The sequence below is a fragment of the Poromitra crassiceps genome (assembly GCF_964638095.1).
Source record: "Poromitra crassiceps genome assembly, chromosome: 5".
Classification (NCBI taxonomy): Eukaryota; Metazoa; Chordata; class Actinopteri; order Beryciformes; family Melamphaidae; genus Poromitra; species Poromitra crassiceps.
In genome coordinates, this window is record NC_139642.1 from 56,718,416 (window position 1) to 56,862,594 (window position 144,179).

General features: G+C 44.3%; 4 protein-coding genes and 1 pseudogene across 6 annotated transcripts; 3 read left to right on the plus strand and 2 right to left on the minus strand.

The window, feature by feature from the left end:
• Positions 1–1,273: 1,273 nt before the first annotated feature.
• LOC310776632 (phospholipid scramblase 1 pseudogene) lies at positions 1,274–1,993 on the minus strand (annotated as a pseudogene). Its single transcript has one exon. The product of its transcript is annotated as a phospholipid scramblase 1 pseudogene (transcript).
• A 3,293-nt stretch (positions 1,994–5,286) lies between these two features.
• LOC310776633 (uncharacterized protein) lies at positions 5,287–17,993 on the plus strand (the record flags this gene model as incomplete). Its single annotated transcript, XM_083636807.1, has 2 exons — positions 5,287–6,974; positions 16,004–17,993. The coding sequence occupies 2 exons, from the start codon at positions 5,287–5,289 to the stop codon at positions 17,673–17,675; spliced, it is 3,360 nt and encodes a 1,119-aa protein (XP_083492933.1). The 3' UTR covers positions 17,676–17,993.
• Positions 17,994–21,026: 3,033 nt separating this feature from the next.
• LOC310776634 (uncharacterized protein) lies at positions 21,027–38,842 on the minus strand (the record flags this gene model as incomplete). The annotated part of the gene is made up of 7 exons (XM_083636808.1): positions 21,027–21,092; positions 22,987–23,279; positions 25,262–26,426; positions 27,094–27,233; positions 34,115–35,303; positions 38,505–38,658; positions 38,832–38,842. 7 exons carry the CDS (start codon positions 38,840–38,842, stop codon positions 21,027–21,029), a joined length of 3,018 nt encoding a protein of 1,005 aa, XP_083492934.1.
• Positions 38,843–43,653: 4,811 nt separating this feature from the next.
• On the plus strand, positions 43,654–46,104 carry LOC310776635 (protein IWS1 homolog; the record flags this gene model as incomplete). The annotated part of the gene is made up of 2 exons (XM_083636809.1): positions 43,654–43,860; positions 44,908–46,104. The coding sequence occupies 2 exons, from the start codon at positions 43,654–43,656 to the stop codon at positions 46,102–46,104; spliced, it is 1,404 nt and encodes a 467-aa protein (XP_083492935.1).
• Positions 46,105–49,596: 3,492 nt separating this feature from the next.
• On the plus strand, positions 49,597–74,356 carry LOC310777025 (cysteine-rich protein 2-binding protein-like). 2 transcript variants are annotated; one of them, XM_083637272.1, is made up of 12 exons: positions 50,595–50,721; positions 51,879–52,162; positions 53,220–53,341; positions 54,089–54,210; positions 55,352–55,524; positions 56,153–56,581; positions 57,682–57,920; positions 58,442–58,771; positions 60,659–60,789; positions 71,213–71,388; positions 71,584–71,774; positions 72,164–74,356. In XM_083637272.1, exons 2-12 carry the CDS (start codon positions 51,901–51,903, stop codon positions 72,335–72,337), a joined length of 2,349 nt encoding a protein of 782 aa, XP_083493398.1. In that variant the 5' UTR covers positions 50,595–50,721; positions 51,879–51,900; the 3' UTR covers positions 72,338–74,356. The 2 variants fall into 2 exon arrangements, with proteins under 2 accessions (XP_083493399.1, XP_083493398.1); XM_083637273.1 differs by lacking the exons at positions 53,220–53,341; positions 54,089–54,210; positions 55,352–55,524; ... (5 more) ...; positions 71,584–71,774; positions 72,164–74,356 and adding an exon at positions 49,597–49,723 and having other exon boundaries at positions 50,575–50,721; positions 51,879–52,009.
• The last annotated feature ends 69,823 nt before the right edge of the window (positions 74,357–144,179 follow it).

Genomic DNA, 144,179 nt, shown 5'->3' on the forward strand with positions numbered 1-144,179 from the left:
GACAGTCATCTACATTCTCTAGTTGTGTTAACTTCTTGTAGCCTAAATGAAATAAGGGTGAAGTTGTAAGTTAAAGGGAGCCAGGCTAAGTCCAGCTTATAATGTACCTCTCTTTAACTTCTCTATCCATCTTTCCTGCCATTGCTTCATCATTTCATTCCAGATCAACTTTTTTTTGCCTTTTTTTTAATAGCTTCTTTGTTATCTTTCTCATTTCCCTGAACGCCAATGTTGAGGTGTGAATTGGTGGATAATCTAGTCTAGTACCAGTCAGAAAGACAGAGAGAGGTGGTGATGTGTATTGATGGAGACCATACCAGGAATAACAAAAGAATATTTAATGAAATAATGGATACATAAATACAAACTCAGCAAAATGCATGCGTTATATTTCCCAACCATCTTCGCTCTCTAGAGGCTCATTGCCTCCAGAGGCCAAGCATCCGCCACCGCGCAAGACTATAGTTACTAGAGCAACAAGTCACCCGTAACAGGAAATCACACACACCCTCACCCCCCCCCCCCCCCCACACACACACACACACACATTCATTCTCCACACTTCTGTAAACCAATGAGTCTGTCAACCCATCTCTTCTCCATGGAACAGTGTGATCTCCAGTGTGGAATGAGGAATCAAATAAGAGAATAACACCTACAAACAAGGCAGGAACAGGAAGCAAAACCATAAGAAGAGAGGGGAGGGTGATATTAGGGATGTAAGATGACATTTGGCACGTCATCGGTATCGGCCGATAGAGGCTTTAAAATGGAATATCTGCATCGGCAACATTTCTGCCGATAAATGACACATTAATTATGCTCAATGCTTGAGAGAAAGTGGCCGAGCTTACAGTTTTGTTTGAAAGAAAATGTATAAATTTTACAAAAAATATGGCATGTTTTACATTACCTACGTTGAAGTAGTTTTTTTATTTTGCCCAGTGAATGTGTACATTTTTGAAAAGCAATGTGTTTATGTCTGCATCTGCCAGTGGGCCATCATCACAATAATAGTAGCCTCAACCTTAACCAAGTTGCTTTGCCGAAACCTAACCAAAGTTGTTTTATTTGGCTTTAGAAACCAACGTTTTGTTTCAAATTTACACACACACACACACACACACACACACACACACACACACACACACACACACACACACACACACACACACACACACACACACTCACACTGCCTCTGTGTAAAATACATCAAATATAAATACATAAAACATGATGTACTTAGTTACAATAGAAATATTGACCTCTCCCTTTAATCGTCTGAATGCCCTTTGTTTCTCTCAAAGTACATGAAGTCAATGAGAAAGCAGGCTCCTAGCATCACAGCCTTAACCTTCACATCCAGGTCCATTGGAAATAAAATCCCAAAGTTATCTGCATCTGTGAAGCTTTCCTCCAGGAACCCACGCCATTGCTTGCTGACCCGCCCCACCACGACCGACTCGTCCAGGGACACCACCTCAAAGATCACGTCAGACATGCAGTTACAGCCGCAGCACGGCCCCTTGATCTTCAGCTGGGGCTCCCTCCTCTCGTTCAGGACAGTGAATTTGGGCAGAACAGGGTGCCAGTTCTGCACCACGTAGCCGATGGGGTTTCCGGGTGGGCTCTGCACCTCCAGCTCCTGCAGGCAGCAGGGGCAGCAGCATAAGGCGCACCTCAGGGGGCGCGTCAGGGTCAAGACTTCCCGTCCCAGGTTGTCCCGGATGCGAATGGTGAAAGGCCTGCCGGGGCCGCAGCACTGCAGGGTGCACATGTCGTTCTCCTCCATGGCCACGAACACCTGCTGCCCCATGCTGTTCTTTACGGTGTAGACGTTGTTCATCTCCCAGCCGAGCACCACTTCGGCCAGGTCGAAACTCTGATGCACCAGGAGCTGGTTGATCTGGGTCAGGTACTCCAGGCCGGGGGGGCAGCCTACAGGGCAGCCCGGGGCAGGCATCAGCATGGGGCCCTGAGGCGGGGTGTAGCCTGGAGGAGCTGCTGCCCCCGGGTTCATTGGAGTTGGGTGCACTGCATTATGATGACCAGACTGCATCCCAATACTGTACACTGGTAACTGAGGCATTGGTCCAAATCCATTATACTCCTGGTATGCCATGAGGTACCTGTTAGAGTTATTAAACATAACGACAATGAAGTGATTATACAAACTGACTCAATGATTTTGAGCAAATTTTTACCTCCTCAATAACAATGATGTCTTTGCAAAGTTTAACACTAGAAGGTGGTTTTCACATTCGTCTGCTGAAAGTTCCTCTTAGCTCACTGAAAAGGCGATTTTCAACTAACATGATTCATGATATCACAAAAACTTGAGCCAATCCCTGTCCAGTATTCAGCAGTTAAACTTTATTTACAGATTCTGGATTTATTTTTTTTATGAGGGAGGAGAAGATATCTTAAGGATTTTAACAAGATAATTTCACTTTTTTGTGAGAAAAACCATATCAGACACAAATTATTAGTCAAAGTAGAGCATTTTATATACACCTTAAAACATTACTTTTTTAGTGATGAAACTACCGTATGTTGATCCCCTTTTGGAAACTAGGTAAAATCGGGCCAATATTTGCCTTTTTGAAAAGCAGATCTGGTCCAGTGTCTTACCTCTATGATGATATGATGCAATTTGTTTGATTCCATATTTGTTGTAGAATTTGTCAATAGTATCCTGGTTATTTATGGCAAGCCCTTAACCTGAATTAACTCTGAGATGAGATTTTCCTTTTAATTGTCTGGCATGAAAACATAACATTTTAAAGATATTGAATATTAGCAGATTCGGCAAAAAAATAAAACCTATAACCATCAGCCTTCAAAGTCAAACCCATGGCTGATCGCTAGTATAGTAGAGATTGACCTAAACACAAATATATATTAGATATAATGTGCATGTTGATAAGAATGGCTACCCACCAGCTGTTTTATGAAGACGTCTCTCCGGCAGCTTGCTTGGGAACATAGCGTGTGGGGGGGCGCGTGTATGTCTGATATAGGAGATGTGTTGTGAGGATTACACTCCTTAGCAACCGTTTCTTTAACACCTTTAGAGCAGAGTCACGTTACCGTCGTTGTCTCATGAGTGAGAATTGAAGATCCTCCCTCAAAGGAGATCACATCATCATAAGTATTTGTAAAGGTATCAGGCGATTATTCTTGTGATGGACCCCAAACACGTGCTCGCTGAATGGAATGTGGAGAGGTGTCAGCACTTTCTTAGATAATTCTATAAGAGGATGAGAGGCAGGAAAGATTATGCCTACTGTGTCTACTCAGCCAAGCCAACTACTGTATCTATGCAGCCAAGAAAGCAACAACACTGAACTGGTTATGGTTTAAAGAGGCCCTATAGGGTTCAACCCTCATGTGGCAACGTGACGTCACCTCTGGTTCCGGAAGAGTATTCCCCCGCTCTTTTTTTACTTTGCGAAAAATACTTATCTAAAGAGTTAGCCAACCAGCCCGCTAAATAATTGTGACTATAAAACATTTGATTCAGAGAATCAACATTGAAAAAACAGAATAAAAAAGTGCTGGGTATAATGGGGCCTCTTCTCCTTCCTCTATTTGCTTCTCATCATCCTCAGGATATTATGACACACACTGCCTGCCTGCATGCACAGATAGCACATGGACACTGTACATACTACATACACATTACACACACACACACACACACAGTCTCAAGAGTCTCCATATCGTGGTTTAAGTTGGCTAGGTCTCTCAGAGACCTAACCAACCACCCTGGCACACAACCAGGCAGGCAGTGAGACAAATCAACCCAGAAAGTGTCTGACTGTGTCTCTTAATGGTCACCCCACAGAGAGTATCTAAACTCACACATTGTACTTTATTTAGATATTCCGCCTACAGAGACTAAAGTATTTGTAACATCTGTACAGCTTATTAGTTGACATTCAACAATTCAACTGTTTCACATTGTCAGTAGATGTTGATTTGATAGCTTATCAGTTGAGATTCAACAACAGGTTCTGTTTGTGTCCAACTAAACAGTTGAATGTCAATAAGCTGTATATGAAAACATAAACTGTTGTGTGGTCTATATAGTTCTTATATTTACTGTATATATTTTTAGCTGTAATATTTTCTGCTGTTTCTGATCCACTGCCTGGGCCTTAATAGAGCAGCAGTAGAAGTCTCCTCTTTATTATAACTAAACTAGTGCAGTGCCCGTTCAAAACATGTGTGTTTGGAACCTGCTCCATTCCATAAAGCAGGTTGAGTCTAACCCTGAGCTCTGACTTGATTAATCCTGAGACAGGAAACTCAAGAGTTTTCGGTTCCAGAACAGCTGATCTGAATTAGTTTAATGAACACTGAGTATGTTCATTGTTCACTCTGATTTAAGCACGTGCATGGTGAATGAAAAAAGACTTCACATTGTTCAACGAGACTTTTTTCTCTCTCACTGGCCCACTTGGCCAGTAGATCAGAGTTTTATTGGCCCGTTGTATCTTTTCACTGGCCCGGCAGCAGAAAAAAATGAAGATAATTATTTTTTTCCATAGTTTTAGTGATTTATTATACATAATATTTACAACGGTGAAGTTCCCTTTAGATTTGGTTGTTTTCCTTTAGTTATGGATATGTAATGTTAAACAAAATATAAAATTTGGCACATATTGGATCAATAAATGAATGTGGTATACAGTAGGTTTCTCCATATTTTGTGTAATATGAGGGAGAAGACAGAATTTGTGGATGGATGATGAGAGTATGGATGACCATAATAAACTTAATGGCCTGCAAATGCTAACAGAGTAATTATTGCTGTTTCTCACTCACTCACTCACTCACTCACTCACATGACTCACACACACACACACACACACACACACACACACACACACACACACACACACACACACACACACACACACACACACACACACACACACACACACACACACACACACACACACACACACACACACACACACACACACACACAGCCTCTTCCAAATCGCTCCTCTTCCTGGAATCCAGCAAAGCTTGATAACCCCTCCCTCTTCTTCCTGGACCCAAACACAGCCCACAGTCTTGTTTCCTGTTCCCTCCCCTTTCACAGATCTGCCAGTTTAAAGATGGGTGTAAACAGCATGTTGTGAAGTGACAGAGCTAACCAGCCCATTCACTGCAAATCAGCAACATGAAGAACAGAGGTTTGGCTTGGATCAGAGCCCAACTTCTTTCTGTTGAGAGCAAGTGAAACTATCTGACACACGGTTACTGATAAGTGAAATGGCGCAGCAAGGAATCCAGCTGAACGGAGCAAAATTCTGCTGTTCGATCTGTCTGGATCTACTGAAGGATCCGGTGACTATTCCCTGTGGGCACAGCTACTGCATGAGCTGTATTCAAAGCTGCTGGGATGAAGAGGATCAGAAGAAAATCCACAGCTGCCCGCAGTGCAGACAGACCTTCACACCAAGGCCTGTCCTGGTGAAAAACACCATGTTAGCAGAGGTGGTGGAGGACCTGAGGAAGACAGGACTCCAAGCTGCTCCACCTGATCGCTGCTATGCTGGACCTGGAGATGTGGCCTGTGATGTCTGCACTGGGAGGAAGCTGAAAGCCCTCAAGTCCTGCATGATGTGTCTGGTCTCTTACTGTGAGCAGCACCTCCAGCCTCACTATGATGTAGCTACATTAAAGAAACACAAGCTGGTGGAAGCCACGGTGAAGCTTCAGGAGAACATCTGCTCTCGTCATGAGGAGGTGATGAAGATGTTCTGCCGTACTGATCAGCAGTGTATCTGTTATCTCTGCTCCATGGAGGAACATAAGGGACACGACAAAGTCTCAGCTGCAGCAGAATGGACTGAGAGGCAGAAAGAGCTCGGGGTGACTCGGCAGAAAATCCAGCAGAGAATCCAGGTCAGAGAGAAAGACGTGAATGTGCTTCAACAGGATGTGAAGGCTATCAATCTCTCTGCTGATAAAGCAGTGGAGCACAGTGAGAAGATCTTCACTGAGCTGGTCCGTCTCATTGAGAAGAGAAGCTCTGAGGTGAAGCAGCAGATCAGATCCCAGCAGAAAGAGGAAGTGAGTCAGGCCGAAGAACTTCAGGAGCAGCTGAAGCAGGACATCTCTGAGCTGAGGAGGACAGACGCTGAGCTGGAGCAGCTCTCACACACAGAGGATCACATCCACTTTCTACACAGTTACCCCTCGCTGTCATGTCTCAGTCAATCTACAGACTCACCCAGCACCAATATCCGTCCTCTGCGCTACTTTGAGGATGTGACTGCAGCTGTGTCAGAGGCCAGAGAGAAACTACAGGACGTTCTTACTGAGGAATGGACTAAGATCTCACTGACAGTGACTGACGTGGATGTTTTACTGTCACCACCAAGAGAACCCAAGACCAGAGCTGACTTCTTACAATATTCAAGTCAGATCACACTGGATCCAAACACAGCCTACATAAATGTGTTATTATCTGAGGGGAACAGAAAAGCAACACTCGTGAGGGAAGCACAGTCATATTCTAGTCACCCAGACAGATTCATTACCCGGGCGCAGGTCCTGAGTAGAGAGGGTCTGACTGGACGTTGTTACTGGGAGGTGGAGTGGAGTGTGGAGAGAGGTTCAACAGCAGTCGCATATAAAGATATTAGCAGAACAGGTAATGAAAGTCAATTTGGATACAATGACAAGTCTTGGGCATTACAGTTTGACAACAACAGTTATCAATTCATACATAACAATGTCAAAACTGCCATCTCAGGCCCTCAGGCCTCCAGAGTAGGAGTGTACCTGGATCACAGAGCAGGTGTTCTGTCCTTCTACAGCGTCTCTGAAAGCATGACTCTCCTTCACAGAGTCCAGACCACCTTCACTCAGCCTCTCCATCCTGGATTTAGCTTAATATATTATAGTTTTTGGCTTAATGATTATGGAGACTGTGCTGAGTTGTGTGAGCTCAAGTAAACAGGAAGTTGTTAAAGCAGCAACATGTGACCTTTGCTCACATGCTGTGGTGTTTCTGCACTCAAGGTCAAGGTCAATTTTATTGTCAATTCCACTGTATATACATGACATACAAGGATTGAAATTGCATTGCTCGTCATATCCACGGTGCAAGAAAATATACATTTAAATACATAAAACCCCCCTATACACGAATTAAAAACCGATGACATAAACATCATGTCTAATACCTATAAGTATAAAATGTGGACAAATTAAAAAAGTGCAAAAACTGCCGCAGTGCAAATTTAGTTTTTTTTTTTTTTTTTTTTTTATACTTTATTGCAAGATTTCAGTTTGTTTTTTACATAGATTTACATTAACTGTTTATACTTCTACGTAACATACTTACAATATTTTATGTATTTTTTATGTGAGAAAAGAAAAAGGACAATAATATACAACAGCCATGGTAATTGTATTGAAAAAAAACCCCCAGCAACAAATACTTTAAAAAAAAAAGAGAGAAAAAAAAGAGAAAAAAAAAAAAAAAAAAAAAACTTGCATGCCTACTCACATACACACAGTCACTCACACACATGCTTCCACACACAAAGAAAAGAGAGAAGGAGAGAAAAAAAAAAAAAAACACAGACACAACACACACACATACACACACACACGTACATATGTACATACATACACACACACACACTCACACACACACACGCCCCTTAACTCTTCAGTAATTCCTCGGCACAGAAAAACTTCATTTTCAGGTGTGTTCCGTATAGTTAATCCATTTATTCCATCGTTTCAAGTACTCTACCTCTAAGTTTTGGATTCTATAAGTTATTTTTTCCATTTCTAGAATGTTGTTTATATTTGACTTCCATTTATTAAAGACGGGTGGAGTAGGTTTTAACCAATTCCTTGTTATCTGCTTCATGGCTACGATTCTAAGTATTCTATAAAGATATCTATCTATTTCTAATGTGAGTTCAGGTGGTGGTATTCCTAAAATGATATGTTTTGGTTCAAATGCCTTTTTAGTTTGGAAAATGTTTGTAAGACAGGTTATAATTAATTGCCAGAAAGTTTTCAGTGATGGACAAAAAAAGAAAACATGTGAATGGTTTGCACTCTTTTCACCACAATTTCTCCAGCAATCTGGTTTAATAGATGCTGTAAACTTGGACTGTATTATTGGTGTGATAAAGAACCTTGTATATATTTTCCACGAAAACTCCCTCCAAAACTTAGAGTTCGTTGTTTTATGTATTGTTTTGTATATGTTTTGCCATTCTTCTTCTTTTAAACATAAGCCTAGTTCTGCATTCCATTTAGTCCTTATTGTGTCTTCTTGTATTTCATTATTTTCTTCTAGCATTTGATATATTTTGGAGAGGATATTGTTAGTGTCTACATTATAGTTCTTTATCATAAACCTTGTTAAAGCATGCTGTTCTTGATTGCCTTCTCTATTTTGGAAATTACTGATATAGCTCCTAAGTTGTAGATATTTATAAAAGTTTGACTGGGCTAAAATAAATTTATTTGATATTGCTTCAAAGGAAATTATATCATTTTTAATTAACATTTGCGAGAATATTTGTAAACCTTTTGATGACCAGAGTTTCAATATATTGTCAATTTTATTCGGTTTAAATTGAGGATCCCAAGCCATTCAAATTGAGTTGATTCTTATGACCTATTTAAGAAGTCCATTTAAAAGTCATACTGAAAGTGCATGAGTGATCAGATATCCTGGTCATTGTCCAGAGGCTGTGGGTGTATGAGGCACAGAAAGGGAGGGGAGGGCTGGAAGGGAATTCAGCTTCCTCACGGCCTGGTGGATGAAGCTGTTCCCCAGCCTGCTAGTCCTGTCTGCCCGAAGGCTTCTCATTCTCCTCCCAGACGGCAGGAGGCTGAAGAAGCAGTGTGAGGGGTGGGTGGGGTCGCGCACAGCGCTGACTGCCTTGCGGACCAGGCGGGTGTCATAGATGTCCTGGAGAGAGGGGAGGGGGGCCCCAATGATCCTCTCCGCTGCTTTCACCACGCGCTGCAGGGATTTCCGACAGGCTGCAGTGCAGCTACCATACCACACGGTTATGCAGCTGGTGAGGATGCTCTCGGTGACGCCGCGATAGAAGGAGCGCATGATGGATGGTGCACTGCACTTCCCAGAGATCACGTGTCAATCAAACAGTGTGGGCGGGACTATGACACATTTTTCCTTTAATTTTCTGTTCATGAAGTTTGAGTTTTCTTGGTCTTTCCTTTTCTTTGTGTTATATGAGTCAGTGACAGAGTATCTAAACTCACACATTGTACTTTATTTAGATAGTCCGCCTACAGAGACTCTAAGGTATTTGTAACATCTCTACAGCTTATTAGTTGACATTCATCAATTCAACTGTTTCACATTGTCAGTAGATGTTGATTTAATAGCTTATTAGTTGAGATTCAACAACAGATTATGTTTGTGTCCAATTAAACAGTTGAATGTCAATAAGCTGTATATGAAAACATAAACTGTTGTGTGGTCTATATAGTTCTTATATTTACTGTAGCCTACATATTTTTTAGCTGTAATATTTTCTGCTATTTCTGATCCACTGCCTGGGCCTTAATAGAGCAGCAGTAGAAGTCTCCTCTTTATTATAACTGAACTAGTGCAGTGCCCGTTCAAAACATGTGTGTTTGGAACCTGCTCCATTCCATAAAGCAGGTTGAGTCTAACCCTGAGCTCTGACTTGATTAAGCCTGAGATAAGAAACTCAGAGTTTTGGGTTCCAGAACAGCTGATCTGAATTAGTTTAATGAACACTGAGTATGTTCATTGTTCACTCTGATTTAAGCACGTGCATGGTGAATGAAAAAAGACTTCACATTGTTCAACGAGACTTTTTTCTCTCTCACTTGGCCAGTAGATCAGAGTTTTACTGGCCCCTTGTATCTTTTCACTGGCCCGGCAGCAGAAAAAAATTAAGATAATTATTTTTTCCATAGTTTTAGTGATTTATTATACATAATATTTACAACGGTGAAGTTCCCTTTAGATTTGGTTGTTTTCCTTTAGTTATGGATATGTAACATTAATCAAAATGTAAAATTTGGCACATATTGGATCAATAAATGAATAATAATAATAATAATAATAATAATAATAATAATAATAATAATAATAATAATACATTTATCTTATATAGCGCTTTTCTAAATACTCAAAGTCGCTTTACAGAAAACACAGAAATAAATACTTTAATTTGAAACATTCATGAAAGGTGGGGACAGTAGGTAGAGTGGACTGAGGTTAGGAGGAGAAGGCGAGGTTGAAGAGGTGGGTCTTGAGGGCCTGTTTGAAGGATGTTATGGACTTAGATTGACGGATGTGGATGGGGAGAGTGTTCCAGAGGGTGTGTGCGGCAACTGAGAAGGCCCTGTCACAATGTGGTATACACAGTAGGTTTCTCCATATTTTGTGTAATATGAGGGAGAAGACAGAATTTGTGGATGGATGATGAGAGTATGGATGACCATAATAAACTCAATGGCCTGCAAATGCTAACAGACTAATTATTGCTGTTTCTCACTCACTCACTCACATGACTCTCTCTCTCACACACACACACACACACACACACACACACACACACACACACACACACACACACACACACACACACACACACACACACACACACACACACAAAAACACTTGTGTCTCTCTCTTGCTCTACCTTTGACATGTCACAATAGTGATATATTGGATCTCACGTCCACCTCGGTTCTTCTTTAGAAGAGTGAACACCTTTTCATAGGCAGTAAAGGGCTGCTCACTCTTTAAGGTGTGATAGGCTGTGTTAAAAGTTTAAACATTTTCAGCTCATGAACATAAGGTGTGGTAGGGGCACTCTGTCATTTTGAAGCAGACAGACACAGCAGCAGACAGATTTCTTCATGTGCTCTGTCGACTAGCTAAAGTTACCATAAAATGTTTTATGGCTAATCGTGGTTCTCAACTGCTCAATGACCCACATTTTTCCTGAGTCATTAAGTCACGACCCAATTTTATTTATTTTTATTTTTTTCCCTATATGCATTTTAAACAAGTTGAAACTGGTGATGCTCATCAAGTTTCAAGAATCTAAATGGAACAGTATGAAATATGAAATCAAAAGGCAGACTAACTGGTGATGCTCTTTTCTGAATGCTCTAGGTCTCTAGTTTGTGGTTGTAAAGTTTCATGAGGCTGTGATTATCCAAGAGGTCACAAGAGGTAATTTTATACAGTGAGGTCAAGTTTTGAAAAATGGTCTCACTACAATGAAATGGTTACTATGGAGACTAACATCATCACACATGAAGACAATTAGGCTCATTGAATCCACAAGAGTCTCAGCTTTCCAGTCATACTTAACTTATGCAATTCCAAGACTGTTTAAGGACCCCAGTATGCAGACATTTTCAAACAGAAAAGGCAAAAAAATAACACTAAATAATGCATGCAAAAAACTGCATGTTTTTGCCAAAACTGGCATGGAATTAGCATAAGGTGGGCATGTCTGTAAAGGGGAGACTCATGGGTACCCATAGAAACCATTCTCGTTCAGATATCTTGAGGTGAGAGGTCAAGGGGACCCCTTTGAAAATGATCATGCCAGTTTTTGTTTTGCCAAAATTTAGCCTAAACTTGGAGTGTTATTGCACCCCCTTACTGACAAGCTAGCATGACATTTTGATAAAGATGGATGTCTTAGATCTTCTAGTTTCAGGGGATATCAGTATCTTCACTCTAGCTTTAAAAACGAGCCTGCTACAGCCTCTGAAAGACAATTATATCTGATACAGCCTCTGAAAGACAGTCATATCTGCTACAGCCTCTGAAAGACAGTCATATCTGCTACAGCCTCTGAAAGACAGTCAAATCCTGCTACAGCCTCTGAAAGACAGTCATATCTGCTACAGCCTCTGAAAGACAGTCATATCTGCTACAGCCTCTGAAAGACAGTCATATCTGCTACAGCCTCTGAAAGACAGTCATATCTGATACAGCCTCTGAAAGACAGTCATATCTGCTACAGCCTCTGAAAGACAGTCATATCTGCTACAGCCTCTGAAAGACAGTCATATCTGCTACATCCTCTGAAAGAAAGTCATATCAGCTACAGCCTCTGAAAGACAGTCATATCTGCTACAGCCTCTGAAAGACAATTATATCTGATACAGCCTCTGAAAGACAGTCATATCTGATACAGCCTCTGAAAGACAGTCATATCAGCTACAGCCTCTGAAAGACAGTCATATCTGCTACAGCCTCTGAAAGACAGTCATATCTGCTACAGCCTCTGAAAGACAGTCATATCTGCTACAGCCTCTGAAAGACAGTCATATCTGCTACAGCCTCTGAAAGACAGCCATATCTGCTACAGCTTCTGAAAGACAATTATATCTGCTACAGCCTCTGAAAGACAGTCATATCTGCTACAGCCTCTGAAAGACAATTATATCTGATACAGCCTCTGAAAGACAGTCATATCTGCTACAGCCTCTGAAAGACAGTAATATCTGCTACAGCCTCTGAAAGACAGTCATATCTGATACAGCCTCTGAAAGACTGCTACAGCCTCTGAAAGACAGTCATATCTGCTACAGCCTCTGAAAGACAGTCATATCTGCTACAGCCTCTGAAAGACAGTCATATCTGCTACAGCCTCTGAAAGACAGTCATATCTGCTACAGCCTCTGAAAGACAGTCATATCTGCTACAGCCTCTGAAAGACAGTCATATCTGCTACAGCCTCTGAAAGACAGTCATATCTGATACAGCCTCTGAAAGACAGTCATATCTGCTACAGCCTCTGAAAGACAGTCATATCTGCTACAGCCTCTGAAAGACAGTCATATCTGCTACATCCTCTGAAAGAAAGTCATATCAGCTACAGCCTCTGAAAGACAGTCATATCTGCTACAGCCTCTGAAAGACAATTATATCTGATACAGCCTCTGAAAGACAGTCATATCTGATACAGCCTCTGAAAGACAGTCATATCAGCTACAGCCTCTGAAAGACAGTCATATCTGCTACAGCCTCTGAAAGACAGTCATATCTGCTACAGCCTCTGAAAGACAGTCATATCTGCTACAGCCTCTGAAAGACAGTCATATCTGCTACAGCCTCTGAAAGACAGTCATATCTGCTACAGCTTCTGAAAGACAATTATATCTGCTACAGCCTCTGAAAGACAGTCATATCTGCTACAGCCTCTGAAAGACAATTATATCTGATACAGCCTCTGAAAGACAGTCATATCTGCTACAGCCTCTGAAAGACAGTAATATCTGCTACAGCCTCTGAAAGACAGTCATATCTGATACAGCCTCTGAAAGACTGCTACAGCCTCTGAAAGACAGTCATATCTGCTACAGCCTCTGAAAGACAGTCATATCTGCTACAGCCTCTGAAAGACAGTCATATCTGCTACAGCCTCTGAAAGACAGTCATATCTGCTACAGCCTCTGAAAGACAGTCATATCTGCTACAGCCTCTGAAAGACAGTCATATCTGCTACAGCCTCTGAAAGACAGTCATATCTGCTACAGCCTCTGAAAGACAGTCATATCAGCCGCGGACACCGGCATCCTCAAGAAGTAGAACTTTTTTCCATGCACACATCCATGACCCACTCAAAACGGCCCCACTTTTGGGTCGCAACCCACCAGTTGAGAACCGCTGGTTGAGATAATAAAAGTTATAGTCTTATGGCAGTAAATGTTGGCAGTTCTGTCAGCTACTCATTCTAACATGAAGACTTGTAAAACTTGATAAATCATTAATATCTTTGAGTAGATGAAGGTAAGATGATAACAGCATGATAGTAAGCCTCAGCTCAGTAACACTGAATGGACTTTATTGGAAAAACGATGAGGAATCACAGAACAAAGTGAACTGTAGTTTCAGAGACAGGTGTTAAATAGTTTAGATGTAACACATTTTAACATCTGTAATATTGCTTTTAATGTTCATCTTACTGTAATGTTACTTTCTTTTCCTGTTTATATTGGAAGGCAGGCAGGCACGCACGCACGCACGCACGCACGCGCGCGCGCGCGCGCGCGCACGCACGCACGCACGCACGCACGCACGCACGCACACACACACACACACACACACACACACACACACACACACACACACACACACACACACACACACACACACACACACACACACACACACACACACACACACACACACACACAGCGGCCCAATTCCAATCCGCCCCCTAAAGACTCAAGCCCTGCACCCTCACTCCCTTTAATGGCCGCCATCTGAAAGTGGTTGAGTCATCAAGTGTGGAAGGGATCCACATTGGATAAATAGGAGGATTGGGACAGCAGAGCCCTTTGCACTGATGTTGACTCTGGCAGGTTTGGGGCTCGCTATATATTGTTTATTGTCAAGGCGTTTGAGGGATAGACTCCCTGATGAGTCTGTTCTCATCCAGGCTCTGGCTCTACAGAGTGGACAACAGGTAATTTAAAAATAAATGTAGCCTATACTGCAAAATCTGCAATCTGCAACATGTGGAATTATAATTAAAATAAGCGTAATACATGTCACCCAACATTATACACAATGTCAATACTGTACAATACAGATTCGGTAAAACTATTTATCATTCATAGTTCAATACAAAAGTTGTGGATTGCAATTGTAATAGAAATGATCGATGATTATTCTAGCATTGTGTAAAATAACTACTTGCATTCCTCTGATATAATATTTTTGTCTAATCTGACATCCCTATTAATGTAATGTTTCATTGTCAATTAAGGCATTCCAGAGCACTCGCAAACACCGCGTTGGTTTCGCGCGTGTGTTCTTTTATTTTTTTAACAGATATTTGCAGCCTTCCCCGTTTTATACGTCACAACGCTATGCATTGTGGGCAATTCCCTTTGCGTAAGTGGCCACCGCTGCTCCGGTAAGGGGGCAGAAAGGGCTCACTCCGATCCCTCGTTCACTTTGTGATTTCACCGTGGGACATCACATAGACATATATAAGGCTAGATGGCTTAAGGCGGAGTCACCAGCGTCTGAAGCGCTGCCATCTTGCTACGGCAGGCTTTCTGGTACGTTCTATGGTAGCTGTTGGAGGGTGCACAGACAAAAATACTCATAACTCGCTGAAATCTTGACGGATTTACAAACGGTTTGGTTTATTACAAGCATATTCCGTTCCCGAGATATGGCAACAACAAAAAAACACACACTAAAAACACTATTTTTTTGATGGGCTCCAAATTACACCAAAATTAAACCGAAGCATCTATGCCATGAGAGGGGTTCAGGCACAAAGTTTGATGCAGTTTCATCCATTTCCCTAGGAGTTATGATCATCTGATGTGATAATACTAACCCAACAACAGATGCTCATAGCTCCTAGCAAAATGGATGAAACTGCATGAAACTAGGTGCGTGAATTCATCTCATGATGATGATGCTGCAGTTTAAGTTTGGTGTAATTTGGAGCCAAAAATAATAATAAAATGTTAGCGTTTTTTTAACCCATAAATATATATAAAGCTGTGGTGCCGTAGCAAGATGGCCACCATGCGACGACGTCGCTCTCCATTGACCGGCAGCGCGGGTAAGCCATCTAGCCTTTATATATGTCTATTTAGCCCTCGCTCCCTTCACGTGAACGCGCCTAAGGGGGTGAGTCAGTAAGGGGACGAATTGGAATTGGGCCAGCCTCTTCAAAACCGCTCCTCTTCCTGGAATCCAGCAAAGCTTGATAACCCCTCCCTCTTCTTCCTGGACCCAAACACAGCCCACAGTCTTGTTTCCTGTTCCCTCCCCTTTCACAGATCTGCCAGTTTAAAGATGGGTGTAAACAGCATGTTGTGAAGTGACAGAGCTGACCAGCCCATTCACTGCAGATCAGCAACATGAAGAACAGAGGTTTGGCTTGGATCAGAGCCCAACTTCTTTCTGTTGACAGCAAGTGAAACTATCTGACACACGGTTACCGAGAAGTGAAATGGCGCAGCAAGGAATCCAGCTGGACGGAGCAAAATTCTGCTGTTCGATCTGTCTGGATCTACTGAAGGATCCGGTGACTATTCCCTGTGGGCACAGCTACTGCATGAGCTGTATTCAAAGCTGCTGGGATGAAGAGGATCAGAAGAAAATCCACAGCTGCCCACAGTGCAGACAGACCTTCACACCAAGGCCTGTCCTGGTGAAAAACACCATGTTAGCAGAGTTGGTGGAGGACCTGAGGAAGACAGGACTCCAAGCTGCTCCTCCTGATCGCTGCTATGCTGGACCTGGAGACGTGGCATGTGATGTCTGCACTGGGAGGAAGCTGAAAGCCCTCAAGTCCTGTCTGGTGTGTCTGACCTCTTACTGTGAGCAGCACCTCCAGCCTCACTATGATGTAGCTACATTAAAGAAACACAAGCTGGTGGAAGCCACAGTGAAGCTTCAGGAGAACATCTGCTCTCGTCATGATGAGGTGATGAAGATGTTCTGCCGTACTGATCAGCAGTGTATCTGTTATCTCTGCTCCATGGACGAACATAAGGGACACGACAAAGTCTCAGCTGCAACAGAAACGACTGAGAGGCAGAAAGAGCTCGGGGTGAGTCGGCAGAAAATCCAGCAGAGAATCCAGGACAGAGAGAAAGACGTGAATGTGCTTCAACAGGATGTGAAGGCTATCAATCTCTCTGCTGATAAAGCAGTGGAGCACAGTGAGAAGATCTTCACTGAGCTGGTCCGTCTCATTGAGAAGAGAAGCTCTGAGGTGAAGCAGCAGATCAGATCCCAGCAGAAAGAGGAAGTGAGTCGGGCCGAAGAACTTCAGGAGCAGCTGAAGCAGGACATCTCTGAGCTGAGGAGGACAGACGCTGAGCTGGAGCAGCTCTCACACACAGAGGATCACATCCACTTTCTACACAGTTACCCTTCGCTGTCACGTCTCAGTCAATCAGACTCACCCAGGATCAATATCTGTCCTCTGCGCTACTTTGAGGATGCAATTGTGGCTGTGTCAGAGGCCAGAGAGAAACTACAGGACGTTCTTACAGAGGAATGGACTAAGATCTCACTGACAGTGACGAAAGTGGATGTTTTACTGCCACAACCAGAGCCCAAGACCAGAGCTGACTTCTTACAATATTCAACTCAGATCACACTGGATCCAAACACAGCACACATACAGGTGTTATTATCTGAGGGGAACAGAAAAGCAACATGTGATGTGTATAAAGCACAGTCATATCCTACTCACCCAGACAGATTCATTAACCGGGCGCAGGTCCTGAGTAGAGAGGGTCTGACTGGACGTTGTTACTGGGAGGTGGAGTGGAGCATCAAGAGTGGTTCAACAGCAGTCGCATATAAAGATATTAGCAGAAAAGTTAATGAAAATGAATTTGGAACCAATGACAAGTCTTGGGCATTACAGTATGACAACCAGGGTTATCAATTCATACAAAACAATGTCAAAACTGCCATCTCAGGCCCTCAGGCCTCCAGAGTAGGAGTGTACCTGGATCACAGAGCAGGTGTTCTGTCCTTCTACAGCATCTCTGAAAGCATGACTCTCCTTCACAGAGTCCAGACCACCTTCACTCAGCCTCTCCATCCTGGATTTTGTTTTTTTTATCATGGAGCCAGTGCTGAGTTGTGTGAGCTCAAGTAAACAGGAAGTTGTTAAAGCAGCAACATGTGACCTTTGTTTGTCTCCATCTTTGCTGCTCAGAGCCTCATTGCTGTGGTGTTTCTGCACTGCACTTCCCAGAGATCACCTGTCAATCAAACAGTGTGGGCGGGACTATGACACATTTTTCCTTTAATTTTCTGTTCATGAAGTTTGAGTTTTCTTGGTCTTTCCTTTTCTTTGTGTTCTGAGTCAGTGACAGAGAGTATCTAAACTCACACATTTTAGCTAACACTTTTCTTTGTGTTATATGAGTCAGTGACAAAGTATATAAACTCACACATTTTAACCTTATTTAGATAGTCCGCCTACAGAGACTCTAAGGTATTTGTAACATCTCTACAGCTTGACATTCATCAATTCAACTGTTTCACATTGTCAGTAGATGTTGATTTAATAGCTTATTAGTTGAGATTCAACAACAGATTCTGTTTGTGTCCAATTAAACAGTTGAATGTCAATAAGCTGTATATGAAAACATAAACTTGTGTGGTCTATATAGTTCTAATATTTACTGTATATATATTTTTTGCTGTAATATTTTCTGCTGTTTCTGATCAACTGCCTGGGCCTTAATAGAGCAGCAGTAGAAGTCTCCTCTTTATTATAACTGAACTAGTGCAGTGCCCGTTCAAAACATGTGTGTTTGGAACCTGCTTCATTCCATAAAGCAGGTTGAGTCTAAACCTGAGCTCTGACTTGATTAACCCTGAGATAGGAAACTCAAGAGTTTTTGGTTCCAGAACAGCTGATCTGAATTAGTTTAATGAACACAGAGTATGTTCATTGTTCACTCTGATTTAAGCACGTGCATGGTGAATGAAAAAAGACTTCACATTGTTCAACCTGACTTTTTTCTGTCTCACTGGCCCACTTGGCCTGTAGACCAGAGTTTTACTGGCCCCTTGTATATTTTCAAATTAAGATAATTATTTGTTTCCATAATTTTAGTGATTTATTATACATAATATTTACAACGGTGAAATCCCCTTTAGATTTGGTTGTTTTCCTTTAGTTATGGATATGTAACGTTATGCAAAATATAAAATTTGGCACATATTGAATCAATAAATGAATGTGGTATACAGTAGGTTTCTCCATATTTTGTGTAATATGACTCACCTTGTTTACAGTAGTGACAAGGCATTACACAGGAAGTCAAATGGTTAAATAAGATTGCTTTATGTGAGGGAGAGCAGGGCATGTGGTCACACTTTTCACTCATTGGTGTATTTCTCACTAGTGTTTTACTCTTACTACTGAGAAACAATATTTTTCTGGAACACTTTATAATAACTGTACACTATGAAACACTATTCAATATACTGATGCGGACATTCCTTTCTTCCAGCACCAGTTTTTCCAACTGGTGGAGGGACATGTGGGGATGTTACAATAGGGCTCCCAACCCTATATTTTTGACTAAATGTTCCATACGTTTATGGACAATTAGAGGGTTATTGTGCTTTTGGCTTTAATTGAGTGCACCTGCACTGTAAATCCTGTGTTAGGTGAGTTTTGGCTTTGAGTTTTCAAGTGGCTGTGCTGTAAGTCCTGTTGAGATGCAGGTGAGTGTATGTCTTAGTTATTATTCTGGCCTTAATTGTGCTTATGTGCGCTGTGAGGGGCCCGTTTATGCATCCAGGCCCAGGGGCCTGTCATGTCATAATCCGCCTCTATGACTACACAGGACGAATAGGACACACCTCTTTATATTGGATTTTAGTGCTTCTTGGAGTCACTGGGTCACATTACATCAAAGCTATTGGGGGAAATAATGATAATATTTTTTATTTAAATATTTATGTAAAATAAATAAATTACACATTAGCAATCAAAATAAGTGTCCTATATCAATTTAGTATCATTTTTACCAGAAGATGGTGCCATAACATGTAAAGGAAGCCTAGATACCTGTGCAGGTGACACATAATGTGATGACTTGATTGATGCTGATGTGATTATCCTATTTGCCTTTTTCACCTCAGCTATTTTGTGTCCAAAAGGAAGGAAGTAACACAGGTGCAACCAACACATTAACGAGGGCCCGGCACTGGAACACCTAAATGGATTGGAAGTTGAAAACCCTCATTAATGTTTTGCTTGCATTGCACCTGTGTTACTTCTTGCCTTTTAGATACAAAATGGCTTCTTGTGAAAAGGGTAAATAAATAGCAGTGGTTCTCAAACGATTTTGGCTTCAGTACCCCCTTTCCCTGGTTTCTGAATCAAGTAAGGTACGCCCTTTACCTGACATTTTGCTTAGAAAACTGCAAGAGAAAACTATAGCATTATGATGCAATGAATGAATGATTGATAACCCACCTTTTGAAGAATATAACACTATAAAATAAGACATGGAGTGAAAGAGTTGCAATTAGTGCCTCCTGAGCAGATTTATTTGAAGTTTTCATTTATTTTCATGATTTAGTCTTAAATTTTTCCATGTTCCCCTTTCTCTCAAATACCCCCTGTAGTACCTCCACGTACCGCTAGGGGTACGCGTACCCCAGTTTGGGAACCACAGTCCTGTATGTTGCTACTAACTCATTATTCTTGTTTGGCCCCCTGATGAAGACTCGGGTCGAAACGTTGGGCTTTCACTCAACACAATGTTGTTGAATTAAAAGAGATAATTGAGAATGAAAAAAGTCTGTGTGTGCGGTCCTCCTTTAACTTGACAAGTGTTCCAACTTCCAAGGCTACCGGCACCATCCAATCACAATGGACAGCTCTTTATATTGACCATTCTGATGGCATGAGAGCTGTCAATCATTATCTTTCAGACAGAGAGGGGCTGACACCCCCTACAGGCTTAATCAGTGTACTTACAGTGGGTTTTGAATAATAATGTGTTCCTGTTTCAAAATAGACTGTTCAGGCAATGTAAAGGGACTAGTATGGGTGCTAGTTTTGCCCCCGAGTAGGCTTGCCTCTACTGAGGACTTTGGAAGTCTGAATGTCTTTAACTCTGCAATGAATCACTTCAGAGACAACATTAAGATGTATTGCATATTTATTATTTTCCTCCTTTAGTATTTGACTGATTTTTACAATTATCTGAATAACACTAATAGAAACATAACATTGTCTGTGGAACACTCCTTCCTAGACCTGACCATCTATAAAGGAGATGACAATAAATTACATACACTTTTCAGAAAGCCTATTGATCACAATTCTCTGTTGCACTATGGGTCTTTCTTTGCATTCTCACCACCTCAAAAATAATATCCCATATGGCCAATTTCAAAGATTGAGAAGGATCTGCAATCTGGACTCTGATTTTAAAACACAGGCTCAACACGTGACCAAATGCTTTGTTGACAGATCTTATAAGACCATTGCATTGTCTCCACAGCTCAGACCAAGGCAGCCTCCATCAGACGTCATGACCTCCTACAACAGTCGAACAGAGAAAAGATACATCAGGTCTACTTTTGTCACACGTAGCAAACAGGCTCAAAATATCCAATTGGGATACCCTTAGGAGTGACCCCTCCCCCCTTAAGGAGATTTTCCAATCTCCCCCTGCTTTCTGTTACAAGCACAGACTCACAGTTATCTTCCAGAAAGGAAGGCCACTGGCTCAAGAGACCTATAGGGACATTCACGTGCATACAAACCACCACCTGTAATCACTGCCCTAACATCATACAACAGAAGGAATTTGTAGATTTGAAGACTAAAGACATACACAAAAACAAACACTTTAATTGTAATTCCACTTATCGCCTCACTAGCCCTTGTGAATGTTTTTATATAGGGCGCACTAAGAGGCGTTTGAAAGATAAGAGTGGCAAAACACAAATATACCATAAGAACGAACAATAATGATGATCCCATGGCACGCCATTTCCATAATGGCAATAGCCTGCTGAAAGTGGAAGGTGTTGAGCTTGTGGAGCAGTCGATCAGAGGTGGTGACAGTCTCAATTAATTATTACAAACTTACTGGATTTTCAAATTCAATGTTTGTGTGTACCCTGGCCTCAATGAAGAAATGGATTTTAGTCATTTTTTGTAATTAGTTACTTTCAATTTGTTACTACCGGTTGTCATTTTCTAGTCTGTGGCTTCTGTGGTTCATCATCAAATGGCCTATTGTGATTTATTGTGATTTATTGTGAATATGCCTATGTAATCTTGTACACCTGGCATTGGCTATTTGTCTATATGGAAATCACTGCATTCCTCTCGTGATGTACTCTTTCCAATCACACCGACGAAGAGCGTGCATGGTCGAAACTGGTCAGCGTTCTTGTATTTTGGACTTTTAAAGACTTTGATATGCCCTGAATTGAATATTAATAGCATTTTAACTTTATTCCTGGCTGTGTGAAAGTGCCTGAAGGCTTTCAGTTTGTTTCAAATTGATATTTATCTTCGTATCCACCTTGAGGCTACAAAGCAAGTATTCGGTAATTCTCTTCTTGTTCCATGGTTATGCTCTGGCGTGTACTTTCATGTGTGTCTTCAAGTTCTTTTTAAAACTAAAACGTTTACTACAGATTGCGCAATTAAATGGTTTCTCCCCTGTGTGGACTACCATGTGGTTCTTCATGTCTGTACTACTAACAAAACCTCTACCACAGACTGAACAATTAAATGGTTTCTCGCCTGTGTGGACTATCATGTGTCTTTTCAAGTGTCCATTTTCACTAAACCTTCTACCACAGACTGAGCAATTATAAGGTTTATCTCCTGTGTGGACTCTCATGTGTGAGCTCAAGTTAGTATAACTTTTACCACAGACTGAGCAAATAAATGGTTTCTCTCCTGTGTGGACTATCATGTGGATCTTCAAGGTTTTTTTATGACCAAATCTTTTACCACAGTCTGAGCAACTAAATGGTTTCCCTCCTGTGTGGACCGTCATGTGTTTCTTCAAGGCTTCTTTGTCACCAAAACATTTTCCACAGTCTGAGCAACTAAATGGTTTCTCCCCTGTGTGGATTCTCATGTGTATCTTCAAGTATCCTTTGTGACCAAAAGGTTTAGCACAAACTGAGCAATTGAACAGTTTCTCCCCTGTGTGAGTTATCATGTGTGACGTTAATGCTCCACTCTGACTGAATATTTTACCACAAACTGAGCAACTAAATGGTTTCTCGCCTGTGTGGACTCTCATGTGTTGCTTCAAGTTTCCTTTATCACCAAATCTTTTACCGCAGTCTGAGCAACTAAATGGTTTTTCTCCTGTGTGGCTTATCAAATGTCTCTTCAAGCTTCCTTCATGACGAAAACGTTTACCACAGTCTGAGCACCTAAATGGTTTCTCACCAGTATGTACTCTCATGTGTTGCTGCAGATGCCCCTTGCGCTCAAATGTTTTACCACAGTCTGAGCAACTAAAAAGTAAGTTCCTGGCTGGTTCTGATACTCCACAGTCCTCTCCATCAGCTTCTATTTTAATCTGTTCAGTGGAGCTGCTGCCTAGAGGCTCTGCCTCTCTGTTCTCCTCAGTTTGGCTTTGATGAAGCTGTGAGGACTGAGGTTTCTCTTCATCATCTTCACTCTTCACATGAGCAGGAGTGAATGGGAACTCAGTGATATTGGCCAGCTGCTGGAGGTCTGGAGGTATGGCTGAAATACAGATATACAGACATTAATGAAATCGTTCATCCAAAAACGACAAACTAGTCATTTGCTACTCCCATGCAAGTGACTTGGATATGATGCTAGAGCATGTCAACATAATTTCATAAAAATCAATGTGGTCAATAATCTGATAAACCTTTTGAATTTGTAGTGCCCACAAGTGGTAATTGGTAAAGCTCAAAATACAGTACAGCCCCAAAATAGGGGCTGGTTTCCATCAGAGTACATTGATGGTCAATTTGCATCCTTTGATCTTCTGAATAGGAAATTCGGGTTGCCCCAGACACACATAGATGGCACTTTTACACTCAAGGGCCATTTGGGGCTATCCAGTTTCTAGGATAGGGCTGTTGGAATGAATTTCAAGATTTGAATATAATTCCATTTTAATAAATATTAATAAAATCTGATTATAATTTTTTTTATATGGCGAATCTCGACACAGTCAGTCTTGACACTTGACAGTCACAGTCTTGACAGTCTTGTGCGCTGTAGAGACAGAGCACACAGACACACACACACACACACACACACACAGACCTGCTAAATGTTAGGTGCATGGTGCGACCAATGAAAATGTTTAGTCATACTGGGCAGATTTTAGGGCGCATAGTCAAGCCAAGTCGCACTCTGGAGCCCTGCAATGTTTTCTTTATTAAACATCATTGGTGGACTATTTGTGATAAACCTAACGTTATTTTGAATATTCTAGACATTCCTTTCAGAAATTTATTTGAGTGGTTGGACTGCCCTCTAATGGACAGAACGGTACATAACACCAACATCCATCCATGATAGACATTAGGCTTAAGCTTATATCAGGTACAGAGAAATACGCTAAATTTGACCATTAACACATTCAGTGCCACAGCGCTTCAGTAAAATTGTCTGGAGCCTGTGCCAGATTCACTTCCATTCAGTTGAAAACAGCTATAGAATTTTTTCTATTATGGCTATATTAACGGGGCTGGACTTTAATGAAACATTGAACACTCCTGCTTCTTCCAAAGAAGAAATTTTGTTTCTAGACAGTTCCATTATGAAATTACAGCCTCTCAAAAAAGTGCACTTTCAAGGGTTTTCTGTCGTTTTTTTTTACTTTCCAAGATATGGCCCCTTTTATGAATACCTTTTGCACTCTAATTTCGAGCACATTCACTGACTCTGGCTGGTGTTTTCTGATGTGGTGGCGTGTGGTGTGGTTTCTGTGAAGCCTGTGTGCCACACACCCCTCTCCCCCCCCCCCCCCCCTCCCCCCCCCCTCCCCCCTCCCCCCCCTCCCCTCTCCACCTCTGAGCTGCGGGCTCCTCCCACACGCACAGAGTTTGTTTTCTCGTTTTTGCCCCGGACAGATCCCAGCGCCCATCAAGAAGGAAATGATGCGCGCTGGCAAACGCGACTGAACGAAAAGGCTTGGCCGTTCGGCTTCGGATGCTGGCTTTCTAGGAAATCGTGTGGAGATAGATAGAAGCATAAGAGCTCAGTTGTGAGCGCGGATGCAGCCGAGCCCACTGTCCGCTGTAGACAGAGCAATATATACGGGCGGCTCTGGCAGAAAGCATGCATCGGTTTCCACTTTCTCCGCTGTCTCCTGTACAAAGTAAAGGATCTGAGGTGGGTGGAGCAGCTCCTGTGACGATGTTTAAGGTGGCGCCGTGTGATCCCTTGAAGGGATTCATGCTCACTGGCTAGGTACGACCTTAAACAGCAGAATTATGGAATAATATGAATTATGATTTTAGGACGTCCACAGACGTCCTTGGCACTCCTCGTTACTTTTTTTTAGGACGTCCACAGACGTCCTTGGCACTGAATGTGTTAAACATTTATTAAAGATTAGAATAAACATCGAATATTAAAATAATGAAGCACTGAAAATTGAATTGGATTATAGAGGAAGATTGACAGCCCTAGTCTACGACAGCTCAAACTTTTTAGAAACATGAGAGTAAACTCAAAAGACTGACCTGCAGGGTTGGCGATGGGAACCCCTTGCAGCTGGTGCATCTGCAGTGCTGAGCCACTGAGTGTGTTGAGATTGATGGTCTGGAGGCCTGGAATCTGCACTGTGTTGACAGCCACCCCTCCAGCTGCGGTAGCTCCCCAAGCCTGGCCCAGCTGGGGAAGAGACTGCATTGGGGCCAGTGTGATCTGCGCTCCTGCCGGGCTCTGGAGCTGGATGGTCTGCCAGCTCACCTGGCCGTTTGGGCCGAGAGTGCGCAGGAGGATGGGGCCCGTGTTTGGTATAACTTGGAGGTTTTGAACGCCATTCCGGTTGAGTGTTGGAGCAGCAAATGTCTGACCGCCTGCGGACGAGACAGTACTGGATTGGACGGTCTGGAGGGGTGTTCTGCCTTGGATAAGATGCTGGGGCTGGATAAGGATCTGCTGCGGCTGTTGCCCATCTCTGTAGTCTGGCTGTATCGGGACACCCAAAGCAGCTGTATTCTGCTGAAATGTCCCCATCACAGCTCCATTGCTGCTCTGCGTCTGAGTCATCCCGCCCGTTCCAGCACTGACTGGCAACAAAGTGATGTTTCCGTTAAGGGACACAGGCATGTTAGTCAGGAACTGGGGCTGGTTTTGCAACACACTAATATTACCTAAACCTAGATTCTGTATGGGGATGGTTTCCTGTATGAGACTGGGCATAGTTCTGTTTCCTGCTCTGCCGGCTGTGGTTATGTTGTGCTGGCTGTTAGGAGAGGACACCATCTGAAACTGCTGCCCAGCTCCAGCAGCAGATGCAGCAGGACTCTGCTGGGCATGGGTGACCTGCAGCTGCTGACCCTGCAATGTTGGAGCCTGGGCGACTACAAACTGTTGTGGCTGCTGCTGCTGTCCCCGACTGCCTGCAGCAGCTCTCGTTGGCGACAGCACCTGTCTGCTCTTGCCTGTGTCTCTTCCTGTCATCACCACTGAGGGGTCTGTGGGGATGGTGTTGGGGTCTGAGGATGCTTGGATGCTGACAACTTGCCAGCCATTGGCAGTGGAGGTCAAAACACCTTGGTTCAGGTCCAGCTGGTTTGGTTGTTGTTGGTCAGACTCGGCAGGTGAATCATTCTCTCCTGGGGTGTCGATTTGACTGCATGTGGCTGCCAATGAGGCAGGAGGAGACGGCTGCTGACAGTCCTGGGACAAGAATAAATGAAATGGACAAATTAAAGAATGGGAGAAAGGGGAAATTGCAAAATTATTTACATTTAAAACAGATGTGGATGTTAACACACAGAAAAAGCAGCCACTGCTCCTGGCCTGCCCCCTGGAGGAAAGGACAAGCCTGGATGGGTAAAATGCAGAGGACATATTTCACCGGCCACCGTCAGCATGAGTGTGTGTTGTGGCCGCATGCATGTGTTGTAGTGTTCGTGTGACAATAAAAAGACGGGCTTCCGTCTGAAATCGTGTTAACAGATGTGGACGTTTGGTTACTTTTCTCTGACTCCATCATCTCGCTGTTTCTCTGTGTGTTTTATTGACAGTGTGTGAGAGCGAGCTGGGAGCACCTGCGCGCCCCGCCTTCTCGTGAGATACGCACATACCGCACAAACATCAGGCTGAGTAGATGGAATATTAACTTTATCACAAGTCAATCCAACAAAACACATTTCTGATGCACCATGTTTTGAATACTAAGTGGTATCAGACCAAAAGCAATGTGGTAGGGCCAAGTATGATATCTTGAGCAACTGTTACAGTAAAGGGGGGTTAAGAGATGCCCAATGGTTGATGCTGTGTCTGTGACTGAAAGCTTTCTGTCTCATCATTAACTAGCTATTGGTGCTTTGGTGCCACTTACCTCTGTCACACTTTGTCCAGGGGGCATATTGGATGTTGTTGCTGTTGTCAACTGGGTGTGATTCGCTGTTGGGGGATGGTGTCTTTGTTTTTTCCATGTCTTTGGCATTTTGGATGGAGTAAACTCTCTTCTCCGTTTTTCTTTGGTTGGTGTGGTTGTTGCAGTTTGGTGACTTGCGCCTGGTTCTGGACTGATTTCTTCAGACAGTTTCCATTCTTTGAGTATTAATAATGAGTCCTCTATTTTCTGAATTAGCCTGAAGCACTTAGCGCAAATACGATATGATTTGTTGTCCTGGGGCTGCAATGGTAGACCAACTGCCTCCAGACGCTGAAATATGCTTTTCGTGTCGGGTCCTCCTGGTTCGTAAATTTTCTTTGTGTTACACAAAATGCCTTTTAGCCGACAGTTCTCTTTGCAGAGACGGCAAAAATCGTTCACTTCTGTAGAAAACGATGTCAACTGGGCTTCAGCGGATTCAGCCATAGTAGCTGGTCAAGAAGTTACTGTTTTGTTTTAATCCTTTGTGAACAGCAATGGCGTCACCTGTTTTGTTACACTGATTGACTGAAGGAGTTTGTCTGTCAAGGCAAGTCCCGCCCACTGAAACCCCTTTGGCATAGGCTGGAGACCAGACTGAGCTGCAGAACGAAACCAAATGATGTATTGTTTGTCAGAGATTCAAACGTGAAAAGGGTGACAGATACCAGGGCAGACACAAAACCAATCAAAATCATTCACTATTTTGGGACAAAATAGGTGACTGTCACCTAAAGGTCACCACCAGTTTCCATCCCTGGTTTGTTATTCTTTTGTCACTGTATTCATTGTTAATAAATTAGTTCAGAGATTTTAGTCATTTTTTGTAACTAGTTACTTTCAATTTGTTACTACCTGTTGTCATTTTCTAGTCTGTGGCTTCTGTGGTTCATCATCAAATGGCCTATTGATTGTGAATATGCCTATGTAATCTTGTCCACTAATTGGCTATTTGTCTATATGGAAATCACGTGTGAGTTCACGTGATCAGATCAGTATGGTTTACCAGGCTATGAAGCCTCAATACAACCTGAAAACAATACAGATATGCGACACAACGGTGACAACCTATTCTACGTCGACCACTGAGCTATTGAAGTCGACTCGTTTCAGCCCTTGTTGCTATAGTTTCGTAGCTGGATCATTTAGGCTAATTTGTGCTGAATGTAGTCGTCTATCGCTAAAGAACCACAGTACTGCCACAGCCATGTCCTTGTCCCTAGTCGAAAATTCAGATTTCGCCCAGGCTGAACGCTTTGTTCTGTCTACGTCCCTGCTTGTAGTTGCTCATAACAAAACATGTGTTTGAGTAATGTGAAAGTAACATTTAAATGTCACCAACCTGCTCTGTGTAACTGCACTTGATCGATCTCTTTTGAACGAGAAGCTTCCTCCTCGTACTCTGCTATCGTTCTTTCAAACAGCTCATATCTCTTCGCAGTTAGCCGCTGCTTCATCAACGCTCTCAGCTTTTGGACTTTTTCACAAGAACTGTGCCCCCCTCCTGCAATATTTACTGACAAACTGTCCTTCAAAAGCTCTAACAACGTTAGCTTCACAGCTAAACCATTCCTGAGTGGAGAGAGGGGAGCTTCTTCTTGCTCTCAAAGCTAGAGCCTCGGCTCAAGTTTAGGCTATATCCGTGATAATATCATCCATCCATACAGTCTTATGTTGGGCAAAGAAAGGGAACAATTGGTAAACAGGCCTCCGGTCAATAATCTATTTGCTCGATTTGCACACAACAGCCACCATCTTCTGCCGTTCCGCGACGTAATGGACGTAACAAAGGGTTGCCAGATGTCGCGAGAGAAACAAGGCCAAAAGAAGAGACTTTCAGCACAATGACCACAAGAGGGACCATAGCTCTCTTAAACTGGGTGGGTGTCCGTACCGCGTGATTTCTAACCCCACATAGGATAAGCAATAACCACGCCCTGTGGCGCTGGGATTGGCCAGGAGCATTGAAGCTTGGGACTAAAGCACCTGGGGTTTTTCATCTTTTAAAATAAAGATGTTTAAAAAACTATTGCTTGTCACATTTTCAGTGCTGTACCTTTTCTCTGGGTAAGAATTGAGCTTGAAATTAACGATATGATACATTATATTATATGAGCTATGAACGTGAACACAACACCGTTTATATTATTGCATGTTTTTGTAGATTGTGTACATTGTGTAGATTACAATTATTATACTTATTATTATTATTACTATGCTAAGGAAGGTAGGTGACCATAATTAATTTCAATGTCCGTTCTCAAGAGCTATTCAGTTGGTTCATGAAATCGCTGGGCTGCATGCCCTCCAGTGTTGCTCCTGGCTTATCCCGGTGCCACAGGGCGTGGTTATTGCTTATCCTATGTGGGGGTCAGTACCAGAGGTGCCCAATTCTTTAAGGGCCAAAAATCTATCTGGATGGAGGGCTGTGGGCCAAAAATAAATGTTTATGTTATGTGAAATTGCATGACATTAAAATGAATTATAATTTCTAGACAATTCACATTCTAAATCTAAAATAAATTATCAAAATAACTTTTATTAGTTAAATTGATAGTTGATTGTATAAAAAGCTTTAACATTTTCAAAGGGAAAGACACCTTTATGACAAAGTGCATCTCAAGGTGTGTAGCCCTATGCATAGAAGCCATTCTCATTCAGATATCTTGAGGTGAGGGGTCATGGGACCCCTTTGAAAATGGCCATGCCAATTTTTTTCCCTCGCCAAAATTTACCCTACCTTTGGACCGTTATTTACCCCCCTTCCCGACATGGTTGGAACCAATCGTCTCGATTCCTTACGCTAGCTTTAAAAATAAGCCCGCCACAGCCTCCGAAAGACGGTAATATCAGCCACGGTTTTATTTTTATTTTTTCGATCAGAGGTGGTGACAGTCTCAATGAATTATTACAAACTTACTGGATTTTCAAATTCAATGTTTGTGTGTACCCTGGCCTCAATGAAGAAATAGATTTTAGATTTTTTTTGTAACTAGTTACTTTCAATTTGTTACATGTTGTCATTTTCTAGTCTGTGGCTTCTGTGGTTCATCATCAAATGGCCTATTGTGATTTATTGTGAATATGCCTATGTAATCTTGTCCACCTGGCCACTAATTGGCTATTTGTCTATATGGAAATCACTGCATTCCTCTCGTGATGTGCTCTGTTTCCAATCACACTGACGAAGACCGTGCATGGTCGAAACTGGTCAGCGTTCTTGTATTTTGGACTTTTAAAGACTTTGATATGCCCTGAATTATATTAATGACATTTTAACTTTATTCCTGGCTCTGTGTGAACAGGGTATATGCAGCAATCCTGAAGTTAAATTCAAGACTTTTTCAAGACCCTTCCAATAAATTTCAAGACCCCATCGCCACTTCGAGCTGTAACCGATTACATCAACGACACACTTTCAACTAACACAATTACTATACATTTTGAGTTTGAGATTGCAAAACTAAACTGTCTTAGTTTGCCATAACTTCTATGCACTTTATCAATACAACATAATTCAGATAGGCTGGGAAGGAATAAAGCTCAAGAGAATAAATTGTGTGACTAACCCAAAGGCAAGGTTTATTTAAACTTGAAAAAAAAAGTATATTTATAACAGTAACATGCTCGCTCACTCACTCACTCGCACATGCACACAACAGTGTTTCCCTGAGGATTTGGAGAGATCATGGTGGATAGACCCTGGACCCTTTTGAAAGAAAATGTACATTTTAAAGTAAGATGCATCAATCTGGTGCACTCTGAGAGCAAAATGAAGAGGTTGAATTGAAATTAATATATGTGGCAGTCAAACTCTATTGTGGCGTGAGAAACACTGATCAACTGTCACTGATACAATGCTACAATTCCTCAGAAAGAGACCTGTGGCGTCATAGTTTCAATGTTGATGCCCCCCCCCCACACACACACAGCAATACGTTTTGATAACGACATGCTGGCCTACACAGGACGTTATTTGCTCAGTCAAGTAAGTTAAAGTTAGATAGCGCAAAGATAGCTGGTGCTAATTAGCGTTAGCCATGTTAGCCTATGAAAGTGTTTAGCTGACATTAATCCTGCTGCGGGTGGAAATGGTCTGTGTCCGATCCGATGTATGATGACGCAAGACAACGTTTTAACCATTGCTAGTATAGTTTTAACGTAGCCTACCTTGAATTTGGCAAATAATAAGGATGGCGTTCCCGCATGTTTAATCCTCCCTGACCATCTGTGCTTTTACCCAAAATACTCCCACAATATTATTTGTATTTTTTGACGGAGGAAAAGTTCTGGGGGTTCTCGGGTTCTTCTCGTTCAGCAGCCATTATCACGTTGAATTGCAACAATAGCCTACGCACGGTTGTAAACACTTGATGACTTCTTGGCAATCAGTCAGTGATGACCACTCACAGCTACACTGATTGCTCGTGTAGCCGGGGGAGGGGCCGCGTAAATACACTCTGTCAAGGGACCCGGGCACTTTCTCTCAAGCCGATACTGTGGGGAGCGGTGGGGAGGCGGAGAATGACTTGATAAACAAAACATGTGCACTGTTGTGAGGACCAAAATAAATTAATTCACGTAAACTTGTATCAAAATCTTTGGACATATTCAAAAAATAACACATTTTAAAGGGTCTTGAATTTGAAATTTACTTAAGACTTTTCTGAAAAAAGTATTGAAATTCAATACTTTTCAAGGGTCTTGATTTTCCCTAAATTGAATTCCCAACTTTCAAGACTTTTCAAGAGCCCGCGGATACCCTGGTGAAAGTGCCTGAAGGCTTTCCGTTTGTTTCAAATTGATATTTAACTTCGTATCCATCTGGAGGCTACAAAGCAAGTATTCGGTAATTCTCTTCTTGTTCCATGGTTATGCTCTGGCGTGTACTTTCATGTGTCTCTTCGCGTCCTTTTTAAAACCAAAACGTTTACTACAGATTGAGCAATTAAATGGTTTCTCTCCTGTGTGGACTACCATGTGGTTCTTCACGTCTGTGCTATTAACAAAACCTCTACAGCAGACTATACAATTAAATGGTTTCTTGCCTGTGTGGACTATCATGTGTGTTTTCAAGTGTCCATTTTGACTAAACCTTCTACCACAGACTGTACAATTAAATGGTTTCTTGCCTGTGTGGACTATCATGTGTCTTCTCAAGTTTCCATTTCCACTAAACCTTCTACCACAGACTGAGCAAATATAAAGTTTATCTCCTGTGTGGACTATCATGTGTGAGCTCAAGTTACTATAACTTTTACCACAGACTGAGCAAATAAATGGTTTCTCTCCTGTGTGGACTATCATGTGTTTCTTCAAGGTTTTTTTATGACCAAATCTTTTACCACAGTCTGAGCAACTAAATGGTTTCTCCCCTGTGTGGATTCTCATGTGTATCTTCAAGTATCCTTTGTGACCAAAAGGTTTAGCACAAACTGAGCAATTGAACAGTTTCTCCCCTGTGTGAGTTATCATGTGTGACGTTAATGCTCCACTCTGACTGAATATTTTACCACAAACTGAGCAACTAAATGGTTTCTCGCCTGTGTGGACTCTCATGTGTTTCTTCAAGTTTCCTTTATCACCAAATCTTTTACCGCAGTCTGAGCAACTAAATGGTTTTTCTCCTGTGTGGCTTATCAAATGTCTCTTCAAGTTTCCTTCATGACGAAAATGTTTACCACAGTCTGAGCACCTAAATGGTTTCTCACCAGTATGTACTCTCATGTGTTGCTGCAGATGCCCCTTGCGCTCAAATGTTTTACCACATTCTGAGCAACTAAAAAGTAAGTTCCTGGCTGGTTCTGATACTCCACAGTCCTCTCCTTCAGCTTCTATTTTAATCTGTTCAGTGGAGCTGCTGCCTAGAGGCTCTGCCTCTCTGTTCTCCTCAGTTTGGCTTTGATGAAGCTGTGAGGACTGAGGTTTCTCTTCATCATCTTCACTCTTCACATGGGCAGGAGTGAATGGGAACTCAGTGATATTGGCCAGCTGCTGGAGGTCTGGAGGTATGGCTGAAATACAGATATACAGACATTAATGAAATCGTTCATCCAAAAACGACAAACTAGTCATTTGCTACTCCCATGCAAGTGACTTGGATATGATGCTAGAGCATGTCAACATAATTTCATAAAAATCTATGTGGTCAATAATCGGATAAACCTTTTGAATTTGTAGTGCCCACAAGTGGTAATTGGTAAAGCTCAAAATACAGTACAGCCCCAAAATAGGGGCTGGTTTCCATCAGAGTACATTGATGGTCAATTTGCATCCTTTGATCTTCTGAATAGGAAATTTGGGTTGCCCCAGACACACATAGATGGCACTTTTACACTCAAGGGCCATTTGGGGCTATCCAGTTTCTAGGATAGGGCTGTTGGAATGAATTTCAAGGTTTGAATATAATTCCATTTTAATAAATATTAATAAAATCTGATTATAATTTTTTTATATGGCGAATCTCGACACAGTCACAGTCTTGTGCGCTGTGGAGACAGAGCACACAGACACACACACAGACCTGCTAAATGTTAGGTGCATGGTGCGACCAATGAAAATGTTTAGTCATACTGGGCAGATTTTAGGGCGCATAGTCAAGCCAAGTCACACTCTGGAGCCCTGCAATGTTTTCTTTATTAAACATCATTGGTGGACTATTTGTGATAAACATAATGTTATTTTGAATATTCTAGACATTCCTTTCAGAAATTTATTTGAGTGGTTGGACTGCCCTCTAATGGACAGAACGGTACATAACACCAACATCCATCCATGATAGACATTAGGCTTAAGCTTATATCAGGTACAGAGAAATACGCTAAATTTGACCATTAAACATTTATTAAAGATTAGAATAAACATCGAATATTAAAATAATGAAGCACTGAAAATTGAATTGGATTATAGAGGAAGATTGACAGCCCTAGTCTACGACAGCTCAAACTTTTTAGAAACATGAGAGTAAACTCAAAAGACTGACCTGCAGGGTTGGCGATGGGAACCCCTTGCAGCTGGTGCATCTGCAGTGCTGAGCCACTGAGTGTGTTGAGATTGATGGTCTGGAGGCCTGGAATCTGCACTGTGTTGACAGCCACCCCTCCAGCTGCGGTAGCTCCCCGAGCCTGGCCCAGCTGGGGAAGAGACTGCATTGGGGCCAGCGTGATCTGCGCTCCTGCCGGGCTCTGGAGCTGGATGGTCTGCCAGCTCACCTGGCCATTTGGGCCGAGAGTGCGCAGGATGGGGCCCGTGTTTGGTATAACTTGGAGGTTTTGAATGCCATTCCGGTTGAGTGTTGGAGCAGCAAATACCTGACCGCCTGCGGACGAGACAGTACTGGATTGGACGGTCTGGAGGGGTGTTCCGCCTTGGATAAGATGCTGGGGCTGGATAAGGATCTGCTGCGGTTGTTGCCCATCTCTGTAGTCTGGCTGTATCGGGACACCCAAAGCAGCTGTATTCTGCTGAAATGTCCCCATCACAGCTCCATTGCTGCTCTGCGTCTGAGTCATCCCGCCCGTTCCAGCACTGACTGGCAACAAAGTGATGTTTCCGTTAAGGGACACAGGCATGTTAGTCAGGAACTGGGGCTGGTTTTGCAAAACACTAATATTACCTAAACCTAGATTCTGTATGGGGATGGTTTCCTGTATGAGACTGGGCGTAGTTATGTTTCCTGCTCTGCCGGCTGTGGTTATGTTGTGCTGGCTGTTAGGAGAGGACACCATCTGAAACTGCTGCCCAGCTCCAGCAGCAGATGCAGCAGGACTCTGCTGGGCATGGGTGACCTGCAGCTGCTGACCCTGCAATGTTGGAGCCTGGGCGACTACAAACTGTTGTGGCTGCTGCTGTCCCCGACTGCCTGCAGCAGCTCTCGTTGGTGACAGCACCTGTCTGCTCTTGCCTGTGTCTCCTCCTGTCATCACCACTGAGGGGTCTGTGGGGATGGTGTTAGCATCTGAGGAGTCTGTGGGGACGGTGTCGGGGTCTGAGGATGCTTGGATGCTGACAACTTGCCAGCCATTGGCAGTGGAGGTCAAAACACCTTGATTCAGGTCCAGCTGGTTTGGTTGTTGTTGGTCTGACTCGGCAGGTGAATCATTCTCTGCTGGGGTGTCGATTCGACTGCATGCGGCTGCTAATGAGGCAGGAGGAGACGGCTGCTGACAGTCCTGGGACAAGAAAAAATGAAATTGACAAAGAAAAGAATGGGAAAAGGGGGAAATTGCAAAATGATTTACATGTAAAACAGATGTGGATGTAAAAAAGAATAATCAGTGACTGTCAGCATGCTCACTTGATGAGGCCTTCTATGGCTTTGGTCATAAACACCACTTTGTGTACTTAAGAAAATACATCAAATCAAACTAGAAGATTGTGCTTGCTGTCCTCGCCATGCACCGCCTGCCTTGCAAGGTCCCTGCCCATGCAGCTAGGGGGGACTAAGTAGTTATGGGCGGGCCTATGTGAGTAGAAGTGGGAGGAGCCAAGGAATCCAGGGGCGGAAGAATTTCAATTGTAGACGCTACAGTTAAAAAGTTATGGCCCAAAACGTGAAGAGGGCTGTTATAGCGCCACCACCAGGTCAATAGGAGTATTTTTTTTTGATTATTAGAGCAATGAGTAAACATGGGGCGAGCCAAGGAAATCTGTGAAAAAATAATTTTGATTGTAGAAGCTACGGTCCTAAAGTTATGGACCAAAATGTAAGGATGGCTGTTATAGCGCCAGCGTCAGGTCAATCGGTGTAATTTTTTAGGCCAGAGTAGAAGAGTACTCTATGAACATATAGACCCAATTTGGGAAGTCGCTGTTATGGCTTGTGAGCTACAGGTACTTGATGTTGCTACAGCGCCCCCTAGAGGCGAAATTACACAACATTTTTTTCTCTCAGCTCAGAGTATATCCGGCCACACCTGTACCAAGTTTGGTTAGCATCGGATGTTGTGTTCCAGAGTTATGGCATTTTTTGTGAAATAGACCCCACCCACAGAACTTTGGAAGTCGATTATATCCGCAACGGTGTGTCCCTCTGTGCATCTCCCTACCAAGTTTGGTAGTTTTTGGGCATATGATTTGTGAGATACCGCTAATTAAATGCAAGATTTTTTGAAACCCCATTCAAGTGAATGGGAAAAAAATTGGCGCTTAATCGCGAATAGCGCCCAAACCGCTTGACCAAACCCTTAGCAAAGTCATAGCATACATGTCCTCAATGAGCCGCTCATTTTGAGGTCTGGCACGTCTATGTGGTGCGGTGTGGAGTTTTTACGCGCCAAACTTTGTGGCAGATATAATGATAAGTATGTCGGACTTTAAGAGTGTGCCTTGCTTTTCAGCAAGCACAATAATAAATGCCCATCCCCATCACATGGGGGGATGGGGACTAGCCTGGGTAAACCCAGCCTCCACGTGAACTTTATGTGCTATCAGTCACGAAGTAGTTTCTTTTTTATTCAATATTGTCCGTGGCGTTTTCCTCGGAGAAAACACTCTATCCCGCTTTGAGTCTTGTTGGCGTTCCTACCTCTTGTTCTGAGCTTGATTCTTCGCTCCGATTCCATTTCTGGAGAGTACTCAATGTTTCCTCTGCTCTTGTAATGAAATTGGAACAAGTTTGGCAAATCCGACAGGATTTGCTATCCCGTTGGTGCAGTTTCACACCAACCCTCTCCAGGCGTAGAAATACCCCCTTCACGAGTGGTTTGCAGCTGCCCAACTTGCCTTTAGAACGAAGGTTTCTCTTACATAACCTGCAAAAATCGTTCACATTGGTGGTAGCCATCGCGTGTGTCTATTGTTAGCTCCTTTGCTAAAAATACAGGGCGCTTCGGCAATGTTGTGGTTGAATGAATGTGTAGTTGTCGCAGAGTGATGACGCCATCTGTTGCACTGCGCATGTGCTCTGTGTGCAAAGCTGGTTGGCGGATGGAGTAGCATGGTCTGGGCCATATCGTGCATTCCTTTATAACTGGGGACTGGTAATCTTACGACTTCAAAGGTCATGAGCTGGGCGGTGACGTCATCAGAGCTGGTATGTCCCATTCCAAACTCGTAGGAGTCTCAGCAGCCCCAACCTCAAAAATCCAAGATGGCTGCGCCGCGCAACAACAGTAGTAGTATAATCGTAGTAATGTTGTTTAGCACTTCTGTTTTGTTTGTGTCTCATTAAATCAGCTGTACACACAGCACTGCCTAACTTCTATCTGTGTGGACATGAGGCTGCAGTGTTTGTATGCGCAAATTGCCGCGAAATGCCATGTTGTCAATTTTATTGCTAACAATGGCTAACAATGGCTAGCCTGGCTAGCGACTGGATCTGACCAATGAACAGTGAACTTCCCAGCTCAAGTTTTCTGCAAATGGAACGCTAACAAAACATACGTTCTATGGTAGCTGGTGACCTGCACAGACAAAAATACTCATAACTCGCTGAAATCTTGACGGATTTACAAACGGTTTGGTTTATTACAAGCATATTCCGTTCCCGAGATACGACAAAAAAAAAAAAAAAACACTAAAAACACTATTTTTTTGATGGGCTCCAAATTACACCAAAATTAAACCGAAGCATCTATGCCATGAGAGGGATTCAGGCACAAAGTTTGATGCAGTTTCATCCATTTCCCTAGGAGTTATGATCATCTGATGTTGCCATACTAACCCAACAACAGATGCTCATAACTCCTAGTAGCTCCCTGTAGCAAGATGGCCGTCATGCGACGACGTCGCTCTCCATTGGCCGGCAGCGCGGGTAAGCTATCTAGCCTTTATATATATGTATGGTCTGGGCACCTTCCACCCCGCTTTTTGTCATGGGGGCGTAAACCCCGGACCCAGAATTAACACCGGATGGCAATGCGCCTAACAACGTCTTTGTTGCCGTTAGCTTGACGCGGTGATGTTATCTAAACTAGAGTCTGATCAAAACAAAGCTAGCGTTACATAAAACAAAACGTTTATGCAATATGGCATCTCCGCCACCACCGCCTGACACACCGGTCAAAACGGTGAAAGAGGATTCTGATACTTGGGTCAAATTGTCAAGTTAACGTGAAAGTTGACGAGCTAGAAACGCTGCCATCCGGTCTAGGGCGGGCTCTAGGCGGGAACCAGTAGGGTGACAAAATCAATTGTGGGCGGGAGCCAGGCTCTTTCTCGCCGAGAAGAGCCTGGTGACGCGAGGTTACGGATGGAGTGGTCTATCAAGGGAGGTACACCCGCCCCTCCCCGTCCGACTCTTCGTGACTGTGTGATAGCACATAGAGATCACGTGGAGGCTGGGTTTACCGTGACATGCTAACGTTACAGTGAACAAGCTGTGTTATTTTGTCACATTTCAGCCTGTCACTGCTGACAGTGTGTTAATTTACCTCTGTGGTACTGGTAGGAGATGCCGCCGGACACAGCTTCTTTTTCCGTCGCGTCTTTATTGGCGTGTGACGGTCCCGCGAGCATCCCTCGTCCTGTCCGTCTCCGTTAAGGTCCGACTGCCATTTCTTTAGAATCACTTGCGATTCTTCAACCCTGACAAGCAATCGAAAACATTTAGCACAAATCCTCCCAGAATAGAGACCGGGTCTACATGGGAGAATTACCCCAAGATCTAGGAAACGATCGCTTAATGTCCTCCCTTTGTTTAGTACGCCGAATAACTTTCTTGTGTTTGTGATGACCCCTTGAACAAACATCTTTTTTACATAGACGACATGTCCTCTCAATGTCGCCCGACATCGTGGTTTGCTTCGATCATTGCGATAACGAGTAGTTGGCAACGACCAACTCGTTAACGTTACAAAAAAGACGAAAACGGCCAACGAAAACAAACAGTCCTAGCCTAGCCACACTAGTAGCCGCCAGGCTAGCCCTAACCTGATATTCAGAGTTAATTGACAACTCGTCTGCGCACAACACTGTGGCGGGTCTGGAACCAGGCAACTAACGCTAACGCTAGTATAAAAATCTGGTTTTAAAGAAGCGGAGTTACAAACTCGGCGGATTCAAGTCAGTTCAAGTCCAGCAGGCAGGGCTAGCAAATATAAGGAGTTCCGGTTAGGTTTTTTAAAATAAAATAACTGTTCTGCACAATTCTAGAGCAGACAGAGCGCGATAGATAGATAGATAGATAGATAGATAGATAGATAGATAGATAGATAGATAGATAGATAGATAGATAGATAGCGAAAAATTCATTTTTATTTTCAGTGTGACTCAAGTTGGATCGTATCGTGCCCCTCCAAGCCGGCAGGAGGCGCGCGCTCTGCTATTTCCGCTTCACTCGACAAACACGAACCACGTTGACCCGGAAGTCATTCAGCGGCTCTATTTCCTGTCTGCACTGCTGTGCTTCTCGTCTGTTCGGCTGTTAGTTTTTGCGTGAGGAAGGCTAAAGTGCTGCCAGTGCAGCAGAAAAGGAGTAAAATGTTTGGTAGCAACGGGGCCGTGCAGCTGCTGAGGCTGTGTGTACAGGAGCGGATCAGCTGTGCTGCTGAAGACTTTCTGCTGCTGCTGGAAAAAGGAACAGAAACGTCTGAAATCCCGCCGGAGGAGCTGAGAGCGCTGCTCACAGAGCGGCTAACTGCGGCTTCGCAGGAGATTTGCGGGCTGTTTGAGAAAACCGTGGCGGAGTATGAAGACAAAGTTCAGCGGTCAGAGCAGGAGATCCGCCGCCAGAGGAAGCTGCTCCATGTCGTGAAGCTGCACAGAGCAGGTTAGTCCGTCCAGACTGTAGCCCCTTTCTGCTTTTATAGTCAGAGCGGCAGCCAAGTTACCATCATCTTTTTGGTAACTTTTCAAGTTACCATCAGCTCTTGTAATTTATTTATTTACTCTCTTTTTTTTCCACTGGGGTGGGGTTGGTGTGAAGCACTTTGTGATCATATCCGTTGTTATTGTTTGATGTATTGTCGTCGCATTGTGTTGTACTGTACTGTATTGTATCTTGTTTGTACTGTATTGTCTTGTCTTGTGCTGTGTTTTGTCTGACTGCTACAGATGCAGGACAACTTTCCGAAAGGACAAATAAATACTACTACTACTTATCATGTTACATTGTACAGTGATAATAGTGAGAACGGCCCATGAAAAGTCACAATGAAATGCTATTATGTGCAGTACAAACAAACAGAACCCACTTACTCCATTTTATATATGGTGTGTGTATTTCAGTCTTCCCTCCAGATGTCCAGCAGCTGTTGGTCTGTAAAGAAGAGCAGCAGGAGTGGAGCCCCAGTCTAGACCAGGAAGACTCAGAGCCCCCACACATTAAAGAGGAACAGGAGGAACTCTGGACCAGTCAGGAGGGAGAGCAACTTCAAGAGCCGGAGGAGGCTGATATCACCGAGTTCCCATTCAGTCCTGTTCCTGTGAAGAGTGAAGATGCTGAAGAGAAACCGCAGTCCTCACAGCTTCATCAAAGCCAAACTGAGAAGAACAGAAAGGCAGAGCCTCTAGCCAGCAGCTCAACTGAAGCCAGGAAGTTAGATCCAGCTAGTTATTTACAACCAACTAGTGCTGGCAAGACTTCACATTCTTCTGAAACTGAGACTGAAGACAGTGATGATTGGAAGGAGCCTCAGTCAGCTTCAGAGCCTGAACCTGACTTGGAAGACCTTGGAAGTCATGAAACATCTTCTATTGGGGAGAAATGCTTTAGTTGCTCAGATTGTGGTAAAAGATTTGACCGCAGGGGACATCTGCACCAACACATGAGAGTGCACACTGGTGAGAAACCATTTAGTTGCTCAGACTGTGATAAAACATTTGGCCGTAAATCATCCTTGGAGACACACATGAGAGTCCACACAGGGGAGAAACCATTTAGTTGCACAAACTGTGCCAAAAGTTTTAATGATGAAGGACACCTAAAGAGGCACATGCGAGTCCACACAGGAGAGAAACCGTTTAGTTGTTCAGACTGTGCTAAAAGTTTTGGTCATAAAGGAGATTTGAAGAGACACATGATAGTCCACACAGGGGAGAAACCATTTATGTGCTTAGACTGTGCCAAATGTTTTCGTCATAAAGAAACCTTGAAAACACATTTGAGAGTCCACACAGGAGAGAAGCCTTATAGTTGCAATGTATGTGGAAGAAGTTTTAGTCAGCGTTGTCAGGTCAAAAACCATAAGTGCTGTGTTGAGAGCAGCAGCAGGTGAAGCTGCAGAGCTGCTGGTTGAGCTGAACTGTTCACCAGTAACAGAACAATAAAAAACTAGAGACAGAGAAGGCTGGCTTGGCTGGTGGTTCGGAAGCCGCCCGGGTCTGGTGTCCAAAAATAATGTATTTTACCAGGATAATCTGTTGGACTTTGCTCCCTTCGCCTCTCTCTTGCAGACTCACACACACACAAATGTCATGGGGCGGTTGTAGCTCAGGAGGTAGAGCGGGTCGTCCACTAATCGCTTTGGATAAAAGAGGTCAGTGGTTCGATTCCCGGCTCCTCCAGTCTGCATGTGGAAGTGTCCTTGGGCAAGATAGTGAACCCCAAATTGCTCCCGCGGCATCTGTGTGTGAATGGGTGAATGTACCTACTGACTGTAAAGTGCTTTGGATAAAAGCGCTATATAAATGCAGGCCATGTCAGCTGAACTAGGTGGTCCAAGGGGAGTACCCAGAAAAATGAGTAATTGTGTGATTTCAATGACTAGAAGTTAGCCCAAGGAGAGAATGTACATAGCTTTTAATCTCTCCTGTTATCTCCCTATCTACATAGTATACATTATTTGTGCTGTTCAGCTGCATCGACAAGATGTTCTCTCAATTCAATTAAAAGGGGCTTTATTGGCATGGGAAACATGCTTACATTGCCAAAGCAAGTGTAATATCTGTCTGTCTGTCTCTCAAGTTTTTACTTTAACATGTTTTACTGTTCATTGACTGAATGGACTGTCATGACATGTACAAGGGGATCCCAAGCATAACTCCTGTAAGAAATAACCAAATGTTAACTAGTTATGTAATAAATATATATAAGGAAAATTACAGAAGAGAAGAGCAGTATAGCCGGGGCAGAGCACATGAAGAAATATATATCTGCTGCATCTGTGTCTGCATCAAAATGACTGACAGAGTGCCCCTATCCCCCTGATAGTGTGATACCTTAAATTAGGACCCACAGCAAACATGAACTTAACAAATATTGTTTTAAATCACTAATTACAACAGAAACAGAAAACAATTAATCCATTAGGAACAAATTGAGTGACAATGTCATGAAAAATAGGAATCACAGAATAAAGCACCTGTGAACACATGGCACATGGTCCAGCCATATAGACTATTATAGCCTATATGGCATGGCTGGACCGTGTGCCAAACCTACGTTTTGTCTTGGGTCGTGGGTTGGTTTCCCTCCTGTCCTCAGCCATATTTTACATAGACCAGGGGTTTTCAAAGTCTGACACTGTGGGCCCTCCACTCAGACAAAGCTTGGAAAAAGTTCAATTTCTGAATGCCTATGGGATCATGATTGTTATTGATCACATAGACACTCAATAATTGAGCCAAGATAGCCTGATTGCTGCCTACACCAAATAGGCCTACATAGAAAAGGTCTGTCTGAAGTTCTGACCCTGGGAAAATGGTGAAAACAGTAAAATTCCCTACTCCATCTCTGAACTATCTCTTTAACCAAATCACACATTTAGGTTATTCTATCATGTGATCTCTTTTTGATGACCAATGTAATATTTCTTCACTTCCATTCACTGAGCCTCCCCGGAAACCGTTTGGAGGCCCAGTTCCCACTTTTAAAACCCCTAACGTAGACCAATCACAGCTCACACTGCTATGACATCATCTTACATAGACAAATCATAGCTCATGCTGATATGACATCACTGATGAGGTAATAACCGTGCATTCCATTGCACTCGGAATTTTGGAAAAAATGACCTCCGACAGGGAAAAAAGTGCAATGGAACAAGACAGAACTCCGAGTCGGAAACTCGGGCAACATCCACCAAGCCCGAGTTTGCCGAGATAAACACTCTGACGTCACAATCAACATGGCGGCGCACAAATAGACACACACAGTGATAAGTAAGAAGGTACTTTTTCCACAAATGTTTCACTTGATGTAGTGTTTGTGTTATGAAGCAACTTTTAGTTGTCATTTCGATTCCCACACAGTTGATTTGTGCTTGATAGAAGCATGCGGTAGCCTACTAGCCATCCATGTTTGTAGGCATGCATGTTTTTCCACACAGATACAATGGAAGGTAGAGTGGAACATGGAAATACTGCGTCAGAACTTCTGATACCCGACTTTCAAAGGAATGCACCATAAATCACTGATGATGTCATAATGTCTATGACATCATCAGTGATGTCATAAATCCTTCCCTGCAGAGGCTATAAGTAAGACTGGTAGAGTTTGTGTCACGCAGTGAATGAAATAACAGTCCAATGATGTTGTAGATCCTCCCCGCTAAGCGTATATACGATAGGCAAAGGAGAGCTGAGCTCCGACAGTGAAGAGGAGGACCAGACGTGAAGGGTGGCGCCGAGAAGGATAAGAAGATGCTCTTCAGCAGCAACAGCGAGTCCAGAGGAGACAAGGAGGAGAAAATGATTGCAGACATCTTTGGAGAGTCAGGAGATGAGGAGGGAGAGGAGTTACCAGGTTTCAACCAGGAAGCCCTGGAGGAGGAGATTAAGGGGCAGAAGCAACAGGCGGAGGACAACTCAGACGAGGGAGTCGAGTCGACTGCAGCATTAATGTTTCATGTCAGACTTTTACATCAAAAAAGCACAAGAACTTCATCTCTTCCCTTCAAAACGTTAACTTTAGCTGCAAGCTGCAAGCAGCTCAACCGGCCAACAGATTTCAAAGCTGATAAGCTTACTGGAAAGAGCGTGACTCAAACTGTTTAATAGGCGAAACCTTTGGTGACTCACAGTAGTGTTTTGAGGCCGGTGAACTGGTTACAGCAGTGATGATATCATCAGTGATCGCAGTTGTCAGCACTATCAGTCTTCATATGGGTCTGGACGAAAGTTATTTTGGACAGATACTGTCTGAGATGCCTGATTGGCTGGTCGATGTAGACGGCGGGACTAATCTACAGATGGCGGGCCGCGGATTACTACAGAGCGCACTGCACACAGCAACACACCTGTATGTTAAATAGCTAGCTAGCTGTTAGCTATCGGTTGACATCACCGATGACATCACTCACTGATGACATCGCAATTGCTCTAGTGACATCACTGGTGATTGTGCGTCATGTTGGCAACCTCATGAAACGCAAGCCCATTCGAGGAAACTACATCTTTCAACAACAGCCCAAGTTTGGCAGGTTTAAAGATGTTTTGGACATCTTCAATCTCTGGCAGATGTTCAGCTGTGTAACACTGGAACCATCGCCAAGGCAACAGAACAAACACAGAACTTCTCAACAGAATCCGTTTCAGAGAAAAACATGAGGACATTCTTAATGAAGACTTTTCCCTCTTACAGCCCACCAAAATATTTGGCATGAGATCATCACTGATGACATAATCACTCATGACATCACTGATGACATCACTGATATCCAATCCTGACTGAATGAATGAATGACTCGCGTGGTAAAAATCTGCAAGGATTACAGCTGCCGGTGCCACTGATGTCATAAATCCCTTCCTAAAGGGGCTAGTGAAAGTCCAACACAGCGAGTGAGTAATTTGTCCAACAATGTGTGTGTGACATCATCAGTGATGTCACTCGAGCAATTGTGATGTAATAAGTGAGGTCATACATCCTAATGCTATAAATAGGACTGATACCGATAGGCGAAGGGTAAAACCATGCCCGCCAGCAAGGATGACGACAAGGCGAAGGGCGGTGCCGAGAATGACAAGAAGATGCTCTTCGGCAGCAGCAGCGAGTCCAGAGGAGATGAGGAGGAGAAAATCATTGCAGACATCTTTGGAGAGTCAGGAGACATGGAGAAAATGTTTGCAGACATCTTTGGAGTGTCAGGAGACGAGGAGGGAGAGGAGTTTACAGGTTTCACCCAGGAAGACCTGGAGGAGGAGATGAAGGGGCAGAGGCAGCAGGCGGAAGACGACTCGGACGAGGGAGTCGACCACAGTGGCAAAGATATGAGTTTCATGTCAGACTTTGACATCATGTTGGCTAAGAAGAAAGCCCAGCGTGGCAGGAAGAGGAGGAACCGGGATGGAGGGACGTTCATCAGCAACGCCAACAACATCATCAGCACCATGATCGCAAAGATGAACGAGGCCGCAGAGGAGGATCGAACTCTGAACAGTCAGAAGAAACCGGCGCTGAAGAAACTGACTCTGCTAGCTTCAGTCGTCATGCACCTGAAGAAACAGGACTTGAAGGAGACGTTTGTTGACAGCGGAGTGATGTCGGCCATTAAGAAGTGGATCAGTCCTCTTCCGGACAAGAGCCTGCCCGCGCTCCGGATCAGAGAGGAGCTGCTCCGGATCCTGCAGGAGCTCCCCAGCGTGAGCCAGGAGGCGCTGAAGCACAGCGGGATTGGCCGGGCCGTCATGTTCCTGTACAAACACCCCAAAGAGTCCCGATCCAACAAAGACCTGGCTCTCAAACTCATCAATGAGTGGTCGCGGCCGATCTTCGGCTTGACGTTGGACTACAAAAGGATGACCAGGGAGGAGAGGCAGCAGAGGGATCTGGATCGGCAGATGTGTAAAGGACGACGACTGAGTTCAGGGGGTCAGACTCCTCAGAGAGACCTGGAGAAACAGCTGACTGGGGAGGAAAAAGCCCTGCAACCCGGAGACCCAGGGTTTCGTGCGAGGGCCCAGGTGCCCATGCCCTCTAACAAGGACTACGTTGTTCGGCCCAAATGGAATGTGGAGGCGGAGTCCAAGAAGAAAAAGAATAAAGGTTTATCTCGTGTGGATAAATGTATGCGTCGTTTCGCCGACATCCGCCGCCTGACGAAGACGGGTAACGCCATTAAGATCAGCGTGGAGGGCAGCCACATGCCACTGTGATTTGAACCTGCCTCAGTATTTATTCACTTTCTTTTCTTTTAATGTTTTGTTCCTGGACCATCCCACACTTTCAGTTTATGCTTTTCAGAATGTGAAAATATATGCTGGTTTGTTTGTCAATTCAATGACAGTTTGTTTTATTCACAGAGCGGCCATAATTTATTTAGTCAGACTCAGGGTGGGAAACCCGACCTGGAACACAGAAAACAAGCGGGGAAACTCATTGCACTTAAACTGTGTTCGGATCAGGTGGCAGTTCCAGATCAAACCACAGTAGTAGTAGTAGTAGTAGTAGTCTACGCTGAAGAAGGCCTGTTTGGCTGAAACGTCCATTGTAGCTGTCAAATGCCAAGATGATGGATTAAACCTTTGAAAGGACATTCAAGTGTGCTGGCTGTTCTCTTCTACCAGTTCCAGATCAAAGACTACAGACACTGGACTGATAGTGCATCGCGTTGCCTAGCACTAGCAGTTGTCACTGCCTGCATTGCATTCTCCAAGCCAAGTGCAATTAGTTTTAACGGTTGCCGTTTCAGCCAGCTAAAGTTACATGATAACATTAGGTAGCAGGTAGCCTACAGCTAACATAAACAGTTTGACCTATTGTGCTCCGGCTCATCCCTCCATGCTTTTACATTGTCTTCCCGGGTCACATTGACCTGAGCACAACAGGAGGGTTAAAATAAGCACTTTTTTTTTAAACCTTTATTTTACCAGGAAGTCCCATTGAGATCAGAAATCTCTTACAAGAGAGGCCTGGCCAATGTAGCAAGGTAGCCGTACAAAACACATTACACACATTAAAATACAACTTACACAACATGAATCCAGAATTCACAATAAATCGGAATCAGAATAACTATTGATCCCAGAGGGGAAATTGAGTCATGCTGTGACTGCTGTGATAAATGATAATGCTTTAGAATATAGAATATAAGATGTTGATGTTTTTTTTGTAACGCTTTAGAATAAAAAAAACATCTTAACATCTACAACCAACTACAGTGGGGTGCAGGCTGTATTCTAAAGCAGTGTCAATTGCCTCCTAGTTACATAGTAATTACAAAGTAACAGGGGTAACAGGGTAACTACAGGACTTCTTTCCAGTTGTGGCTCTCAAGGACAAAGTACCTAGAAATTACCCCCACAATAAATACAGTTAGGCTACATAGCCTATAAAAAACACATCAACATCTTCATCTTAACATCTGTAACTAACTACGGTAACTACAGTGGCGCAGGCTGTAAGCAGTGTTAATTCCCTTTTTTTTGCAGGCCCTTAAGAGCATATGAGACAAACCCGTTTGTGTGTTTTTCTGAAAAACATATTTTTAACAGTTTATGATGCATCTATCTTGTTATATTTACTAGTATATGGCCAATAAACAACAAATCAAAAGTGTCCTGGCCAAAATCGTGCATTCTTTTTGTTTTAAATCCAATTTTAAAGTGAAATTAGGATTAATCACTCATTACATTGCCAAACGCCTGAAAAAGTGGGCCGTACTCTGTGTATAGGGTGCGGCGGCCCTGGATAGTAGTAACTACAGTCACTGTAGTTACTACTGTAGTACAGTGTAACTACAGGGGTGCGGTAAAGTCACATCTTGTACCCGATTTTGTACCCTGTAGAGAAAATCCGAGCACTGGTGACTTCATCGTCTGTGCTCATGACCTTTGAACCGTCACATTCCCGTTTCCCGGTTTTAATGGAATGGCCCATTTATGTCCACAAAATGAAACAAGAATTTTTAAACTGGCTCGCTCTATCCAATGTGCAGACTTCTGCTCTGGAAATGTATGTAAATTAATGCATATTTAAGTAGCCTAGACAATGCCTCATTTGCATATTTATGCCTAACATTTCAGAAAACTTCTAATACCAAAAAAATGTCTTAATGTTACCAATCAACTGCATGGGGAAGTTCCATGGTGATATCTATAACATTTTTAGCCGATTCATGTCTCACCGGTATGTTCGCATGACATGATAAAGATACTCTCAGTTCACACTCCAGGTCAGGGGGTGGCGGCACTGCGCCCGTCAGTTGTTTGCAACCCGCCAAGAAACAGAAGAAGAAGAACCTGCAAAGCAGCAGCACCAAAGAGCATGGAAGGAAAGAGACGAAACTCCGGCCATTTTTGGAAACAGAATGCGCCTCGCAGTGGTCAGCTGCGGTAGCGCGGGCCCCTATAATCAGCCTCTCTAACGCCGGCATTCCACTGGTTGCATTGCGTTGCTTTGCGGCTGAGCTCCGGTTTTGCTCCGTGCTCTGTGCTGCGGCAACACTCACTGGCTGCGTGTAGAGCACGTCACGGCTCAGCTGCGCCAGACAGCTAGAGTGACGAGACCGACAGGTTATCACTGTAAAATCGAGCGAGACAATTTGTATGTGGGATAAATACAACGACAAACAGGCAGAAGATCATTGTTCCCAACTGGAGGAGCAGAGGAGGGGTGGACTTGCTTGGTGTTGTCCTTATAAAAAGGATGTGTTGTGTCATATATTATTTTGTGGTTTTCCACTTCAATTATGAACTTTTCCTCATACATATTTGTCCTCTGGCTTGATATTGAATGCTGTAAACACCTCTGCCCTGTTGATTTCATGCCTGGCTCCGCCCAACTTGCTGCGGCTTTGCTCCGTCATCCGTGAAAAATAGAACCCTTGCGTATCTTTTTCGGAGAGCTCCGGATCGTCGGAGCTGGGACGGAGTAGACACGCAACGCAGCGGAGTAGGTGGGAGTTGACACAATGATTAGAGTGGAAACGTATCGGCTCCGATGCCGTACCGCAGCGCAGACGGACCGAACACGGACCTAGTGGAATGTAGGCGTAAACAGTAACTCAACGGGAGAACACTCTAAATTTCGTGGATTCACATCTTTTCTGGGCGTACTGTAAATCTTGATTGAAGTGGTGTAGTGCAGGGATGTAAAACAACAACCATATTGTGGAAACTAAGCAAAATTTTTCTTTTTTTTCTTTTAGTTTTTTCAAGATAAATAGTAAATGCAAAGGACCCGAGGTTAAAACCACGGCAACACACTTCTGACGGAGTGGACGACAGCCGCATTAGCTATTTATCTTGAAAAAAATAAACAAAGAAAACGAAACATTTTGCTTAGTTTCCACAATATGGTTGTTGTTTTACATCCCTGCACTACACCACTTCAGTCAAGATTTGCAGTACGCCCAGAAAAGATGTGAATCCACGAAATTTAGAGTGTTCTCCCGTTGAGTTACTGTTTAGAGAGGCTGATTATAGGGGCCCGCGCTACCGCAGCTGACCACTGCGAGCCTGTGCGAGGTTCTTTTGGCGCTGTCACGCTTCCAAAAAAAAAAAATGGCGGAGGCTGCTGGGCGCTGATGTTGCAATGGGGCAATATGGAGCTTTCAGTTCTTTCCATAAAAGTTCTTTGGCAGCACCTCTCCTTCATGCTTGCAGCCAGCTTGCAGCAGCTAAGCTAAAGCTAGCTGAGAGACAGCAGTTAGCAGCCGAGCTAACGCGACAATATAATATGTCTAGAGCCTCTAAAGTTGTACTGGGGCTGTCTGTGTTTCTGACTCTCAGCACTGTAGCTGGCGTTCACCTCAAACAGACCTGGGACCGGCAGGTAAAGAGTCTACCAAGCTGCATCAGACTGCTGTGCGGTCCGCTATGCTAACTGGCTAAACCGTAACCTAAGCTAGCCTTGCGATCAGGGCGACTGGACGAACGAGTTTATTACGCTAACGTTAACCAACACGGTCCTGTTTTGATTGCTAAAGAGAAGGATTCAACAAACTGCAGCCTGTCAGTCTGGGTAGCGCTAATTCCTCTTGTGCCAACAGCAGCTTGATGCTATAAATACAGCTTCTCAAATCATTGTAGCTAGCAACAACAACAACACAGATGACACAGAACACAGATTTTCAATAATATTGAGAGATAGAGATAATCCTGTATACAGGATTTATTATCTCTTAACTATTGCAGCAAGAGTAACACAGTGCTGCCTTCCATTGAAAGCAGTGTTGCCAGATACAGCTGATGGTTTCCACTTTCCAGCCCAAAAGGTGTTAAAAAACTAGCCCAAAATATTTGAGGAGGAAACCTGACCAAAACAAGCGAAGTCTCCCTCCACAGTAACAATTACAAACAGCAAATCCTAAAAACTATGCAATAGGCTATAAATAACACGCAAAACAACAAATCTAAAATGTAATACAGAAGTAGCCTAGACATTTGTGGAACTTGTGACTCCTGCCATCTCCTTCATGTTTTTTTAAACTCAGGCCAGAGCTTGTGCTGCAGAAAGAAAGGGTGATATAATTAGAAGATATTTTCTAATGAGTGAATGCACTTTCTTCAACCTCGCCTCACTCTCTCTATGCTCCAGAATGACTAGTACGCCTGCTTTAGGCTACATGGATAAGGTGGAAGTGACAGTGAAGACATGCAAGTGGTGTCTGTGTTGTGTTGCAGCGGCTTCACGACGGTGTGCTCAGAGACCTGGAGCGTCTGCAGAGGAAAAGGGAGAACCTGAAGCTGCTGGAGGAACAGAGGAAGCTGACCAGACAGCTGGAGGAGGAGCGGGAGAGGAGAGGGAGCAGAGAGGAGGCAGCCACACAGGTAGCTTTTATATGAAAGTGTATCTATCAAAGCTAGTGGTCTAATGCAGTGATTCCCTTTCCCAACCAGGGGTACGTGTACCCCTAGGGGTACTTGAGCAGCTTGCAGGGGGTACTTGGAATGATTGGGGAATACAATTTACTTCCAAAATGATAAATAAATATATATATATATATTCCAAGTCATTTCATGAGCCCATTGTTAAAATGTGATGTGTGTGCCGCAACTAGTTCTGGTGGCAAGTGTCAACTGCTACACTGTTCTGCTACTGATAATGGCAAACAAAACAACTAAAACGCCCAAACACCGGCAATTCAGTGAAACATATATTTTGTATAGATTTACTTGTATGTAATCATCAACACGCATGAGTGAGGGGTACTATTGTCATGGAAAAACAGCTCAAGGGGTACATAAGACAAAAAAGGTTGGGAACCACTGTAATGTATAGAAGTAATAATACTTTGTTTGTACTTCAGTATTTTTTTTTTGGTATCTATACTTTACTTGAATATTTATATTTCTCTCAACTTTCTATTTTACTCCACTACATTTCCTAAATAAAATGTACACTTTTACGCCATTACATTTCCCCTAAGCATCTTAGTTACAGAGTAAAATCATAAGAAATTTGGTAGCCTGCAAGCAAGCAGGTTTGGCGAATCAGTGTCCCTAGCTTGCAAGTTACGTTAATCGCAATCCACACTCCATTCCAGTTGGTGGCAGTAATGCATCATAACGAAGAACTCAATTTCCACTCGAGCCCAGGCATGCCTTTTCCTTGCTTTTTTTTTTTAATTAACAGCATTTACTTGTACTTTTACTTTCAATATTTAACTACATTTAAAGCCAGAAAATTACTTTTGATACTAAAGCACAGTAAATATCAGATGACGTTTTAATCTGCTGGCTCACTGCATGTGATACCGGCCAAAAGCCGGCAATTGCCGGCTAACGGAATCCCTGACTCCAGGCATAGTTGATAACGCAACTGTACTCTGCAAGTGTTCCATTCCGTTCCCGAGCACAGAAAAAAATGTTGTAATGTGAAAGCTGACCAGCGGGGGAGGGGGGGGGGGGCAATCGTACTCTGGCACGGAACGAAAGCAATCGTTCCCAGTGAGAAAGGACCCTCAGTCTCATGTTGACCTGTACAGGTGTGAAGGGGGCGGAGCCAACATGGACAGCAGCGGCGAGCAGCTGGGCGTGGCGGAGGACGAGGCTGCGTGCACGTGGGCGTCAGAAGGGCTGGAGGAGGGCGAGGTGGAGGGCGAGACGCTGCTCATGGTGGAGTCGGAAGACCAGGGCTCCGTGGACCTGTCGCACGACCAGAGCGGAGACTCGCTCACCAGCGACCTGGGCGAGGAGGCAGCAGAGCCTGGTTGGGCCTGCGACGACATGGCCTTCTACTGCGACCGCTGCCACAAGTGGATCCCAGCCGGTCAGAGCACAGACACACCCGGGCACACACACACACACACACACACACACAGTCTAGACGATGGGGACCAAAACTAATATCTGGATATTTTCTATGAAGTGGGCTAAATGTTTAGTTGTAAGTCAAAGCCACATGTGAGCTGTCAGTCACAAGCACTTTTACTCAAACAAGACTGTGATCAAAATAAAATGCAATAGAGACCATCTTGCAATGGGATCACAGCAGCCGTGACTTCAAACAGGAACAGGCGCCCCGACCGACCAGAGGAGGCACTAGTGCAGCGACCAGGACACATACCCTTAATCTGGCTTCCCACCCGCAGACACGGCCAATTGTGCCTGTATGGACGCCCGACTAAGCCGGAGGTAACACGGGGGCTCGAACTTGCGACCCTAGTGTTGGTAGGCAGGGAATCTAGCACTGAACTACCCACACACCCTTACATATAACTTTTAACTGGTTATGAAATACTGATGTCTCTATATGACCTACATGAGCAAATGAGGCTAGGCCATGGATTACAGTAATTTTACAATAGCTAAGGTAAACTCACTGTAAATTACGCCCTCGCAGGGCTTATTGCTTCTATAAAACGGTTACTACATATAGCCTATACCTGGTCAGGTTTCATCAAATAAACACACCGCAACAAAAATGCAATATTGATAACAAATAATCCTCCTGCTAAGCAATGTGGTTGCTTCAAAGCCAATCATAATCAAGGACTGAAACTATGCGTTTTATAAGGTTATATTAAAGGTTGTTTCATAAATTTGTATGATTGAATTTGTGCTCATTCAAAGATAGTGTGATGAAGGGCTGAAACACTTAGTTATTTTTTGATAATGAAGATTTCTTTGTTTCTCTGTCACAAAAGTGGGAATATATAACAAACAAAAAACATGCTGACACCAATGTTGTCAGCTGATAACATTGGTGCTATTTTACAACATTGGTATTGGCCCAGAATTACAAAACCGGTGCATCCCGAGTCACGGTGTCAGAGGCTTTTCCACCCGACAAGACGAAAACTCATTTTGTGTGTGTGTGTTTTCAGCCCAGCTGCACGGGGAGCAGCCCAGCTACCTGAAAGGAGACAACTTCTTCAAGTTCACATGCTGCGACTGCTCTGAGGACGGCAAGGAGAGCTTCGAGCGGATGAGACTCACCTGGCAGCAGGTGAGATGTCACCTCATCCCAGGCAGCAGCTGCTCGCTCATCAGAGCCGCGGCTACCTCAGACCGCGCTTACCGGACGGGTCGACTCCAGTCTGTCATCTGTCGTCACACACCTTGATCCATGTCTCAAACTAAGCTGTGTTGGGTCCTTGAATTTGGGGAATTGGGCCTTGAAAGTCCTTGAAAAGTCCTTGAATTTGATGTTGTAGTAGGTGTGTGAACCCTCGCGGCTCATTACACCCTGCCTCCGCCAAAACCTTTGACGTTGGCAATGGCAACATGGTTGAAGTGGCTCTGGTCAGCCATGCTCTGGTCACCCATCCTCTGGTCAGCCATGCTAAAAGGAAAAAGCATCTAGACAGCATCAAGGTGGCTCAGCTGACTGCCAGCATCGGCACATATATTCAAATGATCTCCTATCAGCTGAAGTGATGTGGGCACTGAAGACGATGGACTTCTTATTTGTACAGCTCGTATGCTAACAGTGGAAGTCCAGACTGATACGTAGTGTGAAAACATGTTAATCAAGATGGTTTTAACCATCACTACAGATGCCTTTAATGAAAAAGTCACAGAATAAAATTGGTATTACAAAAGATGAATTTATTGAAAACATACGTTGTTTACTATTTGCGATGCCAACCATTTGTCTTCCTGGGTGGTTTGATGGTGGTGCTGTAGGTGGTGATGCTGGCCATGTACAACCTGTCTCTTTGTCTTCCTGGGTGGTTTGATGGTGGTGCTGTAGGTGGTGATGCTGGCCATGTACAACCTGTCTCTGGAGGGAACAGGCCGGCAGGGCTACTTCAGGTGGAAGGAGGACATCTGCGCCTTCATCGGACGACACTGGACCTTCCTGCTGGGGACCAGGTCAGCTCCACACTTATTTCTATTGTCTCCCTGTAACAATAAGAAGAACTTTGTTTATAGCACATTTAAAAACACAATTAAATACATTTGTATTAACATAATCACAAAAAGAGACAATCACAATGAAATAAAAAGTGATAAACGTACACATAATCACAAAATGGCCATAAACCTAAAGTAGCAAATAATACATGAGAAGGAGAGTAAACAATGAACTATAATGATCCTGCCTGAGCACCAGCTCTGTGCCCAATACTTAAAATTAATTTTAAAAAGCAGTGAAACAGTGTGAAATGCGAACTAAATGATGAGAAGACAGATGGAGAATTGTAGCATTTAGTAAACACTAGATAACCGTGAGATAAAAACCAAAATAAACAGTCAGGATAAAATAAAAATACGACAAGCCTGTAAAAATGTGTTTTTATCTTATATTCATTTATCTTTTATAACTTTTTATATCATTTATTATTTTTACGTGTGCGTTTTATGTAAGCACATTGCATTAAATTCCTAATGTACAAAATGTGCTATATAAGTAAAGTTTTGCTCAGACTCAGCTTTGCTCAAGTCCCAAGTCAGTATAAAGTTTTACAAATTCTGAAAACAGAATTGACCATGGTTACGGAGTGGACGGCGACGCGCTTTTTTTCCGCCAATTCCCTGGAAACAAACTTCACTCCAAGCTGAAATCAAAAGGCAGCCATGGAACATGTAGGGATTGTCAAACTGGGCGAGAAAATACAAAGAATTCTGACATGCTAGACTTTTCGTCTCTGGGTCGTAGGGCATCCAGACGCTACGTCGCGGTTCTTCGATATTATGTCACACTGCAAGACGTAAAGGCGCTCACATCCGGGCCCCGATGCTGAAACAGTGTTGGCAGCGACCCAAATCGTGTTCATATCTGGCTGAATCCATGTAGTCTGATCCCAGCATAAGAAACTACTTTCAAGCATTTAAGCAGAGGCCTTTAGATCAGAATGCTTTAAGAGAACACATAACATTCGGTCAGGTGGACCCAGACTGGTGACTGGTAAAGTTTATTATATATTTGTATATTGTTTCCTACGGGGAGCTGATCCCTTTCCTTTACCATGTGTGTTTAGTGGTGTTATGTTGGAACACTGTCTGCCTGTAGGAAGAAGACGTCCACGTGGTGGAGCACGGTCGCCGGCTGCCTGTCGGTCGGCAGTCCCACCTTCTTCCGGTCTGGAGCGCAGGAGTTCGGAGAGCCCGGCTGGTGGAAGCTGGTGCAGAACCGACCACCCACCCTGCGGCCCGATATGGACAAATCTGCTGCCAAGACCAAAGGTAAAGAGATGAGGTTTGATTCTCAGCCCAGTGGGGGATGGGATAATATATATATATATATATTAGGGGTGTCAAAAATAATCGATTATAAGATGCATCGCTTCAAGATTCAAGATTTTTATTGTCACTCCGTAGTACAAGTATCAACGTGTGAAATTCTTGTGCTGTAGACTCCGTTACAACATCGCGATGCGGACGTGGACGATTCTGCATCAAAAATCGATTATTACATTATTTACATTTTCTGGGAAGCGGAAGGTTAGATCATGATGCCTAATATGCCTATAAAGGACTATATGTATTTCTTCACCCCGAATCCAACGCCGCCACCCTTGAGTCTCTACGAGTTACGGTTGCGGAGATACGTCCGCCCTGCATGCAGGGCTACAATAGAGAGACTGCAGCAGACAGAGTAGTGTCAAGCACTTTTGCTTATCAAGTGTTGAACTTAGCTCCGGTGGAATCAATGGTGTCCAGCCTGAATGGGAATCGAATCGTGAGGTGTCTAGAGACTCCCTCCCCTACTCAGCGGTGGTGTGTGTTGTTTCCCTGCTGGCGGTGGATTCTAACCACATGGTGTGTGTTGGTCAGACTCAGTGGTGTTGTGTTGTGTGTTGTTTCCCTGCAGCCTCCAAGCTGGTGGTGGACCCCATCATCACGGTGGAGGGTCTGAGGAAGCGCGGCGCCCGGAACCCGGTGGAGAACGCCATGCAGCTGAAGGAGAAACGCTCGCGCACACACGAGGCCAAGGACATCCGGCGGGCTCAGAAGGAGGCGGCGGGCGGCTACACGGACCGCAGTGCCTCGTCCACGCCCGTCAAGCTGGGCGGCGGGCGCGGCGGCGGGCGGCGGCCCGACCTGGGCCTGGAGAAAGGCGAGGTCATCGACTTCTCCTCGCTCAGCTCCTCGGACCGTACACCCCTCACCAGCCCTTCGCCCTCGCCCTCGCCCGACTTCTCTGCGCCCGGCACACCGGCCTCGCACTCGGCCACGCCCAGCCTGCTGTCGGAGGCCGACCTCATCCCTGACGTTATGCCGCCGCAGGCGCTATTCCACGGTGAGGTCACTTTCTGTCCTCAAGAGAAAGCTTTATGTATTTCCTACACTCTCCGTCTGCATCCAGCGAGAATAAAACGAAATAAGCAAATACTATTTGGAGCAATTTTATCCCCTCCAGCAAATCAATTGTAAACACTGCAGAAAGGCTAGCAAAGTAGAGAATCCATGCAGAAACAGTCAAATAATGCGGATATCTGAACATACAAAGAGGGAAGTACAGTAAGTAGCATTTATTGGCATCCTGTAATTACTACTTGTGGCAGCAGAGGCCGCTGTTGTTGCTGCTCAGCAGAAAGTTACACATTGGGGCTTGTCACAAAGTTGATCACCTGTAGTTTATGCGCACCTGAGGGTGAGAAAGGCTAACATCACAAGACACCAAAAGAGGGCACTGTTATGGAGATGCAAACTGAATAACATAAAGCCATAAGGAGAGACTTACCCCAAGCTTTTTCTTTTTTCTTTTCAATTTTGTTAACCTCCCTTGTCTGTAATGTATCTTTTGTTAATAAAAATTTAAGTGACAAAAAAGAAAGGCTAACATCTATTGAGCAAAGATGGATGATTTAATATTCCATAGCTCTGCCTTTGACCTAACCAAATCTCACTGACATCACTATTGTGAACACAACAAAAACACAGAACAGTTCTGACTCTTCAGATGTTATTTTTTTCTAGTGTACATTAAAAAATCACAAACATACTTTGGCTTTTATAGAGCATTTTGCCTAAGAATTCAACTTAAACAGTTTGTATTATATTATATCAATACATAATAATATCAATTTCCCATTATCGCCCGATAATTTATCGTCCGATAGATATAATGCATCGCTATGCTGTTTTGATCACTTTTAAAAATGGCCGTTTGAGTCACGGTTTACTCTTATTCCTCCAAAATCATTATTTTAAGTCTTTTTGTGAAAGTCTCAACAAATGTGACGGACGTTCTATTCTAAAATACACAATATTCATTTTGGGGGGAAAGTCGTGACTCAAACACACATGCATATATATTATAATAAAAGTATGTGCGATTCTTAAATGAAATGGTTGAATTGAAATCTGGTGGTGTCTCGTCTCCCTGCGCTCCTCCAGACGACGAGGAGCTTGAGGCGGAGGGGATGATCGACCCAGGGATGGAGTACATCCCTCCTCTGGCCCATGCCGCCCTCGTTGTCCGCAAGAAACTCCGCCCGGCGCCGGCGCCATACATCAAGCACGAAGCCGAGAGCGAGGAGGATGAGGGCCGCGAGGACCAACTCGAGGAGCTGCCGGGACGCCAGTGTCTCTCCACCAGGGGGCCGGAGCGCAGGAGGACACCACATCCCAACAAGGTTATTCGTTTTTCATTTTTCATTCGTTTTTATTATTAGTTCGTTTTGACTTTTTTTTTTTCAATTTCAGTTTAGTTTTAATTTGTTTTTAAAGCAGATTAGTTTTTTTTTTTTTTAAATGCTTACTTTTATTTTGTTTCAGTGTTAGTATTTTTTAGTAATATAGGGTATTTGTCAGGGGCGAGATTCAAAAATGTCAGATATAAAAAACTCAAAACGTACTATTAAAAAAAAATCAATCGGACAGATGAACAAACATCCACAAAAGGCAACAATAAAAGATGTCACTCAGTGTGTTTGTTTCATTAACAGAATCCACCCAAAATACTAGGCTTATGTATAAAACAAATTGACAAAGAAGAAAACTAAATACATTTTGTCTCTAATTTGAGTTTATTTTAATTCGTTTTGTAAACGTACAATACCGTTTCAGTTAGGTATCGTTTTTATTTTTATTTCAAAATGCTTTCTCATTAATTCCTTCGTTTTTGTTAACGATGATAACCTTGCATCCCGAGAAGGCGGACGAACCCGGCGGCGTCTCCCAGAGTCCCCACTATGTCCCGCTCAGCCTGTACGAGGAGAAGATGCTGCTGCGGCGTCTGGACGCTTGCCCCCTGGCGCTGGCCGTCACGCCACAGGCTAAACGCCTCCACAGGAAGCTGCTGGTCCGCCAGGCCAAGCGCACGAGAGGCCTCCCGCTGCTGGACCTGGACCGGGCCGTCAGTGCCGCCCTGAGCCTGGTCGGAGGGATCTACGGTGCCCAGGAGGCCAGCCGCTCCACCGGAGGGGGCACCGGGGGCAAATACTGCACCAACAGCCAAGACCTCCGCATCCTGGACCGCTTCCAGGTAACTAGACTTCCGCATCCTGGACCGCTTCCAGGTAACTAGACTTCCGCATCCTGGACCGCTTCCAGGTATCTAGACTTACACAGCCTGGACCGCTTCCAGGTAACTAGACTTCCGCAGCCTGGACCACTTCCAGGTAACTAGACTTCCGCATCCTGGACCACTTCCAGGTATCTAGACTTACACAGCCTGGACCACTTCCAGGTATCTAGACTTACACAGCCTGGACCGCTTCCAGGTAACTAGACTTCCGCAGCCTGGACCACTTCCAGGTAACTAGACTTCCGCATCCTGGACCACTTCCAGGTATCTAGACTTACACAGCCTGGACCACTTCCAGGTATCTAGACTTACACAGCCTGGACCGCTTCCAGGTAACTAGACTTCCGCAGCCTGGACCGCTTCCACGTAACTGGGGCTGTTGCGGCGGGCGGGGTTACCGTGGCATATAGCCTTGAAGTCAATAGAGGTGTTAGCAGCTCCACACTGGGAATACCGTTATTTTTGGATTTTGTCAAATAAAAGCACATATTCAGACCGTCCATGTTTGTTAGGCTACTAAATGATAAATGGACATACCGGTACTAACAACTAGGGATGCACCGATACCACTTTCTTTTTCAGACAGTACAAGTCTCAACAGTAGATTTTTGTACTTGGTGATACCGAGTACCAATACGAGTACCGTAAATTCCGGACTATAAGGCGCACCGGTGTATAAGCCGCACCTTCAGAGTTGACTATTTTTTTCTTATATAAGCCGCACCGGTCTATAAGCCGCGGGTGTTTTGATGTTTAATTACCATATGTAAGGCTTCGTGCACAGAGGGGATTGTCGGGAAAGAGATGGCTGTTTGGGGAAGCTCCCATTTATTAACATTTCAACAAAACAAAAGTCAGGTCACTAATCCCCAGACAAAATCACACATTGTGAGATGCTTAAAAATCACCATCGGCGGGAGCTTTACTCCAGATGCTGTGTGCAGCCAAGAACACAAGTGAAATTCGTTCTCTCGTGACCTGTGGTTCTCAACGTGATGGACGATTCACCTTTCTTGTTAACAGTCCTAGTGAGAGGCAGGTCGAACGTCAAAGGCACTTCATCCATATTTATGATCTGCTCCGGTCCGATGGAATATTCCTTGATCTTTCTTTGTGTGAATTCGCCGAAGTTTGTAATTTTCTCCTGGTAGTCGGGAGGGAGTTGCTGACACAGTCGTCCGCGCCCTGACGGACAGTCCCTTTCGTCTCGGGTTTGTGCATGATCCTTTGCTGCTGCTGCTGTTGTTGTTGTTGTTCCTGTCTCGCTACTGTCTCAGACATGGCTTTCAGGCTCAATCGCCGCCATCGTCGTAACACAGCCAGTTCTCCATCTTTTGAAGCATGATGTTAGATTACAACGAGCTAGTTGTGTGGCTTAGCCTTCCAAAATGTTGCTGTTAGTTTTTTAGAATGTAATACATAGAATTGGGAATGTTACATTCAATTTCATTCAGACTGTCTTTCAGGCTCAATCGCTGCCTTTTTCCCCCCGGAGCGAGGGAGGAGGGAGGGTGTTTTACCGTAGTGGCTGAGAGAGAGTAGTGGCACAGTGCTCCAATCAGGTCGCGAGGCACATTTTTTGCAACATCATCCAATCAGGGTCTCGCTCTCATAATGTCTGTCTTGCTCTCGTTCTGCCTCATACCAACATCCATAGATTTTGGAGGTTCCCGAGTGGCCGTTTGCTGGAAAAATCCATAGATAAGCCGCACCGTTATATAAGCCGCAGGGGCCAAAAAAGGCCAAAAAACGGGAAAAAAGCCGCGGCTTATAGTCCGGAATTTACGGTACTTAATTAGGGGTCAACCAAAATGTGTGTGTGTGTGTGCGTGTGTGTGTGAGCAGACCAGTCTGTCCAGCAGGAGGCTCCACCAGCCATCTGTTTCCTTCTGGCACCGTCTAATGGGAGCAGACTGCAGCTTGGACCAAACCACCAAGAGTCCCTACACCGCCCGCTGTCTGAGGCCGTACATCAGGTAGGTGGATACATGATGAACAAAGGTTCAAGAGTCTACAGAGTAAGTTCTTTATTCAGAGAAGTGACAAAGGGAAAGCACATTACATCCACTTTTTATACACTAGAGCAGGGGTGCCCAACCTTTTTTGACCGAAGATCTACTTTTCAAGTAGCCAGCCTCCCGAGATCTACCAGTCCAGTTTCAACATCGCAAACGCACACACATCGTTTCCAGCCTGCAGTAACTAACCTCACAACACTTTCTCGTTGTCCCACAACCACTTGACATTAGGGCTGTGAATCTTCACTGGCCTCACAATTCGATTCGATTACGATTCAGAGGGCTACGATTCAATTCGATTACGATTATCGATGCATCTCGATGCATCTTATATCGATGCATCACTTTTTTTCCCCAATACATGATTTATTTTTTCTCACTTTATTTTTTCTCACTGTGTGGCTACTTTTAAAATAAAAGTGCATTTGGAATTGCATTGTATTATGATCCATAATTAAAATAAACAACTGCATGTACTTCCATTATATTTTATTTGATTATATATATATATATATATTTTTTTTTTATAATCGATTTTTTTTATTTTTTATGATCAATTATTTATTCGTATTTTCATAAACAATACAGTCCAAAAGAACCACAAATATATAACAAACAAATAAAGACATACAAGACAAAAATCAAACTAAACCTAACCACTATTCTAAGAAAAGAAAAGAAAAACAGTGTCACATCAGCAGCCCACAAACACCATTGCAAAAGCCCCCAGCATAAACATCAGCTTAAATAAAATAAAATAAAACATCTTCCCATCATAGTCCATTCACAAAATCCAAATATTTCCCCCATTTCTGAACATATTTCTCCGACTGGTTAATGAGACGAAGAGAGAGTTTCTCGTATGCTGCCACCGTCCCCAGCTGAGAGAGCCATACATTCACTGAGGGTAAATCAGCCGACTTCCACTCATGAACTAGAATTTTCCTGCCAAGCATAAGAGCTGTATGGATCCAGTCTGCTTCAGACTTGGGGAGGTTGTGCAATGGTAGAGGATCACCAAGAATAAACAAACTAGAAGAGAATGGAACATCCTGCCCAATTATCCCTTTAATTTTTTCGTGAATGGCTGTCCAAAAATATTGGGCTTTAGGGCAAGCCCACATAAGGTGTACCAGAGTACCATCCGTGATGTTACATCTCCAACACTCTGGGCTCTCCCTCAGCTTAGCTCTGAATAGCTTTACAGGAGTCCAATAGATTTTATTTATAATCTTAAACTGGATCAGTCTTGTTTTAATCTCCCTAGACACTTTCTTTACATTCCTTAAGATTTTTTTCCATGTCTCATCAGAAAATGACATATTCAAATCAACTTCCCAACCCACTTTAAGAAAACCAAACTTAGTATCTGATTGAGTCAAAAGCATGGAATAGTATTTTGAAGCTTCGTGTCCACTTCCAAATAACTCCAGAATTAAAGAGGGGGTATTCGAGTTCAGAGGTTTGGAAGGAGGCAGTCCGAATGTCTGAATTAACAGATGCCTCATTTGACGATACCTCCAGCCCTGGCTTTCAGGTAAATCAAACTGTTGTTGTAAAGCAGTAAATGATTTTATATTGTCCCCCAGGTAAAGGTCCCCCAAAACAAGGATGCCCCTATCCACCCAGACCTTCCAAATAAATGGTTTCTTATCTATATTAAGCTTAGCGTTCAGCCAGATACCTGAAGACAAATTCAAAAAAGGATCAAAATTTAGTATTACAGCCGACCTTTTCCAAATCCATTGCATATGCTGGAGTATTGGGTGAGTCTGGGCATCCTTCGGCAATTTTGCCGATATATAATAAATAGAGGGGATAGCCTCACAGAGGGCCTTTTCCATAGAAAACCACGGTGGAGCGCGCTCAGGAGGTAGAGTCCAATGGGCCAGGTGCCTCAAACCAAAAGCCTGATAGTATAAAAGCAGATTTGGAATACCTAGTCCTCCCTGGTCCACTGGCCTCTGTAACCTACGCAAGTTAATTCTAGGGCGCTTATTGTTCCAGAGAAATGTATTACAAAGCCTATCGAACTGCTTAAAGTACCTCAGAGGAATCCTTATTGGCAGTGCCTGAAGTAGGTAATTAAACTTTGGTACACAAGTCATCTTCACAATGTTAGCCTTACCCCACATTGAAATTAAAAGGGGGGCCCATCTCTCTATATCTACTTTAAATTGACCTAGCAATGGCTCAAAATTTATACTAATTAGCTCTGAGAGCTTAGGGGGGAAGGTTATGCCCAGATATCTAATGCCCTCCGTGGGCCATCTAAAGTTTCCAGACTGAAACAAGGATTTGGGGCAATAAGCCGTTAGTGGAAGAGCTTCCGATTTCAGCCAGTTAACTTTATAGCCTGAGAGCTTGGAAAATGAGTCTATTATCTTAAATAATGCAAAAAGGGACCTCTCTGGATCTGAAACAAATAGAAGAATGTCATCTGCATACAACATCAGCTTATGCAAATCCTGACCAATCTGTATACCAGGGAAAGCTGGGTCTAGGCGAATAGCTGAAGCTAGAGGCTCTATTGCCAGGGCGAAGAGCCCAGGGCTCAAAGGATCCCCCTGTCTTGTCCCCCGCCCTAATTCAAAAGGAGGTGAAATAATACCATTGGTCAGGACTGCAGCTTGAGGCCGAGTATATATTAACCGTATCCAATCAATAAATGTATTACCGAAGCCAAAGGACTTCAAAGTCAAAAACAAATAACGCCATTCTACCCGATCAAAGGCACGTTCTGCATCAAGAGAAATGGCTGCCATAGGCATCTGTTCATTCTGTGTAGCCCACATTATATTAATTAGACGTCTAACATTATCGACATAATTGTGGGAATGAATGAAGCCGACTTGATCTTTATGTATTAGATAGGAGATAACTTTATCCATTCTCTTAGCGAGGATCTTCGAGAGAATTTTTCCATCACACCCAACTAAGCTAATAGGCCTATAACTTTTACAGTCTAATGGGTCTTTCCCTTTTTTTTAAATCAAAGTAATAAGTGCCTCTGACAAAGTCCGGGGTAGGAAACCCCGTTCTAATGACTCAGTATACATATCAAGTAATAATGGAGCTATTTCTGCAGCATAGCAGTGATAGAATTCTGCTGAAAACCCATCTAAGCCAGGTGATTTAGCTAATGGTAAGTTATGTATGACCTCCAAAATCTCCTCTACAATAATAGGAGCATCCAGCATAGCACGTTGCTCCTCAGAGAGAGAGGGGAGATTTATATTAAGCAAAAATAAAGTTATCTCCTCATCCTCTGCAAGTGATTCTGAAGTATAGAGTTGAATATAAGAGTTCCTAAATGTATTATTAATTTCAGTTACATCAGAGACCAAACTACCCCCCTGTGCCCTAATAGCCGGAATAGCGCTCATAGACTCCCTTTGTTTAATATAATTGGCCAGCATCCTACCCGCTTTATCCCCCTCTTCGTAGTGTTTCTGTCTGGCTCTAAACAGCGCAAATTCTGCCCTTTCAGTAAGAATGGAATTAAACTCGTATTTCAGTCTGGTCAGAGCTATAAGATTAGAGGAAGTCATGTCGTTCGCATATGAACTCTCTGCTACTTTAATTTGTTTATCCAATTCAACTTGTTTTGCAATGTTAGCCTTTTTCCTGTAGGATGCATATTGTATAATATAACCTCTAAGAAAGGCTTTCATAGCCTCCCAAGCTACTCCTGATGAAGGGGCAGAGGGTAAATTTGTTTCTTTAAACATATCTATCTGTGCCCTCAGGGCCTCTTTAAAATTATCTTCCTGCAGCAAACTGGAATTAAATCTCCATCTAGGGGTCCTACGAGCCTTACTAAAGGGGAGGATACTCAGCATCACTGGAGCATGGTCAGACAAATGAATACTACCAATAGCACAGGAGAGTGTAGAGGAGACCATTGAGGTGGATATTAAAAAAAAATCAATTCTAGAGTAAACCTTATGAGGAGCAGAATAAAAAGTAAAGTCCTTTGCTAAAGGGTTATACAGACGCCAAATATCTACAAGCCCCAAACCTATCCTCATATCCTGCAAAGGGTTAGCAGGCCTACGGGGGCGCTGTACTGGTGGGCCACGGTCAAGAATGGGATCAAACACCTGGTTAAAATCACCAGCCAGCAGGATTGGAAAATCGCCCATATCGCCCAATTTACGTTCTAATAACCCAAAAAAAGAAGGATCCAACTGGTTCGGAGCATAAACAGAGCCAAGAATAACAGAGTGGCCTTGAATTTCAGCAAGGACAATTACAATCCTCCCAGCATCATCCCTAGTCTCTCTTAGACATTTAAACTGCACATGCTTATTAATCAGAATAGCAACCCCTCTACTCTTTGAAGTGCCACAAGCTGCATACACCGTTCCAACCCAGCCCCGACGTAATTTCTTAGCTTCATGGTCAGACAAATGCGTTTCTTGTAAATATGCTATATCACATTTCTTAGATTTAATAAAGGCTAACACTTTCGTCCTCTTGACTACGTTGTTAAGGCCCTTAACATTGAAGCTCATAAGGCTTAACCCATTATTAATGCTAGGGTACATATTTATTTTGTGGAAAAATCTGTTCACTGCCGTGTGACCTTAAAAACAAAACACCCACCAACATCACAACAAAAACAAACAATGTGTAGGAGAGAAACTTTCCCTCAAAAAGAGACTGCATTGATACTGAGATAATAAAAACAACAACAATCAGAAACAAAATAGACAAAACAGACCACCCAACAACCAAACGATTAACGAGAATAAAAAAAACAAAAAGAAAAAACAAAAAAAAACGACCTTTGTCAAGCTAACTAAGCTGTAGGCCTAAGCTAAATGGAAAACTAAACAAAAAAGAAATGTAGTCCGTGATTCATTAGGAAGCGGCTGCCTTCCAAATCCCACAGCATTAGATTCATATAGAGCGAAATAATAACAGAATGATGCTACATCATATAATAACCCCCCCCCCCAACACACACACATCACACACACACTCGCACACACACCATAGGCTACAGACACTGCTGCAGATATTGCACTCGGCAGAAAACCTATAGTTCACCACGCTGTTGCTCTCTCTCACACACCGTCTCAGACACACACACACAGTCACACACACACACACACACACACACACACACACACTCACACACACACACACACACACACACCCAGAGAAGATGCGTATTCAAACCAAAAAATAATAATAATAATAATAAAAATAAATAAACAGTCAAGCTATCAATCAAACAAAAATAAATCAGATCGTTACTGGTTGCATTTTGAATAGCTCGGCCCAAACAACCAACCAACAGAAATAATATTACTTGCATGTCATGGGGTCAGAGTAGAAAAAATAAAATGTACCCCCTCTAACCCCTTCCCCACACCCACACACACACACACACACACACACGCACACACACACACACAAACACACACAAAAAAAAAACAGTCAAGCTATCAATCAATAAAAATAAATCAAATCGTTACTGGTTGCATTTTGAATAGCTCGGCCCCGTCTCAGACACACACACACAGTCACACACACACACACACACACACTCACACACACACACACACACACACACACACACACAGAGAAGATGCGTATTCAAACCAAAAAATAATAATAATAATAATAAAAATAAATAAACAGTCAAGCTATCAATCAAACAAAAATAAATCAGATCGTTACTGGTTGCATTTTGAATAGCTCGGCCCAAACAACCAACCAACAAAAATAATATTACTTGCATGTCATGGGGTCAGAGTAGAAAAAATAAAATGTACCCCCTCTAACCCCTTCCCCACACCCACACACACACACACACACACACACACACACACACACACGCGCACACACACACATACAAACACACACAAAAAAAAACAGTCAAGCTATCAATCAATAAAAATAAATCAAATCGTTACTGGTTGCATTTTGAATAGCTCGGCCCAAACAACCAACCAACATAAATAATATTACTTGCATGTCATGGGTTAGAGTGGAAAAAATAAAATAAAATTTACCCCCTCAGTTTAGGAAAAAAGAAGAAAAAATCATGTCTTTGGAGGAAATGAAGAGGGTTCAATAATAAGCCAGGCCGAACTGATAGGCTATGTAGGCTCTGTCGGGTCTGGCTGTTGCAGCCTGTAGCTTGGAGTCCGACACCAAACAATGTCAAACACAGAGATCACTCTAGCACAGACGCCATCCGGCTGCACAACGCGCGTAATGTCCCCAACAACAAAAAGCATCTTTCCCTAAAGTAATAAAAGAAATTGGAGAGAAAAAAAAAAAAAAGTGAGGGGGGAGATTAGCTTTCTCGGCTTAATGCGAGCTCAAAGAGCGTGGATAAACTCAAGTGCCTTCTTATGGTCGTCAAACTCCTTGCGACCACCCGGAGCATCTCGGACCACCAACACCGCAGGGAAAACCAGAGAGAAAGCAATGCCTCGTCCTCGGAGCAGATCCTTGCATTCCTTAAACTGTCGCCTCTTATCACTCACTGATTTGGCGTAGTCAGGGAAAATCATAATATGATGTCCCTTCCAAGTAATCTTCCCCTTGTCCTTGGCTGCACGCATGATCCGGTCTCTATCCTGGAACCGTAGGAAGCGGGCAATAATGGGCCTATGAAACGGACGGGCATCAGGCGTTCCCTCGCGCCGGGTCCCCCTTTCAACACCCAGCCTTCCAACCCTGTGGCAGCGATCAATCTCCAGTCCATTAGGGAAAACAGCTTCAGTTATCTCTGGAATTACCTTAGTTAGAAAAGTGCTGGCGTCGTTATTTTCACTTGTTTCAGGGAACCCCACAAAAACTAGATTGTTCCTGCGGGCTCTCCCCTCTAAATCGTCCATCCTCTGGCGCAGTTTTCCCAGCTCATTTCTTGTGGCTGGTGGATCTTTTTTCATGGCTCTTTCAGCGTCCTCTAGGAAATCAAGACGGCCTTCCACAGATAATTTACCGTCCATTGACGCGGTAGATTTCTGTATTTCTCCAAGTTTGTGCTTTTGCTCCTCGGACATTTTAGTTAGAAAGTTGTACACTTTAGTTATTTCCGCTTTCAGCTTGTCCGTCTCATTGTCCGTCTCATCGCCATTGTCCTGGTTGGCGGCGCCCTGTTTAAGAGTAGTAGCCTGCATAGACCTCGTCCCAACAAGGGATATTTGTTTCTTCTTATCCCCCATCTGGAAGTATAATGTTACGTGCCGAGATACAGAGTATATAACGCTCTAAACAAGTTAAATAAGTTACATTTCAGACGCTGTGGTAGCGAGGGATTTCAAGCAGCCGCCATTTTCCTCACGTCACGTGACCGACTTCAGAGGTTCACGTAATCGATTTTTGACGCGATCGACCTGGGGTCAGTCCGTGGTCGACCAGTAGACCGCGATCGACTGGTTGGGCACCACTGTACTAGAGAGCAGGGGTTCCCAAACTAAAGAATGCCGGGGCCCACTTTGAAATCTGAAAATCACAACTCTAATCAGCACACGTGACTAAGATGATGTATTTCCCTATATGTTTTTTATTTAATTAACAGAGCATGTGGACTTGGGCATACATCATATCGGCAATTAGGCCGATAGAAACACAAGCCTTTCCCCGTTGACTTCAATGTAAAATAGCACTACCCCAGAAAATTATAGAAAAATAACAGAATCAATCTCGTTTATTAATGACCCCAAAACACCATGACATGACAATATATTACAACTCGTCTGGCCATAGAATGGGCAAGATACATCGGAAATTTTACTTTGACCCATCTAAAGTCATGTGACTCATGTCACATATTTACATTACAGCCCCGGCTGGTCGTCATAGCGACCGCACATCTGCCCTCCGCCCATACCATAGCCCAAGTAGGCTATAATGTATAACGTTTAAATTAAATCCATACACAGAACTTTTAAACTGGTTAGGAAATCCTGTTGCCTCTATATCAGGGGTTCCCAACCTTTTTTTGTGCCAAGGACCGGAAAAAAAAGTTGCGGACCGGTTGTCAATTTTAATAGTTTTAGTTCACCAGGTGGCGACAGAGGGTAAATAACAGCCTTTTGTGTTGTACTGTATGTAGCCTACAGTATTTATGTTTTTGTTTCAACTACAAACATAAATAAACGTCAACTTGAAACTATGTTTCAACTACCACACAGCCTATAATATTATAGCCTATGTTTATAATAAAAAAAAAATTGGACCGCGCTCGCGGCCCAGTACCAAATGCGTTGCAGCCCGATACCGGTCCGCGGCCCGGTGGTTGGGGACCACTGCTCTATATGACCTAACGTTACATGGGCAATGAGACCATCGGCCAGGAGAATGGATATCAATTTGTTGTTATTTAGCCTACATGCATGCACGCTACGGGGAGAAGGGAAGCCACCCCGGCTTGCGCTGTGCGGGGGACGGGAGTTACGCCACGGGCCAGGGAGAAGGGAAGCCTACCCCGGCGGCCTCTCACCAGGCAAGACCGCGGCTTCACTAAACCCCCGCCTCCGGCCTAGCGGAGCCGATGTTACACACAACTACAAGGGGTTCCCAAGCAGCGGACTTTTTCTCTCTCAAAACAATTGAAAACCGTTATGTTAAGGCTGAGCAAGGAGATCGATTTTATTTCACCAGAGCCGAAGGCAGCAACACAAAAGACTGATGGAAATAACAGAAGAGAATTAGCAACAGGCGGACACCGGAAGTAGGTCAGAGACCGGTCATGAATTACATGATTTTAGATGGGTCAAAGTAATATTTCCGATGTATCTTGCCAATTCTATGGCCAGGTGAGTTGTAATATATTGTCATGTCATGGTGTTTTTGGGGTCATTAATAAACGAGATATATTCTGTTATTTTTCTATATATTTTTTTGGTTGTGCTATTTTACATTGAAATCAACGGGGAGAGCCTTATGTTTTTGCCCTAAAAGGGGGCGGGAACATGTGGCGCCTACAAAATTACGTATTGCCGATCTGACGTATACGCAAATTAATAATCCATCCACATTAAAAAAAAATAAGCAAAATACCCAAAAGCCAGATTGCCAACATTTTCTCCCTCCTTACTCATCAGAAATATTTGCCTGCACAGGGGTTAAAGTGGGATTTGGCAGGTGATTTTGAAAAGAAAATGCACAAACATTTCACTTCCTACCACTCTCCAAACAATGCACTGCCTGCAATTTTCTTTGCTTTTAGCTAGATTGAATTCAAATTAGCCTGACATGGTTTGAAAGCTTGCAGGCCGGGGTACATCACCCAATTCACATTAGTAATGTTAATGTTACAATGTGTTAGCTCAAATGCTAACCATTTCATGTATGTGGATGGATGGCTATCGCCATTGGCTATTGGTGATCATCGTTAACTGTCCATTTGGTAGTTTGTATTCGTCCAAAAATGTAAAAAAAAAAAAAAATGCTCCTGAAAATGCTCCTGGCTCCACACTTTCTTACTGCACTAACCCTGTTAGTGCCTAACTAACGCCAGACCCGCAGTTCTGATTACTTGGCTCAAAGCCAAACCTCAGTTCAGGTTTCTTGACTTGAAGCCAAAAATCTCACCTAATAGAGTACTGCAGGGATGACATATTTTTGTAGTCCGAAGGCGGAAGTCCCAGACTTCCTGGATCTTACAGGGAAAGGTCAGTGGGCTTTTAGAATGGGGATTTCACTTAAATGCATAAAATAAGGTCTGTGGTCTGCGACCTTTGAAACCTAAATGCGTATTTCTTTTTACGCAATTTTTAGAAAACGCTTCAAAAGGCATAAAAGTGATTCACGTTCATGAAGATTATCCTGCTGAACCCAAATTACCACTCCAATAAACTTTTGTTAACCACAGACCTTATTTTATCCATTTATGTGAAATCCCCATTCTAAAACCCCATTGACTTTTCCCTGTAAGATCCAGGAAGTCCGGGACTTACGCCTTCCGACTAGAAAAATACGTCATCCCTGGGGTACTCTATATGGGACACAGGAAACAGACGTATGTATGTATATATTATTATTATTATTATTATTTATTTATTATTCTTTTATGTACGTATAGCCTAAACTAGATTACACCTATAAGAACACTCCAAATAATGTCATAACCATATCATTTATATTAGATGTGCACTGATGACCTCACCATGGTATGTAGAGAAACAGGTGTGAATTTGCAATAGCTGCGACCAGATGGGCGAATTTTTGTGGACCCGAGCGAGCAATCTATAAAGCTACTGGTCGCAGCTAAAAAGCACTCTATTCTGAGAACAAAGAACAGAGTATGTTATTCATTAAACAGGCACAGTATTCATTTTATTTCTTACAGTCGTAGTATCAGTATCTCTCAGTTGCTCACCTGGTTCTGTTTGTGGTGTTTTTTCTCCAGGAGGGATTATGAGAACCGGCCTCTGAAGCTGCGTCTGCTGGCGGAGATCCGGGCATTCCCTCACAGGAAGGAGGCGGGCTGGGAGCCTGAGGCCGACGCCCCCATCGACTATTGCTACCTCCGTCCTAACCATATCCCCTCCGTCAATGCCATGTGTCATGACAGCTTTTGGCCCGGTAACGTCTCCTGTCTAGTTTCAAGCAAAAAGCCAAAATTCTAATTCTTGTGTTTGTTATGATAAAGCTTTTTCTTTTCTACATGTTTTTCAAGATAATACTGGACTTTGCTTGGGTAAAGATAATTGTACTATAAGATGTAGATGTGAGAGCAGGTGGAAGCAGGAGTCCTGAACCTGTGCCTCTCCTCTGCAGGTGTGGACGTGTCCGAGTGCCTGCAGTACCCGGACTTCAGCGTGGTGGCACTCTATAAGAAGGTGGTGATCGGCTTCGGCTTCATGGTGCCAGACGTGAAGTACAACGAGGCCTACATCTCCTTCCTGCTAGTCCACCCCGAGTGGAGGAGAGCCAGCATCGCCACCTTCATGATCTACCACCTCATCCAGGTAGCAAACTTTTTTAAAGTCATCATTTCAGTGGATGGCAAAGTAGATATTGGCTGCTCAGAAAGTCGCTAGAAGTCACCAGATTGCATCACATGCTAATGTGCATATCAATAACGTTGCACTTGTTATGCGTAGCCCGTTTTTATATCCTACTATCCTACAGTCCCCGCTCTCAGCAGAGGGAGGGGGGCTGCTCTATTGGGGGGGGGGGGGCATTTTGTTTTTACAGTGCACATGTAGTGCGCGTGCCAGGAGGACTAGCATGATCAGCGGCAGAGCTGTGTACGACATATCCTCTCTCTCTCATGTTCCACCTGACCAATGGTGGAACTTCATCATTCACTCAGTCACTAAAAACTTGTGTGTGTGTGTGTCTGTGTGTGCTGCAGACCTGCATGGGGAAGGATGTCACGCTGCACGTGTCGGCCAGTAACCCAGCGATGCTGCTGTACCAGAAGTTTGGCTTCCAGACGGAGGAGTACATCCTGGACTTCTACGATAAATATTACCCGGCCGACAGCACCGAGTGTCGGCACGCCTTCTTCCTACGCCTGCGCCGCTGAGCTGCACGCCGCGTGTGGAAGGACACTGTCAGCCCACGGATTCAAACCAGCAACTTTCCAGCTACGAGCCGCTTCTCTAAATGCCAGACAGAACCTCCGGAGCGTCTTCTGAACAGTTTCGGAGCGTGGCACAGAGCTTAACTTGACTGTTTGTTTAGAGTGTTCAGTTCAATTTCGCAGGGTTCCTACGCAGGTTGGAAAAAGTATTAAAAATTAATTTAATCATTTCCAGGTCTTGAATAGTTTTGGAATTTGAAAGAAAAAAAATCTAGAAAAGTATGGACAGGGTTCCCATGTTTCCATTATCAGTCTAAACGTGCCGAGCTGTGCCATGCCGTGTCCCGAGATGGACCTTCCCCGGAGTCGGGCCAAAGCGGGCTGGACCTGCTATTTTATGATCTTAGGGCAAAATGCCAAAATCTGCTTGAAAATCATGCTTCAAAACGGGTGTGTGTCCACAAACCAACAGGTGACATCACGGTGTGCGACCACAAGCCAACATGTGGCGTTATGGCAGTGGCGTGCACAGATATTTTGGGGGACAGGTGGTCAAGTGAAAAAAGTGCACCCCACATAATTATTTACAAAAAAACAACAACAGTCTGGTGTCCCTGGGTGACGACACTTAATGTGCCCACCTCCTTCCAATTTACATGTAAAAAAATAAATACTATGTCAATAAAGACCACAGATTTGCATGAACTTATTGCTAAAGTACAGGCTCAACACACATACAGAAACATGTAAGACACAATGTAGCAACTAAAAAATTTCATTTTATACAGGGAGGTCAAGTTTTGAAAAATGGTCTCACTACAATGAAATGGCTACTATGGGGATTAGCATCATCACACATGAATACAATTGGGCTCATTGAATCCACAAGAGTCTCAGCTTTCCAGTCATACCCAAATAGACCCTTCTCACGGGGCCCATTTTGTGTCGAAAAGGCAGGGTAAACGCAGGGGCAAGCAAAACACTAATGAGGGTTTCAAACTTCCATGATTGGAATTTGTCTTGCAAAAAGGGCACACTTATCCTTCAGAGGGCAAAAGGGCAGGTGCTTGGGCACCACCTGGGGTCCATCTGTGCACGGTGGCTAGGTCCATATTTTATACTACCGTCTGCTCCCTCCATGATAAAGCCTGCAGACCAGTTATTCTGTGATCTGTTGCTCCGCTAGAGGAGACTGCTGCTGGAGAATTGTGTTTTGATGGTTTTTCTGTCTCCATTCACTGCCATTGTCTGGAGGAATTCTCTCTCACTCTCAAACACACACACTTGTCACAGCAAGTGTCATGATTATGCAAGACTGGATTAAGATGATCAGGTTATAGATCAATAGAATATTAGAATATTGTATATAGCTGTATTACTGTGTTGGAGTCTTGTCCTGTACCGCGTGTGTCAGTCTATACTGTCTGTGGAGCCAGACTCATCCCTGGACTGATGTTGGTGTTTTCCACTGGTTTCGGTTGGCAGGAACACATTCTCACTCTCCCTGGTTTTTTATTGTATTATTATTTTTTAACCAATTTTCGTTTTCTCATAAATAAATAAATCCAAAATATAAAGGAAATAATTTCACAGGATATTTGCTGATATTGATATGAAAACGAACCTAAATCTGTCACTGCTGCCCTACACAGGGCAGGCTCTAGTTAAAGTACGAAAAAATGTTAAATGGTCTAAATTGAAGGCTTGAAAAGATTTGTAATGTCTTGAATGCAGGAGATCTTAACTTTTCAATTCAATTCTTTTTTTTTTATTCATTTTCTCCACTTGATGTTCAGAAACCCCCTTATTGTCAATCCTACATAGGAAAGCCATACACCCCCTGAATTCCTTAGATCTCTAGTTTGTGTTTGTTAAGTTTCGGGAGGCTGTGATTATCCTAGATATAGCTTATTTCATAGTACAGTGAGGTAAAGTTTGGAAAAATTGTCTCGCTACAATTAAATCTGCTGAATTGATGTCATCTCTTCGTTAAATTTGGCTAAGTGGGTGGGTGACGGTGTGTGTCACGATTGTGATGTCATCAGTGATGTCACTTGAGCAATTGTGATGTCATCAGTGATGCCTCTCGAGCAATTGTGATGTCATCAGTGATGTAATAAATCCTCTGGTGTTTTATGGCAGTTGGCATCCTATATGTTGCATTACTGCCTCCTCCTGGATTTTCATCATCTAATAAATGCTTACTGGCTGAGGCTTTATAAATATTGGGAGTATATAGGCAGAAGAGGACAAGTGGTGCAGCATCTCCAGAGTAAGTGGTGGGAGTATACGTAGGGAGAAGAGGACAAGTGGCACTTCATCTCAATCTCCACTCCAGAATCTTCAGTAGATGAAGTCTGTTTTAGACTGGACCTGTGTAGGCAGGATATCAACAGGACCTTGCTTCAAAGTCTGAGTGGTGGTGATGTTCTCAACTAGGCTACATAAAAAAGGTTGTCTGATGGCATTTATTTGTTTAGCATGTGTAATGAGGTGTGTTTTGAAGCGACTGTACTCTCCAGACGATTCATTCAAAAGCAACCTTTATTGGTTAAACACTTCCTAAGCCCAGACAACCTAGAGCGCCCTCCATAGGTAGGGCGTGGAACCACATATCAATACATCTTCCTTTTTTTCCTTCACATGACAGTATGATATGAAAAGATAAGTTTCTGTATCCGGATATAGATTAGGTTGACAATATAACTTAAGCTAGGAAGTTGGTTGTTACCGAGTGGCAGAACATATTGAACTTAACAGGCTAACTATTCTATTCATTACACCCCATATGCTTACATTCACATTGTACTTAAACAGGATAAATTTCTATACATCACCCCAAGTGCATTGTACAATACATTTACATATTCTCCATTCCTTTTTTTTTTTTTTTTTTTTTTTTTTTTTTCCCTTTTTTTCCCAACATTCTTCAATCAGCCTCCTAGGTCTCTGAACCTCTCTCCTTGTCTTGTGCAATGTGCCCCCCACAACCTGAGGACTGCCTTCCCCCATTGTCTCTGTCCCTACATTGGGATCCCCCTCATCCAGTTCCGGCCCCTCTAGTCTATTTCCCAGTCCTGTCTCCACTCCCGGGGCCCGTTCCAATACCCATACTTCCATACTATTTAGTAGGCAAAAAAAGAATTAGTATGTCCCAATACATAGTATGTCAGATGCAGTATGCCAAGAGTACCAGGATGTTGTACTACATCAGCTCCTATTTCGGAGTATGCATTGATGCATGCTGCGCCAGCCAAACTTCCCCACAATCCTTTGCGCAGCGGAAGTTACGTCCTCTTCTTCTTCTTCTTCTAATGTTTTATGGCGGTTGGCAAACAAATTTTTATGCATTACCGCCACCTACTGGAGTTACGTCGCACTGACTGAGCTGCGTGTATAATCCACGCCCACCTCCATGACGCCGTGAACACGCCAATAACTATGATAAAAACACTGACAGAAATATGCACATTATTATACTTACAATATAACAGCAATTTGTTTATTTGATTGTCTGTTCCAATTTTGTAAATGCTTAGTCTGAATTTTTTGTATAATGTACTGTTTGTTATTGCCAGACTTTGTTTATTGAAAAAAAAAAAAAAAAAAAAAACTCAAATGTGGCGCTGCAGACGTCGGCGGAAGTGAGCAAGAGGTCGGAGTTCAGGAAGCTCACATGACGACATATGTAGTGTGTCCCAATAGTATGCATTTTGCATGCATGCTACACACTACAATCCATACTTTGTGAGGGCAGCGGCAGTACATACTACAAGAAAGAAGTACAAGTATGGGTATTGGAACGCAGCCCCGGCGTGCCTGGCACAGCCAGAAGATGTCGCCTGTTCCGTCTCAGGACACTCCCCTGTTCTGTCTCCACTTCATCCCTCAGCACTGTTAGCCTTTAGCCCCCACTCATTACCGCTTCTTACCCTGACCGTGTCCTTCTCCGCTAGTGGTGGCAGCGGTCTAGCAGACCTATCGTAGTTTCTTCTCTGTCTCATCAGGTATTTCTCATTCCTGACCTCTATTCCCTGGCCCATTTCTGCCAGATGGTCCACTGACGGAAGGCGTGTGCGCAGTCTCCTATTCATTAATAGTTCTGCTGGGGACCTCCCACACTCTAACGGTGCCGCCCTGTAATTCAGGACCGCCAAGTAAGGGTCCTCCTTACTTTCTATTGCCTTTTTTAACAGTTTTTTCACTATTTGGACCGCTTTCTCCGCCTGACCGTTTGACTGCGGGTAGTGAGGGCTTGACGTCACGTGTGTAAACCCATATTTTCTAGCAAACAAACGGTATTCCTCACTGTCAAACTGTCTACCATTATCAGACACCACTGTCTTAGGGACACCGTGCCTAGAGAATATTGATTTAGTGTGTTTGACTACCTGCTTTGCCGTGAGGTCTGAAAGAAGAGCAAACTCTGGGTAATTAAGAGTGATAATCTACCACCACTAGGTATTCTCTGCTGTCTAGGTGGAATATGTCCGTCCCCACCTTGGTCCATGGACCCTCTGCCCTATCATGTGGCACAAGTGTTTCTTTCCTCTGTTGATATCTGTGTCGCTGACAGGTCTCACATCTGTGTACTTCGTTCTCGATGTCCCTGTTCATGCCTGGCCAGTACATGACTTCCCTGGCGCGCCTCTTACATTTCTCTCTGCCCAGATGCCCTTCATGCACCAGCTTTACCATGTCCCCTCTCATAGAGGACGGGATGACTATTTTAGTCCCCTTCAGTAGAACCCCATCTACTATACACAGCTCATGCTTAAAGTGATCATATGGTTTGCTCAGAATCACTTGCCCCGGCCTGCATATTTTTTCCTTTATCTCCCTCAGTATGATATCCCTCTCTGTCTCCCTGGCCATTTGTGCCCATTTATCTTCTGAAACAGGCAGCCCGGCCCTCACTGCATTCACATGTACCTGTACTTCATGCTCAGTGGAACTCGGCCCTGTGTCCCTCAAACTTGCCCTTGAGAGCGCATCTGCCATGATTAGGTATTTACCCGGTTTAAACTCAAAAGTCAGGTCATACTTCTGCAGTCTTAAGAGTAGTCTCTGGATCCTTGGTGGAGCGTCACTAAGACTCTTCTTCACTATCGCTAGAAGCGGCTTATGGTCTGTCTCTAGTGCTGTCGGCCTCCCATAGATGTACTGGTGGAATTTCTCGCACCCAAATACCGCACCCAGAGTCTCCTTTTCTATTTGTGCATAATTAGTCTCTGCAGAGGTCATCGTGCGGGAAGCATACGCCACCGGGAGCCAGTCATCTCTATGTTGCTGTAGCAGTACTGCCCCCAACCCATCTTTTGACGCGTCCGTAGACACTTTCACCGGCCTGCTCGGGTCGTAGAATCTGAGCACTGGGCCCCTTACCAGGCTACTTTTCAGCCATTTCCACTCACGCTCATGCTCATATGACCACTGCCAGTCCGTCTTGTTTTCCAGCAGCCTTCTGAGTGCCTCAGTGTTCGCTGACAGATTGGGGATAAACCTGCTCATGTAATTGACTAAACCCAGGGCCCTCTGCAGTTCAGTCTTGTTAGATAAACCTGCTCATGTAATTGACTAAACCCAGGGCCCTCTGCAGTTCAGTCTTGTTAGGATAAACCTGCTCATGTAATTGACTAAACCCAGGGCCCTCTGCAGGTCAGTCTTGTTAGTCGGCTGTGGCATCTCCTCCCATGCCCTGGTCTTCTCGGGGTCCGGCTCGACCCCCTTCCCTGACAGCTTATCCCCCAGGTATGTCAACTCCCTCACTCCAAACTCACACTTCTCCCTGTTCAGTCTGAGCCCTGCTTCATGTGCCTTTCTTAGTACCTCCCTCAGCCGAGTGTTGTGTTCTGTCTGTGAGCCGCCCCACACTATGACATCATCCAAGAACACACCTACTCCGTCCATACCCTCAAATATCTGAGAGGCCGTCCTATGAAATACCTCTGGGGCTGAACAGATACCAAAAGGCAGGCTTTGGAAACAGTACCTCCCGAAAGGGGTGTTAAAGGTACATAGTTTGGTGCTTTCCTCCTCCAGTTCTATGTGGTAGAATGCAGATGAAGCATCTAAACTTGGAAAAATAGCTTGCACCTGCCATGCACCCTAGGATATCAGCCTTAATAGGCAACCTGAAGTGTTCCCTCTTTATCCATTTATTTAAGTCATTCGGTGCCAGACACAACCTCGGTTTTCCATTTTTCTTTTCGTTTATCACTAGTGAGTTAACCCACTCTGTAGGCTCCTCAATCCGCCTCACTATCTCCAGCTCTGTTAGCCGGTCCAGTTCATCTTTTAATCTGTCTCTCAGTGCAAAAGGCACTTTCCTGGCTGGGTGGATTACAGGTTCTGCATTCTCTCTGAGCTGTATTTTATGCTTACCTGGAAGCTTCCCTATGCCTCCAAACACCTGTGAGAACTCTGCCATAATCTCGTTATGCAGAGGGGTCTGACCCCTTGGCTCAGTGTCTAGCTGCCCTGCCTCTCTGTCAGTGGCACGCCCCCTTTCCCCGTCCACAACACACACTCTCTCTCTGTCAATAACATGTACCGGTACCCTCTTTATCAGCCCCAGCTTCTCACATGCTCTTAATCCCAGAATAGGCTGTCTATCCTCCTTGATTATAGAAAACAGTGTGTGGGCCTTTTTCTCTCTACATGTTACAGTCAGTATGCATGTGCCCATGGTAGGGATTGGCTCGTTATTATAGTTATACCTTATCACCTTTTCAGGCTCCATCTGGGCCCTTCTTGATCTAACTTCGTTCTCTCTCTTTCTTAAAAAAAAAAAAAAAAATACTAACCTAAACTTGTACCACTAACCTAAACTTGTACCACTGTTCCTTCAGAAGTTGTAGTTGTCATAGACTGTACTCCATAGTTGATTGCTCTATTGCTGACAAAAATGTGTTATTGTAAGTCGCTTTGGATAAAAGCGTCTGCCAAATGACGTAATGTAATGTAATGTAATGTTATACAAATTCTGCTTCTTATCTGAGATTGTTGGCTTCTTTCGGAGCCTGGTGAACTCTTTCCATGGCAATATGTTCGTCTGGGCCCCTGTGTCCAGCTTCATGGCCACATCTGTGCCGTTGACGTCCAAATGTGTAATCCATTCATTGTCACTGGCTTGATCCTTCACCTCTCCCATTAGCCCTCTCCATCTGTAGGGTCCCCATCCCCACAGGCTCCTTGCTTCCCCACCGCTTGCACTTTTCGTTTGGCCTTACAGCATCTGGCAAAGTGATTAACACCACCGCAATTTCTGCATTGTTTTCATATCAATACAAGGTGGAACAGGCATTCATATATAATACATCATAATCAAGAACTGGCAGTGACGACTCCCTTTCATGTCGTTAAAGAGAAACATGATTTGTTCCTAAAGTAGTTTTTTGTACAGACTTTCGACATGCGGTTTAAAAGACAATTTATCATTAAGTAAAAATCCAAGATATTGAACCTTGAACCTTCAAGATACTCCCTACATTCCACATGATAGGGAGCTAGTCTCGTTGCACCACCCAAAAAGGGCCTAAAACCGCCCCTGGTGGGGGAGCACTGAGGGGTGTGTGGGGGAGGATATATATATATTGTAGCGAACCAGTGTTACACATAATGTGATGAGCAATAGAAGTGTTTTGACTGCAGATAGGAACTGATGTGGGGGAGTGTTACTGGCTGTGTATACAGCCGGCTGCCGCCAGAGTCACTGGATGAGTTACGCTGGGGACATACCAGAGGCGAAAATTGCGCGCATGCGCCGCGCAGCGCACCTCCGTGCAGAAGTCGCTTAAAGTGTCCACACAGAGAGCTCAGCTCTCTTTGCGCGCTCTGCTCGTCCGCTATATATTTTGCCCCAGATCTCCTGTCTTCCTTATCATGGCCAAGTAAATGATGACATAAATATCTAAAGTAATATGTTTGGGATAACAGTTAATGGCTACCTTCGTTATAAAATGCAATTGCATCATTTGTCTGTTCTCCTCCCGTTTTCCCAGTGCGTGCTGTTGTAGAGAGAAGGCGAGTCCTAGCTCTCTACTTGTTGCTCCGCAGGCAATGAGCCCCTAGAAGCCGCTCCCCCTCTCCCACTGCTCTTTCTCTCTTTTCACACTTCCAAAGGGGCAATCAACAACGTAAATAAACATTATTTCACTTTGAAATTGGTTTTATTTGACGAATGTCCGGTTTCGGAGTTCCTGTCTGCCCTTATCTGATCTGTTCAACTTGACAGAGTCGCTCACAGGCGCAGACGGCCGCGCAGGAAAATAGAACTCCAGGCTGAGCTGAGCGGCCCTGAGCGTCCGCGGAGCTGAGCTGAGTGGCGCGCTGCGCGCTGCGCGCAATTCGGTGTGGACTGACAGATCTGTTAACATGGTGTCCTAATGAAAACTGGCTGCGCACAAGGTCGCAAATGGTCGCGCCGCGCAGCTTACGTGCAGGAGACGCGTGCGGTGTGTTTTCACCGTTAGCCAGAAATTACTTTATCCAGGCAATCGTGCCGCGAAGTCTAAGAGATCAAGTAATGCTGCAACGGCCAAAGACACTGGAAGTGGCGCTGGAGTTGGCGTTTGAAAGAGAGACAGTGGAGGGCTGGGCCATGGGCCGCAACGCGGGGAGAGCTGTCCCCGTGGTGAGAATGGTGGCGGAGAGCCCGTTACAAGAAGAGCCAGCGTGGAAGATGGCGTTGGCGGAGCAAGGCAACATGGTGAAAGAACTGTCCGAGTCGGTGCAGCAGCTAAAAGAACAACTGCTCCGAAGCGCGACGCTGCAGCCCGCCCCCGCTCGGCAGCCCACCCCGCGGAACGGTGGCTGGGGCAGAGGGAGCATGATCTGCTGGGGCTGTGGACGCCCCGGACATCGGGAAGCAGAGTGCCGCCGGAGAACGTGGAACCAGGGAAACGGCACGGGGCCCGTCTAGATGGGGCGAGACGGGTCTCCGATGTCACATTCCCCGTAGCCACGTCGTCGCGGGAGGGAGCCCACCGACATCAACGGGGAGGTGGGGCTCCGCCTCCCCCCGAAGTAGACGACATCGCCAGAGCTGTCAGCATGCAGAGCGGGCCGCGCACGATGAACGGCTGCCATGTTCCAGTCTACCTACAGGGGAGATACTGTGTCGCCCTGGTGGACACGGGGTGTACGGCAACGCTGGTGAACGCCAACATGATGCCCGAGGGGACGCTTCTGGAGCAGCCAGCGGCACAGCTGCTGAGGACAGTATCCGGTGAGTTGATGCCGATGAGGGGAAGGGGGTACGTGATGATAACAGTGGGGGGACAGACAGTGAACTTTCCCGTATGGATAGTAGAAATGGCGGGGCCCTGTATCTTGGGGGAGGACTACTTGACGCTAAACCAATGCACAGTAGACCTAGGGAAGAGCACACTGACGTTCGCAGGGGGGCCAGTGGTTCAGATGGGTCACCCCCCCACCGCTCCAGGGGAGCGACCTAACGTCAATAACATCACTGTATATCGCGTCACCGTTGAGCACGAGCCCCACCCAGCAACCCAAGCCCCTCCCCCAACCCAGACCCCTGCCCCGCACCAAACCCCCCCCAACCCAGACCCCTGTCCTGCACCAAACCCCTCCCCAAAACCACGCCCCTGGCCCACCTCCGAACACTTGCCCTCAGCCACCGCTACAGGCGGAGGGGGAGACTGAGAGGTTAGAGATGCTGAGGGGATTGCACCAACGCCAGAGTGAAGGTTTAGAACCCCAACAGAGCGATGAACTGTGGCGAGTACTAGAGGAATATAAGGACATTTTCGCGATGTCTGATGATGAGCTAGGCTGTACCCACCTGGTACAACACCAAATAGACACTGAGGGGGCGCGGCCCATCAGGTCGTATCCCCGCCGAGTCCCAGCAGCGAGGAGGGACATAGCGAACGAAGCTGTAGAGAACATGCTGCGGGCGGGGATCATTGAGCCGTCAGAGAGCCCGTGGGCGTCGGGGGTAGTGTTGGTGAAGAAGAAAAATAGCTCAAAGATGCGATTTTGCGTAGACTATAGGGGGCTGAACAAAGTGACAAAAAAAGACGCGTACCCGCTGCCCATCATCGAGGAGCTGTTAGATGCGGTGGGAGGGTCATCATGGTTCTCATCCCTAGACCTCCGCAGCGGGTACTGGCAGGTGCCCCTCTGCGACGATGCCAAGCCAAAGACCGCCTTCCGCACCGAGAGGGGGCTGTGGCAGTTTCGAGTACTCACTTTCGGTCTGTGCAACGCGCCAGCAACGTTCGAGAGGTTAATGGAGAAACTGCTGGGAGACATTCCCCAAACCGAATGCATCGTGTACTTAGATGACATCTTGACACACGGGGGCTCGTTTCAGGCAGCCGTGGGGGCGTTACGAAAGGTCCTGCAGAAGATAGCAGAGGCGGGTCTGAAGTTACACCCAGATAAGTGCCACTTCCTGAAGAGGAGGGTGGAGTTCTTAGGGCATGGCATCGGCGCGGGGGGTATTCGCACCCTGGAAGAGAAGACACGGGCGATCGTAGAGTGGCCCACCCCCAGAGACAAAGGAGAACTCGAGAGCTTCGTAGGGTTAGCCTCATACTATAGGAAATTCGTAAAAGGGTTTTCTAAAATCGCAGAGCCACTGTTCCGGCTAAAAGAAAAGAACACAGACTTCCACTGGGCGACAGAATGCCACCTAGCTTTCGAAGCCCTCAAGAAAGCGCTGACCGAGTCTCCGGTGCTTAGAGCACCAGACCCCACACTGCCGTTCCTACTAGACACTGATGCCAGCAATGGGGGTATGGGGGCCGTGCTGTCCCAGACGGGGCCGGACGGGGAGCGGGTGGTGGCGTACTTCAGCAAGACGTTTGATAAAACAGAACGAAACTACTGCGTCACACGCCGGGAGCTCCTCGCCGTCGTAGAAGCACTACGGCACTTTAGATACTACCTCCTGGGACAGCCTCGGTTCACCATACGGACCGATCACTCGGCGCTGCAGTGGCTGTGGTCCTTCCGGGAGCCGGAGGGACAGGTGTGCCGCTGGTTAGAAAGGATGGCGGACTACAACTTCACCATAGAGCACAGAGCAGGGGCGCACCACGTCAACGCAGACGCCCTGTCATGACGACCCTGCGCAGAGAGAGGGTGTGTGTACTGCGAGAAGAGAGAGGGAAGGGAGAGGGAGCTCCAAGAGGAAGCGAGGATATGCCCTAACCATACGGGGGACGGACCAGTGTGCAAGGCGCTGCGGATGGCAGAAGCGGCAGATTGGAGGGCTCATCAAGAAAACGACACGGAGCTGTTGCCAGTACTGCAATGGGTAGAAGAGGGCCAGAAGCCGCCGTGGGAAGAGGTGGCAGGGGTCACCGACGCAACCAAGGGGCTGTGGTCAGAGTTCGAAACCCTGAGATTGAGCAGCGGGGTGCTGATGAAGTCCTGGAAGGAGCCAGCGACGGGAGAGAGCAAGTGGCGGAAAGTAGTGCCGACAACGTTGAGAGAGGAGGTGTGCAGGAGCTGCCATGGAACTGCAGGGGCCGGGCACTTTGGGGTAAACAAAACCCTCCGTCGCATTAGGCAGGGTTTTTATTGGGGGAGGATGAGGAGAGACGTGCAGGACTTTTGTCGACGTTGCGACCTCTGCGCAGCGTACAAGGGTCCGTTAGACCAGTCTCGCGCCCCGCTCCAGCAGCTAGCAGCAGGAGCTCCCATGGAGAGGGTGGACGTGATGGGACCGTTTCCGCGCACAGACAGTGGAAATCGATACGTCCTGGCCGCCATGGACTATTTCACAAAATGGCCAGAAGCATACGCGCTGCCCGACCAGGAGGCGGGAACGGTGGTCGACGCACTGGTGACGGGCATGTTCAGTAGGTTCGGAGCACCGGAGACCCTCCACAGTGACCAAGGGAGGAACTTTGAGTCACGAGTGTTCGCCACCATGTGCGAGAAACTAAGCATAAAAAAAACACGGACCACAGCACTGCACCCCCAGAGCGATGGCCTGGTGGAGAGATTCAATCGGACACTGAAAAAGCAGTTGGCCATCCTCACCGAGGAGCACCAGAAAGACTGGGACACGCACCTGCCTCTCATCCTCATGGCCTACAGATCTGCCACACAAGAGTCCACCTCCTGCACACCCGCTCTGCTCATGTTAGGCCGAGAACTGTGGACACCGGCAGAAATGGCGTTCGGCAAACCACCGGACGCACTGGATGCGCCCCCGGGGCGAGAGTACGCCAGGAGGCTGCAAGATCGATTAGAGTCCGCTCACAACTTCGCTCGAGGCCAGCTAGAGAAAGCGGGCATGAGACAAAAAAGGAACTATGATGTGAGGGCGAAGGGAAACCATTTCCACGGGGGGGAGTTGGTCTGGGTGTACGCACCCCGGAGGAAGAAAGGGCGAAGCCCTAAACTGGACTGTCACTGGACAGGCCCATGCAGGGTCCTGGAGAGAATGGGGGAGGTGGTGTACTGAGTGCAGATGCCACTTGGTGGCAGGAAGGTACTCCACCGAGACAGGTTGGCCCCGTACCGGGGGGGGTGCACCCTTCCCCCAGATCTCGGCCGCCCAGTGGTCTCACCTAGACGTGCTGGGAGAAGGAATCTGTTTCCACAGAGAGGGGCGTCCGGTTATGACGTTATGACGGTTATGAAAAAAAAAAAAAGGAGGATGATGGTGGTTGGAAATGGATGTAAGAAAAAAAGAAAAATAATGTACATGGCATGAGATATTGTGGGGGATGAAAAATGTGGGAGAAGCTGGAGAATGAAATATAAAATGTGTTTAACACATTGAATGCCAGCCATGTTTTCATTCCTGTAGGTAAGTTGTGCCAGGGGTGTTTTTGACGATTCTGGCTCATTTTAGAACAGCCGAGGATTCTTTTCTGTTAAGAATTCATGAACACCAATCATCTAAAAATAACTAATAGAATGTGTGCTTTCTCTGTCTAAAAGAGATAGTTTGCAGAGTTAGTAGTTATGTAGATATTAGCCGTTGAGTACAGCATGGTTTCAGCGTCTGGAAATTTATTCAGAGATAAATGGCTTTTTGTGAAACAGTCACTTTAACCATTCATTTTTGGCATCAGTAAGACCGTCAGACATTCTAAACAATAGTTTTGAACAGTAATTTCCTCCATAACAACAGGAAACACCCCTCTCATTCAAACTCCTCCCTCCGTGTGTCTTCTCCTCCTTCCTCCTAACAGCGGGCGTGTGTGTGTGTGTGTGTGTGTGTGTGTGTGTGTGTGTGTGTGTCTCCAAACTCCTCCCTCCGTAGGTGTGGCTTTGCAGTGTTTTGTCACAGGCGAGTTTCTGTTGCCTCACAGATCCTAAAAAAAGAGAAGGGAATCGCAGGAGCGGGGAAGAGGAGAGGAGAGGAGAGGCGAGGGGGGGGGGGGGGTTAGACACGGGAGAGAAATTCCTTCGCGATCCCCTTCTTCCAATCTTGAGGCAGCCTACTCCGCTCTGCTGCTGCTCCTCTGGGCTGCTGCTGCTGGCGGCTCTCGGGCAGTCTGGCTTACTGTAAAAACGGGCTCGTTCGTTTCTTGAGGTGTCGGCTGAGAGCTTTGAAGAAGCTTTTGCGATTCTGGTCTTATTTATGCGCAAAGGTACTCGAGTGTGTGTGTGTGTGTGCGCGCGCGTGTGTGTGTGTGTGTGTGTGTGTGTGTGGGGGGGAGGGGATCTCTGTCCGTTCTGTGTGTGTGTCTCGGGGCTCCTGACTGTAAAATCGCCAAGCCTGCTTTTGGTGTACCGTGGCTGTGGCTTCTCTCTGTATCTGTCGCCACTTAGTGGTCGGTAAAATAGATTACACACATGCTCTTGCTCCTATAATTATCTCGAAGATGTAAAAGGGGTTGATTGATGTACCACCGTCAAAAAAAAAAAATCTTTATGTAAGACGAGTTAGTCCGTCCTTGGCACTCAAGCGCTGGATTATGTAAGACGAGTTAGGTCGTCTATGGCACTTAATGTGTTAAAAAAGAAAGTTGCTGAAAAAAAAGAAGAAGATGTTGGGTGTGTTTTGGTACAGGGGGATGTGTGGGTTGTGGTGCCAGCGTGGGAGCTGGCCTTATTGTTGGGCGGGGAGTATGTAGCGAACCAGTGTTACACATAATGTGATGAGCAATAGAAGTGCTAGAAGATAGGAACTGATGTGGGGGAGTGTTACTGGGGGGAACATGCATGTGGGAGACTTCCGGGAAGACAGAGCATGCGCGGGGCAGTCTCCAGATACCGCCAAAGGGAGAAGCAGCTATGTGCGTGACAACCGCAAAGAGTTGTAATATGACTAACTGTGAATAAAGACCCTGTACCAGCAAGAAGCCTCCGACTCATAAGTACCAGGAACGCTACAATATATATATATATATATATATATATATGAAAAATTAAAGGAACCACCGCAACACTGAAAATGACTTACTGATGTTTATTTGTGAACGGCTTTCAGTTCACAAATAAACATCAGTAAGTCATTTTCAGTGTTGCGGTGGTTCCTTTAATTTTTCATTTCATGTTTATCCTGCAACCGACCAGCACCTGATTTTTCTACTGGCTGTGCACATGTGTTAAAAAGGGTCTAAGACTGCAATAGTTGCGTGCCTCCTATGTGACGTGCGGATGGATATAAGAGAAAGTAGTCCCGCTTGCAGATAGTGTGGGGAGCTGCGAGTTCAAGTTTGTTTGAAGTTCAGTCGGGACCGGATAATTGCATAGCTGAAAGTACCGCAGCTTATCGTGTGTTTGGCAACTTATTGTGGGAATTGTGCGTCTATGACTACAGTGAGTATTTTCCTGTGTTTATTATCATTGAATGTTTAGTTTGATAGATAATTCGTAAGAGAATGTCGCCAGTCGGCACTCTTTGAAGTGGTGATTAAGACAGCATGAATGTCCGTGTAATATAAGACGCTTGGGGGGACGGGCAATCGCCGTACAGTAATTGTCTGTTGAGAGTGGTGCATGTAGATAAATAGGCAATTCAGTGTGCACTGATGATGTGTGGCGTTTCTATCATTTGGGGAGAGTTACTTATTTTATTTCCAGTATATATGCGCTAGCAATGATGCGCCCAATTATGATCACGTGACTACACGCGTGTATGCATGCTTTCACCCCGTGGGCAGTAATCTGACAGCATGCCGGTGAATGGAAGGTGACTTGGGGATATTAATATGTTACCCCTACAGTGATGGCAATGGATCTGTGTTGATGTTATTTTGGGGTTAAAGCTGGGATATTAAAGGGCATGTATGTCATATTTGATATTTATATAATATGCCACTTTACTGTTATGGTTAATGTTATCATAAGATATTACTATGTCAGTGTATTGTGATAATGTTGATAGGCCTACTAATGTATTAGTATAATACAGTACTTATTATTTTATAGCCTACTTATTTCTATATTTGTATTCTGTTTATTTACAGAAACCACGTTTTCCCCATCCATATAAGTGTCATTAACACCGGTCTAAATAGAGGAATAAAGCAACAATTCAACCTCAACAAAGACTTTTATTGGGACCCCTCTTCCACACCCACACCAGAGTTCTGATCGGACTCTCCACAGCTATTCGGCCTATCCTACCACCACAGAGGTTTTAGTATTTTTCAATGGTCCTTCGAGCCGGATAGCGAATTGCTGTGGAAAGATGTCACAACTTGGACTAGAAGAGACGGTCGTCCGACCCAGAAGATTGAACCAGGGAACACTTCCCCCCCACCTGTTGGACTACGACCTAAGCGGACCAGGGTACCATAGGCGGCTGGATGCCCCACGTCTTGTGTGCTCTCAGCTGAGCACACGAGACAGTGAGCAGGAGTTACTGGGAGCAGCGGCGTCCGCCAGGGCTCCATCGCCGACTCATTCAAGCGGTGCACCAGACACCAGTGGGCAGCGGATCAATCCACCAGAAGCAGATCTTAGGCACCAGCCCAACCAAGTACCTGAACTCGTTGCTGAACTGAAGGGGATGAGACAACAGAACTTTGAGCTCCAGCAACAGGTCCGGAGATTGGCTACAGAGATAAGAGCTCCACCCAGACCTGCCGCACCACAGCCATTCCCAACCTCTCACCTGCCACCAAGCACAGATAACTATCGGCAGGAGAGATACCACCCAACACCGGCCCAGATGCAACACGCAGTATATTCTGATGACCACAGAGGGGCGTACCTCCACCCCCGCAGACCCGGTGAAGACCTAGCAGAGGATCTTTTCCGTCTTAGAGTTTCACCCCAGGTGGCAGAAGACCCCTCTTATGCATCACCATATCCTCCCCCTCCTCGAGCAAGCTACTCCCAAGTAGATCGGTATGGCCAGAGAACCCAGCCGTTGCCACCTTATGCCCCACATGAGCCACGGCATGGATATATGGAGGGAACAGAGAGAGGATACCCCTCGCAGCATTCCTACTACGCAGACCCGCCATTCCCTCAAGAGCATATGTACAGAGGGCCCAAGCCATCGATCCCACACCTGACATCGCCAGATGCGAGAGAGTTCTCAAGGATGAAGATTGCACTGGAGAACGTCCTCCCCGATGATGCCACAGAGCGATACAAGTTCCAGATCCTTACAGACCACCTCAGATGTGAGGAGGCCTCGCTGGTGGCAGATTCGTATATCAACTCCAGGCAGCCTTATACAGATACGATGCTGGCCCTCACCAAGATGTACGGACAACCTCACAAGCTGGCTGTGCAACGCATTGCAGATTTAATGGATGGCCCAGATATCCGCAGTGGTGATGCAAAAGCCTTTCGCCTATTCGCTCTCCATGTACGCTCACTGGTTGGCATGCTACAACAGCTGGGGCAGAGAGGCCGTGTTGAGTTACAGTGTGGTTCCCATGTATCCAGGCTGCTGAGTAAGCTACCCCATGACCTCACTGCCAGCTTCAAGAGATTCATCCACCCCATGAGAGTAGATATCCCCACCCTCATTGACTTTGCTGAGTGGCTAGAATATGAGCTTGAAGTGCAAGAGGACAGTGTGAAGTGTGTCAGCTACAATAGAGAAGAGTCCTTCATGAGAAAGAAAGAGAGCCGGAGAGACTCTAAGAAACCCAGCAAGACCACTACCATTCTCCTGGGCACAGAGAAAGCAACAGAGCCAGGTACCCCTGCATTCTCGCCCAGGTCAGAGCCTTCAGCCAACAGCCACAGTAAAATGGAGAAGGGGAGAGCCTTTTGTCCATACTGCGACAACAACAACCACTTTCTGAACAGCTGTGCCAACTTCAAGCAGCTGAGCAAAGACCAGAAAGTGTCATGGATCAAAGGGAACAACAGATGTTGGCGTTGTGGCCGTGGCCATCAAGCGGCTAAGTGCACCCTCAAGGCCCCCTGCAAGACATGCAACAGGAAACATCTGCTGGTGCTGCACGAGGTGAATGAGAGAGCAGAGGGTGAAGCCTCAGCAACAGCCACAGCAGAGAGCTGTTTCATGAGCACATCCAGCCAAGTCCTGTACGTCGACCGCCCAGCATACGACTGCAAGGTGCTTCTGAAGATCAGCAAGGTCATCATAAGGAATGGTGACAGGGCGTTGGAGGCATATGCTGTTTTAGACGATGGTTCAGAGCGGACCATACTTCTCCACACAGCGGCAAAGAAGTTAGGCCTTAAAGGTAAGCCAGAGGAGTTGGCCCTCCGCACAGTCAGACAGGAGCTGCAGATGCTTCACGGAGTGGCCTTATCCTTTACCATATCCCCGTTTGCTGAGCCAGAAAAGAGGTACAAAATCCAGCGTGCATTTTCCGCCGAGCAGCTGGGGCTGTCAGAGCACACCCATCCCATCAGTACACTGCAGCAGAAGTACAGACATCTAGCCGGGTTGCCTCTCCAGTCGCTGAATCAAGTCCACCCAGTGCTGCTGATTGGCTCTGACTGCACGCACCTCATTACCCCCATAGAGCCTGTTCGATTGGGCCCGCCTGGAGGTCCGGCTGCTGTGAGAACACGCCTAGGATGGACGCTTCAGGGCCCCACTCAAGATGTCAAGCGCAGCTGTGATGCGCCACAGTGCTTCTTCACCTCCACATCATCTCCCACAGATCTGTTCTCGCACGTGGAGAAGTTGTGGCAGATGGACATGCTTCCGTATCGCAGTGAGAAGTTGGCTGTCAGATCACGTCAAGACCAGGAAGCTGTGCGCCTCCTTGAAGACCAGACGGTGAGAGTGAACGTCGACGGCATCGAACGCTACGCCACACCTCTCCTTCGAGTCAAGGACATGCCTCAGTTACATGCCTCACCGGAAGCTGTGCTGCCACAGCTGAGGGGCATTGAGAAACGTCTGGCAAAATCCCCGGAACAAGCTGCTGCCTACCAGGCAGAGATTCACAAGCTGGAAGCGGCAGGCTATGCTGTGAAGTTGGAGCCACATCAGGTGGAGAAGACGGAGGAAGCTTGGTATATACCACACCACATAGTCCATCACAATGGAAAGAACCGGGTGGTGTATAACTGCTCCTTCCAATACCAAGGCCACAATCTAAATGAGCTCCTACTTCCAGGGCCTACCTTAGGCGCCTCGCTGCTGGCTGTGCTGTTGCGTTTTAGGGAGCATTCTATCGCCTTCAGCAGTGACATCCGCGGGATGTTCCACCAGGTGCGGCTGCTCCCGGCGGATAGACCATTGCTGCGGTTCCTGTGGAGAGACCTGAAGCGAGACAGCCCACCGAGCGTGTACGAGTGGCAAGTACTGCCCTTTGGCACGACCTGCAGTCCGTGTTGTGCGACCTTCGCACTGCAGAAGCACGTACTGGAACATAGCCAGCCAGAGGAGGATGTCCAAGCTGTCATTAAAGGGTCGTTTTATGTAGACAACTGTCTACACAGCCTCAGCTCAAAGGAAGCTGCCACGTCTCTGGTAGACAAATTACGCCATCTCCTTGACAAAGGGGGATTTGAGCTGAGACAGTGGGCTAGTAACCATCCATCCGTCATCAACCACCTCCCCTCTGAAGTCAGGTCAGACAGCTGTGAGCTATGGCTCAGTCACGGTCAAACAGATGTCCAGGAGCCGGCCCTTGGTCTACACTGGCACTGCCAGTCCGACACCCTCGCCTACAAGCATCGCATGGTTGATTGTTCTGTGGCCACAATGAGGAACATATATCGAGTCTTGGCCAGCCAATATGATCCCCTTGGTTACATAGTGCCATTCACAATCAGAGCAAAGGTCATTGTGCAGCGTTTGTGGGACAAGGGAAGAGGATGGGATGACCCACAGCTCCCAGAAGAGTTGCTCCGTTCATGGCGCTCCTGGGAATCAGAGCTAGAACACCTGCCCAAGATCACGCTGCCTCGGTGCTACTCCAGCCACCAGATGGACCACCCCAGTAGTATGAGAGACGTGCATGTGTTCTGTGATGCCTCAGAGCAGGCATATGGCTCTGTGGCTTATCTAAGGACTGAGGACCCAGACGGCAATGTGGAGGTCTCCTTCCTGGCCGCAAGGTCACGCGTTGCCCCTAAGAAGCAGCAATCCATCCCTCGCCTGGAGCTGTGTGCGGCCCTCACTGGCGCACAGCTCTTCAAAGTCATAGCCACTGAGTTGACCCTCCCCATCCGTAGCGGCATATTATGGTCTGACTCACTGACCGTTTGCACATGGCTATCATCAGACTCATGTCGCTACAAAGTTTTCGTGGGCACTCGAGTGGCAGAAATCCAAGAGTTGACAGGATCTGCTACATGGAGATACGTGCCAACGGGTGACAACCCTGCAGACGACATCACACGCGGGCTCGCACTTCAGGACCTGTGTGATGGTGGTAGGTGGAAGCACGGCCCAGCATTCCTGAAGCAGCCACCCGATGCATGGCCGCAGAAGCCGAGTACACCCTGCGACGAGCCGGAGAGTGAGGTGAGACAACCTGTTGTTGCTGTTCTGATAACCTCAGTTTCATCCCTGCCAGATCCACAGCAACACCAGACCCTGGGCAACTACCTGGAAGCCACTGCCCGCCAGCTGCATGGGGCGGCGGATCCAACAACCTCCCTGACAGCTGATGCCTATGCTGCTGCAGAACTGGAAGCCCTGCGGCAGGCACAGAGAGACTCCTTTCCTGATGAGGGGGCACAGCTGAAGGCCGGTAAACCAGTGGCAAGATCCAGCCGCCTCATATCACTTGCCCCAGAGCTCGACGAGGCAACAGGGCTCATCAGAGTTGGTGGCCGGCTCCGTCGCAGCAGCGACCTCGACCCAGACGCCATTCACCCTATCGTCCTTGACCCTCAGCATCCCCTCACCAGGTTGATCATACAGGACTATGATGACCAGCTGCATCATCCGGGGGCGGAGAGGGTGTTTGCAGACATCCGGAGACGATATTGGGTGCTACGTGGGCGTGAAGCAGTACGCCGTTACCAGAGGAAGTGTGTTGGGTGTAAGAAGTGGAGAGGGCGTCCAGACCCACCCAAGATGGCTGACCTCCCCCCAGCGAGACAGCGTGTATTCAAACCCGCCTTCTACTCAACCGGCGTTGATTGTTTTGGGCCATACATGATTAAAGTTGGGCGCAGGAATGAGAAGAGGTGGGGAATACTCTTTAAGTGTATGACCACACGGGCTGTCCATGCAGACCTTCTTACCAGCATAGACACTGACGCATTTCTGATGGCCCTGAGACGCTTCATAGCCCGGCGGGGAAAGCCTCACGAGCTCCTGTGCGACCAAGGCACAAATTTCAAAGGAGGAGAAAGAGAACTCCAGCAATCCTTCGCAGCCCTCCACCCCGACCTTCAAGATCAGCTAGCCAGCCAGCAGATCCGGTTCGCCTTCAACCCTCCGGGATCGCCCCATTTCGGAGGTTGTTGGGAGAGGGAGATTCGCTCTCTCAAAGCTGCGCTCCAAGTCACCATAGGAGCCCAAACAGTCACTGAGGAGGTGCTACGCACAGTCCTCATCGAGATCGAGGGGATGCTTAATTCCAAACCACTCGGGTACTCCTCGTCAGACGTTGCGGACCCTGACCCCATCACTCCCAACTGTCTCCTCATGGGGCGGCGGGACGGATCCCTACCTCAGGTCGTCTATGAGGGCCCTGAGATTTTGGGTCGAAGAAGATGGCGACATAGCCAGATACTGGCTGATCACTTCTGGAAGCATTTCCTGAAGCACTACCTCCCAGGACTCCAGGCCCGTCAGAAATGGCGGACTGAAGCAGCAGACCTGCAGGTGGGGGACATCGTCATGATCGTTGACAACCAGTTGCCCCGTGCCCGCTGGCCTGTGGGAAAGGTCACCCAAGTCTTCCCTGGAGCCGACAGCCGTGTTCGGTCAGCTGAGGTGTTGGTGAAGGACAGAGCGTACACCCGGCCTGTGGCCAGGCTCATCAGTCTCCCTGCGCTCGCTGAAGATGAGTGATCATCACCCGCCCATAGGGACCCCATGGCCTTTTCAGATGTTCGAGTTCACTTGGTGAATTCGGGGGCGGCTGTTAAAAAGGGTCTAAGACTGCAATAGTTGCGTGCCTCCTATGTGACGTGCGGATGGATATAAGAGAAAGTAGTCCCGCTTGCAGATAGTGTGGGGAGCTGCGAGTTCAAGTTTGTTTGAAGTTCAGTCGGGACCGGATAATTGCATAGCTGAAAGTACCGCAGCTTATCGTGTGTTTGGCAACTTATTGTGGGAATTGTGCGTCTATGACTACAGTGAGTATTTTCCTGTGTTTATTATCATTGAATGTTTAGTTTGATAGATAATTCGTAAGAGAATGTCGCCAGTCGGCACTCTTTGAAGTGGTGATTAAGACAGCATGAATGTCCGTGTAATATAAGACGCTTGGGGGGACGGGCAATCGCCGTACAGTAATTGTCTGTTGAGAGTGGTGCATGTAGATAAATAGGCAATTCAGTGTGCACTGATGATGTGTGGCGTTTCTATCATTTGGGGAGAGTTACTTATTTTATTTCCAGTATATATGCGCTAGCAATGATGCGCCCAATTATGATCACGTGACTACACGCGTGTATGCATGCTTTCACCCCGTGGGCAGTAATCTGACAGCATGCCGGTGAATGGAAGGTGACTTGGGGATATTAATATGTTACCCCTACAGTGATGGCAATGGATCTGTGTTGATGTTATTTTGGGGTTAAAGCTGGGATATTAAAGGGCATGTATGTCATATTTGATATTTATATAATATGCCACTTTACTGTTATGGTTAATGTTATCATAAGATATTACTATGTCAGTGTATTGTGATAATGTTGATAGGCCTACTAATGTATTAGTATAATACAGTACTTATTATTTTATAGCCTACTTATTTCTATATTTGTATTCTGTTTATTTACAGAAACCACGTTTTCCCCATCCATATAAGTGTCATTAACACCGGTCTAAATAGAGGAATAAAGCAACAATTCAACCTCAACAAAGACTTTTATTGGGACCCCTCTTCCACACCCACACCAGAGTTCTGATCGGACTCTCCACAGCTATTCGGCCTATCCTACCACCACAGAGGTTTTAGTATTTTTCAACATGGGAATCCTCTCTTCACCATATATATATATATATATACTGTATATATATATATATATATATATATATATATATATATATATATATATATATATATATTTATGAGAGAGAGAGAGAGAGAGAGAGAGAGAGAGAGAGAGAGAGAGAGAGAGAGAGAGAGAGAATGTGACATTTTCAGTTTAAGATGGCCAATATTCTGGTCATAATGTGGGTTTGGCTACCAATATATTCTCCTCCTCATCTGCATGCTCTTCACCTAGAGAGGAGTCAGCATAGTCTGTCCAACACAATCTTGGTTAATCATATTTAGGATGGGAGCATCTACACATTGCATTATCTTTCCTTTGAGTGTGAGGACTTTCCTTCTTTCACTTTGGATGACTTGTTGCTTCATCAGTGTTAATGGTAAGTTGAAACAAAGCATGTTTTGCATTTGAGCAGCATTATACCCAAATAGGCTATGTGGAATGGACCTCATGGATGCAGGGCTTGGCTATAGCAGGATACTGATTTTCCAAAAGTCTTGATGAAGGTTTATGGGTGAAAAATCTAAAAAAGCATGTTAAAAAATAAAGTATAATCAGAACTTTATCTCCAAAACGGTCATCAATAAAACGGCTATTTAATCATATCAGTTGGCCTAGATCATCAACCTTTTTACACCAAGTACCACCAGCTGCCACAGGTTGAGAACCACGTGGCCCTAAGCACATAATCGGTGATAAACTGTGAGCATTTCCTTGTCATTTTATGTCCTGTCATTTTAATTGTCTATTGTTATTATTTGAGTTTCTGTATTTTTCTACTCTTCTCTTGTAGCTTGCACCTGAGACTACTGTTCATTATGTAGCCTAACTCCAAGCTACTGTTTCCTTGACAATCTCTTTGAGTCTTTGCACTAAGAAGCACTGAATGCCACTGTTTGTTTTGTAGGATTTGCAACAACAAAAAAGATGGGGAAAAACGCTTTGTAATTTGGTAAATCTGTCAACCCACGGGGCGGGCTAATTAATTTTGATTGGTAAATTGGACATGTGCATGCTTGCTATAATAGCCTATAGCTAATCCTCCTTTAGTAATTTGAACCTGCGCTCGATTTCCCGTTCATTATATTATAGGCGTACAGATGACGTTTTGCAGATGGGAAGGAATTAAGGGGAAAAGGATGGATTTAATCCTAAACCTTCACCGTCTGATAAGGTCCTATAGGACACCTTACCGAAAATAGTGGCTTGTGTCATGACAGTTTGTGTTCTCTGCGGGGAACAATGGCTACTACTTGCTAGTATGAATACTAGTCACAGAAGAAGTTCTGGATTAAAGTCAGCAGAGTGACGGGGCTGTGTGCCGGGCGGTCACACCGCACCGCGCTACCGCGCAGGCTCTCGGAGACGTTTACTGTGGTGGTGTGAGTTCTGCTCTGAAATGGAATGGGGTAGGACACCAGCAGTTTATTAAACAATTTCAACTGTCTATTTGTAGCTAATAGGATGTTTTAAGTGATGCCACAGTAGGTATGCAAGATAATTACATACGAGTAATTTGTCTTTGCAGCATAGCGGTTGTTCATGTCAATATTCAGAGATAGCCTAAACTAAAGAAATAGGAAAACAACAAAAAGACAATCACAACATTGCAAGTCCGAATTTTGAATCAAAATGCTTTGATCATATCATAATCATATACGGTAGGCTAAATAAACATAATCATAATGATACATCTCACATATGTAGGCTAGGCAGAACGCAATATTTTAACCTCGTATCCCCATCCTTTCGGATAACCCAGAGCATATAGAGTGGCGCCAGCGGAGGTCCAAAATGCGTGACTCGGCCAATGAATATAGCCAGTGCTTGCGCTATGTTTGAATGCTAAAATAAAGCTGATAATATAGGCTACCTACAATTTGATTCTTTAAACGTCTGACCCTTTCAAAGTAGGCTACATCACAAACGGACCATTTTGCTGCAACTCGATCAGCAGCGCTGCTTAATCCAGAACCTTACTTCCGGGAACTTTTGTGAGGTAAAACACTGGTCCATTTGAGAGTGAATGGAGATGTTGCAACTCTTCAATTACAGCTCTGGGATATGCCGCTGTGACCTATTTTTAGTCTGGATGAAAAAACCTTGCAGCTCTGGGCAGAAGACCCAAAACGCTGCAGCACAGGCCACCGGAAGACGGGGGCGGGTCTTCTTCCTGCACGCCAGGCGCGTGATTCCTATTCGCACATAGGTTACGCAATAACCACGCCCTGTGCCCGCCTACGCAGCAGTCAAGCGCCGGGATTGGCCAGGAGCAAGTATTTTGTCTTCTTCTTTTGACAGCTGGAATCTCCCACACCACAAACACCGGAGGGCACGCAGCCCAGCGATTTCATGAACCAACTGAATAGCTCTTGAGATCGGACAGCGATTTCGAGAGCGGACATTGATCTACAAAAACATGCAATAATATAAACGGTGTTGTGTTCACGTTCATAGCTCATATATAATATAATGTATCATATCGTTAATTTCAAGCTCAATTCTTACCCAGAGAAAAGGTAGGCCTACAGCACTGAAAATGTAACAAGCAATAGTTTTTTAAACATCTTTATTTTTAAAAGATGAAAAAACCCAGGTGCTTTAGTCTCAAGCTTCAACAAGCAGACATTTTATCTCAAAAATCAAATACAATAAAAAAAAATCCAGTCAACAGTTTTTTCTACATTTTTCCCAAGTCCAGTCAGCTGTTCTGGCCAATCCCGGCGCTTGACTGCTGGGTAGGCGGGCACAGGGCGTGGTTATTGGGTAACCTAGTCATAGCCTAGGTAAACCCAGCCCCCACGTGACCTGCTCTCTCAGTTCCCAGTCACTAGTGACTGAGAACAGGTCTGAGAGCAGGTCACGTGGGGGATGGGTTTACCCAGGCTAACCTAGTCAGTCCAGAAGATGCTGCAGGCTAGGCTGTTGTTACAGTGCCAGGGGAATCAGGGTTTCCCCCCAGGATGCCCGGTGGCCCACCTGCCAAAAGTAGACCCCCCCACCGGGCCTAAGCATGTAATTTTTTATTTTTTTGCCTAATTTTGTGTCATCGTTTTATTAAATTCTGAATTCCACTATTCCATCTGTGATTGTTATCATACAAACTAGTAACTTTAATCAGTCTGTTGCTGGCCGTACCGGGCCCCCTTCACAAAAAAAAGCTTGGCCGGCAGCGGCGGTGTGGCCCCTGTCAAAAGATACTGCTCACTGGGCCTGGGAAACCCTTTGCATGTGTATGTGGTCCCCCCCCCCCCCCCCCCCCCCCCCCCCCCACACACACACACACACACACACATAGGGATTCAAGACAAGAACCACAAGGTTATGTTGCCCTCTAGTGGCCCAAATTTGCAGATTTCTGTGATTTCAGCGATCTCTTTTTTGTCCTGTATTGGAGAATCAATGCAGTTCAAAGAGTGAATGGTGTCCTGTATTGGAGAATCAATGCAGTTCAAAGAGTGAATGGTGATTTGTATGAGAGGAAACTCAGTTGTTTTTCTCTCCCCTCGGAGCCTGTGGTGTCAAGTTACATTCCACTTGCCTGGGTGCAGACCTTCGAATCCGCCCGTGCCATGGTTCTCTGTACAGGTAGCTGACAGGACACGCAAACAGATGAACATTAATGAGTGGACTCAGTTGTTTGGAGAGGGGGGAGGGGGGGGGGGGGGGGGGGGGATTAAAAGTCAATTTGGACTGACATTGCCACCAAATACCCGCCCCCGTGTCGCCAGCTATGGGATGTGGTTAACTCTGGCAGAGTGCTTCCATGCTGCCACCATCACTCTGTTCAATCAAAGCAACTAGCTCGCAGTGGGCGTTTGCTTGCAGGCACCCTTTTGTAAAATTATGTGAAATTCATTTTGTTAAAATTAATTGGAGGATCATATAATCAGCAATTCTACATGTAGGGGCTTCAGAATCAGAATCAGAATTATTTTATTCGTCCATAGTATGTTTGCACGTATATAATTGTCTTGGTGTAGTTGGTGCACACATTACATGAGATAAAGACAACACAATAACGCAATAAATACACATACACTTAAACATATACAAGATATGGACAGAGTATTTACAGCCAAGTGTGGCAGAGTACAAAGTTAACAAGGCAAAGTGTCAGGTACAAGTCCTTTACTTTACGTTTAGGCTAATGAGGGTATGGTAATAATGACATGTAATATGATAGGCTATGTGTTAATGTTGACACTTCTTTGACTGTGACAGAATGCTGTGGAGGAACGTCTTCCAGCACAACCAACCAAATCAGCTGCAAGTCTAATGTCTTATCTAACCCTGTGCCCGGGGCCAAGTGTTGTGGACAAGGTGAGTAGATCAAGGTACTGTACACTCAGCAATCACACAGGCTTTGGAATTCCTTTTTATATGATCTGTCTAATAAATTATAAATGAATTAATCATTGATTGCATTTGTATAGCGCCTTTCTAGATACTCAAAGCACTTAACATATCAGGGGAGGGGGGAACTCAACTCATCCACCACCGATGTGTAGCACCCACCTGGGTGATGCACCACAGCCACTTTGCGCCAGAATGCTCACCACCCATCAGCTATCACGGAGGAGAGTTGACTTTGACTATGCCAAAGTAAGGAGGGATGATTACGATACTCTTGTGAAGAGTGTCGGTCGATCTTTAATGACCACAGAGAGTCAGGACCTCGGTTTAACGTCTCGTCCTCCAACACCACTCCCAGCACCAGTCTCCCATCCAAGGAGTATATCCACAGCCAGACCTGCTTATCGTCCAGGCGTTTTACACCCAAATTTGGGTCAACTTCTCACAAATTGGATTTCAAAGGATTTTGTCTCCTCAAAATGTTCTGAATGAAAGAAAAAAAGTCAAAATAAATCCTATGAGGGGAAAGTTTTGGAAATCACCTAAGTATGATCCTAAATGCCCTTTTAGCCTTTTTACAATGGCTCAATACAATTTTACAAATCATCAAAACGACATCAATTCCAAAGGTCTCAAACCATAAAGTCACAGAGACCATATACTTTGCAACATTGTAGGTCAAAACCGCGTGATTTCTAACCCCACATAGGATAAGCAATAACCACGCCCTATGGCGCTGGGATTGGCCAGGAGCATTGAAGCTTGGGACTAAAGCACCTGGGGTTTTTCATCTTTTAAAATAAAGATGTTTAAAAAACTATTGCTTGTTACATTTTCAGTGCTGTACCTTTTCTCTGGGTAAGAATTGAGCTTGAAATTAACGATATGATACATTATATTATATGAGCTATGAACGTGAACACAACACCGTTTATATTATTGCATGTTTTTGTAGATTGTGTAGGCTACATTGTGTAATTACAATTATTATACTTATTATTATTATTATTACTATGCTAAGGAAGGTAGGTGACCATAATTCATTTCAATGTCCGCTCTCGAAATCGCTGTCCTTCTCAAGAGCTATTCAGTTGGTTCATGAAATCGCTGGGCTGCGTGCCCTCCAGTGTTGCTCCTGGCCAATCCCGGCGCCACAGGGCGTGGTTATTGCTTATCCTATGTGGGGTTAGAAATCACGCGTCAAGCGTAAAACCATTGAAAAGGTAATCACCAACATAGATGAGGGTAGCCATTTTGGATTTAGTGGCCCAAATGTTTGCGAGAGGCATGGGGGCTAGATTTGTTTTTTAACCTCATAGATGACAAATAAACTGAGAGCCTCAAAATGACCCAATTGTAGGCTGACTCCAATTATAACGGTTGAAAGAATTATGAAACTCAAACTGTGATTTCTCAAAAAGTACAAAATGTATAAAAAAGCTGAAAGAGAGCAATAAATAACTAAAAGTGGTGACCTGTTTAACGTTTGAATGGAGTTTGTAGCTTAAAGTATGAAGGAGTATTTAGAGTTAGGAGTTTGCTTGTGTTGCAATTAGTGAGAAGTTGAACCCTATTTTTTACTGGAATGTTTGCTTCCCCACAAAAGCCAGTAATGCAGAAGCCACTGGCACATGGATGGGTTGACTTGAAGCAATAAACAGGAAGGAAAAGTTTGTCTCTTGTAAAGAAAAAAAACTTTGGTAGAGTAGAAGGAGCAAATTTTAAAAATGCCATGGCAACACTGGTCTTTTGGTAGAAACAAGTTTAAAAAGCCTTTATTAGGACATGGCTAGAAGCTAAAAAACAGCAACATGTTTCTGCTCATGCAGGAGCCTTCCTTGTTTATTGTAAAATGCTTGTTTATTGTAAAATCAACATAGTCTTGTCAATGTCAAGCAAGTCTCAACTCAGCGAGCTTTATTCACAAATGGCATGGCAACTAATTCTATGGCATGGCAGCATGGCAACTGATTCTTTGGCGTAATGACTCCGTTGTAAGATGCCCCTCTTCTTGTGGTGAGAGAGGAGGGCATCTGCTCAGACTAGGATAGAGAATCCCCCCTCCCCGTAGGGAATTCTTCAGGAGTCAAGACGTTGGTGGTGGACTGGGGAGGTGGGTGGGGCGAAACACAGCTTCAGAGGATGGGATACGATCGCCCAGGTACAGCGACCATGGAGGAGAAGGATCAGGGAAAGAGGATGATGACACACTGACCATGGCTATATGTACTGCCACATCATAGCCTCGGCAGTGATGTCATTACCAACGTCATATTGACAGGGGCTGATTGGCTATTGAGGATGGGGTGATGAGTCAGGAGACACACGTCATAACGGACGTCACACTTGGATTACACTTGACTTATGCTGAGCGCTGATGCCTATTGTGATATTAGGTAACATGACTGGTTCTCATCTTGAAACTAGGTCGAGACTAGGCCTGCACGATATGAGGAAAATCTGCGATGTGCGATAACATTGTTCGATATAGCGATGACGATACGACTTGCGATATATAAACAAATATTAAAGTATGCATATTAGCTATACAGTTCCTATGTCTTTCTGCTTTAATAATGCTAACATAGACCCCAAACATAGCCTATGCCCACTGAATAAAGAAATGAAATACACACTGACTCTAGCTGAAACTACACCCAGCGTGTTTGGGCTTTGGCAGAGAGGCGGAGCGCACTGTTGCAAGGGAAAGGTGTACGCTGGATTTACAACACAAGACAAAATGATCAGATGCTGAGTGGGAATGCATGACGCATGTAATAAAACCACTTTTGTTATTCATTGCGTTTCAGGCAGTCTTTGCGATGTGTTTATTGCGCATGTTCATATTGCGATGACGATGAAAATACGATTAATTGTGCAGCCCTAGTCGAGACCAACATTTCTGTTCATTGCATGTAAGCCTGTGTATCCATTTGCGAATATACAAGAGTGCATCTCTTGGCCAAGATCTATGCTAATACATCATGTAAGACGGCTTCTGACTCCTGGCCCCATCTTTTGTTCACAAGTGGTTTTCTTCAAGTGGTTTGCTGTTTACTTTTTGGCTGTACATTTCTATTCTATAACAAGGACTATGTTGTTGATGACGGTAGTAAGAAGAGACAGCTATATGCAAGGTCTCCAGCTGCAAAATCAGTGACAGGACCACCACATCCAAATTCATCCATCACTACAAAAACCACACAGAAGGGTACGTCAATGTGTACGTCAACGGGAGGTTTCTGCACAGCAGTGTGTGTGTAGCTGCATCATAAGTTAAGTTATCCTTTATTTATCCCCATGGGGGAATTCATCCTCTGCATTTGACCCATCCTCTACTAGGAACCTTCCTAGAACTAGGGGCAGTGGGCAGCCGCAGTGCAGCGCCGGGGACCAACTCCAGTTCTTTTGCCATTGCCTTGGTCAGGGGCACTGACAGGAGTATTTACCCTAACATACATGTCTTTAGGTGGTGGGAGGAAACCCACACGAACACAGGGAGAACATGCAAACTCCACACAGAAAGGACCTGGGATGGACCGGGGTTCGAACCCAGGACCTTGTTGCTGTGAGGCAACGAAAGTCTCGCTAGCTGCGGTAATGGTCCTGAACTAAACAGAGCAACTGGTCAGAGCTAGTTTGTATTGGGAGCTGGCAGCTAGCTACTCCGTTAGGGTAGCATCGTTGGTAAAAAAAAAAAGCGGACATTTTCGGACTAAAATTAAGTTATTGCATGACGTGACCCTATCAGCTGTTTCTAATGAGAGCCCACAAACTGACTTCTTCTCACGGAAGATTAACAATAGTAAATGTACCTACATTTAAAACCACAGACCTTATTTTACGCATTTAAGTGAAATCCCCATTCTAAAACCCCATTGATTTTTCCCCGTATCCAGATCCAGACCTCCGCCTTCCGACTACAAAAATACATCATCCCTGCAGTACTGTATAGGTAGATTGTTCGCTAAATGGTGCCTAAGACAAAAGTAGGCTAGTTGTTTTTATTCTCATCATGACCTTTTTTCACAGAGCCTTTTGATGAGGACACTCAGATATGTTGTGGTCATGAGAATAGTGCCAGTCTCCTGACCAAGAAATCAGCAGACCACACTTGCTGTGGAGATGACCAGTTCAACCTGAAGACCCAGTGCTGCAGTGACACTCTGCAGATACACCCTCTCAATTCAACATGCTGTAGGAAGGGGGCCAAGTGTTGTGGAGAAGGTGAGTAGATCAAGGTGCACTCAGCAATCAAAAGATAGATCTAGATGATATAGATAGATAGATAGATAGATAGATAGATAGATAGATAGATAGATAGATAGATAGATAGATAGATCGATCGATCTTTATCAGTTTGTTCAGTTTCTTAGAGTCACCGGCTCTGATGCTGCTGCCCCAGCAGGTGGCTGCAAAGAGAATTGCACTCGCCAGACTGGTAGAAGATTATGTAACATCTTGCTGCACACATTGAAGGATCTGAGCCTCCTCAAAAAGTAGAGTCTGCCCTTTCTTGTATACAGCCCAAGTGTTATGTTTCCAGTCCAGTTTTTTGTCCAGGTGAACGCCCGGGTATTTGTAGCTGTCAGTGTCCACCCTCTCCACCTCCTCCCCGATGGAAATAGGGTTCGGCTCAGTCCTGGTCCTCCCAAAGTCTACAGCCATCTCCCTCGTTTTGGACACATTTAGGAGGAGGTGGTTGTTTCCACACTAAGTCACAAAGCGGTCCACCAGTTCCCTGTACTCTGTCTCCTCTCCACCACTGACACACCCCACAACTGCAGAGTCACCTGAGAATTTCTGCAAATCGAAGGATTGGAACCATTTTTGATATGCAACATCATCGCTTATTGTGCAAGCTTCAAAAGTGCATCAGTGGACAACAGTGCTTAATGAGCATCAACATACAGTATATAGACTGTAAACATGCACAATATACAAGGTGTTTCAAGCTCAGTGCTCTTCCTCAGGCAGCATGACAAATGTGCACATTTACTAGTGGGGTCGTGAATCAAAACTTTTGCTCAGGTGAATCTGGTGAATGTACTGTAAATATTTCCCAGTTAATATGAGTGGAAAATGATGGTCACAGTTGCCACGTACCTCCATCTAAACAGCTGTGGTTGCAGAACTGCAGCATTGAACAGTGCACAAAATTCACAATCATCATGTTAACAGATATGTGGTTAGAAGGTCAAGGAATGTGAGAGCCTGGGGTAATGTGTACATTTACTGTCCAGCTGGTAAATATGCACATAATTTCACACATTTACTGTAACATATAAAGATAACTATTCTATTCTATTCTATTCTATTCTATTCTATTCTCTTCTATTCTATTCTATTCTATTCTACCACTTCTGGTGTGTACAGTAGGCAAATTGGTCGATTGTTAGCTAAATGGTGCCTGAGACAAAAGTAATATTTTTTATTCTCATCATGACCTTTTTTCACAGAGCCTTTTGATGAGGACACTCAGATATGTTGTGGTCATGAGAATAGTGCCAGTCTCCTGACCAAGAAATCAGGAGACCACACTTGCTGTGGAGATGACCAGTTCAACCTGAAGACCCAGTGCTGCAGTGACACTCTGCAGATACACCCTCTCAATTCAACATGCTGTAGGAAGGGGGCCAAGTGTTGTGGAGAAGGTGAGTAGATCAAGGTGCACTCAGCAATCACAAGGGCTTTGGGATTCTCTCTTGGTCGCTGTTATAAAATATAAATGTAAACATGATTCTTAGTCAGCCTCTGTTGTAAAATGGTAAATGGTCTGCATTTATATAGCGCTTTTATCCAAAGCGCTTTACAATGAGTAGATAGTCTACATTCACCCATTCATACACCGATGGCGGCAGGCTGCCACGCAGGGTGCCTACACACCATCGGGAGCAAGGAGGATTAAGTGTCTTGCCCAAGGACACAGCGACGGCAGCTGGGAGGGAGCGGGGATTGAACCGCCAACCCTTGCGTCATTGGCCGACCCGCTCTACCTCCTGAGCTAAAGCCGCCCAGACAAACTAGAAACACATTGTAACTAAGCTATTTTAATTCACTAAGTTGTGTTCTATATTACATTGGTCACCTACTGCAAGCTAAATGGCAAATGTGCACATTTACCAGTGGGGTCATGAATCAAAACATTTGCTCAGGTAAATCTGCTGAATGTACTGTAAATATTTCCCACTTAATGTGAGTGGAAAATGATGGTCACAGACCTTGATCTAAACACCGTGGGTGCAGAACTGCAGCACTAAGTGCACAAAATGCACAATCATCATGTTACAGATATGTGATCCAAAAGTCAAGGGTTAAGGAATGTGAGGGACTTGATTCTATTCTATTCTATTCTATTCTATTCTATTCTACCACTTCTGATGTGTAGGTAACTTGGTCGATTGTTAGCTAAATGGTGCCTGAGACGAAAGTAATAGTTTCTATTCTCATCATGACCTTTTTTCACAGAGCCTTTTGATGAGGACACTCAGATATGTTGTGGTCATGAGAATAGTGCCAGTCTCCTGACCAAGAAATCAGGAGACCACACTTGTTGTGGAGACGATGACCAGTTCAACCTGAAGACCCAGTGCTGCAGTGACACTCGTCAGATACACCCTCTCAATTCAACATGCTGTAGGAAGGGGGCCAAGTGTTGTGGAGAAGGTGAGTAGATCAAGGTGCACTCAGCAATCACAAGGGCTTTGGGATTCTCTCTTGGTCGCTGTTGTAAAATATAAATGTAAATATAATTCTTAATCAGCCTCTGTTGTATTTCAAACTAGAAACTGATTTTAATTAAGCTATTTTAATTAAATAAGTTGTATACTATATATTACATTGCCTGCAAGTTAGTAAGCAGATACGTCACTGTAAATACATCACAGCAGGCCATGTCGGATAACTGCTATTTAGGCATACGATACCTTTAGTAGAAATCTTACATGAGTGCTAATGGGGCCTGTTTCAAAAACATACTGTATGTTACAGTAACTACAGTATGGGAACAGTGGGCTGTCCTGATTTACCAACTCCATAGTAAATGTAATGTATACGTTTAAAATCAAAATAGAAGGACTGGAAGCATCTTATGTAGAATTTACAGGTGTTTCAAGCTCAGTGCTCTTCCTCAGGTAGCATGGCAAATGTACACATTTACCAGTGGGGTTGTGAATCAAAACATTTGCTCATATTTAATTCAATTCAATTCAATTCAATTCAATTTATTGTCCACAATGTGGACATTTGTCTTTGGCTTCACAGGTTTGCTTGCACACATGAAAAGCACAGTACATGCAACAAACACCAGAATACACAGTACACAGGACAGGAAACAACAGGATACATAATACAACATAGAACAGGATGCACAATACAGGCAGTGATAACGGACATGGTTCTGATGTGGATGACGTTCATGAATTTAGCAGATTTATTGCGTTTGGTATGAAAGATTTTTTGTAACATATTTATAAACAGAGCTATTCTATTCTATTATATTCTACAACTTCTGATGTGTAGGTAACTTGGTCGATTGTTAGCTAAATGGTGCCTGAGACGAAAGTAATAGTTTTTATTATCATCATGGCCTTTTTTCACAGAGCCTTTTGATGAGATCACTCAGATATGTTGCGGTCATGAGAATAGTGCCAGTCTCCTGACCAAGAAATCAGGAGACCACACTTGCTGTGGAGATGACCAGTTCAACCTGAAGACCCAGTGCTGCAGTGACACTCTGCAGATACACCCTCTCAATTCAACATGCTGTAGGAAGGGGGCCAAGTGTTGTGGACAAGGTGAGTAGATCAAGGTGCACTCAGCAATCACAACACAAGGGGTATGAGATTCCCTCTTGGTCGCTTTTATAAAACATAAATGTAAATATGATTTTTAATCAGCCTCTGTTGTAACAGACAAACTAGAAACAAACAAATGCCACTTCTAAACATGAAGTTTGGACCATGTCTGGCTAGCCACAGCAGGATATTTTACGGTTTTATCTTTCTAGACACGAGGGGTCTTTGTTTAGAAACAGCTGGAAATGGTCTGTTTTTTTTATGGTGAGTGGGCGTGAGGAGCGCGGGGGTGGTAGGGAGGAGTGGAGTGTGGTGGGGAGGAGTGGAGTGTGGTGGGGAGGAGTGGAGTGTGGTGGGGAGGAGTGGAGTGTGGTGGGGAGGAGTGGAGTGGAGTGTGGTGGGGAGGAGTGGAGTGTGGTAGGGAGGAGTGGAGTGTGGTGGGGAGGAGTGGAGTGTGGTGGGGAGGAGTGGAATGCGGTGCGGAGGAGAGCCTGAAGAACAGAATTGGGCACTAATGCCCAAAACACAAGCACGTGTCTCCATACACTGCATCCACAACATGAGATCTCTGCCTGCCAAACACTTTTCTCCACTACTCCATAACGCACATATCTCACTGTGAAGTTCCCGATGCGAATTTCCGACGCATTCAGGCGATAATGTGGGGTGGCAATGTGCTAAAAAAAAAAGTGAGCGCTTGCCTTTGTTACACCGCCCAGTCAAAATAGTGGTCGCACCGTCCCACTAACATTAACCTGTGGATGATTTTACAAGTGGCATTCAAGTCATATCTGACTAGTTTTCAATTTATTTATCCCCACAAAAGTTAGGCTATATGTCTGATGCAACACTATCATCATCACCCTCTTGCATTTTCACATAAGGCCGACAAGACAGACAGGTCGGGAGAAAAAGAAACATTCATGCCGTTTGCAGCACTTGAGGAAACCGTGAGTTTGCTCGTTTAATTCATTGATATAAAGCGATTGCGCAAACGATTAATTAATAGGCTACGTGAACGTTAGCGGGTACTTATCACTGATAAGTAGCCTATCACCCAAAACTAAGCCTAATGCAGTAAGTATAGTAGCATCTCCTTTGTTGCATTTTCAAACTGGCAGATGGGGGGGAAAGAAACGATTCAACTTTTACTTGTTTACTCACCTAAAAAATCCAGCCACGTAACTATGTCCATTCATGCCATTATTAAATAGCACAGGGACATTCATGGCTTGTAAAGTGCCAGTTAACCACCCGCCCACTCAGACATACATGATCCGGATCATGAGCTGCCGGTGTTAAACAACAGCCGTTTTGCCAACAATGCGGATCCTGTACTAGGGGCTCAGATGGTCATGATCCGCACTCGCGGGAGTGCGCATAAGGCGGATCATTGTTTCTAAACATGCAGGCCGACCGGCTAGCAGCTGGTTATAATCCGGATTTCACTCCATGTTTAGAAGGGGCTTAAACTAAGCTATGTTAACTCACTAGTTGTGTATTATATATATTGCATTGGTCACCTACTGCAAGCTACTAAGGAGATACTTTTCTGTACATTTATCACAGCAGGCCATGTCGGATAACTGCTCTTTGGGCATACGATACTATTCTAGAGGTCATTGTGGGGTTGAAAAGCCCAGACCTTTGTGTCCCTAAGTGAGAAGTCCGGTAAGCACCATCGGCGGATTCCACACAGTGTATTGTCATCTTTCACTTGTGGCGATCAGGCCCTCCTTCTCAGGGGTTTGTGAGGAACTCACCTGCTCTATGTTTGAGTTTGAGCCTGACTCAGATCTTGAAGCTTGCGTTGATACAGGCACACTGGCAAGAGTGTGTATAGGAGGTACCTTCCTCCCATAACCCGCTGGCCAACTGGGTGTTGACCAGCGCCTCCTAAAGTGTCTTGGGCTGAAGCCCGTGTTGGATTCCCGTTGATGGACCAGGGGATCCATCATCCACCTGCCTTCTTCGGTCTCATCCACACCATATTGATAAGCCGTCCTGAGAAGAGTCATGTCGCTCCTCGTTCCCGTGGGGTCTCTGGGCCTGGTGTCGCCGTGTCGGCACCTGTGGTACTACTAGGAGGAGAGCAGCTGAACGCCCGGGGTACTACTAGTATTACCGCATACGCCCCTTGGTCTCTTGGTCATTGGACTCAGGACTCTGTACTGTGTTAAGCCTAGCAGCCACCCAAGGAGTTCCGCCTACTCACCTGGGTTTCTTGGTGAGGAGTCTCTTGTAGGCATGAACCTGGGTCAGATATTGAGTTCAGCCTACTCACCTGGGCCTCTTGGTGAGGAGTCTCTTGTAGGCATTGGACTCAGGACTCTGTGCTATGTTAAGCCTAGCAGCCACCAAGCTTAGAAGCTCTGCTTATATTTATAGCCTTGCTGGTTTGGGAAGTATGATGCCGGTTTGGGAAGTATGACACTCCTGTCTGGCCTCGAAGATGTCACACTTGTAAGATCGAACACTTGTTCAATGATGTCACCGATGGCATTGTGATGTCATCTTGCGGTGATGATGTCATCAGAGAAGTGTCATCCAGAAGCGGCCAGGGGTCTAGCTGGGCCCAGAAGCCCAGAATCTGCCCCGGGGGTCGGCCGGCCTGGTGTTGAAGAACAGATACCTGCTAAATGGTGCCTGAGACAAAAGCAACAGTTTTTATTCTCATCATGACCTTTTTTCACAGAGCCTTTTGATGAGGACACTCATCAGATATGTTGTGGTCCTGAGAATAGTGCCAGTCTCCTGACCAAGAAATCAGCAGACCACACTTGCTGTGGAGATGACCAGTTCAACCTGAAGACCCAGTGCTGCAGTGACACTCTGCAGATACACCCTCTCAATTCAACATGCTGTAGAAAGGGGGCCAAGTGTTGTGGAGAAGGTGAGTAGATCAAGGTGCACTCAGAAATATCAATGGCTTTGGGATTCTCTCTTGGTCGCTGTTATAAAACATAAATGTAAATATGATTCTTTGTCAACCTCTGTTGTAATTCAGACAAACTACAAACACATTGTAACTAAGCTATTTTAATTCATTGACGTGTGTACTGTATTGTATTGCCACCTGCAAGCTACTAAGCAGATACTTTGCTGTACATTTATCACAGCAGGCCATGTGGGTTAACAGCTCTTTGGGCATAACTTTTGTAGCAATCCTAGTTGAAGGAGTGAGTGGTTTGGGGCATGTTTCAAAAACATATATGTTAGAGTAAATATGGGGAAAATTGTAAATGTATACATTTAAGATCAAAATCGAAGGATTGGAACCCTTTTACTTATGCAACATCAGCGCTTTATGCAGCTTCAAAAGTGCATCAGTGGACAACAGTGCTTAATGAGCATCAACATACAGTATACTGTATAGACTGTAAACATGTAGCATATACAAGGTGTTTCAAGCTCAGTGCTCTTCCTCAGGCAGCATGACAAATGTACACACATTGCTCAGGTAAATCTGCTGAATGTACTGTAAATATTTACCAGTTAATGTGAGTGGAAAATGATGGTCACAGTTATAATATACCTTCATGTAAAGACCTGTGGGTTCAGAACTGCAGCACTAAACAGTGCACAAAATCCACAATCATCGTGTTGCAGATATGTGGTTAGAAGATCAAGGAATGTGAGAGCCTGGGGTAATGTGTACATTTAATGTCCAGCTCATAAATATGCACATTTACATTTCACATGTTTACTGTAAAACACATACAGCAAATAGAGCTATTCTATTCTATTCTATTCTATTCACACTTCTGGTGTGTACAGTAGGTAAATTGGTCGATTGTTAGCTAAAGGTGCCTGAGACAAAAGTAATACTTTTTATTATCATCATGACCTTTTTTCACAGAGCCTTTTGATGAGGACACTCAGATATGTTGTGGTCATGAGAATAGTGCCAGTCTCCTGACCAAGCTATCAGCAGACCACACTTGCTGTGGAGATGACCAGTTCAACCTGAAGACCCAGTGCTGCAGTGACACTCTGCAGATACACCCTCTCAATTCAACATGCTGTAGAAAGGGGGTCAAGTGTTGTGGAGAAGGTGAGTAGATCAAGGTGCACTCAGCAATCACAAGGGCTTTGGGATTCTCTCTTGGTCGCTGTTATAACATTTTAATGTAAATATCATTCTTAATCAGCCTCTGTTGTAATTCAGGCAAACTACAAACACATTGTAACTAAGCTATTTTAACTCACTAAGTTGTGTACTATATTACATTGCCTGCATAGTAAGGAGATACTTCGCTGTAAACGCAATAGTAAATGTATACATTTAAGATCAAAATCGAAGGATTGGAACCCTTTTACTTATGCAACATCAGCGCTTTATGCAGCCTCAAAAGTGCATCAGTGGACAACAGTGCTTAATGCGCATCAACATACAGTATATAGACTGTAAACATGTAGAATATACAAGGTGTTTCAAGCTCAGTGCTCTTCCTCAGGCAGCATGACAAATGTACACATTTACCAGTGGGGTCGTGAATCAAAACATTTGCTCAGGTGAATCTGCTGAATGTACTGTAAATATTTCCCAGTTAATGTTAGTGGAAAATGATGATCACAGTTACAATATACCTTCATGTAAAGACCTGTGGTGCATAACTGCAGCATTGAATAGTGCACAAAATGCACAATCATCATGTTACAGATATGTGGTTAGAAGGTCAAGGAATGTGAGAGCCTGGGGTAATGTGTACATTTACTGTCCAGCTGGTAAATATGCACATTTACATTTCACATGTTTACTCTAACATATAAACAAGCAATTCTATTCTATTCTATTCTATTCTACAACTTCTGATGTGTAGGTAACTTGGTCGATTGTTAGCTAAATGGTGCCTGAGACAAAAGTAATAGTTTTTATTCTCATCATGACCTTTTTTCACAGAGCCTTTTGATGAGGACACTCAGATATGTTGTGGTCCTGAGAATAGTGCCAGTCTCCTGACCAAGAAATCAGGAGACCACACTTGCTGTGGAGATGACCAGTTCAACCTGAAGACCCAGTGCTGCAGTGACACTCTGCAGATACACCCTCTCAATTCAACATGCTGTAGGAAGGGGGTCAAGTGTTGTGGAGAAGGTGAGTAGATCAAGGTGCACTCAGCAATCACAAGGGCTTTGGGATTCTCTCTTGGTCGCTGTTATAAAATATAAATGTAAATATGATTCTTAATCAGCCTCTGTTGTATTTCAAACTAGAAACTAATTGTAACTAAGCTATTTTAATTCAATAAGTTGTGTACTATATATTATATTGCCTGCATAGTAAGCAGATACTTCACTGTAAATATATCACAGCAGGCCATGTGGCATAACTGCTCTTTGGGCATAACTTTAGTAGCAATCCTCGTTGTAGTGGTGAGTGGTATGGGTGCCTGTTTCAAAAACATATTCTGTTACAGTAAATATTAGGAAAATGGTAAATGTATACATTTAGCACTAAATGTTTAGCAACTCCCATGGCAAATGTCTACATTTAAAATCAAATGGAAGGATTGGAAGGATTTTACTTATGCAAAATCAGCGCTTTATGCAGCTTCAAAAGTGCATCAGTGGACAACAGTGCTTAATGAGCATCAACATACAGTATATAGACTGTAAACATGCACAATATACAAGGTGTTTCAAGCTCAGTGCTCTTCCTCTGGCAGCATGACAAATGTACACATTTACCAGTGGGGTCGTGAATCAAAACTTTTGCACAGATTTAATGTAACATATTTATAAACAGAGCTATTCTATTCTATTCTATTCTATTCTATTCTATTCTATTCTATTCTGTTCTGTTCTGTTCTATTCTATTCTATTCTACCATCTCTGGTGTGTAGGTAAATTGGTCGAATGTTAGCTAAATGGTGCCTGCCTGAGACTAAAATAATCATGATCTTTTTTCACAGAGCCTTTTGATGTGGACACTCATCAGATATGTTGTGGTCATGAGAATAGTGCCAGTCTCCTGACCAAGCTATCAGCAGACCACACTTGCTGTGGAGATGACCAGTTCAACCTGAAGACCCAGTGCTGCAGTGACACTCTGCAGATACACCCTCTCTATTCAACATGCTGTAGGAAGGGGGTCAAGTGTTGTGGACAAGGTGAAGAATGGAGAAGAACGTGCACTCCGCAATCACAAGGGCTTTGGGATTCCCTCTTGGTCACTGTTATAACATATACATGTAAACATGATTCTTACTGTAATCGCCCTCTGTTGTAACTCAGACCAATTAGAAACAAACTGTAAGTAAGCTATTTTAATTCACTAAGTTGTGTTCCATATATTGCGTTGCCACCTACTGCAAGCTACTCGGCAGATACTGTGCTGTGCATACAGTATACATGGCCGTACCGACCCTTGAGGTCACAGAGGTCCTGACTTCAGTATTTTTCCAGATCCTATAAAAATAACTTCACAAACATTCATGTTTAAGAATGAAATAATGTGCATAGTGTTGAAGGCAGAGACAGACATGCTATGAGAGCGAGGGAGCAGGTTATGGAAAGCAGACAGACACAGAAAAGGTGGGCAGAGAGAAAGAGCACAGGAGACATATGTATGTGTAGGAATGCTGGTGTTAGCAAGAAACAAGCAACATGCAAGCTCTTCACGACTGGGTATGGGGGTGGGGTGGACTCTGTGTGAGTGTGTGTGGGTGTGTGTGTGTGTGTGTGTGTGTGTGTGTGTGTGTGTGTGTGTGTGTGTGTGTGTGTGTGTGTGTGTGTGTGTGTGTGTGTGTGTGTGTGTGTGTGTGTGTGTGTGTGTGTGTGTGTGTGTGTGTGTGTGTGTGTGTCTGTGTGTGTGGGGGTGTGTGTGTGTGGGGGTGGGGGGGGGGGGAGTCAGGGGGCATAGCTGAGGTCCATCTCTCAAAGCAACAGACTGGGTGTGTTTTTATAGTTTCCTACGCTCATTGTGGAACACCACCACCAAACGCTGTTCTGGGAATAAAATTCAAACTGGTGGTACATTTTACGGCATTCTTGTGTGAGTCAGACCTAGCTGGGCTCAGCTGTAGCACTGTATTTGCAAGTACTTTTTTTTATGGTTTGATTGACCTTACTTAGATGCCAGTCAGGTGGGGTTAGTATGAGAGCAAATATGCTAAGCTGGAAGAGAGGTCATTGCTCATTGCCAACAATGTGTAGCAGCCTCATATGTCGCTGCTACAGGGTTCTCCCAGACCACCACACATATGATCGTGTGTTGTCAACAGTCAACATTCATGTAGGCTAATCAATGTAATTTCAGTTGGTCTCCATGGAAACACACACATGAAGACACACACACACAGACACACAGTAACACAGATTATGTATACTACTGCCCACTGACATGGTTCCATTCTAAGATGCATCTATTTAGATCGGGAAAATCAAAATAAAAGAAATTGGTGGAAGCATGCCTCTGAACCCCCCTATCCAGTGCGGTATTTGGACCTTGGTATTTCCAAAACCGTGCGTACAGCCCTGACAGTATATCACAGCAGGTCATGTGGCATAACTGCTCTTTGGGCATAACTTGAAGTAGCAATCTTACATGGAGGGGTGAGTGCTATGGGGGCCCGTTTCAAAAATATATACTGTATGTTAGAGGAATGTTCTTCCTCAGACCAGGTTGTCTGAGGAAGACCAGTCTGCTCGAAACGTTACCAACGGTGCAATAAATCTTTTCATTGGAGCCCATGCAGTGTGCGAGCCGTTTTATTTATCTACTGTTCCAGCCTCTCTCCAGCTCTGCACCTGCCGGATTCGACCTGGAAGTGCGTGTTTTTAACCTTTCCCTAGTGGAGGATGGGTCAAATGCAGAGGACGAATTTCCCCACGCGGGCAAAAAAGTATAACTTTAACTAACTCATAGTCCCGCAAACCATCCAATTCTCACTGTTTATACACTGAAACCTTGCAACGTTGCATTTATGACCACCTCCTTTCACTTTGATCGACTGTCTACACTGTTTCCTACAGTGTAGGAAACAGTTTCCGATGGGAAACATATACGGTAGATGAGTCATAACGTTTAATTCTTTTGTCTAGGCAGTAGACAGGAGAAGAGTTGCATAATAGTGTTTTTCCATAATATTTCCATCATAATGACCTCATAGTCTCTCGTGCTCTTCTCCCCCCCACCCCTCCCCCTCCTTCCACTCCATGGATGTCCACAGGTGATGCAAGAGAGGTAAGAAATAAACTCATTACATTTCCAGTCAAACTATTTACCAATCTGTTTCTATTCACCTATGTTCAGACCTTACAGTGGGCCAAATTCTTCCGGGTCCGTCTAACACTTCCGGCGGTCACGGCGCCAAATATGAAAGAACGTCATGAAGAAGAGAGTCGTTTTTGTAGCGGACAGCGCAGGGCGTAAAACAAAGAACGTAGCCTACTACTTTGAGCTCGGTACACAGCAAGCAAGCGGAGTATCCACTGTTAGCCAGGTCAGATAACGTTATCGTCGACAATGACGAGCACTTTCTTGTAAAACACTCAAATCAACTCTCAATAACTGTCAAACTATTCATCATTCATCTAGTTTGACAGTTATTGAAAGTTGATTTGAGTTAATGAGTTATTAATTTGAGTTAGTGTGGACCAGTGATGTCACTGGTCCACATTTAACACTCAATAACTGTCAAATTAAATGACAGACTTCAAAACCGTTTACAGTTTTCTGATATACTACTGATGTTCTAATGATACAAAGCTGGTTGAAAATGGGCGGAGTGTTCCTTTAAGCCTCACTGTTTGGACATGTGCATTTAGAAACACTGCCCCCGTATTTAATAAGAAACATAGCTGTGCAGGTTCTCAGCTTTAATCTATTGCACATTTATCGAATATTGCTTAATGTAGCCTGTGTTACAAGATCGGCCCAGTCATATTCTCAATATATAATTCTGGCTCGTATACTATCGTGTCTAGGGGTTGACTGGCATTATGATCTAATAACATGTGAACAGAAACAAAGAATCAGGCTGTTTATCGATTGAGATGAAGGCCCATTCACCCATGGCTTTAAACTGACGTGGCCTCCAGAAGCATCCCGACACTGGTCCATCCACATCAGTTGAATGCGTGAGGAACCCAGGATAGTCCTCACACGATCAAAGGGTCCCATAAACTAATATAAACTAACAACAACATGGGTTGCGGCTGTGGCCGCCGCCATCTTGCGCGTCTCGAGGGCCGATGCAAAAGCCATTTTAAGTACACCTATGGCAGCCCCGTAAGGACAAAAAGGCACCATATGGATAAAAAGGCGATATAGAGCTATAAAGGGCACCTCTATAGGCTATCCTTATAAATGAGCAGACCAGATCAAAAGATAAACAGCCACAACAAATAGACATAAATATTCATCATATCTACATGAGAAGGGGGACAACTGTAATACCTGGATTGTGTTGACAGTACTGGCAGCAACTCATGTCAGGGGCATGCCCAGGAGGTGGGATTCGATCCACCGACCTCCCGTCGTGCTAAATGCAACCTCAAGAGAGCTACAGTAGCTACAGTAGCTCCCTTGGCAGAGCTCGTTAACAGGCCTTTATACTGGGGACTCAGTGAATCTAACCAACTTACTCGCTACCACTCGGGACTCACATTCACTCGGTTACACTCATTCATATTTTGGTGATTTGCAGACAATATAAAAGTATCGAAAAATATATTTATTTTGTTTGTTGCCTTTTGTCAGTTTTGAGATGACAGTGAAATCTTAGTTGATTGCTCTTTGAGGTATTTATATTGTTGTGTTTTATTTTAAGCAACCCGGATGCTCTCCGCCATCTAGCCGGTAAGAAATCGAACGTTACTTTTGCAATATCTTTCACACGATCCAACCTGACAACAAATCTGCCCTCATCTTGAAAATCAAAACATGCTCAGACATACAGGTCTGACCTGCTTCTCTTTCATGCTTGTTCATTATATTGTGTGTTTCCATTTGCTTGTCTCTTCACATACATGGAAAAAGTTCCTGTGGGTCATCATGTTACAATCCAATGAATGAGAGTTGCTGTGAAGTGACGCATCGTAATCAGCACCACACGCATGGCTGTGCCCCCGGTATGGTGCTGTCTTTACTGTTAACACCTACACACATATGACAACTGTTATATGATGGGACATTATGTCATATCCTATATCCTCGTATATCTAATTGCCTCATCCTCCTGACTGTCTCCTGAAGTTTTCCACACATGCTTTTCAAGCCAAGTGATTCGCCAATCTCCCTGTTACTAATAGCTTCAGACACTGTAGAAACTCGACAACAACTATTGTGAAACACACATGTCAAGACTTGATTTTATTATCAATTGTATCCATGGCTAGGGTTAGGGTTAGGGTTAAGGTTAGGTTTGGCTGGATTTTGGCGGTCAAAGGTCAAAGTTCAAGGTCACTGTGACCTCACGACTGCCCGTTTCATGCTCGTTAGTGCGATATCTCAGGAACACCTTGAGGAAATTTCTTCAAATTTGGCTCAAACATCCACTTGGCCTCAAGGATGAACTGATTAGATTCTGGTGGTCAAAGGTCAAAGTTCAAGGCCACTGTGACCTCACGACTGCCCGTTTCATGCTCGTTAGTGCGATATCTCAGGAACACCTTGAGGAAATTTCTTCAAATTTGGCTCAAACATCCACTTGGCCTCAAGGATGAACTGATTAGATTCTGGTGGTCAAAGGTCAAAGTTCAAGGCCACTGTGACCTCACAACCGCCCGTTTCATGATTGTTAATGCAATATATCTCACAAGCGCCTTGACGGAATTTCTTCAGATTTGGCTCAAACATCCACTTGGACTCACGGATGAACTGATTAGATCGAGGGGAGGGTAGAGAGAGTGGGTGGTGAGAGGGGGCATGATGTGGGTGGTTTAGGGTTAGGGGTAGGACCATTTTCCACATTGAAAACGTTTAGCTGTGTTGTTGAGGTACCCCCAAACATTGCCTAAATTGCCATAAGGCTGAATCAAGGTATTTGTGCTTGTATGAGTCTGGACAGACAATGGATGTAGACTGCAACTTGACTTGTTTGCGGAGGCATACAACCGCGAGGTGGTTATTTTTAGTTTCATTTTATTTTGAAGGACTTAAAAGGAAATGCAATGTTCATCCATCTATTCAGCTGCGAATTTTGACACAGCCATGTGGATGCTGCTGCTGCTTTTGAGACAAGCGCTTCATTAAAGATACACCTTCAGCCCTGTTATAATGGATATAAATCCCAGCCACGCTGGGCACCCGCGCCAAGCCGTGCGAGGCTTTTGTATGGAAAAAGGCAACTAAAGACTACACAGCACCTAGGCTACACGGCACCTTCGCAGCATGGCGTTTTAAGATGCTAAACCAGTTCTGCTCTTGTTTTGCCACGGTCTGCTGGCTGTATTGCGCATATCCACATTTTACTATGTGTAAGTCAGTTAATTTCCCTGTGGAACATTGAAACATATCCACCTTATTTTTAGCTGCCATGATGTCTTACATGAAATATGGGCGCTTCTTCCGGTATAATCCTCCCAGCCCCCTAGCCTCCTTGTCTGTCCTAGTCCTCCTAGTCCTAGTGTGTGTTGCTGACACAGACACAACATAGCCCGTCTGTAAACAATGTTTCAAAGCTGCAGGCGAAGGGAGCCAATCACGTCCAGCTTGGCCCATAAATATCCCGAGTTGTTCAAAGAGCAACAGGTTCGCGGATGTGATAGATAACATTCTTACATTCCCTCAAATATGTCATCAAACGAGTGTTATTTCTTTGTGACAACCATTCCTTGTCGATTTCTCAGCGTCAGAGTTTGATGAGGAAATGCACAGACCCTGTGCCAACAAGTAACGTTAACCAGCTGCAAAAATCAGTCACGTCTAGACTTGGCACCCATAATCGTTTTACAGCGGGGCATTTAAAAATAAGGTGGATAGGGTAATTATGAATCACTTTTTTGAAGTGTGGGCTTACTGTAGCCAAACAGAAGGCTTCTAAGCACCTAACCAAATCTCCAACCTTTATTTCACTCATACAGATTGGTATCATGAGGGTCATTGCCATGTCAGTAAACAACATAGAAGATAAATTTTCTTAACTGACATAGTGATGAATGACTATAATGAGCAAAATCTTGGCAGTTATACACATTTATCTGGCTCAATTGCAAATACGCAACAGCGTAGTCCGTAGTAGAAAGTAGAAAGTAGACGGTAGTAGAAAGTAGAAGCCATGCGTAGATCCAAAGTTCTTGCTCTTTTCAGATCTGTCAACATGCTGCATGGAGCAGCAAAGCAGTGAAGTAATTGATGCCTGCGAAACAGACGCCAGACACAGGAACACACTCTCTTCCTAATTCCATAATTTGCTGATTACATCTCCGGATGTTCCCTCTTTGTCCTCCCTTTATCGTCTGGTTCCTGAGAGTACTCAGAGGGCCTAACAGAATATTAGTCATTATTTAGTACTGTATCTTTTCCTATCGTCTTGCCGTCACCTAGACCTCGACAGGAACAGGAGGCTATGCTTCCTTTAGAAGGAAGAGTGAGAATTCATCTGGGAACATGGGAAAGTACTGTGGCAAGGCCTAGAATATGTCAAATATCACTCCAGGGGCAAGGGAGTTCAATTTTGACTAACGCTGGGCACAATGACTTCCTTTTTCTGTTTTATTCTCTTACAGCATAATTTTGTCTTACTATGTACAAAGACAATTGTGTCGGAACTGGAAGATATACAGTGCATGTCTTATTTCCCTCTCTTTGCACTCCAGAGTAGTCTCTTCAACTCTCAAACTGTCAAACTAGATGACGGTTTTGAAGTCATTCATCTAGTTTGACAGTTATTGAGAGTTAATTTGAGTTAATGAGTTATTAATTTGAGTTAGTGTGGACCAGTGATGTCACAGGTCCACACTTTAACACTCAATAACTGTCAAATTAAATGACAGACTTCAAAACAGTTTACAGTTTTCTGATATACTACTGATGTTCTAATGATACAAAGCTGGTTGAAAATGGGCAGAGTGTTCCTTTAATTGTATTGTATCAGAGATGTGTATTATTTAAAATGCAGATCTTCTTGATTGTTTTGAATGCTTGATCAATACCATTAAGAAAGCACATGTCTTGCACAGTAAGATTTTCAACTGTTTCGGCTCGGCTACTGGGGATCACCCCCACCCCGCCAAGCACATCATTCTCTGACCTAATTTTTGTTCTTTTCATATTCTCGAGACTTGCTCGACCCTCTTGAGTCGTCTTCCACTAACATCATTGTCCAAGTGATACTCCCATTGTTGCATTCTGTTACTTTGTTTTATATTCTCTCTCTCAAATCCCCACCCCCTCTGTGCAGGTCGATCCGCTGCAGTCTCTAAAGTGTACGCTCCAAAAACTCAAATCTGTTGTGGTGGCCATGTATTCCAGAAACAACCGGGGATAAATCAGGTACGCTTATTATTTCAAATACCTCTTTTATCTTCTGCCATTGCCAGGACCCATTAGCTGTCATGCCTGGGCACAGAAAAGTTGGCTAGAAAAGTCAGATCTTCCAAACCAGACGAGGAGGTAATTACGCCAGCTGGACACAATCCAGCCTCAGCGTGCGTGCAAACCAGTAGCGTAGCCAAACTCGGCTCATTGGGTGTGCCACAGAAAGCCAGGGTGTGCCAGGGGGCGGACCATTTGGTGGCGGCCGCGAGGCCGCCGCCAAAAAAAATTTGGGTCTTTTCAAACCAGATTTAGAGGAATATTTGTGTGTTGTTTGCTCCTTTTCGCACTCATTATTAGCAGGTAGAAGCAGTCAATTAAATTGTATTTTTTGGCAACATGTAAAACCACTTTGTTTAGTATCTCAAAAAAGTCTCACCTACTTTTTCCAATGAGTGTTCTAGTCGGGAAAGAACGCAAATTTGGTTGGCATGTTCGTGTGGACCCGTATATTATTAGAAATCTGAGACGCATGCAGATGCATGACTGAAAAGTCTCCTGGCTAACGTTAAATGCGAAGGGACACGCCGCCAACATCTTCACTGTGCGTGGCGTGCATTAGAAAGTGCGTTTCACAGTGATACATGGGGGCTGCTAGTACTGTTAACGCTAGTTAGATAGTACAGTAGTGTGGCAGTCTCTAATATGCTACCGCCGTTCATTCCCCCAAAAGCACACACAACAGCGCTAGAAACAATCACATACATGTTGTGACTTGTGTACTCACCATGCGATCATCAAATAATAATCCAAAGTACGCGAAACTGTCATTTTCAAAGTAAATCCATAGCGAGAGGAACCAGCAAGAGTGGTTCCAAGAGGGTTACCTCTCTGCAACGAAAATCACTTCCTTGTTTGCCTGAGACGCATGGGTACACATGCGTCTCAGGCAAACAAGGAAGTGATTTTCGTTGCAGATGGGAACGCTCTTTGCTACTTATTTTCTCTATGGATTTACTTGCAGGCGGACAGTTGGACACAGTGCATGACAGCGTTGACATGTGTTTTGCAGACAAAACAAAACACTTTTTTTACCCCATTTTTTTGGGTGCGCCAGTGGCCTGTCTGGGTGGCATTTGCACACCCTAGCGCACCCGTGGCTACGCGCATGGTGCAAACATTGCAAAAAGGAGGAGAGGAGCAAGAGAAAGAGAAAGAAACATCACAACAATTATGATAGCACAAGATCACGGCAGCCAGGGCATAAAAGTAGTGAGTGAGGCACTCCGTGCAATCTGATTGATCTAATAAATTACAATCTTTTTAAATCACATGAATTGCATTGACAGGGCAATTGTTGCAAGTGTCTTGCATGCCTATACTCCTTCAGCCAGAGGCAGAACTCGCCATCTTTGGCTGCTCGGCGTCCTCTCTGGGCTTCCCCACAGCTATGCTTCAATCTCTGACACCGGAGACAACTGTTGCCAAAAAACTAATTGTGAAAGAATGGAAGTCGCCCCCTTCACATTCTTTCCAACTGTGGTACCACTTTCCCTGGGAGGAAGAGTCTTACCAAGATTGAGCTTGAGGTGGTGGGCAGGCATCCCGTCACCGATGTCTTTGAGGCATGCAGAGATGCGAGCCTCGATTTGGGTGTCAGAGGGGGGGAAGGAAAGGAAAAGCTGGGTGTCATCTGCGTAGCAGTGATAAGAAAAGCCATGAGATGAGATCACAACTGATATAGAGATCAAGGGGCCCAGGACTGAGACATCCTTCCTCATTATCTTTTTTTATTGCACGATTACGGTACACATCACATCCTTTAGCTTAGTGAATGCTTGCTTTGTTTTAGGCACAATAGTGTTGGGCAGGGGTTGAATGGGGGCCAGATATGATCATGTGAAAATCCCGGGGGGTGGATGATCAGTTGCTCCTCACATCTTGCATATTATGGGTTATAAAAAAAAAGTGTTGCACGGTGTTGCAATAAAAAACCTAACTGGAGCCCTTTGCAGTGTGCATTGTGCAAACCTTTTACCATTTTCTTTATTTAAAAAAAAGCACATACAATACAATTGGCAGGGGCGCCAGGGGCGCCGTGACAATGAGCGTGGGTATGTCCCCAGAGCGTGACAATGTCCCCTTAACATTGAGTGCCAGCGACGCCATATGGCGTCATTAGAAATTTACCGTAGGCTGCCAGCGACGCCAAATGGCGTCAGTAACTCGAAATTGTTTTTTTGACGGGGGGGTGTCGATCTATGCCTCTTACATCGCCTCTTACAATATGATAGCTATTGAATGTGTCTAACCTATTTTACAGAACCCTTAGGTGGCGACAGCGCACTCCAGATGAGAGAAAGTGGAGTAAAACCATAGAGTAAAACACACAGAAGAAGTCGTTTGGGAAGAGGAAATCGCATCGCATCCGTCCGTATGCAGCTGCTTCATTGAAGCATAACGTAGCTGTGCCCCTGCAGCAGCCAATCTGCTGTCACAATTGAGCACCTCGTGTCCGCTGCAACAGCCCATTCGCATGATCAGCCGTGGAGTTCTCAACTGGAAGCATGGTGACATACATGCGGGTGTAAAAAAGCTGGACTAGCGGACTTTTCACTGCTGAGCAGCACACGCAGAGCAAACGCACTCAACAGAGCCGAGCAGAGCAGAGAGATACTCCTCCCACAACGGGGGGGGGGGGAGGAGGAGGGGGGGAGGTGGGGCACGCAGGACACTACAGCATACAACAGACCCAGGCAGCTGCAGCATTACATCAGAAAATATTAGCAATGAGTCAATGATGTGCTTGAAATGCTTCCTTTCACAAAAGGGTCATTATCTCAGCTCGTAGAAAAAAAGGGCTGTTTTTGGTCTAATCAAGCTATCTTCTCCGGCTCATAACTAAAGAACGGAAAATGGGATCAATAAACTTTTTTTTGCAGGTGATAGAAGAGAGTCTCATCGTTATTTGTGCGTGTTCAGTGTTTACATAGTAATTATTAAAGAAATTATATGACTGTTTTAAAATGCATTGCGGCCTATGTGGCACAGTACAGCACCTTTTGCCCAAGGGCCGTGGCACTCAAAAGTACAATACAATTGTACTTTAAGGGGACATTCACACCAAAAGCGTTTTTTTTTCAGTCAGAACGCTATGAAAATCATGTTGAGAGCGCTTCCATTGTGCACAAAACACAGCACACGGAGCGTTTTTTGTGCTCCGTTTGTTTTCCCCTGCAGTCGCGTGCAGTACAGAATCAGAACACAACGACCACACGGAGGGTAGCCAGCTAGTTTTGTCTGTTTGATGTTGTTCAACAGGGGAAAGTGGGGGAGGAGAGAGCGGGGAAAGGGAGGAGGTGGGGAGGGAGAGAACACCTAGACACCTACTCGGTGCATGTCTATAAACTATGATAGTGCTGTCATCGTTAGGTGAACAGAAACATGCTTGATTAACCAATATTGTGTGGAGGGCCACATATAGTATATTTTGAGAGACAAGCCGTAAGCTGCTTAAAATCGGACCGCGGGCCGGAATTGGCCCCCGAGCCGGACTTTGGACATGCCTGGTGTTGAGAAACCCCGTCAATAAATCAACGCATAACCAGCTGATGACAGCCTGAGGAGGCAACTCCCTCCCAGTTGTCACATTGGGGTAAAAACAAGTCTCTAAGGCATAGGTATGTCTCAGGAAGCTAATCTCTCGAGACAGACTTTCGACTTGCATCGAAAATCTGTCAGCAAGCTCTGTGAAAAGGGGTGCGCTCGCAGAGTGCAGGCTCGCATGCTGCGCTTTACCCGATCAAAATGGAGTGCACGTGACCGGTGTGTAGTCCAAACGTACGGTTTTCAGCGTGTAGCAAGTTGTAGCGTGTAGTTATTGTTGTTTCATAGCGAAGAAAGGATTTGAGAGCGACACGCAGCTAACGGAAAGGAAATCCATAAATGGTCAGAGCCTGTCGGTTGGAGCCAATGGCAGAGCTCGCAGGGAGCGGAAAGGGATTTTCTTCCGCTGCCGATGGAGCCTCTTGAGTTCCTGTTGCACCACATTGAAATGAGCCTGCCCCCAGAGGTTAGAGGAATTTTTAACCGATGGATTCCCAGATTGCAGGAAGCTGAATCAGAATTACAAAAACTAAATTTGAATTGGGAAAAGCACATTTGAAATTATAGTTAAAATTAGCATTCAGCAATAATCACATTGCATTTCAGGCCTTGCATTACAGTTCAAATTGTGGCTTATAGTTTTTACTTAATTTATTCAACAAAATGAACTTGACTAGAGTAATTCACATTTTCTAATCATTTCTGCCAGCATTAATTTAAAGCTATCTCTATGTTTAGGATTTATTTAAGGTGTCTATCAATTAAGCAGCCAGGTTACTCTGCACTGTTGATGTGCTACGTAGTTGGAGCACGGAGCTCCACCCTGCTCGGACGGCTCCTTTTATACAGCATGTGAGGGAGTTTCATATCAGATGGTAAAGAGCGCTGTATTTGGGGGCCTCTTTAATGTTACTGTCATTTGCAAGGGGATTTTGCAGCATTGCCAGTGGTAAGGCTCACAGCATTTCTTTCGGACTGTCATTTCATTTATGTCAAATTTGTTTTGTGCATGGGTTAGGTATGCTTTGTGCTTTGTATTCTCATTTTTCTCATTTTTGCCAGCAGGGATGCATGTGTGCATATGTACATACAGTATGTGCACATGTGCATAATGCCTGTATAGTGCATGTGTGTGAGAGAGAGAGAGAGAGAGTATTGTACATGGTTTTGTGTATGTATTGATGTCTTGTTGACGGGATTTTTTTTCATTCTTCAAGACGTGCTGTGGAGTGAGGCCGTACGTTTTGGCAGACCACAGAGTTCTCTGCTGTAATAAGCACTTGTACACGGGCAGAGGAGATGGACAGAGATGTCCAGTGGACGGCAAGCCTCACCACCGAGCCAAACGGACTACGCACAGTTCTGCCTTCCACAGATCAGCTGGAATACACCGCTGTGGGAAAGGATTCTACAGCCGTTACTCTGAGATCTGCTGCAATGGACATAGGTCTGTATGTGTGTGTGTGTGTGTGTGTGTGGGGGGGGGGGGGGGGGGATGTCTGTGAAAATAGAATTGAACAGGATACAAAGACATTTTAATGGGTTTGCTCTGTTGAAGTCACATCTGTTGCTGATCTCCTTGACGTATATGGAATTTTGTTTTCCACATTAATTGTCTATTGAGTGAGGGTGTGCAGAGTGAAAAGTTAGAGGCAAATACAGACAGGAGTGGTCGGGGAAAATTCCTTTGCAACTGCCTTGAATCAATGGTGCCACTGTGAGAAAAAGGCAGACATAATTATCTGGCCGACAGATAGTCGGCCAGATAATTATGTCTGCCTTTTTCTCACAGTTTTCTCACAGATAGACTTTATAGCTATTCAAGCTATAAAGTCAAAAATGTACCGTGTTTACTTGTCTGGGAATTCTTTTCCTCTTACATCGCTGTTGTCTGGATGGGTGGTCTGGATGTTGTGCATGTGCACTGCTGTTTTGCAGTTATGATCACTATTGGAGCCTAGTGGCTACTGCCTACACACCAGCCCTCCCAAGATGCCTTGATCACATTGACCAGAATGAGCTGGTGGCGTCTCCTTGTCTCCTTGTATACGCACGCAGGGCCGGCGAGCGGCCTCACCCCATTGGCTGAAACTGAAGTAGTCAAACCTTTCCACTCTGCTGCTGCGTCAGCGTGGAATGGTCATAATAAATCACTTCAGCTGGGCCAGTTTGTTGACTTGGCTGTTTATACTTGTTTATCAGTGTGGTGTTGTTATTTTGTGTGTGCCGGTGTCCTCTTGGCCAGGTCATTATTGTAAAAGACAATAGCCGCGTTCGGAATCGTTCACTCACTCACTCACTCACTATTCCCCATATAGTCTCACTATACACTATATTTAAAAAAAGACCCTACACACTAAATAGTCCACTATTTCTGTCATAGGGACCGATTCCAAACAGGCCGAATGTGTTCTTAATAATCTATCTGGTAAAATAAAGGAAATGGATGGATGGATGAAATAGATGCCACTAGGTAGAGCTAGTGAGAAATATAACAGTAAGTCCTATGTGAATTGGATGAAGTCATATCTATCTATATCTATATCATATCATATCTATCTATACTAGCAAGGGTTTTTGCAGGCCACTATATCAATACAGAGGGCAGTAGAGAGCACATATCCTAGGGTGTGAAAGCGAAGAGGTCAACCTAGATCAAACTAGGCTACTCTTGTTTAGGTGAACCTGCACTCTGACTTCCCTGGCGGTGGGTAGCAATGTTGAAATTGTTTGAAAACTGAGAGCTCGACACTATTTCTCCATACAGACATCCTAAAGCAGAACACGCTGACTGCTGTGGTGTTGAGGCCTACAGCATTAGTGACCCACTGATGAGGTGCTGCGCAGGGAAACTATACAACCTGACGGACTTTGGCAGACGGCGGCCAGGTGCAGTGCTACGCATCCATTCTGATGTCAAACCCATTGGGAGATACATTGGGTGTTTCCAAATTAGGTATACAATTTATAATAATAATAATAATAATAATAATAATAATAATAATAATAATAATAATAATAATAATAATAATAATAAATAACGCCTGTCATTCTTTCAAGATAGGTTCAGGATCCATTTCCTCTGCTCAGTCATGACCTATAAAGTGTACCTGGAAGCAGGCGAACTATTCAATAATAATGTGATTATTAATCATGTATATAAAATGCATACCTGCTTTTTTTAACCAGGATGTGTGTTGGTCGAGTCAGGAGGACCAGGCGCTGCTCTCCTCTGCTCAACCAGGGTCCCTTTGCTGTGGTTCCCTCCACTACACCACACATCTCTGTGGTTCTGTTGGGCAGAGAGGCTGTGCTCAGCACAGCACCACAACACTGTGTTAAGGTCAGTGCACTGTGCAGTGCAGGTGGAATGACCATACGGCATGGGCTATCCAATTACAAATTCAATTGGGCCAGATTCAGCTGCCTTTTTTAATCACACATTTTAAACAAATGCAAATGAATGTAGTAAAAAGAAATATATCAATGTGTATCGTTTCACTTTTTAAATAAAAAAAATATATAGATTTTTGGTCTCATATCTGATCAATAGGCTACCAGTAACCAAATAGATAGCGTGCCAAAGTCTCTTCCGGCCGGAAGGGAATCCACCAAGGGATTGGTGTGTACGCCATTCATTTTTCCATAGACATTTTTTAAAATGCGTATAAAACTAGTTTTACTTGGTCAGACCAAACAATTCCGTTATATTTAGAATCGGGACAAACTGGCTACACAAAATTCTGCACAGTCAGAACTTGTCATTGAATTTTTATTTATTACATCATATCATGGTTGTACCGAGTCAGGAACCCCAATATATTGTGAGTGAAAAATGTTCTTTTTCCAGAATCCAGGCTTCTGTCAGTGGGCAATCAGAACAAAACAAAACTTTGTCAACACAGCCTGAAGAAGGCTCAAGCCGACACGCATTGGTGTATTTTAATTATTCTAGCTCATTGAATTAAAGGACTTTCACATTTTTTAATCCTGCCTGAGTAGTGACCTGGATTTTTTCATGCCATTTTGGTTTTTCCTCTCTCTTTAAATAAATTGAGCACTTTATAGTTTTTAATTGTTTGAGGAGTTAATTTCTTCCTTTGCCTGTGAAGTATGAACACTGACACTGTGTATGAATATTTGTGTGTGTTTTCGGTGTGCATGTTTATGTCCTCATTTAGTGTGGATTGGAACCATGAGTGTCTGTTGAGAAGAAGAAGGGGGCCTCAACGTGCTGGACATCTGTGGAGGAAATGGCACTAGTACCTGACCACTGCACCTGGCCTGCAATGATCCCTGGAAACGCCTACTTCTACGATTTTGCAAACATCGTTGATTTCAACCCTCCTGCTCCTCTTCAGTCACTCCATTTAATTATGTTAAAGGGCCGTCTTCCTTAGATAAGCTACTAATCTGTTGATAATAAGCTACTAACAGAAGAAAAGCTACATAGGGATGGGACAATTTGCTTATCACATACAATTCAATACGCTATAGGGTTCACTATATGAACCACAATACAATGGAATAAATAATCGTTGAGTGACAACAACGTATGACTGTGCAGAACTATATTTATTTCTGAGCCCAAATCTTTCTAGCATTGGCATTGGCTTGCTAAATTGGAAAATGTAAATACAAAATGCAAATAACATAATATTGATGGAGGGTTTAAGAAATTGTGATGGGCAAACCTTCTCATTTGTGATTACTACAACAGAATACAATGTAACTAATACTGTATCTCGATTCATTTTTCTGCCCCACGATATGTATATTGTCACTTTTTTGCACAACGATATATTTAATTTGTATGCATCGTCCCATCCCTAGCTACTAGGTATCTAAAGCTATTGGCTATGTTTTGCTTCCAATGCTACCATGCACTGCAGTAAGTTATGCTATTACAAACTACATACTTGGAGGTTAGTTCTTGAAAAGTACTGGAAGGGTGTGTACAATGCGTTTCACAAGCCTGCTGTGCGCGGAGTTCAGAAATCCTTTTATTTGAGAAGGGGCATTCCAGTTTACAAGTTAGGCTAATGTCAGTGTTAACCACTCATTGTTTACATTACTGGGAATTGTTTAAATCATCAATATTCACTGGTAACCCAGTAGACCAGGCTTATCTATTATACTGTAATGCCCTACTCAGGTAAAAGCAGGGGTGTAGTGCTATGGGAGCTCAGGGGAGCGGAGCTCCCACACTTTTTCTCCAAGGGTTTGGTTTTACAATAGTATAATAGGATAGGGGGGAGGTTGTTTACTCATATAGGTGTGCTCCCCCAGTTCTCTAGATAGCACTACACACCTGGGTAAAAGTACAAGTTACATTTCTCTGATATTTAAGTAGAAGAGTAGTGGTGTAAAAATCTACTTGGTGTAAAAGTAAAATGCAACTCATTTAAAATACACTCAGAGTAAAAGTTACTTTTTAGAAAATAGAGCATTGTTAGATGTGATCTTTCCCCATGCAATTCTAAGAGGACGAGAGTAGAATTATTTGACTTGGAAGGTCAGATTACTCTCTTCTTTACTGACTGTGAATGGCTCTACAATTGAACAGATTATGACTGATCATTATAAATATCCTACAAAATGTGCTCTCACTCTGTGATATAAGTGATAGAAAATGTACAGTACATCAGGAAAAACATGCTCAAGTAAATGTAAAATTATTTAAAAAATACTCACAAAGTTACTGAATTACAGTTGTGAGTCAAGGTAATGAATTAGTTACTTTATTGCATTCAGGTTGTGATCATCCTTGTGATGAACTGTGAGAATGCTACATGTCATGTTTATCACCGATGTTGTGCTCCTAACACTTTGTAGAAAAGGCGTCACATCGAGCTCTCACCATCACTGTACTGTATTTTATACTATGGAAATATCACCTGAATTTACCCTAAACAGCTAAACATTATTTATACTTCTCTGCAAAAAAACAAAAACAGAAGAGTTTTTCTAAAACCTAGTCCAAAAAAGAAGTTGGGTAACACTTTACAATAACGTACACAAATCCTATAGTAGTTACTAGTAAACTAACCATTAACTAATAGCCAGTTAATGAGTAGCTAATGAAAAATGTGGCATTAGTCAATCACTAGTTAATCATAGTTAATGAGTAGGTAGTCATTAGTTAATGATTAGTATCTAATTTCCTGAGTAGAGTAGTTAATCATTACCTAATGATTACTAAATGTCAGCTCGTGAATAGAGTAGTTAATCATTACTTAATGATTCCAAAATGTCAGTGCGTGAATGTATTAGTTAATCATTAGTTAATCATTAGTTAAGGTCACATTGTGAGTATAGTAGTTAATCATTAGTTCATGATTAGTTGTTAGTTCCTTAGTAGAGTAATTACTCATTAGTTAATGGTTAGTCAATGGTCAGTTTGGGAGTATATAGTTAATTGTTAGTTATTCATTACTTAATTACTTAATTATTACCTGTCCATTAGTTACTCTTTTTGTGTACCCTATTGTAAAGTGGTGCATCATACTCAGTAGTTTATGAATACTGAATCATTACTTAATTATTATCTGTCTAATAGTTAGTCTTTTTGTGTACCCTATTGTAAAGTGGTGCATCATACTCAGTAGTTTATGAATACTGAATCATTACTTAATTATTACCTGTCCATTAGTTACTCTTTTTGTGTACCCTATTGTAAAGTGATGCATCATACTCTGTAGTTTATGAGTACTGAATCGTTACCTGTCTATTTGTTACTCTTTTTGCACCCTAATATAAAGTGAAAGATATCCTTATCAAATAAACACTCCCTCCAGGTGAGATTCGAACCCTGAACCCCAAGATTGTTAAATTGTAAGTCTGGTTCTCTACCATCTGAGCTAACCAGCCTGTTGCTTGTTAGAGCCATACTATCGAATGTAGAGCCGGAGACCAAGTATTATAGTTTAAAGGTATATTCCACCCAAATACTACTTTCTGTCCAAGTACTTACAAGTACTTAGACATAAGTAGTATTTGGCTGAAACATACCTAAGTACTTGGACATGAAGTAGTATTTGGATGGAATATACCTTTAAAACTATAAGTACTTGAACAGAAAGTAGTATGTGGATAGGACATAATACTTAGTCTCTGACTCTACAGACCTATAGTATGGCTCTACCAAATAACAGGCTGGTTAGCTCAGATGATAGAGAACCAGACTTACAATTTAACAATTATTTATTTATTTGATAAGGATATCTTTCACTTTATATTAGGGTGCAAAAAGAGTAACAAATGGACAGGTAATGATTCAGTACTCATAAACTACAGAGTATGATGCACCACTGTACAATAGGGTACACGAAAAGAGTAACTAATGGACAGGTAATAATTAAGTAATGATTCAGTATTGATAAACTACTGAGTATGATGCACCACTTTACAATAGGGTACACAAAAAGACTAACTAATAGACAGATAATAATTAAGTAATGATTCAGTATTCATAAACTACTGAGTATGCTGCACCACTTTACAATAGGGTACACAAAAAGAGTAACTAATGGACAGGTAGTAATTAAGTAATGAATAACTAACAATTAACTATATACTCCCAAACTGACCATTGACTAACCATTAACTAATGAGTAATTACTCTACTAAGGAACTAACAACTAATCATGAACTAATGATTAACTACTATACTCACAATGTGACCTTAACTAATGATTAACTAATGATTAACTAATACATTCACGCACTGACATTTTGGAATCATTAAGTAATGATTAACTACTCTATTCACGAGCTGACATTTAGTAATCATTAGGTAATGATTAACTACTCTACTCAGGAAATTAGATACTAATCATTAACTAATGACTACCTACTCATTAACTATGATTAACTAGTGATTGACTAATGCCAAATTTTTCATTAGCTACTCATTAACTGGCAATTAGTTAATGGTTAGTTTACTAGTAACTACTATAGTATTTGTGTACGTTATTGTAAAGTGTTACCAGAAGTTGGATGTAATTGTTTTCAGCACTAAATACACTAAGTATGCTGAACAATTTAAAGGAGTTATTTTGAAACACTGGCATATTTTGAATTCTGATAAACATATTGAACACTTATATAAAGAGCCCCCTCTGGTGGTTTTTAAAAGGGGCCGCAATTTAAGTGATATGTGTACTGCTTCAGATCTTCCTCCTACTCCTATGTCCTCTCAAACTCTTTTAACTCCTATTCCTAATGGTAATTTTAAATGTGGTGCATGCGCACAGTGCAATAGCACGAAGAAAAAACAATTCTTTCGACACCCCCATTCAGGTATCCTTAGGGACTTCTACAGAGGCACCATTGAAAGCCTGCTGACTGGCTGCTTCACCACCTGGTACGGGAACTGTACCACCATGGACCGCAGGGCGCTACGGAGAGTGAGACGCGCGGCCCAGCACGTAACAGGATGTGAGCTGCCAGAACTGCAGGAACTGTATAAACAGTGGTGCCTCAGGAGGTCCTTGAAGATCATCAAAGACACAAACCATCCCCACAACAGCCTGTTCTCCCTGTTACCCTCAGGGAGAAGATACAGAGTCCCAAAAGCACGCACAAATCGCTTGAGGGACAGTTTCTTCCCGCAGGCCACGAGACTCCTTAACATACACAAATAGTGTAGTAGCTGTACTGTACCGTGCTGTAGCTGCTACCATTATGCATGTCTAATGTTTAATTGTATGTTTAATTAGGTATATGCTATTTGCACCTGTACGTCAAATACGTCGAATTCAAAATGTTTAAGTACGTCCAAGTATGCACATGACATGTGCACCTATGTGCAGTGAATATGCCACTGTCTCTGACTTGTCTTATCACTCTACTGCCTTATTGCTTGTTGTGTCTCTTGTTGTTTTGCACTCATATGCCCTGTTATATTTGTACTATGTTGTAAACGGAGTTCACAGCACAAGAATTTCACACGTGATACTTGTACTACGGAGTGACAATAAAAATCTTGAATCTTGAGGTAAGAAGATACCTGTTAGAGGAGTTATTTCATGTACTACAAAGGGAGTGATATATTTACTTGTTTGCTCCTGTGGAAAGGGGTATGTTGGTCAAACAAAACGTCAACTTAAGCAAAGAATTGCAGAACATCGCAGTGCTGTTAGACGTAAAGATGAAACCTCTCCCATTGCGTGATTGCTGCAGTGATTGCTGCAGTGATGGGGGAAGGTGGGGCTGTGTTCCTTCTGTAATCCACAATCATCTCACAATCACAATCGTCTTTTGAGCATTTAGCATTCGTTGGGTCACCGGGTGACTGCACCAAGTCACCAGGTGACTGCACCAAGTCACCGGGTGACTGCACCAAGTCACCGGGTGACTGCACCAAGTCACCGGGTGACTGCACCAAGTCACCGGGTGACTGCACCAAGTCACCGGGTGACTGCACCAAGTCACCGGGTGACTGCACCAAGTCACCGGGTGACTGCACCAAGTCACCGGGTGACTGCACCAAGTCACCAGACTGTCGACCTCCTGCCTGTTGAGATGAGCCCTATGAGGGTGGTGTCATCCGCGAACTTCAGGAGCTTGATGACAGAATCTGAATCAGAATCAGAATCACTTTTATTGCCACAGAATGCAAGTTACATAATGAGGAATTTGTCTTCATATGTATGCAGCAGCGGTCACATCAATATACAGAGATAAGAAGTAGGAAGATAACTAAAGACAATCACAAAGTTGCAAGTGCAATCAAATCGATACAATATGTACATGAGTGGTGAAGTGTTCTGTGGATGATAAATATGAATTTACATAGAATTTACATGAGATTTACAGACTGAGTTAAATAGTGGTTAAATAGGCAGTGGATTTGCATGAATTTACAGTCGGAGTTAAATAAGAGTTTACATTGAATGTACATGAAATTTACAGGCTAAGTTAAATATGCATTAAATGTGCAGTTGATTTACATGAATTTGAGGGGTACGGTGGCGCAGTCGGTAGCGCTGTCGCCTCACAGTTAGAAGGTCCTGAGTTTGATTCTCGCCTGGGACACTGTGAGCGCTGTGGTTGGGTTCCCCCCCATATCTTCAGTGCCTACTGCCCAGGTGGGTTATCTCGTCGTAAGGGCCTTTCTCTCTGTGTGGAGTTTGCATGTTCTCCCCGTACCCCCCAGGGGGTTCCTCCGTATATAACCCCCCACTAAAAACATGCAGAAGATCAGATCGTCATCGTCATCCGACCAGTGACGACAACATCTGAAGTTGGTCCCCGGGCGCTGTACGAGAAAGCGACCACTGCTCCTGGCCTGCCCCTCGGAGGAAAGGACATGCCTGGATGGGTTAAATGCAGAGGACACTTTTCACCGGCCACCGTCAGCATGAGTGTGTTGTGGCCGCATGCATGTATTGTGGTGTTCGTGTGACAATAAAAGACGGGCTTGTCCGTTACGAGAGTTTTTTTATTTTTTATTTACAGTCCCAGTTAAACATAGTCCGGGAGCCATGAGGTTGAACCTCGCTTTGTCGGATAAAGTTTTTTTCTCTGCTGATTCTTGTAGTTTGGGGGTACCTATTCAAAATACAGGAGGGTGCCCGGTGAGTACCCTTGAACATTTTCAGATATTAACCCCTTAAGTGCCAAAATTCCAGAAAAATAGGGATTTATGGGATTTCATGCAAATTACTCAAATCAAATGCATCTAATTTGTTTTCTCCAATGTCTATTCATAAAGGAGGTCATGTACAATGTATTTCATTCCACATTACATAATATTAACCCTTTTAAGCCATGCCAGCAAAACAAACTGTTTATGACTATAGGGGTCGTGCTCGATGAGAACATCCATTGAGCCTTTGCTCATTGGCATGTAGAGATTCAGAGTAGATGATACACACTGGGAGGTGTGAAGGACACATTTTGCTGCTGATGGTCTGATGGTAGTTAAGCCTATTTGGGTATTGTGCATCCTACCCTGAAACATGCACAGAACATTGTGCATGGCAAACCAGGCACTCCACAGTTGCACTTATTGGAGTTAAAAGGGGTTTGAGCCACACCTGCATCATCTCGAAAATGTAGTCTGGGACAAGTTTGCAATCTTCCAGTAGAGTGGGTGGGCTCAGTGACCTGTTGCACGTTTTCTTTTTTCTGTCCAAATGCCTCAGTGTTCAATGCTAGTGGCAGATTTACATTGATATTTCAATATATTGCTTGAAAGTGGGCCCTCTTAACATTCTCAATGAATGCTTCATTCGCTGGCGGTAGAGCAGCTAAGTTTGGAGCAACATGTGTCCTTTCCCATTCTTTTCCTCCCAGACAAGTAGCCTTGTGTGTGACATGTCTGTGCTCTCATTTAAACCAGAACAGGCTGAGATGAAGGCAGTGGCTTGATCGTGGACCTGCTGGAATGGTGCATCCACATTGCTAATGGCAGATAGTTCTTAAAGTTTTGAGAACTTTGATGACAGAGCCTTTTCCCAACCCATAGTAAGACGCTACAGTGTCACATCCCAATATGGCATGGGCTGGTAAAAGGTTCTTCACAATTTGTGAATGCTTGGCCAGTGTTGACTTGATGTCCACTATTGCCCTTTCCTTGTGGGGCGATTCAATAATGTGTGGTGTATCCAGTCCTTCCTGATGGTAATGGTGAAGGAGTAGGATGAACACATCTGTGTCATCAGAAACCACCGATATTTGATGGGCTTCTCCAACACACCTCAGAACCTTTTGGACAATGATGGTGTCAGTTTCTTCCTGTTGATTTTCTATATCATATTGGCTCCTTATTTTTTCCAACCTGATCTCAATGGGGCATGGCTCCTCCCCTGTCACATGGCTCCTCCCCTGTCACCACCAACTTGTGTTTGCTTGTCCTCTATAGATGGAAAAGCTGATCCTTCCTGGGTCAGTTCCTCACATAAGAGCTAAGATATGGTGTTTCTAGGTGAGCCCTGTCTCTGTGACATCTCGGGTGATGGACTTGATACAGTTCTGTAATCAGAGTAGCTGCCGAAGATGAGGTATACATCACTGTCTGATAGGTATGAATTCAGCCGTGTCTTATCATTTTTGATGAAATCAGCTATGGTGCCATCAGCTGGCCAGTGGATGTCCAAAGAAGCGCTGATCCATCAATGACACTGGCATTCCTCCTGGAGATTTTGACTTGGAATGACTTCTTCAGTGTAGACTTTACAAATTTGCATTCCGTCCTCGTCCTCCCTAGACAACAGTGTGATTACCCTTGAATCGATGGCATTTAGGTCATAAATTGTGGAGTTGTCAAATTGGATTGATTTGTTTGAGATGGTGTTGTAAAATCCCTCTGACCAGGTCCTCTCAAAATCTTCTAACATTGCCTCCCCAATCTTTACGGCACTGTCACTGGTGGGGTGATCTTGATGTTCACGATGCTTTTGCCCCTGGATGTTCGTTAGGATCCAATGGATGGAGGCAGGTTTCCAGTTTCTGACAAAGTCCAGCCCTGTCCATGACTTTGGCATCTGCTTAACTCATGGCTTTAGGCTTCGTTCACACCGACGACCCAAGCCTTGCCTATGCCTTGCCTTTACCCATGCTTTTAAATAGGTGTCCGTTTTAGTCAACGAGGCTGTGTACACCGGGCGCCTGAGCGTGAACCCTGCGTGTACCCACGCCTTGCCTGTGCCTTGCCGATTTTATCGAATAGGCGAGAGTTCTATTTTCACGCCGACAAGGCGCGTGCAGGCAGGCTTTTCTGTCAAGCCATGAAAGAAAAACGTGACAATATCCGTGGGAACTGGCAAAGTCAACTGAATTTCAAAATAAAATGGAGTTTCTACAACAGTATTGAGCAGAGAGAGAGAGCGAGAGAGAGATTGACGGGTGGCTATCACGTGGGGCTTTCTCCCTGTCGGCAAACAAATCTTCATGAGAGAGAATAGCGACCGAAGAAGCAAGATGGACAATGTTGTTGTGCCAGCACATATTCTTGCAAGATCACCTCTCTAAAATGTCAGACTATAGTCAGACCTGGTTATACATATCCAGCATCAATAGAACATTAAATATATCAGATTTATTTTACCTAGAGGCTACCCATGACAATTCTGGACAACACGTGAAAAAATACAGTCGGGAGAGAGGAGAGGCGCTTGTGACTCGGCTCCAGGTTCGGCGTGCAAAAGGCGTGCGGTGTGATCGCAAAAGCGTGTAACAGGTTCACGCCCAGCTCGGCGTAGGCGTGGGTTGAGGCAAGGCAAGGCGTAGCTTGTCTGTGTGAACTAAGCGTTAGCCTCCTCCTTGTGATAGAGATGAACCTTTTGTAGTATCTGTCCCCTCCTCTTCCATCTCCTTCATGTCTGACTCAATCTTGCAGCATATGTGGTGGCTCAGAGCCCAGATCTTCAGTGCCTCTGGCTTCATGGTTATTCCAATGATCCCTCCATCACTGTGGCCATACCTCACGAAAGTAGTTATGAACTGGTTGATCCACAGGCCATTCCATATTCCACTAATGTGTCACATCACATGCTGCCCCTCGAGAAAATTCCTTTGTGGAGGAAGCTTCTCCATGGAACGAAGATGGTAGAGGCCATACCAGACATGGTTGACATGGCCAGCTGCAAAGTAGTAGGTAAGCATCTTCTGGAATGTGGTCAGATGGAGAAGCCAGTCACAACACTGCAGTTAAAAGTTTGCTCGTTACAGCCTCTGAAATATGGTATTGTTGGCCAGCACCCTCAGGATTTTGGGGTGGCCAAGGCCACTCCCTAGAAACTCCCCTGCTGAGATGTGTGCACAGGATTTGAACAGTGCACCTAGACGCCTCCCCCCCGGCTGTACAAGGAATTGAGAGTGGAGACAGAAAGTGCCACGGCTCAAAGCCGGTGAAACATGCACGCACGCGCACATGCATGCACACACATGTGCGCACACGCACGCACGCACAGTGCCAGAGAGAGGAGTGGGGGAGAAGGGTCTGACTTGCGCAAACCTGCATCGCTTCAACACCTAGGATTGATTTATCAGATTAAAAGTCCTCTGCTAATTTCATGTTTTTATTGGGGATGGGGGGGGGGGCACATGGGGGCACATAGCGGGGGAATCAAATAGGCTACATTATACATGACCTCATTCCTCCTTTATGAATAAACATTGGAGAAAGCAAATTTGATTTGAGGATTTTGCATGAAATCTCATGAATCCCTATTTTTAAGGGGATTTTGGCACTTTAGGGGTTAATATCTAAAAATGCTCAAGGGTACTCACCGGGCACCCTCCTGTATTTTGAATAGGTACCCCCAAACTACAAGAATCAGCAGAGAAAAAAACTTTATCCGACGAAACAAGGTTCATCAAAAAAACAGCCTTTGGCTCCCGGACTAACAGGCATTAAATTAGATATGAGTTACAGTTTTATGGGGGCGGGTTGTGACGAGTGGTTCTGTTCTGGTTGACGCAGGATTGGTGAAGCAGCTGTTGGTGTACAGGCCAAGGAAGGAAGGAAAGAGGACACCGCCCTGGGCAGCACCGTTGCTGACAGCCCGGGAGTCAGTGATGTTCTTAACCAGCCTCACGTGCTGCTTCCTGTCAGTCAGCAAGTCTGTGGTCCATCTGCAGATGGAGTCAGGCACGCCCAGCTGGGAGAGCTTCTCCTGCAGCAGGGCTGGAACATGCAAACTCCACACAGAAAGGCCCTTTCTCATGAGACAACCCACCTGGGCACTAGACACCGAAGAAGGCATGGGGAGACATACACCCAGGCGGGAATCGAACCCGGGACCTTCTTGCTGCGAGGCCAGAGTGCGAGGCCAGAGTTTATAAATTACTGGGTTACTATAAACAAAGAATAGGCCTAAAGCATAGTGAAGGTGACTGTGTTTGCTGGCAGTCCTGCCTACGGCATCCCATCATCACTCTGGGCTTGACTTGTTCTCTGCTGCCTGCATGGGTGTTCCATGTTGTTCATATTCCTCTGGTTCTGACGTCGTTCATCCATTTAGGAGAAGTGAAAGGGAGCCACTCTGTCAAAAAAAGGAAAAAGAAGAAGTTGAGTCTACGTAGGCTTGAGCCTTTGGGACAGGGAAACATCTGCAGTGGGTGGTGTCCACTTGCATTGTATTTTAACCATTTATGGGTTATTACTCTTAACATCTGAATTGAGCTTCTGCAAGGGTAACTTGCTGTGTTTGCACTGCTTTGAACATGCTTAAAACGAAGCATGGAGAACTTGCAAGTGGACAATGAGATGCGTGTCTCAAAAGATCTGACAAAAAGAATGGACAAACTGTGAATGACAGACCACCAGGCCCAACCCCTCCCACTAAACTAAATACGGCACACACACACACACACACGCACAAACACACACACACACGCACACACACACACACACACACACACACACACACACACACACACACACACACACACACACACACACACACACACACACACACACACACACACAATTATGTGTAAAACAAGACATCTGATATATAGGATAGGCCTACATTGGAAAAAAACTGGACTGGACAAAAACAAGTATAAGAAAATGAATGTATGATTTTACAGAAAGGTATGATACGTTGCGGACGTGAATGAATAATATATAATATATAATAATAATAAGCAAAATCCTATTATTTAGTACCAGTATTATCCTAATAAGATTGAACTTCGCCTTGTGCAGTACGGTGACTCGCGGAGCTCCACCCCCACGGAGCTTGCTCGAGTATAAGAGCACCTAAGGTACAACAACCACAACAAAGGTTACAATATATGTGTTTAGCTACTCACTGACATGTTGTCACTCTGCAGGTGCTGTGGTTCCCAAGTTACAGTTGTTTTGCACCACCTCCTTCCCTGCCACCACCAACGTCATGGATTTCTCCATTCCTGACGCATTTCTGCATTCCTGACATCCTCCCCTCATCATCCCAGAGGAGCGGCATCATGGAAAGTTTATTTTTCACCTTCTTAAAGTCTCTAATGATTGAAAGCTTGGGAATCCCCTCTACAGTTATTGCATCATGACTGAAGAGACCCACCTCTTCAATGACGCCTCTTCAATGACGCGGGCGTCATTGAAGTCCCAGGTGTCTGCATGGTTTCCTCTGCACCCGCCCAGCTGATGTCAAGAAATGGTTATCAGGGAAAATTGATAGTTCACCAGTGGGACAAGTAATTGAATAAGGTTTTCCAGAATTCTGTTGCAGCAGCTGCAGCATATCTGCAATCTGGTAATATAATAATATTGCATGCAGCCACAATTATTAGTGTGTGTGTGGGAGGGGGGGGGGGGGGGGGCAAGGATTTTGGCAGTTTGAAGCCAGATTGAGAGGAATATCGTATTTTAAATTAACATTAGGATTAGACGGTTGTGATATCATTATTCAGTCTTATTTGCTCTTTTTCTCACTCACTCCCATGTCACCACCTGCTCTCCCTGCAGGGCTTGAAATTAATTTCTTTGATCACCAGCCAATATGGCTGCTAGGTTTTAAAGTTACCAGCCAATTAGAATTGCCACTAACCAAAATGTTTTTCTTGACATAAACAGAATATGAGCGCCACTGGGTTAATTTGAGCATAATAATATCAGGCTATCAAACTTTTCTTGTGGCAAACAATATACTTTTATTTTATTTTATTGTTAATTTAATCTATTTTTGTTATTTTTAATTGTTGCTCTGTAGCTTTTGAAGTATGAAAAGTGCTATAGAAATGAAATTAGTATTAATATTGTTGCTGTAATTATTATACCAGAATAAGTTTGACAAATGGACAACAATTAAATGGATGTTCACTCACCAATCAGTGAGCAATAGGATGAGGCAATCTTTCTGATGTCACGCTTGTATTGGGCCTTCCTGTGGTAAACATGTGCATTGGCCAGTCTGTTTCTGTCCTGGGTCTTGATAGAGTTAATTGTAGAAAACGATGACTCACATAATAAAACATGGAGGGGAACATTGTGACGAGGAGCATTGCAACAGGCCCAGGGGACAGGGTCATAACCAGGTCAGTAAGCTTATACAGTGTGTGGAGTGACTGAGGTCAAAAGCAGCAGAGTAGAGCAGTGCAAGTCATTTATAAGCCTTTAGTTAATGATGAACTAACCATTTACAAAACATTCATATACAATTGTATATTATGAATAAGTGCTATGCTAATCGTGCATTCCTTTATAACTGGGAACTGGTAATCTTACCGGTTCAAAGTTCATGAGCTGGGACGTGACATCACTAGAGCTGGTATTTCCCATTCCAAACTCGTAGGAGTCTCAGCAGCCCCGACCTAAAAAAATCCAAGATGGCTGCTCCGCGCAACAACAGTAGTTATAATCATATAAATGCTATTTAGCACTTCTGTCTTGTTTGTGTCTCGTTAAATCAGCTGTACACACAGCACGGCCTACTTCTATCTGTGTGGACATGAGGCTGCAGTGTTTGTATGCGCAAAATGCCACTAAATGTTATATCAACTGTTATTGCTAACAATGGCTAGCCTGGCTAGCGAGTGGATCTGACCAGTGAACAGTGAACTTCCCAGCTCAACTTTTCTGCAAATGGAACGCTAACAAAACGGATGTGACGTCATTTAGCCTCCACCTCCCAGTTCTTTTGCGATAAAGGAACGCACGACAACATATCACAAATGTGTTATGAGTGATCTATAAATTTTTAGTAAGTGAAGTTGTCCTCACCTGTTATAAATGATGTGTAAATCATTTACAAGGCTTTCTGCATCCCCTAATCCAAAGTGTAAACCATTCATCACACATAAATGTGTTACATACAAGGGGGTAGCTCTGTCTGTCAAAATTGAAGCCAATGCGGAAGTGCACTTGAACCTGCATTCTTTCGAATGGCAGGGGGGTGACTCATTGGTTTTTGGCCATTGCCATCTTGGATCTTAACACGAGACCAGGGGTTTCCCACAAAGCACAGCCTGCTATTGGTCCGTGATCGGTGAGCTGTGTGATCAAGTGTCAATCACGCCCCAAAACATAGTCTGCAACTACAACATAGTCTGAAACTAGTGATTGAGACCATGAACTCATTAGGAATGTGTTTCTTGAGGCCATAAATCAAGTGAGAAGCAGGGTCATTTTCCCATTGACCGCCATACAATCAGACTTATTTTTGGAGCCAGTGGAGTCGCCCCCTGCAGACCATTCGAAGGAATGCAGGTTTAAGTCACTTCTTTGGCTTCAACTTTCACAAACGGAGCTACCCCCTTCAATGGGGTAGCTGCCCCTTGTATGTAACATTTATGTGATGAGTGGTTTACACTTTAGATTAGGGGATGCAGAAAGCCTTGTAAATGATTTACACATCATTTATAACAGGTGAGGAAGACTTCATTTACTAAAGGTTTATAGATGACTTACAACGCATTTGTGATATGTTAACATAGCATTTATTAATCATCTACAAATGTATATTCATGTTTTTTAAATGGTTAGTTCATCATTAAGGCTTATAAATCACTTACGACTGAACGTTATTATAAAGTGTTACCTGAACGGCATATACATTCATTCTTATTTATTTCTTCATCTTTCTTCCGACTTGCAACGGTGCGTCTCACACAAAGGCCCACAGAAGGACGTCATCATTAAGGCATGTTTGAAAGTGCTTAATGTGGTTTATTTCACACTATCCTACTTGGATGCCTTCCAGTCAGGTTTGGCAGCATGGACTTCAGCTCTTTTATGGTTTATTGATGCAAACTTGATCATGACAACCATAAGTTGTTTGTCCTGTTGAGGAGCGGTATTCCCGGCCTCAAAGGAACCGGACCCGAGGTCAGTTTTTGGAAGAGAAAAGTGTGTTCGGTTCCGCTCCCAGGTTCCGCTCCCAGGCTCCCAGGTCCCCAGGAAGCAGCAGGAAGTAATCTCTGATCTAGATAACGACCTGTGGGCGTTTGGCTTTGTTTCAGTGACAGAAATAGTCAAGTAAAGCTAGTGAACAGAACAGGAATTTCCGAGAACCTTCAGATTTGTCTTAATTATAGGGCAACGTAGGATGTTAAAACATCTGTAAGACGTATAATGACAGATAAATATCTGCATAGCATTGTCACTGGTATACTAATTTTAGAAGTCTTAGAAGGTTCTGCCCTCTAGATTATGACCTGTGAGGGTGTTCGGCTTTGTTTTATTGACAGAAATAATCACAAAAAGCCAGAAATAGTCACATAAAGCTAGTGAACAGAACAGCAATTTCCGAGAACCTTCAGATTTAGTGTCTTAATTAGAGAATGTTACAGATTGTAAGCGTGAACAGATGGGACAGACAAAAGTCAGGAATGAATTGTGTGGGAGTTTTGTTTATTTTCTCAAGACATGTGAGGAACTTGGCTGACGCAGGATGCATTAGTACTTTTTTGTTCCGTCCCAGGCATGGCCAGATTCTTTATGGGCCACAGGAAAGGGATGTGTCCGGACCAATTGATTTATACTTTGCTCATTTCAAAAGGAAAAACATGGAAAATTATTGCATCACTGCCGGGGAGTGTCTGTTAATATCCACCATATTCGAATGCCATTCATGCTGATGTAACCAGGGCACTAAGGCCCGGACATAAAGTGCATACCAGACAACGCCACTCTGGGCGTTTCACCCAGAGAATACCACATCAAACGTTTCAGAGAATACCCAACATCAGGTTTTTAAAAGGAGGGCGCAGAGACGTGAGTTTCCAGTTCAAACAAAAAGTACTTCTATTTGGATTCCGGGCAATGTATTTACTTCGAATGATTGACCTGCAGAATAAGACTTGAAAAGTTAAAATATATTTATTTTATTATAACAATGGTTAAAATTGATTACAAAAATTGTCTAGAAAGAGGTCAAGAGGCCATCAAAACAGACCCTGTTACCAGGTACAGCAGGAGGGTGCCAGTGGAGTCCACAGGAGGAGGGATTGAGTGAGGGGAAGGGAGGGGGTCAGAGGGTTTCACCACCACCAGTAAACTGAGGCACACCAGACTGCTTGCTTTCACACTGCAAGGCCGAAGCACATGTCACACTGCAAGGCAGAAGCACACAAAATTAATCAGGAACCACACAAAGCATGCACTAACCTATGGAACCCCAGGAACGAGGCCTGCACCCAGTGACCCAAACCACCTGCAGAACTATGGCCCTCCCAACCGTTGCTGTAGCTGGCAAGC

What these genes read in the sequence shown, in the direction of transcription:
- LOC310777025 (XM_083637272.1), top strand. Translation starts at nt 51,901, where the DNA reads ATGGACAGCAGCGGCGAGCAGCTGGGCGTGGCGGAGGACGAGGCTGCG. An exon ending in GCATCCTGGACCGCTTCCAG is followed by an intron (nt 58,772 to 60,658) that starts GTAACTAGACTT and finishes GTGTGTGAGCAG; the next exon opens with ACCAGTCTGTCCAGCAGGAG. An exon ending in TGTCTGAGGCCGTACATCAG is followed by an intron (nt 60,790 to 71,212) that starts GTAGGTGGATAC and finishes TTTTTTCTCCAG; the next exon opens with GAGGGATTATGAGAACCGGC.